We start from the raw sequence: 144,179 nt of genomic DNA, 5'->3' as shown, positions 1-144,179 counted from the left end.
AGTCCCATGTTTTCTTATAGCTACACTCATACTGTTTTTTTTTTTTTTCCAATTTTTCTTTCGGGTTTCTTATCTGGTGAGGTGGGACTTGAAGACAATTCAGTTTCAGCACTCATGCTATTCAGATAACTTTATGCTGCCTGGGTTACCACTAAGTCACATTAAATATTGATGATTTGGGATCTACGAAATCAAGTGGTAACTGATAATTATCAGGTAGGTTATATTCTCAATTCAAAACAAGTACTTTCACTGCAGTGTAATCCAGTTCTGTGCTTTACACCCTTCCTGGGCTGCACATTTGGACTCTGATTTCTTTCACATTTTATCTTTAGGAGTAATTTCTTGAGAGCAACAGTAAAGACGTTCTTCCCGGTGAAATTTTATTTGATCAGTGTACCAGGTATTAAGCCATTGCTTTTCAACTCTGAACTGACCTATGATTGGTATTGCTGGGGTAGAACCCTGTCAATCATTCTTTGTGGTTGCCTGGTTTCCTATCAGGATCCTGTCAGAAGGGAAGTAGAGGGAGACTGTTTGATGTTGCCAGCAGCAGGACCCTAGCAATGCAATTTCATCAGAGTGTCTAGAATATTGTCTTGGGCACAAAATTTAAGGAGGCTGTCCATGTACTTGGAAGGGATGGGGGAGTTCCTCACTGATTTTGTCTCCTGTTAGATACACTATTAACAAGTTGTTTAGTTTTCATTGTAGTCTTCTGAAATGCATTTTTGGGTGGTCATACTGTTGAATAATTGTGTATTCTCTGTTCATTAGCTGTGCTAAGCACTCTGGGATATTGTGAAAACATTTTTTTTGAATACCTTCAAAGCATTTTGAATGTTTGTATATAAGACAGAGTTCAAGCTACAATGATTTGTCCTTTTATGATTTTTTTGACCTTACAATGTTGTAGAAACAACGCACAGTTATTCAGCAAAAACTCCTTCAGATTAGAATTTTCACAATCTTCTAGTTTAGCAATCTGAGTGCCCTCGTCGGCCAGTCTGGGCATTAGCAGTGAGCAGCAGCTTTTAGCCAGGTGTGAGAACACAGGGGCCAACAGCCATTTTCCTACAGGGTACTGTGATGCGGAGCTGTGATGTTTGGTAAGCCAACCATGTCAAATGCAGTTTTCTTTTTTTTTTTTTTTTTTTTTATTTTAAATCTTTTATTTATTTTTTATTAATTACACTTTATTCATTTTGTATCCCCCCATAAGCCCCTCCCTCCTCCCCTGCCAATCCCACCCTCCCTCCCCTTTCTGCATGCATGCCACTCCCCAAGTCCACTGATAGGGGAGGTCCTCCTCTCCTTCTTTCTGATCTTAGTCTATCAGTTCTCATCAAAAGTGGCTGCATTGTCCTCTACTGTGGCCTGGTAAGGCTGCTCCCCCCCAGGGGGAAGTGATCAAAGAGCAGGCCAATCAGATTATGTCAGAGGCAGTCCCTCTTCCCATTACTATGTAACCCACTTGGACACTGAACTGCCATGGGCTACACCTGTGCAGGGGTTCCAGGTCATCTCCACAAATAGTCCTTGGTTGGAGTAGGAGTCTCTGGGAAGTTCCCTGTGTTCAAATTATCTTGTTCTGTTGCTCTGCTTGTGGAGTTCCCGTTCCCTCCAGCTCTTACTATTTCCCACTTCTTACATAAAATTCCATTCACTCTGCCCATCAGTTGGCCATCAGGCTCAGCATCTGCTTTGACAGTCTATACTGCAGAAGCTTTCAGAGGCCCTCTGTGGCAGGTTTCAAGGTGGTTTCCTGTTTTCTTCTGGCTTTCAGAGGCCCTCTGTAGCGGGTTTCGAGGTTGTTTCCTATTTTCGTTTTCTTCTGATGTACATCCTCTTTGCCTTTCAGGATGGGGATTGAACATTTTAGTTAGGGTCCTCTCTTTTGCTTAGTTTGTTTAGATGTACAGCTTTTAGTGGGTTTATTCTATATTGTATGTTTATATGAGTGAGTATATACCGTGAGTGTCTTTTTGCTTCTGGGTCAACTCACTCAGGATGATCCTTTCCAGGTCCCACCATTTACCTGCAAATTTCATGATTTCCTTATTTTTCATTGCTGAGTAATACTCCATTGTATAGATGTACCACAGTTTCTGCATCCATTCTTCAGTTGAGGGGCATCTGGGTTGTTTCCAGCTTCTGGCTATTACAAATAAAGCTGCTACAAACATGGTTGAACAAATGTCCTTGTTGTGTACTTGCGCCTCTTTTGGGTATATGCCTAGGAGTGGTATGGCTGGATCTTGAGGAAGCGCTATTCCTAGTTGTCTGAGAAAGCGCCAGATTGATTTCCAGAGTGGTTGTACCAGTTTACATTCCCACCAGCAGTGGAGAAGCGTTCCCCTTTCTCCACAACCTCTCCAGCATGTGTTGTCCCTTGAGATTTTCATCTTGGCCATTCTGATGGGTGTAAGGTGAAATCTCAGGGTTGTTTTGATTTGCATTTCCCTAATGGCTAATGAGGTTGAGCATTTCTTTAAGTGCTTCTCTGCCATTCGATATTCCTCTGCAGAGAATTCTCTCTTTAGCTCTGTTCCCCATTTTTTAAGTGGATTACTTGGTTTGTTGCTTTTCAGCTTGTTTAGTTCTTTATATATATTGGATATGAGTCCTCTGTCAGATAGAGGGTTGGTGATGATTCTTTCCCAATCTGTAGGCAGTCGCTTTGTTTTGATGACGGTGTCCTTTGCTTTACAGAAGCTTTTCAGTTTCATGAGGTCCCATTTATTGATTGTTGCTCTTAGAGCCTGTGCTGTTGGTGTTCTGTTCAGGAAGTTTTCTCCTGTACCAATGAGTTCTAGGGTATTCCCCACTTTTTTTTCTAGCCGATTTAATGTGTCTGGTTTTATGTTGAGGTCTTTGATCCACTTGGACTTCAGTTTTGTGCAGGGTGATAAGTATGGATCTATTTTCATTTTTCTACATGTAGACATCCAGTTGGACCAGCACCATTTGTTGAAGATGCTATCATTTTTCCATTGTATGGTTTTGGCATCTTTGTCAAAAATCAGGTGTCCGTAAGTGTGTGGGTTTATTTCTGGGTCTTCTGTTCGATTCCATTGATCCACCATTCTGTTTCTATGCCAGTACCATGCAGTTTTTATAACTGTTGCTCTATAGTACAGCTTGAGATCAGGGATGGAGATACCTCCAGAAGATCTTTTATTGTAGAGGATTGTTTTAGCAATTCTCGGTTTCTTGTTATTCCATACAAAGTTGAGAATTTTTCTTTCCAGGTCTGTAAAGAATTGTGTTGGCAATTTGATGGGAATTGCATTAAATCTGTAGATTGCTTTTGGTAAGATGGCCATTTTTACTATGTTAATCCTGCCAAGCCATGAGCATGGGAGATCTTTCCATCTTCTCATATCTTCCTCTAATTCTTTCTTCAGAGACTTGAAATTTTTTTCATACAAGTCTTTGACTTCCTTGGTTAGGTTTACACCAAGGTACTTTATGTCATTTGTGGCTATTGTGAATGGTGTTGTTTCTCTAATTTCTTTCTCAGCCCTTTTGTCTTTTGTATACAGGAGTGCTACTGATTTTTTTGAGTTAATTTTATATCCGGCCACTTTGCTGAAGGTGTTTATCAGCTGTAGGAGTTCCCTGGTAGAGTTTTTGGGGTCACTCATATATACTATCATATCATCTGCAAATAGTGATAATTTGACTTCTTCCTTTCCCATCTGTATCCCCTTGATCTCCTTCGACTGTCTTATTGCTCTAGCAAGGACTTCCAGCACTATGTTGAAGAGATATGGAGACAGTGGGCAGCCTTGTCTTGTCCCTGATTTCAGTGGGATTGCTTTAAGTTTCTCTCCGTTCAGTTTGATGTTGGCTATAGGCTTGCTGTATATCGCCTTTACTATGTTTAGATATGTGCCTTGTATCCCTGAACTCTCCAGTACTTTAAACATGAATGGATGTTGGATTTTGTCAAATGCTTTTTCAGCATCTAGGGAGATTATCATGTGGTTTTTTTCTTTCAGTTTGTTAATATGGTGGATCACATTGATGGATTTCCGTATATTGAACCACCCCTGCATACCTGGGATGAAGCCTACTTGGTCATAGTGGATAATATCTTTGATGTGTTCTTGGATCCGGTTTGCAAGTATTTTGTTAAGTATTTTTGCATCAATGTTCATAAGGGAGATTGGCCTGAAATTCTCTTTCTTTGTTGAGTCTTTGTGAGGTTTAGGTACCAAGGTGATTGTGGCTTCATAGAATGAGTTTGGTAATGTTCCTTCTGTTTCTATTTTGTGGAATAGTTTGAAGAGAATTGGAGTTAGCTCTTCTTTGAAGGTCTGGTAGAATTCTGCACTGAAGCCATCTGGTCCTGGGCTTTTTTTGGATGGGAGACTTTTGATGACTGCTTCTATTTCTTTGGGGGATATAGGACTATTTAGTTGATTTACCTGGTCCTGATTCAGCTTTGGTGAGTCAAATCGATCAAGAAAATTGTCCATTTCATTTAGATTTTCAAATTTTGTGGCATATAGACTTTTGAAGTAAGTCCTAATGATTGTTTGGATTTCCTCAGTGTCTGTAGTTATGTCCCCCTTTTCATTTCTGATTTTGTTGATTTGGGTGGTGTCTCTCTGCCTTTTAGTTAGCTTGGCTAAGGGTTTGTCGATCTTGTTGATTTTCTCAAAGAACCAGCTCTTGGTTTCATTGATTCTTTGAATTGTTTCATTTGTTTCTAATTGATTGATTTCAGCCCTGAGTTTGATTATTTCCAGCCGTCTACTCCTTTTTGGTGTGTCTGCTTCTTCTTTTTCTAGGGTTTTTAAGTGGGCCATTAAGTTGCTTGAATGAGCTGTCTCGAATTTCTTCTTGAAGGCACTTAGTGCTATGAACTTTCCTCTTAGCACTGCTTTCATTGTGTCCCACAAGTTTGGGTATGTTGTGTCTTCATTTTCATTGAGTTCTAGAAAGGCTTTAATTTCTTTCTTTATTTCTTCCCTGACCCAGCTGTCATTTAGTAACAAGTTGTTCAGTTTCCATGAGTGTGTAGGCTTTTTGCTATTTCTGTTGTTGTTGAAGTCCAGCTTTATTCCATGGTGATCAGACAGGATACAAGGGATTATTTCAGTCTTCTTGTATCTGTTGAGGCTTGCTTTGTGACCAACTATATGGTCTATTTTGGAGAAGGTTCCATGAGGTGCTGAGAAGAAGGTAAATTCTTTTGTGTTTGGGTGTAAAGTTCTGTAGATGTCTGTGAGGTCCATTTGATTCATGACCTCTGTCAGAGATATTGTTTCTCTGTTTAATTTCTGTTTTGTTGACCTGTCCTTTGTTGAGAGTGGGGTGTTGAAGTCTCCCACTATTAATGTGTGGGGATCTATATGTGGTTTAAATTTTATCAATGTTTCTTTTACAAATGTGGGTGCTCTTGTATTTGGGGCATAGATGTTCAGGATTGTGATGTCTTCCTGGTGGAATTTTCCCTTGATGAGTATGAAGTGTCCTTCCTCATCTCTTTTTATTATTTTTGGTTGAAAGTCTATTTTATCAGATATTAGAATGGCTACTCCTGCTTGTTTCTTGGGTCCATTTGCTTGGAAAGTCATCTTCCAACCTTTTACCCTCAGGTAATGTCTATCTTTGTGTCTTAGGTGTGTTTCTTGTATGCAACAGATTGCTGGGTTTTGTTTACGTATCCATTCTGTTAATCTGTGTCTTTTTACTGGAGAGTTGAGTCCATTGATGTTGAGAGAGATTAATGACCAGTGGCTGTTAGATCCTTTGATTTTGATGTTGGCTGTGTTCATAAGTTTGTGTGATTGGTTGCTTTTTGTTTTGCTGTAGTAAGGTTAATTATTTCCTGTGTTTTCTTGACAGAAGCTAATTTTCTTGGGTTGTATTTTCCCTTCCAGTGTCTTCTGTAATGCTGGATTTGTGTGTAGGTATTGTTGAAATTTCTTTTTGTCATTGAATATCTTGTTTTCTCCGTCTATGAGGACTGAGAGTTTTGCAGGGTATAGTAGCCTGGGTTGACATCTGTGTTCTCTTAGGGTCTGCATGATATCTGTCCAGGCCCTTCTGGCTTTCATAGTTTCTGTTGAAAAGTCAGGTGTGATTCTAATGGGTTTGCCATTATATGTTACTTGGCCTTTTTCCCTTGCAGCTTTTAATATTTTTTCTTTGTTCTGTATACTTCCTGTTTTGATTATTATGTGGCGGGAGGATTTTCTTTTCTGGTCAAATTTGTTGGGTGTTCTGTAGGCCTCATATATCCTTATTGGCTTCTCCTTTAACTTGGGGAAATTTTCTTCAATGATTTTGTTGAAAATATTTTCTGGGCCTTGGAGAAGGGAGTCTTCTTTTTCCTCTATTCCTATTATTCTCAAATTTTGTCTTTTCATATTGTCTTGGATTTCTTGGACGGTCTGTGTCAGGAATTTTTTGGATTTCACATTTTCTTTGACAGATACATCGATTTCTTCCATTGTATCTTCTACACCTGAGATTCTTTCTTCCATTTCTTGTATTCTGTTGGTTATGCTTACCTCTGTAGTTCCTGTTTTCTTCCCTAAATTCTTCCTCTCCATTATTTCCTCCATTTGTGTTTTCTTTAATTTTTCTAGTTCTATCTTCAGGTCTTGAGTTGTTTTGTTTACTTCCTTCACCTGTCTGCTTGTATTTTCCTCTTTTTCTTTTAGTTCCTTCAACTCTGTCTCTTTGATTTCTTTCAGTGATTTAATTATTTCTTCTCTGAAGGCCACAAGCTGTTTGGCTGCATCTTCCCGTATTTCTTCACGGATGGCCCTAATTTGCTTGTCTTTATCTTCCTCCATTTCTTTACGGATAGCCATGATCTGTTTGGTTTTATCTTCCTCTAATTCTTTACGTATTTTATTTGTCTCCTCTATTATCCTCTTCATCAACATAGATGTAAGGTCCTCTTCTTGATTTTCTATTATGCTGCATTGTTCAGGGCTGTTCGCCCCTGGATGGCTGGGTTCTGGAGATGCCATATTGCTCTGTCTTTTGTTGGTTGAGCCTTTACGCTGACCTCTACCCATTGGGCTGATTTAGGTTTTGGCTGTTAGTTTCTGTGCTTCCTGGAGTCCTGAGGTAGGGAGTATCCCCTTGGCCGGAAGATGATTTTTCCTGAAGGAGTCCTTCTCTGATTTTTGGTTATGGTCACTGTATGGCCAGTGTTTCTCCGGAGATGCCACTGCTCACCTCAGGTTTATAGCCCTGAGTAGTAGCTGTGGTCTATGTTAGGCAGGGGGGGATCTCCTCTTACCCATAAAATTTCTCAAGACAGCTGCCCCACTGCTGGGTTTCTTGTTATAAATTTAGTGTGCTGCTGCTCACTAAATTTCCATGTACAGTCCTCTTGAAGAAACTGCTGATTCCCTAGCTATGGGGTTTTCTCCCAACAGGGAAACTCAGTCTGTTATCCTGGGGCGCACAGTTCTGTCCGAGAAAGTGGGAGGTGCACTCAGCAAGTCTCTGGGCCAAAGGCTGATTGCTCTGCTCTGGACCTGGAGAATGTGCACCTAGGTTGATTTGGCACCTGGGGGCACTGTTCTGGTCTGGAGGCTGGGTGCCTCACTCTGGACCAGAAGCTGTGTGTCTCTGTCTGGGATGGCGGCTACAGGCACTGCTCTGGTCCAGACGCTGTGGGTGCAGCCCCCCTGAAGGATCAGGGATTCCTACAGTTTTGGCAGTCCAGCCAGGGACAACTGGCCGATCCCTGGCACAGTATCTGAGGGCTGCTGTAATAGCTCTTCGACTCCTGCAGGTCCGAGGATGCAGCTGTGTGTCCCAGTGCCCCAGGGGAACGCAACAATGGCGGCAGAGCACAGCGCTTCTGCCTGCACTAGAGCCTGCGTGAGTCCAGGAAGTGTTTTGGTGCTGGGTGTCCTAAGCGTTAGAGCTGCTGACCCCCTCCGCTGGGGGTTTCCTCCTGCCAGAGACACGCAGTCTGGTGCCCTGGTGCCCTGGTGCCCACAGTTCTATCTGAGGCGGCGAATCACGCGCGCAGGCAGGGCTCTGTGCAGGCAGGCGCCTTTGTCCCTCCCGGCTCTGGGTCCGGGCTGGCTCCTGGGGCACCCGCGGAACCCGAGTCTTTTCCAGGGGATGTCTGGGCAACCTGGGGTCGGTCCCAATTGTTTCCTGCTCCGTGGGGTTATCTCTCGACTGGGAGATCCAGTCTATGGTGTTGTGGGCCCACAGTTCAGTCTGGGACTGTGACCAGATCGCGCTGGCGGGTAGCTCTGGGCTGGCGACCAAGCGCCTGGCGGAATGGGGATCTCTTCCGCGGTTTTGCCGGGTGAGTTAAAGCTGATCGAATCCCCCACCGTGGGGTATCCTCTCACCTGAGAAACACAACCACTTGTGTTTTATGGCCGCGAGTTCTGATTGCTGGTCACTGTGCCAATCCTGCTGTGCTGCTCCTCAGAATGAGAGTCCTCCCGGCGCTGCCATCTTGCCCCGCCTCAAGCGTCAAATGCAGTTTTCAATGTCCTGTGCGTTTATTGCTGTACCTTCATAAGCTGAGGGGTAGCCGCAAGCATTACAAACACTATCACACTCATCTCTTTTCAATCCCCACAATTCAATGGGGTGAGTAGGGCACATTATTTATATTACAGACAGAGCCGACTGTTTTACTTGAGATTATAACTGGGCTTCCTATGCCTGGATACTACTTCTACACCCAGGTGAGCCAGCACATGCCTTAGGCTCATGTGCGCCATCAGTATTGTTTCTAACTCAGTAATCTTTATAGATTGTTGCAGATTAAGCTAAATCTAGTGCTTCAGCACATCTTATACTAGCCAGCAAAATCAGAATTTAGTAATTGTTAGTTGCTGTTGTTACTAATAAAAATAGTAACTGTACTGGTTTCTTTTCTGTAGCCGTGATTAAAAAAAAGAGAAAAAAAAAAAAGAAAAAAGTAACTTGAGGGTGAAAGGATGTATTTGAAGTCACAGTTCAAGTTACAGCCTATCACAGCAGGACAGTAAAGAGATCAGGAATTTGAAGCAGCTATTCTCATTATGACCACAGTCAGAAGAGCACAGATTATCTATATCTACAGCATCTCTATCGATCGAGCTATCTATCTACCTATCCTCTATCTGTGCATTATCTATCTCTACTATATAGCCATATCACCTATATCTATTTATAATCTCTCTCTCTATCTCTATATGTATTTATCTATTAATGGCCTGTCTCATTGTCTAACACATGGGCCATGTTACAGTTGATGGGCATCACAATTTCGTGCAATATTCTTATTCTTCCTGTTTCACTTGTGAGGGCTCCATTGCACCAGACTCCTTTCATCTTTGCTCTCTTCTGCTCCTCCCTGCTCTGCTCTGTCCTCCAATCTGCTTTCCTTCCTAAAGCTCATTCATCATCTCAGGCCAAATTCATATCTGATATTCTAGTAGCTCCCTGAAACTCCTCTCATCTCAGTTGCTATAGAAGAAAGTTTGCACAGCATAATTACATCTTCTGATTTAATGAGGCAGAGTGGTATAATGAAGGGCTTAGCCTTTAAGAATTAAAGCCAGTCAGCCAAGTTCATGATAGAGGCAGCCCCTTCTCCTCTCATTCAGAGATCCACATGGAGATTAAGCTGCCAATTGGCCATATCTAAGCAGGTCCTCTCCATGCATGGGCCTTGGTTGGTTCATCAGTCTCTGCAGGACCCCCTGGGCTAAGATGTTTTAGCTTTGTTAGTCTCCTTGTGGGCCTCCTGTCCCCTCCATGTCCCTCTATTCCCCACCCCCCTTTTCTTCCATAAGATTCCCTGCACTCTGCCCAAAGTTTGGACCTGAGTCTCAGCATCTGCTTTGATCCCCTGTTGGGAGGAGCCTTTTAGAGGACCCTCTATAGTAGGCTCCCATCCGCTTTCCTCTCTTCCACTGCTTCTGGTGTCTATCCTGCTTGCCATTCTGAATGAGATTTAAGCATCCTCCTTAGGGTCCTCCTTAGTGTTTAGCTTCTTTAGGTTTGTAGATGGCTACTTTATATTATACGGTTAATATCCGCTTGTAAGTGAGTGTATACCATGTCTGTCTTTCTGTTTCTGGGTTACCTCACTCAGGATGATCTTTTCTACTTCCATCAGTTTGCCTGAAAATTTCATGATTTCCTTGTTTTTAATAGCTGAGTAGTATTCCATTGTGTAGATGTACCATAGGTTTTGCTCTTTGATCACTCACCCCTGATGGTGAGGCCTTGCTAGGCCATGGAGCAAGAGGATCCAGGCAGTCTTGATGAGACTTAATAAACTATGGCAATGTAGATGGCAATGGTGGAAAACTCCCCCTTTCAGTGGACTAAGGGAAGGGGGAGAATAAGGATGGAGGGTGGGACTGGGGGAGTTGAGGGAGGGGGCTTCAATCAGGATATATAATGAATAAATTTTTAAAAAAAAGTAAAAAAAAAAAAAAGCCAGGCTCTGATGTTCATTGATTCAGTTGCTGTATAGAGAATCTCAATAAAAATTGCTGTAATGGTGTATTAGCCAGGATTCTCTAGAGTAACAGAACTTATGGAATGAATGCATGTGTGTGTATGTGTGTGTGTGTGTATGTATATATATCATATATATATCATATCATATGATATATATATATATATATATATATATATATATATATATGATCCTAAGAAGGATATCAGATTAAAAACAGAGCAGAGCAGGGAAGAGCAGAGGAGATCAAAGATGGAGGGAGTCTGGTACAATGGAGCCCTCACAAGTGAAAACAGGAAGAATAAACTGTGGTGCCCATTGATTGTAACATGGCCCCTGTGTTAGACCATGAGACAGGCCAGCTTCCGAGGTCATTTTTGTGGCTCTTATAATTGATAATTTAGTTAAAAGATTCAGCATACCACTGGAAACTGTTTGCCCAAGGCTGCATTTAATTCCTCTGTTGAATTTCCAGTTCACTCTTAAACATCTGTCCTTTCCTAACTCTCTGCGGTTTGAAATTTTCACCGTGGAACAGACCAGGAGTCTTATAGACTAGGATGAAATCATTCAGTACTTACCTGATCATATTTGTATTACTATTCCTCAGAGTGGGGCATCTCCTTTCAGGCCCAGCTAGAAGTCAGCTTATGTACTAATATGTCAAAATCAAGACCCTTTGAAAATAGGTTGTAGGAAACTCACATTTCAGCAAAGGTCACAGACAAGGCCTTTTCCCTCTCTTGCTTCTGTAAAGTGACAGCCAGACACAAGAAGTTTTATTCCTAAAATACCTTTCATGTTTATTTTCATTTGTGAATAATCAATCAGGCAATCAAACAAACAATCAATACTCCCTTGTAAATTGAACAGAAATACCAGCCCAGTGTATTTTGTGCCTAAACTGGGCCATCAAGTGCTGGTTTAATATTGCGTGTCATTGAACCTTACACAAGTATGCTATTGCTTAGAAAATTTTTGCTGTATAAATCATTTTAAAACAGTTAAATTATATGTACACATAAAAGTATGTAGTAGATGGGCTCTACAAATAAATAACTACATGTATCAGGCAGGATTCTTTGGCCTGCAAATGATAGGAGCCCTAACGTAACTAACTTAGAGAAGAAGAATGTTTATTCTCTCACCAAAAGCTGGAAGAAAGTTGGTCTGTAGGCTTATCTAGAGAAGTGGCTTATTAGTGACATCATAGCCTACACCCACCTGTAAGCTTAGATTTTTCACCAAACCTACTTTGTGTAAGGTTCTTATACCTCCCTTCTACCCACTGACCAGAGTAGGGGAGAAAGAAGGCTATTAGGTAAAGAGGGTTTCACACCTTTTAAAAAGTAGTTACTTGGGGATGAGTTTGCTCTTTGTTGTCTGAATACCAACAGTTTAGTCCAAAGGCCAATACCAAGCATCAACACATATCAACAGGATTCAGAAGATTTGGACAAGTCATCAAAAGCCACAAGACTCAGTTGGATTGCTCTGAGAGGTTCTCTGGAATGTTTCTCTCTGTGAAGTCAAGTATTGAAGCATAAAGACCAGCACAGTGACGTTGATCCAAAAAGTGATGTCTCACTGTCTCCTCTCCTCAGAGTTCACCCACAGATGTTCTCAGCTGAATAAAGTCATGCCCCTCACATGAGACAGCTCACAGCAAAACATCATTTGCCCTTTCACAAGCCAGCCTCCAACAAAATGTACTTTCTCACAAGACAGCTTTTAGCAAAATATCACATGACTCAACTGAGTCTTCAAAGAAACTAGAAACTTCTACTTTACCATTCTGCTGTTTCATTATGCTAGCTGTAGCATCAGGTTTTGGGCAAAGGTTGATTCTCTTTAAGATGTTAATAAATAAATAAATAAATAGATAGATAAATAAATAGATAAATAAAAGACATTAGGAAACCTTTACATAAAGTGTTATTTAAGAAAATCTCTGCAAAGTTTATTCTTTCAATCTAGTGGAATACAGCTGGAAGCTCATGTGGTTTGGTGAGGAGGCAGATGGCTGAAATGAGAACTGGAAGAGTCTCATAGTTATTCTGATCCTCATCTCATGTGATTGAGTTAGAGAGGAAAGTCTAGACAAGTTTGGCTTAGGTCAAATTGAGTCAATGGAAGATCCAGAAATAGAACCATCTCTCAGCTTACTTAACTCCTAGGATCATTTTGTTGACACCAGATTTCTTCGTGATGCCAAGATGAAGAATCAGGAATGTGACTCCACACCTCTGAGAGTCATAGGGTATGCCCCCATACCTTGGAGTTCTAGTTCACCTCTAAATCAGATTTTGCATGTGAAGCAGGCACTGTGTGGGCATTGCCTCATTTTAAAAACTCCAACAAGGTACATTTGCATTACATTATCCCACAGAAGCCAACACAGAATGCAAAGTAGCTGCAGATGATGATTATTTAAATAAATGAGCTAGTTTAATAGATCAGGCATACACCCTAGCAGTAGAGACGATGCATCTTTGTAATCATTCTGCATTGTTTCAGCTGGCTGTGAGAGAACTGCCAAGGAACTGGACGAATTAGGATCCATGAATTATGCATCAGACTTGGTTTAACACTCTCATTACTTACAGTGCTCCAGGTTAGCTTGTGTGTGGCTATTTGCCTTAATAGGGATGGGAATAATAAGTTGGCAGTGGATCTGTTCATATAAGTGTGTGTTATTCTTTGCTGAAATAAAACCCAAGATGCTTGCAGAAATATACCCCTTTAAAAGTAGTTATAGCTGAGAATTATTTTATTCCACACTTTAGCCTAAAAACATTATTTGCTTGAAATATTTTATTCTTTAATGAGTATGATTAATACAAAGCAGCTTAAATATTCATACTTAAAATATCATTGTTCACTGTTCAGAAAATATATGGTGGGACTGAACAAGTCTTTCTAGCCTTGGTATATTAAAATTTAAAAGGTGCTTATGGGACAAACTAGAAGCATAATCTTGAAGTCTTTGTTAGCTTTCAACCACTATGACAAAACACTTAGCATAAGTAACACACAAGGAGAAAAGGTTTCAGAGATTTCAGTGCGTGGCCACTTGGCCCTGTGGTGGCAGGAGTGCGTGGTGGAAGAAGACATTCAGTTTATGGCCAGAAAATCAAATCAGCAAGAAAGACAGGAAGTGATCTTGCTCTCCATAATCCCTGCAGGGACAAGAGTCCAAAACCTAACTTCTTTTTACTAGATCCCACCTTTCAAAGGTTCTGTCATTTTATGTGGAGTGATTGCCAATCCTCCAGCACACGTGTCTTTGTGATACCTTACAGGTCCAAACTGTCTGGAACAGGAGATATACAGGCAGTTACATTGTCCTGCCCGGCCATCTGAGCTCCAGAAATCTGTATGTTATGTCATGACGATTGTTTTCTGCTTTATGTACCAGATTAGACTGATGTATGTGCTGTGCTTAATGAACAAAACATATGTGATATGACAAATGTGAAGAATGTAGTTTATTAACATTATAAGATCAAGGGAATGCTTTTCTTTTTTTTCACCTTTTTTTTGGGGGGGGGATACCATTAGGTTTTGAGCATAGTTACCTATTAAAGCAATAATAGATACTATAAAACAAAGATAATATATTTAGATGAATAAGAAACAGTACTCATTAATAGAATATTCTAATAACTCATATACTATTAGACTGATTTTGCTGTTGTTATTCTTTTTGTTTTTTTTTTTCCTTTGAGAAAGGGTCTTGCTTTGTACCCCAGGCTGGCTTTGAACTCACTAGGTAGTGCAGGCAGGCCTCAACTTTTCAGAAATCTTTCTATCTTTGTATCCTGGGTGCTGGGATTACAGAAGTGCAGCACCACGCCTGGCTTGGCTAACTTTTTTTTTTTTTTTTTTTTGTAAATGATTGCAAGCCTTTATGAATTGGAGATTGACTTTTTTTAGTCAGACACTTTCCTGTATCCTTGGCATGTGAACACTATGCCTTCTCTGCCAGTTTAGACCACAATGCTATGATTAGACCATAATACAGGCAACTCTGAATAAACTTAGAGCATCATCTTGTGTTATGCCGTGAGGCTTAGCTTGTAAGCTACTCCTTGTAACTTATTTCTGCTGTGGAGAAATGGGGCTCTCAACACTATTTAGATATGCTTCTATTATTTTCTATTTCCTATTCCCCACAGCAGCTACTTGAACTTGCCCAAATCCTCTTTATTCTTCTATTATTAAACAGGGTCTCACGATATAGCTCTGGCTGGCCTGGAACTCGATACATAGAGCAAGTTGGCCTCAGACCCACAACAGTCCTCCTGCCTCAGCCCAATGAGTGCTTGAATTAGAGTCATGTGCCCAACTATATTTTATTCTCTTTAATAGGAGAATAAAGGAGCTTTATTCAATCGCATTACTAAAATGCCTAATTCTATAGCTTTGACATTATTTTGGATTTTGAATAATATATGGTAGGGTTTTTTTCCTCCTTCCTTAATGGCACAGTAAATATGATTAAAGAGGCTTTTGAGATTTGCAAAACTCTCCTCCAGATATGAGTCATTTGTCTGTTTTACTTCTTAATGAACTTATATTACTACAGAAAAATAATAAAAATAAACACCCACATTTTTTGGTAGGACTTAATACAAAGATGTTTGTGATGAAAGAGATAGCATAATTAATAGTTTTTACTGAAATCCAGGAGTGAATTTCATGTTTCTTTATTCACTAAAAATTAGAGGTCTATTATAAATAGCAACTAATACAAGTGATTTCGTGACCAACATTTACCATTTTATATGACTACAGAAGATGCTATTCATACCGCCTATGGTGTGTGTGCGAGTGTGTGTCTGCATATCTGTAGGTGTGCAAGTATCATTTGCAGAATCCACAAGGTAGCTCACAACCATCTGTAATTCTGGTTCCAGGTGACTTGACACTCTTTTCTGGCCTTTGCTGGCAAGAGACGCGCACACTGTGTCCTTGCATAAATCCAGGCAAAACACCCAAACATATAAAATAAAATAAAATTTAAAAATTAGATTTATTTATTTTTAATGAACTAACAGTGTAACAGGTTTTCACACAGTACTTTCATACACATTTCATTTCAGTTGGTTCTTGTTCCCATCTCCTCTTTTTATGGCACTGTTCTTGGGATGACATGACAACAAAGCAAAGTAAGTGAAAGCAAAGTAAGCCAAAGACCAAGTAAGTGAACCTATAAATTTTATTGGGATTACTTATAGGAATATAGATAAAGTTTCTCTGATAGGAGCAGAAAAGACTGAGACAGCTGCATCACCAAAAGCCCACCCTGAGATGAATGAATTCACAAAAGCTGTTGTTAGCCTGGAGCAAACTTCACAAACTGAGGGCAGCCCAATAGGTTGGGGAGTGTCTATTTCAGACAGCTCGGTTGGCCTGAGCCTCCACCAAGCAGTATAGCTGGTCTCTGCTTCCTTTGGGCAACTCGTCTGTTCTTTGCAACCTTCAGATTGTTCAACCTGTTCGAGAGTTGTCTTTGCAGCGTCGCTTGTCTAAGAGTGTCCCTCAGACATCTTTATTTCTTATATACTTTTGGGGAAGGAGGGACATAGTAAATCTGGTCAGTTTCAGGGACTTCCTGAGGCTATTTTGAATTGTTTACTTAAGTGTTTTTATGAGCGTCTCTGCAGGATAGAGTGTTTCACCCTCCCTTAGAACATGTTATTTCACCACCTTGTAAACATCCTGTCATAAAATAACCCATTGTTTTGAAAGGGTTAGGCTAACTTTGTAAACTATATATCTTCTAAAGCCTATAGTTTTGAGTTTTAGGTCCAGGTTAAACTAAAGCCTCTTAGTACCTTTCCAGAGAATGGAGGAATGTGACCCTATCTGTGAGGACAGATATAAAAAAAGCAAGCAAGCAATGACCTTCACTCAGCAAAAAGAATGACCAGACCTTTGTCTTCAAGATAGTGTTTCTTAGCAACGATCCCAGACTTCTTCTGAGTAGCTTTTGACCTGCAGCCAAAAGTCCGCAGCCCCTAATCTTCAAGGATGAGCTAACCACCCCCACCTTCAATTGCAGCTGCATCCATACTTGGCAGGACTGGCCAAGCTTGAGCACCTAAGACTAACCAATTATCTTAATTTATAGCTTCCTCATCCAATCCTAAATTGCCAAAACTGCAACTTCAAATTTCCAACAATTATTCTTTTAAAAACCTAAAGGTCTTTGTCTCTGGGTGCCACTCTTTGCTGACCGGCAAGGGTGACCCCATTGCGCAGTGGTTAATAAACCTCTTGCTTTTGCAAGAGTCCATGGTCTGGGGGATTTTCTGGGAAGGGCGCCATCTTAAACTACTGAGCTGTGAGACCCCAGGTCTTACAGTTTCACTTCTTGTTTTATATCCTGTGCCTTGAGAAGTTTTGCTTCATCATGGACAGAAAGTGCTGCAAAACACTTCGGACCTTCCTTTCCCTATTTAACTTTTCCATCCCGCTATTCCTGCTCTGTCCCTTTGCTCTAGTATTCTCCCCTCTACTTTGTTCAGTTGTCTTCTCCAGCCCATATCCATTCACAGATATCCCACCACCCATTTCCTGGGGCTCCTTTCCAGTGTTCTGCCCTTTACTTACATTTCCTTTCATTTAGATGCATATATTCAACAGTTAGAGGCTAGGATCCACATATCAGAGAGGGGGGAAAGAAGAAAGGGAGAGGAAGAGAGAGAGGAAGGAGAGAGAGAGACTATGTTACCTCAATATAGTTTCTAGTTCAATCCATTTTCCTGTAAATGATTCACATGAATTTTTGAATGACTAAATTAACATTGCCCAAAGATAGAGTTTTGATAAGGGAGTAGAATGTGTTTTTTATTAGTGGTTGAAAGCAGCTTAACATATTTTGAAAATACATAAAGAAACATGATGAGAAATTACACAATAAAATTATTGTGTAATTTAAATGCTGATTTCTGTATTCTCCATATCTGGTTGCAAGCCTTATTCTGAGAATCTCCTATCTTTTTAAAAAAATTCTTTATTAATTACACTTCATTCACTTTGTATCCCCCCTGTGGTTCCCTCCCTCCTCCCATCCCAATCCCTCCCTCCTCCACCTTCTTAATGCATGCCCCTCCCCAAGTCCACTGATAGGGGAGGTCTTCTTTTCCTTCCTTCTGATCCTATTCAATTAGGTCTCATCAGGAGTGGCTGCATTGTCTTTTTCTGTGGCCTGGTAATGCTGCTTCCCCATCAGGGGGAGGTAATTAAAGAGCAGGCCAATCAGTTCATGTCAGAGACAGTCCCTTGTTCCTATTACAATGGAACCCACTTAGATACTGAACTGCTATGGGCTACATCTGTGCAGGAGTCTTAGGTTATCTCCATGCATAGTACTTGGTTGGAGTATCAGTCTCAGGAAAGATCACTGTGCTCAGAATTTTTGGTTCTGTTGCTCTCCTTGTGGAGTTCCTGTCTTCTCCAGATCTTACTGTTCCCCACTTCTTTCATAAGATTCCCTGCACTCTGCCCAAAGGTTGCCCATAAATCTCAGTATCTACATTGATAGTCTGCAGGGCAGAGATTTTCAGAGGTCCTCTGTGTCAGGTTTCTGGCTTGTTCCCTGTTTTCTCCTTCTTCTGATGTCCATTCTCTTTGCCTTTTTGGATATGAATTGAGCATTTCAGCAAGAGTCCTCCCTCTTAATTAGTTTGTTTAGGGGTACAGATTTCAGTAGGTTTATCTTATATGCTTATATGAGTGAGTATATACCATGTGTACCTTTCTCCTTCTGGGATAGCTCACTCAGGATGATCTTTTCCAGATCCCACCATTTACCTGCAAATTTAATGATTTCCTTGTTTTTTATTGCTGAGTAATATTCCAATGTGTAGATTACCACAATTTCTGTATCCATTCCTCCACTGAGGGGCATCTGGGCTGTTTCCAGCTTCTGGCTATTACAAATAAGGCTGCTACAAACATGGTTGAGCAAATGTCCTTATTGTGTACTTGATACTCTTTTGGGTATATGCCTAAGGAGTGGTATAGCTGGATCTTGAGGAAGTGTTATTCCTAGTTCTCTGAGGAAGCACCAGATTGCTTTCCAGAGTGGTTGTACAAGTTTACATTCCCACCAGCAGTAGAGGAAAGTTCCCCTTTCTCCACAACCTCTCTAGCATGTGTTGGCACTTGAGTTTTTGATCTTAGCCATTCTGATGGGTGTAAGGTGAAATCTTAGGGTCGTTTTGATTTGCATTTCCCTTATGACTAAGGACGTTGAACATTTCTTTAAGTGTTTCTCTGCCATTCGATATTCCTCTATTGAGAATTCTCTGTCTAGTTCTGTACTCCATTTTTTAATTGGATTACTTGATTTGTTGCTGTTTAACTTCTTGAGTTCTTTATATATGCTGGATATTAGTCCTCTGTCAGATATAGGGTTGGTGAAGAGCCTTTCCAATCTGTAGGCAGTCATTTTGTTCTGAGAACAGTGTCCTTTGCTTTACAGAAGCTTTTCAGTTTCATGAGGTCCCATTTATTAATTGTTGCTCTTAGAGCCTGTGCTGTTGGTGTTCTGTTCAGGAAGTTGTCTCCTGTGCCAATGAGTTTGAGGCTCTTCCCCACTTTTTCCTCTAAGCAGTTTAGTGTGTCTGGTTTTATATTGAGGTCTTTGATCCACTTGGACTTTAGTTTTGTGCAGGGTGATAAGTATGTATCTATTTGCATTTTTCTACATGTAGAATTCCAGTTAGACCAGCACCATTTGTTGAAGATGCTGTCTGTTTTGCATTGAATGGTTTTGGCATCTTTTGTCAAAAATCAGGTGTCCATAAGTGTGTGGGTTTATGTCTGAGTCTTCTATTCAATTCCATTGATCGACAGTATGATTCTATGCCAGTACCTTGCAGTTTTTATTACTGTTGTTCTATAGTACAGCTTAAGATCAGGGATTGAGATACCTCCTGAAGATCTTTTACTGTAGAGAATTGTTGTAGCAATTCTAGGTTTCTTGTTGTTCCATATGAAGGTAAGAATTTTTCTTTCAAGGTCTGTAAAGATGTGTGTTGGTAATTTGATGGGATAAATCTTTCTTCAGAGACTGGAAGTTTTTGTCATACAAGTCTTTGACTTGCTTGGTTAGGTTCACACCAAGGTACTTTATGTCTTTTGTGGTTATTGTGAAGGGTGTTGTTTCCCTAATTTCTTTCTCGGCCCTTTTGTCTTTTGTATACAGGAGGGCTACTGATTTTTTTTTGAGTTAATTTTGTATCTAGCCACTTTGCTGAAGGTGTTTATCAGCTGTAGTAGTTCCCTGGTAGAATTTTTGGGGTCACTCATGTATACTATCATATCATTTGCAAATAGTGATAATTTGACTTCTTCCTTTCCAGTTTGTATCCCCTTGATCTCCTTCAGTTGTCTTATTGCTCTAGCAAGGACTTCAAAAACAATGTTGAAGAGATATGGAGAGAGTGGGCAGCCTTGCCTTGTGCCTGATTCAGTGGGAATGATTTAAGTTTTTCTCCATTGAGTTTGATATTGGCTATAGGCTTGCTGTATATTTCCTTTACTATGTTCAGGTATGTGCCTTGTATCCCTGATCTCTCCAATACTTTAAACATGAACAGATGTTGGATTTTGTCAAATGCCTTTTCAGCATCTAAGGAGATGATCATGTGGTTTTTCTCCTTCAGTTTGTTTATGTGGTGTATCACAATGATGGATTTCCGTACATTGAACCACCCCTGCATGCCTGGGATGAAGCCTACTTGGTCGTAGTGGATGATATCTTTGATGTGTTCTTGTATTCAGTTTGCAAGTATTTTGTTGAGTATTTTTGTATCAATATTCATGAGGGAGATTGGCCTGAAATTCTCTTTCTTTGTTGGGTCTTTGTGAGGTTTAGGTACCAAGGTGACTGTGGCTTCATAGAATGAGTTTGGTAGTGTTCCTTCTGTTTCTATCTTGTGGAATAGTTTGAAGAGTATTGGTGTTAGCTCTTCTTTGAAGGTCTGGTAGAATTCTGCACTGAAACCATCTGGCCCTGGGCTTTTTTTGCATGGTAGACTTTTGATGCCAGCTTCTATTTTCTTAGGGGATATAGGACTATTTAATTGATTTACCTGGTCTTGATTCAGCTTTGACATGTGGTATCGATCAAGAAAATTGTCCATTTCATTTAGATTTTCAAATTTTGTGGCATATAGACTTTTAAGTAAGACCCAATTATTGTTTGGATTTCTTCAGTGTCTGTAGTTATGTCACCCTTTTCATTTTTGATTTTGTTGATTTGGAATCTGTCTCTCTGCCTTTTAGTTAGTTTGGCTAAGGGTTTGTCTATCTTATTGATTTTCTCAAAGAACCAGCTCTTGGTTTCATTGATTCTTTGAATTGTTTTATTTGTTTCTAATTGATTGATTTCAGCCCTGAGTTTGATTATTTCCAGCTGTCTACTCCTTTTTTGTGTGTCTGCTTCTTCTTTTTCTAGGGCTCTTAAGTGAACCATTAAGTTGCTTGCATGAGATGTTTTGAATTTCTTCTTTAAGGCACTTAGTGCTATGAACTTTCCTCTTAGCACTGCTTTCATTGTGTCCCATAAATTTGAGTATGTTGTGCCTTCATTTTCTTTGAATTCTAGGAAGACTTTAATTTCTTTCTTTATTTTTTCTCTGACCCAGCTGTCATTTAGTAGCAAGTTGTTCAGTTTCCATGTGTGTGTAGGCCTTTTGCCATTTTTGTCACTGAGGTCCAGATTTAGTCCATGGTGATCAGATAGGATACAAGGGATTATTTCAATGTTCTTGTATCTGTTGAGTCTTGCTTTGTGACCAACTATATGGTCTATTTTGGAGAAGGTTCCACGAGGTGCTGAGAAGAAGGTAAATTCTTTTGTGTTTGGGTGAAAGGTTCTGTAGATGTCCGTGAGGTCCATTTGATTCATGACCTCTCAGAGTTTTGTTTCTTTGTTTAATTTCTGTTTTGTTGACTGGTCCTTTGTTGAGAGTGGGGTGTTGAAGTCTCCCACTATTAATGTGTGAGGGTCTATATGTGGTTTAAGTTTTATTAAAGTTTCTTTTATAAATGTGGGTGCCCTTGCATTTGGGGCATAGATGTTCAGGATTGTGATATCTTCCTGGTGGATTTTTCCCTTGATGAGTATGAAATGTCCTTCTCTATCTCTTTTGATTGATTTTGGTTGGAAATCTATTTTATTAGATATTAGAATGGCTACTCCTGCTTGTTTCTTGGGTCCATTTTTTTGGAACACCATCTTCCAGCCCTTTACTCTCAGGTACTGTCTATCTTTGTGATTTAGGTGTGTTTCTTGTATGCAGCAGATTGTTGGGTCTTGTTTAGACATCCATTCTGTTAGTCTGTGTCTTTTTATGGGTAATTGAGTCCATTGATGTTGAGGGAGATTAATGACCAGTGGCTATTAGATCCTTTGATATTGATGTTGGTTATGGTAGTGTGTTTTTATGTTTGGCTACTTTTGTTTTGCTGTAGTGAGGTTATTTATTTCCTATGTTTTCTTGAAAGTAGTTAGTTTTCTTGGGTTGTATTTTTCCTTCTAGTATCTCCTCAATGCTGGATATGTGTGTAGGTATTGTTGAAATTTGTTTTTGTCGTTGAATATCTTGTTTTCTCCGTCTATGATGACTGAGAGTTTTGCTGGGTATAGTAGCCTGGGGTGACATCGGTGTTGTCTTAGGGTCTCCAGGATATCTGTACAGGCCCTTCTGGCTTTCATAGTCTCTGTTGAAAAGTCAGGTGTGATTTTGATGGGTTTGCCATTATATGTTACTTGGCCTTTTCCCCTTGCAGCTTCTAGTATTTTTTCTTTTTCTGTATATTAACTGTTTTGATTATTATGTGATGGGAGGATTTTCTTTTTTGGTCTAATTTATTAGGTGTCCTGTAGGCCTCTTGTATTCTTATAGACCTCCCCTTTAAGTTGGCGAAATTTTCTTCAATGGTTTTGTTGAAAATATTTTCTGGGCCTTGGAGCAGGGAATCTTCTTTTTCCTCTATTCCTATTATTCTTAAGTTTTGTCTTTTTATGTTGTCTTGTATTTCTTGGATGGTTTGTGTCAGGAATTTTTTAGATTTATTATTTTCTTTGACAGTTACATCTATTTTTTCCATTGTATCTTTTACACCTGAGATTCTTTCTTCCATCTCTTGTAGTCTGTTGGTTATGCTTACCTCTGTAGTTCCTGTTTTCTTTCCTATGTTCTCCCTCTCCATGATTTTCTCAATTTGTGTTTTCTTTAATTCTTCCAATTCTATCTTCAGATCTTGAACCATTTTATTTCCTTCATCTGTCTGACTGTATTTTCCAGTTTTTCCTTCAATTACTTCACCTGTTTCTTTGAACATTCATCTGTTTCTTTTCTTTCAGTGATTTAATTATTTCCTCTCTGAATGCCACAAACAGTTTGGCTGCATCTTCCTGTATTTCTTTATGGATGGCCATAATCTGTTTTATTATATCTTCCCCTAATTCTTTACGCATTTTATTTGCTTCCTCCATTAAGCATAGATGTAAGGTCATATTCTTGAATTTCACTTATGTTAGGGTGTCCAGGGCTATTTGCCCTAGGATAACTGGGTTCTGGGTTTGCCATATTGCTTTGCCTTTTGTTTGTTGTGCTTTTTTGCTGGCCTCTATGCATCTCTCTGTCTCAGGTGTTGTCTGTTAATTTCTGGTGCCTGCTGGGTCCTGGGGTAGGGAGAATCCACTTGGTGGGGTTCTGAAATTCTCCTCTGCTTTTTGGGTATGGTCAACTGAATGGTGGTGCTTCTCAGGAATTGTCACAGTTTACTTCAGGCATATGGACCTGTGTGGTAATTGTTGTGTTCAGGAAGGCTCTCTTCTCATCAGGAGAGGTCCTGGTGATGGCTGCCCTGCTGCTGGGTTTCTTGCTCTGATTTTAGTGAGCAGCAGCTGTTGCTCAAGGTGTAATTGTTGGGTGCAGCCCTCTTGAAGAACCATGGATTCCCACAATTTTGTCAGTTTAGCTAGGAAGATACTGGTTGAATCTTGGAGCAGTATCTGAGGGGTGCTGTAATGGCGCTCTGGCTTTTGTAGGTCTGAGGATGCAGCTGTGTGCCCCAGTGCCCTAGTGGTACTCAATAATGGTGGGTGAGCAGGGTGCTCATGCCTGTAGTAGAAGGCTAGAGCCTAGAGTCTGCGTGAATCCAGAAAATTTTCTGGAGCTGGGTGTCCTGAGCGTTGGACCTGATGATCCCCCCGCTGTGGGGTTTCCTGCTGACAGACACACCCAGTCTTTGCTTTGGGGACAGCAGTTCTGTCTGTGATGGCAAGTAGAACCCACAGGCACAGACTTGTGTGGCTCTGCCTTTCTGCCTTTCTGGTGATTGGGTGCCTGGGTGTCTGCTGAAACTAGCTAATTTTTCCTGAGACCTTTTCGGGGTGGTGGTATCAGCTGAGTGCTCTGAGATCAGACCAGCTGTTCCCCTCCCTGTGGGTTTATACCTGACAGAGAAACTCAATCTCTGGTGCCCTGGGGCCCACAGTTCTACCTGGGGCAGCGAATCGGGCATGCAGGCAGGGCTGTGGTTCTGGGCTGGCTCCTGGGTGCCCGTGGAACCCCGGGTTTTTTCCAGGGAATGTCTGGGTGACCTAAGGTCAATCCCAATCATTTCCTGCACCGTGGGGTTATCTCTCGACTGGAAATCTCAGTCTCTGATGTTGTAGTGCCCACAGTACAGTCTGGGACAGTGATCAGAGCACGCTGGTGTGTGGCTCTGGGCTAGTGACCAAGCGCCTAAGAGAACTGGGATCTCTTCAGGTTAGCTGGGTAAGTTGAAGCTGATTGAATCCCCCACCATGGGGTATCCTCTCACCTGGGAAACACAATTGCTTGTGTTTTAGGGCCACGAGTTCTGACTGCTGGTCACTGTGCTGATCCTGCTGTGCTGCTGGTCAGAACAAGAGTTGTCCCGGCGCTGCCATCTTGCCAAATCTCCCCAGAATCTCCTATCTTAATGTTGTATAAACTCTGCTCCCCAATGACCCTCTGATATGTTAATAATGCAGCTTATAGCCAATGACTGAGCAGAGGAGGAAATAGGACTGCATAAGCACAAAACTCAGGGTGTTGGGCATTCACAGTACAGACATGCTACCCTTAGGACCCACCATGGTTCCTGTTTTCACAGTAGCTACTGACACCTCCATGCCAAGGTAGAATCCTTCAGCCCAATCTCCATTGCCCCAGGCTGCTACTTGTCTGACCTGCTCCTTCTTCCTGGGGAAGAGCGGGTAGCAGATAGTCATTAAGGATGTTATTGTTGTGGTCAGTCACCCAACCAGTTCTTGGTCCTGCAGAGCAAGAGTTGGGAAAGCTTGTTCTTAATGTCCCCAGCCATGAATTTCACCATCACCATTGGCCAAGACCCTCACTGACTCAGCTACCTCGTTGCTGTACTGCTTACTAACATACAGCTCAAGAATAGGACAGTTAGAACACATAGGTAGAGACAGCTTTCAGAGCCATGGCTAAAAAACAAAGTGAAAAGTTTATTTAGATGGGAGTATACCACTCACTGGACAGGACTGGGCACTCAATAATGATCCAGGCTCAGCTGAACCACAAAAGTACCGGTGGAGTCCCACATGTGGTAGGGATGGCCCCTTTGCTGCTCTTTTGCCATCAACTCCCAGTACATCCTATTTGTGTTCCTGAGGTGGGCAGCTGCCAAAATCCCTGACTTAACATATGGACAGACATGATTGGCCTCCGTCTCTGATACACGCCCACAAACCCTGGAAAACAATCACATGACACCTTCCCCAATATTTCTGGCTTTAAATATAGTTTTATTTTATGAGTATTTGTCGGCATTATGGAATATACCACATGTGTGCCTGATGCCTGTGGAAGCCAGAAGAGGGCAACCGTTTCCCTGGAACTGAAATTCCAGGTTGTTGTTTGCTGCCCAGTGTTGGGGGTGAGAACTTAACTTGGGTTTTCTGCAAGAGCAGCAAGCACTGTTAACTACTGAGCCATCTCTTCAGCCCCATTCCCCCAACGTATTTCTTAGAGCCCTTAAATTTACGAAAAGCTATGAAAACCGTATTTACACATCTGTTGGCTAAAAATACCAGGTGTGCTTAAAACTATGGACAGTAGACAGGGCTCCATGTTTTGCTCATTATGCCACCAAGATTCTCCATTTACGCACCCATGCTGTTTCCCACAGATCCACTGAGAGCCAGTGTGACTGTCAGGAGATGAGTACTTTGCTGTCCACTGTTGTGGCTGCTGCTGTCCTCCACAGAAGTGTTTCTAGATGTACTGGCTTTGCTTCGAAAGGCTTCCTGGTACTGGACATCAAGTGATATAATAACTCAGATGGAGAATGCTGTTCTTGAAGCCCAAGGTCCTCCCTTATATGTACAAACTGGGATCCTTCCCTGCCTCAATCCTTCCTGCTCAGACAGTACCCACTCTAAAATAAAGGAGTTTTTAATCCATCTTATTTATAATTTCTTTGTTTCTGATACTCATTTAAAAAGAGAAGACATAATAGCACTTAAGTATGCAAAATTAGTTAAAGCATAAATCATCTTTCCCCTAGAAATAGCATCTGGTTTAAAATATGCCATGAAAATAAATATATCAACACACTAGAATCTCTACTTTTAGTTAAAAAGTGAAAAATGAGGCATCATCTCTGAGATTTTTTAATAGATAAAAGCTAGATGGTAGAAAATCTTTAAAAGATTGGCAAGTGTCCAATTCAAATGAAGCAATGTTCAGTCCATTTAATTAAAAAGCAGATGCATCATCTGGCCTGCTCATGGCTAGGTGCTTTGTGAGCAAGGCACTGCTTTTTATGCAGAAGGAAACTGAAGTGGGAGTTTCTGGTTTCTTTGAAGACTCAGTGGAGTCATGTGATGTTTTGCTAGAATCTGTCTTTCGAGAGGACACATGATGTTTTGCTGGAGGCTGGCTTGTGAGTGGGCGTGTGATGTTTTGTGTGAGCTCTCTTGTGCAAGGGGCATGACTTTGGTCAGCTGAGAACATCCTTGGGTGGACTCTGAGGAGAGGAGATATATAGAAGCCCATGGTCAGTGAGACACTGCTTTTGGATCAACGTTGCTGTACTTACTGATCTTCATGCTTCCATGCTTGACTTTGCAGAGAGAAATGTTCCAGAGAACTCCTCCGAGTAATCCAACTGAGTCTTTTGGCTTTCACTGACCTGATTCAGGTTGCTGCTTGGTGTTGGTCTTTGGGCTGAGTTGCTGGTATCCAGACAACGAAGAGTAGACTCAGCCCAAGGAACTACTTCTGAAAAGGTCTATAACCCCCTTTACCTAATAGCCTTCTTTCTCCCCTACCTCTGGTCAGTGGGTAGAAGGGAGGTATAAGAACCCTAAACAAAGTAGGTTTGGTGAAAAAAAAATCTAAGCCTGCAGGAAATGGATGAAGAGATCACTTACCTATTCAATAAGCTTTGAGCTTTTATCAACCTTCCTCAGAGTCTGTTCTCAGCATGATTCTAATTTTTTGTTTTAAAGATCAGCAAGGAAGGAGAGGATTAAGGACAAGCTACCTAAAATATGGTAAAAATCGTATGCATTTCTAATTGACACTATCATAAGTGTGCCATTCAGAGCTTAATTCCAACTATAACTCATATGAATTTGTTTATTTTCATTTGGATAATTTGGGTTCATGTGTGCTGTTGTAGCAAGCACTATGTTGTTTTTTTTTAAACTTACTGTCATTTCAGAACAGCTTGTTCTTATAGGACCTATAGGAACACACACACACACACACACACACACACACACACACACGGGTATGTATAATATATAAATCATATACTATACCCATAATGTATAATATACCTAGATGTATATACACTAATATGTGTGTATGTGTATAGTGTATACCTATACTATTATTATATAGTATAGGTAGTGTCCATGATACCAGACAGCCACCTTTTCTGGAATTTCTGCTATATAAAATTTTGCTTTCTATTCTCTAAGGTCTTTATGGGTTTTTTTCCTTTGTTTGTTTCATTAAGCATGCTATTCATTCATTGATTAAACAAATATACTTGGATATAAATGCATTTTCTGTTCTCATTGATTATGATTAAGAAGGGACAGGCTAGAGAGATGCTCAGCTGTTAAGCACACTTAACTGCTTTTACAGAGGACTCTTAGGGAGTTCATTTCCCAGCATCCATGGCAGGATCCCACAGGTGCCTGTAACTCTGCTTCAGGGGATCTGACACTCTTCTGGCCTCTGTGGGCACCTGCTCTTGTGTGGTACACGTACATACATATACCCTTACAAATAAATAAACATGTTAGCTGTAAATCTTTAAAAAAAAACAGAAGGGAAATAGACTTTATTCAAGGAATTGTACAAATGCATTTTAAATTGTAAGCATGAATGGTGACACAAAGGATAATGCACATAGTGTTCCGGAAGGCACACACCGAAAGAATGAGTAGAAACCAATTACGTAAGTGTGCAAGTGGTGCTGGTTTGGTAAGTGTGGCAGGAGGTACCAGAGGATAGTTCTTGAAGCTATGAGAGAATCATGGGCTAAGAACTCATGGTGAAGACGTATAGGTTAGAATTACATGGAGCAGTTATTGTGGCTCTACCTCATGGGTGCATGATAGGTATGATATTCAAATATGAACCCGAGGAATCTTTTTTTTCTAAGACGGTATTTCTCTGTGTAGCCTTGGCTGTCCAAAAACTCGATCTGTAGACTGGCCTTGTACTTAGAGATTTGCCTGCCTCTGCCTCTGCCTCCTGAGTTAAAGTCCTCACTGACCTCGAGAAACTTGTAGATTTTTTTTTTTTTTTATCCAAATGGTAATGAAAAATCACTGAGAGACTTTCAGTGGGAGGGGTGATTCAGCAAGATTTGCAACTCTGGCTACTGGTGGAGGATGGGAAGGAAATAGTCACCCTAAAGATCAGTTAGGAGTCTCTTGTTGAGAAACAGGCAGGAGATGATGGGACTTTGCATTAAAGTAGACAATTTTTAAAAAAAATGTAGTTGCATTGTGAATGTTGTATGATGAGTAGAAACGAAAGAAATGTAAAAGTGGTACTAAGGGTGGTGAACACGGCAGGAGCTTCCAGGAGGGAATGCTAGAAGCTGAAGAAGCGTGTACTTTCTCTGGAAGGTTTATCCTCAGAGGAAATGCTATTCGTAACAGGTGACAAATGGGGGTGAAGGACAAGGAAGTGTAAAGAATAAAGACTGACTACTGGATTATCCACCAGATGGATAGTGTCATAGATTTGAGACTTTAAGTTCCTGCAGATTGACCTGCCAGTCTTTTTAGCCCCTCACCTGCCATTGATTAGAATGCATAGCCCCTTCTAGGATAGAAGGCAGGCCTGACAACAGAAAGGTAATTTCATGCTAGTGCTATTTTCTCTCCCATTCTGCTTAGAAAACATACAATTAAAAACTTAGGATTCTAGCTGGTTATGGGGCCACACACCTGGAATCCCAGCACTCAGGGAGGCAGAGACAGGAAGATCTCTGTGAGTTTGAGGCCAGCCTGGTATACAAAGTGAGTCCAGGACAGCCAAGGCTACATAGAGAAACTCTGTCTCTAAAAAAATCGTCTCCCTTTAAGAAGTCCTAATAATCTGGGCTTCTTAGCACCTTCTGCCTCAGGATCCATGTATCAAAACTTATTTTCTACAAAAGAAATAGAAGTGCAGCAGTATTGGTTCAGAATACTTAAAGTTGGCAGGTTAATGTTAATCACATCTGCAGCCCACCTCCAGATGTGAAGTGACTTTTGAAACAGTTAACCTCTACCGTCTTCTGTGCAATAGGCTCCTTATCCAAACTATCTAGAGATTGATATCAGAACCAATCTCTTTCTTATGAAATAGCTCTTTTTTATTTTTATTTTTATTTTTTTACCAGAACCAATTATAGCATCTGGTATAATATAACTCCTACATTCCTTGTGGTTTCAAGCTCTAAACAGCCACAATTTCATAAAACATTGGAACACATTTTCACGATTGCTTGCATCTGTGTTTTCCCCGATTACAATCCCAGTGTAATTTCTTTGTTCCTGACTAGATTGAGCTTTTCCTAGCTCAATGTTGTGTTCTCCCTGAACATTTGCATTACATGTGTTTGGTGATATTTAACCAATGTCAGTTGGTATAGTACATTGGATAGGGATACCTTGAGAGTAATAGGCTTGCCTGCTTTCCTTTTAGAGGTTATTTTCATTTTCATTCACAGTTTGAAGCATCATAGTAAACTGAGGCTTTACTATGTAAAGTAACAGAAGTCTGTATTTACTTTAAACCAGTATTTACTATGAAAGCAACAGAAGTTCTCTCTTATCCTTTGTTTCCCAACTATTTTGAATAATTTATGTATTTTCATATATTGCCATATGTTCTTTATTTTCAAGTTTTAGGTACTGTATTAATTACTTTTGTGTTGCTGGCATAAATAAGCAATTTTGGAGTAGAAAGTGTTTATTTTGGCTAACAGATTTAGAGGGCTAAAGATCATCATGTTGGGGTAATCATGGCAGGAGCAGGAAGCTGGCTGACCACATTTTACCTGTAGTCTTGAGAACAGAGAAACTGCAATGGATAAAACCCTAAATCCTGCCCCCTGTGATGTACTTCCTCACAAGGCTCTCCCTCTTAAAAGTTCCCCCAGAGAGGGGCCAAGAGTTCAAGCACATTACCCAGTAGAGGACATTTCATAGTATTAGCTATTGATGAGCTTTTATGCAAGAAACAGCGCTCTTTGGTTGGAGGTAGGATCTATTTTTCTTGCCGAGCCTGGATTTGAAATATATGCCTCCAGCTTCCTCCTTATAAGTAACTGAGTTACACCTTCATTCCTGGCTTGGTTGGTTATCTATCTATCTATCTATCTATCTATCTATCTATCTATCTATCTATCTATCTAAATTTCTTTTTATACCCCACCTCCAGCATATATATTCACATACTCTGTCTTGTACGTTTTGCCTCTCATTTTATTAATAAAATTATATTGTAACTTTTATTAGGTAAAATATCATTGTTTACATCATTGTGATTTTGAATATGCTCTTAAAAGACAAACCTACGAGACCTGTGTGTACAACTTCGTTTTCCTTAAGGTCAATAATTATCTTTTATGCTTTTGTTTGTTTATGCACTTATTATCTCCTTCCCATATATTTAAACACATAATATAATCCATTCAATTTCATATTTTTAAAAAGATGCACAAAGTGTATTGAACATTTAAAAAATGCCTTTATATCCTAAAGAAGTCTACCTAAGAAATGATAAATTCTAGGGAGTATTTTTGAAAGCATTGTCCAAGCTGTATCTTTCAGTATTTCTTTCTGAGAACTTTGATTGTATCCGATTTTGTAACTGGAGCAAATCTTCACAGAGTCAGGAAGGGGTTAAAATCTAGAACATATGGCGTTCTACAAAAACTGAATACTTGAACCCATGAAACTGCCAAGGAAATGAACAGTTAAAACAGAAGAGATATATATGGCTAATGAATATCTTTACAGCGTTTCAAATCCTTAGCTAGCACGAAGGCAAAATTAAAATTAATTTGAGATACTATCTCATCCCAGTCAGAATGGCTTTTATGAAGGAAAAAAGGGGGGTAATAAATCCTGGGGAAATAAGTCTTTGAAAGTTTTGAGTAAAGAGATGTTGGTAGGAATGAATGCAAACTGGTGTATTTACTATCAAAATTAGTGTGACAGGTTTCTCCAAGAGCTAAAAATAGAGATACATATACATTCCTAGACATATGAAAAGAATTCTATGTTCCACCTGGAAATCCCTGCACACTAAATAATATTAAGTAAGATAACCTTGGCCCTGGAAGACAAATACTAGATGTGGATCTCATATATGTGGGTCCTAGCTTTCAATTGTTATGTCGGTATATTTATGTGAGAGTAAGTGTATGTAAGGAGGGGTCAGAAAACTAGCTAGGAGCTTGTGAATGGATAAAACAGGCTTTAAGCGAGGTTAGCACAATACATGTGATGTGAAAGTGGAAGGGAGAATTCTGAGTATGGGAGATGAAGAGGGCAGGGAGATGGGAGAAGGGGACACAAAAAAAATTAAGCATGGGTGAAATATGGTAAAGGAACTTGTTATTTTGTATGTTAAAGAAACTGTGTTTTACCTGTACCTGTGTTTACCTGCTGAACCTTGACTTTGCCAAATCTAGTAAGAGATGTTGGGTCATCAGTATGACCTAGAGAGCCTTTGTAAGAATTTTTAGAAGTTTCCCTTTCCACAGGGCGGGTGCTGGTCTGTTGCAGTTCCGTACCTGGCTTACCCTAGTGCTCACGCTAGCTTGCAAACCCTTGGTCATACATCCCTGCAAAGCCCAATTTAAGCTACACAAATGAAAGATTTGCATAATTTCAAGTGTTATATTATTACCACAACTTCATGATGCTATGTATTTTTAAAATGTATCTTAGGTGGCTTAAATTTAAATTTATTACAGTGGCTTAAAGTTATTTTAGATTTAATTTTATGTGTATTAGTGTTTTGCCTTCATGTTATATGTGTACAATTGTGTGTATGTTTGTGTATGTATGTTTGTGTGTGTATGGTTGTGGTACCTGAAGAAGTCAGAAGAGGTCACTGTGTCTTCTGGAACTGGAGTTATGGATGGTTGTGAAAGCTACTGTATGAGTTCTGGGAACCTCAGGTCTTGTGCATAAGCAACCTGTGCTCTTAACCACTGAGGCATCTGTCCAGTCCCCTCATTGTAATAGTTTTATAATTACTATATCTATTTTTACAGGCTCATTAAGAATCTGAGACAATCACCTGAAAGTTTCCAGTTGTAAGTCATTGAATTTGGCAGAAGAAACGATGTATTTTAGTGTTTTAGCATATTAATAAATTTGGAGTTCATGAAGTTCTCAGGACATATTCTTTTTATTTTTTAGAGGTATTTTTTAGAAAGTACTTGAATAGCTCTATATTCTTCCCCTTTACATTATATAGATTCAGCCTATCTTGATATGTTTTTACCTCATACATTTTATACCCCCCCCACACACACACACAAACTCAAGTTGTTGGGCTTCTATGGAAAGCACTTTTACAGTTGAATCGTCTCACCTGTTTCTTATTTGATATCTTTGTTGTTGTTTAATAATATTTGTTCATGATGCCTATTCTTCCTGAAGCCCAATCACAAAAATATGATTTCACCTAGGTCTTTGAATAAATGTATTTTTTAAAAGATTTACTTATTTATTATTTATATAGCAATAGCATTCTGCTTGCATATATGTCTACACACCAGAAGAGGGCACCAGATTGCATTATAGATGGTTATGAGCCACCATGTGGATGCTGGGAATTGAGCTCACGACCCTTAGGAAGAACAGCCAGTGCTCTTAACCTCTGTGCTATCTCTTCAGCCCTGAATAAATATTTTAAATGGTTTTCTCTTGTTAATATTTGTATTAGTTACTTTTCTGATCATAGGAACTTACAGAAGAAAGAGCTTATGTGGACTATGGTTCCAAAAGTTTAGGGTTTGTAATGGCCAGAGCAGCATGGCAGCAGGTGGCAGGTATGATGGCTGAAGCTGGAAGCTGAGAGCAGAGAGCTAACATCTGGAATCTGCAGCAGGAAGCAGAGAGGGTGAACTGGGAATGACACAGGGCTTTTGAAAACTCAAAGCTCATCCCCAGTGCCATGCTGCCTCCAGCAAGGTCACACCTCCTAAACTAACCCATACAACATTACCAAATGAAGACCCAGCAGTCAAACATCTGAGCCTCTGGGAGATACTCTCATTCAGACCACCACGATATTTCATTGTTGTTTTGAGGACGCCAATCTTGAACTTTGAGATAGGTAAGGAAAGGGTTTTATACCTTGAGACCTTACTCTAACATAAAGGTTGGCTGTTTATTTAAAAAAAAAAAATGATTTGCTATTTCAGGAAACTGCACATTAGAAAAAAAACAAGTAATTATTCTGGAAGTTATTTGGCCTCTTTAGAGAGTGTACATGGTAGTAATTGTATAATTAAGGAATTTAACGCAGGTGAGTTGTAAACTAATTTAGCTATGAACATCAACATCTTGAACTGCAACTATGGGAAATGCTTTTTAAATTAAGCACTTTTTTTTTTTTTTTTTTTTTTTAGTGCCAACAGCCTTGGCAATTCATTATTCTTTACTCTTTTCATTTTTATAATCTTTAAAAGCTGACTGCACACTGGGATGCCATAAGATTTCTTTTTTAATCAGTCTATAATGATAAGGGTCACATTTCAATATCTGCAGTATAAAAGCAATGTACCTTAGGAGCTTGGTTTTAATGGTTTACCAGCATAGCATGGGGTGGCAGTTAATGCTTTTATTTTAAATAAAGGGTTGGAATTAACTTTTTAAAAAAGGTGCTAGGCTCCTAATAATGATTATCTGCTGACTGATGAGGTAAGACAGGGTGTTTTATTGTGACTAAAAGTGGCAGATGATGCCAGCTCAACTTAGTTTTTGTGGTGGTTAATGCACATATATAGCAGTGACAAATAGTGAGCATCAGTACTATGGAAGATATTACTCATGGTCTCATCATAATAGCCAAGATGCTATCCCTAACAGAGAATAAGCATCATGGCTAGCAGAGCAGTGTGGCAAAGAGTGGCGTAGCAACCTCACTCCAGGTATTTTAAGGAACTTCTTGAGCCAATAGTACAAAGGGACAAAACAAAAGGATATACAGTTTGGGAAGGATGACAGTGGTGATATGCCACAAGGATTTATTCTTTATTTTTTTTAATATCCTTGATAGACGCCAGATTTGATTTTGCTAGGAGAGTTATTAGCAATAGGAGTTTGCAAAGTCCATTCTTCCCCCCTCTGAGCCATAGTGTTTGATGTTCTAACTTGTGAAGGCTGATAAATTTCCCTTTGCATTTTCATTTACTTTATGGAAAGGCAAGGCTTACAAAAAGCCAATTTCTGATGCTACATCCCAAATAAGACGTTCAGGAAGGTTTTCTTTTCTTTTGAGATATAATCACATCTATTTTGAGAATTCTAGAAATTAGGTGGGGAGGGAAGCAAAAAAATATAGTTCTAAGAATTCTAAAAAGTAAATGTTTAGAAACCCAGATACTTTTTAAAAACAGTCCTGACGAAACCTGATAAGCTAGGGTCAGATGGAAGGGGAGGTCAGTGGACTTGGAAAGGGGCATGGGAGGAGATGAGGGAGGGAGGGTGGAATTGGGAGGGAAAAAGGGAAGTGGCTACATCTGTGATACAAAGTATATGAATAAAATGTAATTAATGTAAAAAATAAAAATTTAATTAAGAAAACAGTATAAAATTGCTCTATGCAATGGTTATCTTTCTCTGTAAAGAGCTGGGAGTTAGAGTGTCAAGAGACAGGAAAAGATCTGAACATGTCTCTTACTAGGTAATGACTTTGGGGAGCAGGACAGGAGTGTCAAACAGTGACTCTAACTGGTGGTTTAATTACTTGAAAGATAAAAGGACTGGCCAGTCCATGGTTGAAAGGGTGGTGTATGTCATAGCAAGGCTCTCAGCAGGCACCTCCTCATCCGCCTTGGAGGCTGAGAGTCAGGCCTCCAGATGGTTGCTCTCCACTGACCTGTGTCTCAGAGTTTCAGCTTGTTTTTGTCATATATATGCTAAGCAAGATTATGTTGAAAAAACAGTCACCAAGTCAAAAGTTAATATTAAAAAATTAAATTAGACAAAAATTTCAGAAATTACATTTACATGGAGAAAATACCTGTAAAATGCATATACTGTCTTCTTAGCATTTAATGATAACATATGTTCTTTATATATTCTGTGAAATGAAAAAACTAAAAACCTCAAACCTCAAAATCTTCTAGTAAGTAAGAATTAATAAAATCACAGGCAGTTTTAAAAATGGATAATAAATCTTTTTAGATGTTCAATATTTTTTGCCCTCATAGAAATCTAAGTTAAAATTGTTTTAAACATCCCTTTCTCCCTTTCATCCCAGTCAGAGTGACTATTATCAAACTCAAAAACCCCAAACCAAATGGCAACATATGAGATGGCAGGGAAAGAAAAATCCTTGTTCAATGCTGATGGAAAGCCCAATTAGAGAGCTGTTAGTTACTGTTTTTAGGGTCTATAAATTGCTGCAGAAAGACACCAGACTCAAATGGCATGCAAAAAAAAAAAAAAAGCGTGTTTCTGCAGAGAATTCTAGCATGCCAGGATCACCACCTTCACAAAATGGTGGCAATCCGGATGGGAGCTCACATTCTCCTTTTAAAGCCAGAAAGCAGAATTCCTACTGTGGCTACATGACCTCGACTGGGATTGGCTAGTGTCCATGGAAGCTATGTGACTTCATTTGGGACTGGCCAGCTCCTCAGAATTAAGTCCTTTCATTTCCTCCTTCAGTAGGATTCCATCTCAAATATTTGAGAGGGTCCAAAGATTGGAATTGAGACTTTAACACCATAAGTCAGATCCTGGAGACCTGATCTAAGCATAGTCATGCAAGGGGCACAAAGCATGACCAGGAGAAACAGAACCAAGGGCCTATTTTCTGGTATGTCAATAGGTAGCCATTTGTCCCTTATGCCAGAGTTTCTTTTGACTTAGCATTTCAGACTGTTAGGTGGGACAATGGACAACATAGTCTCTTCTACAACTTCTTCCAACTGACATTAAGACAACATTATCAGTACCCAGGAAGGCTGAAAGACAAAGGCTAGGCAATGGGGCACTTATCAGAAGCATCTGATTACTTATCAGAAGCATCTGATTAGTGATACAGCTGAAGAGACAGGGATTAATCACATCAGCTGGACTGGTTTACATCAGCTTTCAGCAAGTCCAGATCTCAGCAGCTCAAAATCCACAAGTGATCCCTGAATGGAGTCTGTCAGGCAGGTGAAAATCTGCTGAGACAAATATAGACTAAGGACAGAAGTTAAAATTGTCTAGTAACTGGGGAAGTGAGGAATCCAAAGACCAAGGGAAAAAAATCCCATTTCAAGATAAAGTGAATGTACTTACTTAGAGTCTCTTTGAGCTGTGGCAGGTAGATCCAGGTCTTATGACTTTTTTATTCCCTGAAGCTTATATAAATTTTAGTTTATAAAAGGAAGTATATTAGTATCACCATTGTATTGAGATCCATATTTTAGAAAAAGCAGTTAACAGGTGTCTGTAAGAGAGCAGGAGTAAACTCATGCCGTTGAGACCTAGTAAAGGCTATAGCTTTGGGTTAAAAAGCATTATTTTCTCAGTCCAGAGGGCTAGATATACAGATTGGACAGAGATGTTCTTATCATACTAAGAAGCACACGTTTAGATCCAGAAGACAACCAAAGGGAAATTAAAATCTTAACTTTGTGGCTGAATGGTAAGCAGCTAGTGCTCCATCAGCTTATCAGAATTCCACTGATCAATGTTAAAATTCTGAACTTCTGAGATCTTATAGACATATAAGTATAACAATAGCATAGAGGATGAGAGACATCTGAAATACTTTCCATTTTTAATATGCCTTAAATCATAGCTCTACAAATTGCATTTATATATCTTAAAACACCTTCTTAGACCCCCCTATCTATATTCCTTGCATTTACCAACGTAAAGACACCTTCTTAGACCTTCAAACATTGTCTTAGATCCTCATAACTTGAACGGCTGTATTCTCAGAACTTACATAAACTTTATACTACTTTTAAAGATATATTTATTTATACACATGAGCGCATGCCTGAGTGACAGAAGAGGGCATCAGATCACATTATAGATGGTTGTGAGCCACCGTGTGGTTGCTGGGAATTGAACTTGGGACCTCTGAAAGAGCAGACAGTGCTCTTAACTTTATACTTTTTATTTAGTTATTCACCTCAAGATACAAGCAGTTGATTTACTAGGAGCAGTCATTTACGTGAAGGATTAGTGAAAAGTTACATTGAAATCTGCTTACCAATTATCATGAAGCCTGTGAGCAAGGCAAACCTGTTTGCCTTTTTAAACAAGAGATACAGTACCTAGTAGTTAGCTAGAGAATTGACTAATAAACTAACAGGGGATCTAACTGCCTGTTCTCTGGCTGTTAAGCTATTTGCTTAGCCATCAACGTGATCAGAGACCTGAGAAGGATAAATTGTAACCTAGATGAATTTACGTATCAATCAAAATGACAGAGATGTCTAGTCAATCCACCGCCTAGACAGATGGCATCATGGGCAGAGGCAGTCTGGCCATCAGGCACAGAAGATGAGAGGCTGTTTCTGTGGAAGAATAACATGAGAGACTGATCTCACCTCATTTTCAGCAACATGAAAGAATAACTCTCCAGGTATCCAGTTTTGTCCACTGTTTAGGCTGGCCCTTAACAGCTGGCCAGTTGGGGCAGTCTTACCCAGTGGTTAGCATTCCACAATCCAGAGTTGAAGTCATCTGTCATTGTACCCAAATCTTCTTGGAGACCTTGGGGAGCTACCGCTAGGATTTGGGACTCTGGGTCTGTCATAATAAGCTCTCACACATATCAAATGTCATATTCAGCAAATTTTTGACAACCTTGAGGGCCAGTGTGTCTGAGTTAATCTTGATCTCTTTAGTTATCTGTTCTAATCTGCATCTTGTCGACATAAAACAATGTTATAATCTATAACTATGACGTATTTTGTAGATAAGTGCTTTAGGATCACATCTTTTTCAAGTAGATCTTAATAGGCAAACTTTGTAGTTACCCATCCTAGGCTTGACCTTGAAGACATAAACAAGAGACTAGGTAAAGCTCAATCTTGTGATTGGCTGTATCAGTCATTAGCATAACTTTGAATATATTTCTGAATCAATATCAAAGCAAAACTTTTAATCATAGATAAAGTTCATAGAAGCACTGGCAAACCTTGCTGATCTTACCACATTGCATTATTAAGCAAAAGCTTAAAGGACAGAAGTTCCACTTGGCACTAAACGGGGTATGGAATGCAATTGGCAGCCCTCAAGAAAGATGGCAGCAGACCATGACTCTCCCACAACCAAGTCAGGTAACTGCCCTTAGTTAAGATGGTGATGAAATCATGGCTCTACCCAATTTATCCCTGAATCAACTTTGCGGTCAGCCATGTGTTACAGGCTGTGATGGGCAATTTAAAAACATAGGCATTTGGTGTCTCTGCTGGTGCCTTTTATGGTTATAGCACTACGGAACATCCACCCATTTCCGGAGGGTGAGTGTATTGCAATACTGTATTGCAATACAGTAGCTTGTTAATTTGAATCAAACTTTATAACCTTAAAAATTTACCATCAAATATACAGTATGTTGCAAAAATATAACCTTGAATTTTTATACATAAAAAAGTCCATACCAATTTAAAATGAGACTTGTTGCTTTCTTAGTCTAAAAGGAAATAGGATAATAAACAGAAACTTCATTATGACTAAGAGGTTCTGTAATTGTTGCCCAACACTGCTTGGCTATCTCGAAATGGTGGGCTGCTCTCTCACATGGCAGGCTGTAGAGCATGCACTCCACAAGGTTATTTAAAAACATCTGTGTTTTTACTGATGTTACAAACAAATCTACATGTTTTAAACAAGAGTTTGAACTTAAGGTTTGGACATCATTTTTTGTAAGTCTGGTTTTTAACACAGGGCGGGAATTATGTAAAAATCATATCCCAATTTAGAGCATCGTTAGAGATCAGTGTCCCTGTCCTCTTATGCCATGTGGTGTTGTCCAGAAGGGCTCCAATCCTGAGTTACTTTGTTTTAAGCTAACTTTTTTTTGTTATATATGTTACAGATTTAATCGCTGACCAAGGCATACAGAGCATAGTAAATTTATACATTTAAGATCAGTCAGAAATAAACATGTAATGGGCATACATACATTGAAAACAGACAGACAAAGCTTTCCTTACATTCTGCATCTGCAGTTTCATGGGAAGAGCACCTTGTCATCTGTTGAATCCAAGTGATCCAAGCAGGAAGCAGGGCTTCCAGTCGTGCCGCTCTGGTGCAGCCTGTTCAGGGGATCGTGGCGGCAGAGAGGCGCCAAGCCCAGGGCTCCACACTCTGTACCCTCCACCCTCCCATGCCCACAGGCGGAGTGCCCGTTGTTCCCTGGAATAGAAGTGGGTGGGCACCAACGGTCGGGCTTGCCAAGCACAACGAGTGTGGTACTTGTTGCAGCCATGCACTCCCTCCCACTTTGTGTGCCATTCCTCAGGGGTCTGGGCACCCCACCCGGCCTGCATGGCCTCCCCTTTCCCACAGCCTGCACAGCTCGGGACCTAGGAATAAGGCAGTCAGTGTGTGCTGTAGCCCACGTCCCCCGGCCCTGGCATGTCAAAGAAACTCACCAACAGCCAAGCAGGCTGTTGCTGGGGTGAGAGAACCCTGCTGGCTTAAGGCGGCAGATGAGGTTTGACCCATGATTGAAACCGATTAGTCCAGAAGAACCCACACTAAGACGATGAGGATGAAGACACGAAGAGACACAGACAGTGGTTCCCAGGAAAGGCAGAATCCCCTGGTCTCACACTCTGTGCACAAGAGGCAAAGAGACTTGACAGAGGCTCAGAAACCAGATGAGAATCTTCAGATTCTCCCAGAACCAGATGAGAATTTTCACACTCTCCCAGAACCAGACGAGGACCTGAGGGCCCTCTCCGAGGGTCGGGAGCGTCCTCTGTCAACCCCTGGCCACTGCCCTGCGTGGGCATGTCCGCTAAGTCCCCTTTGGTCTCCAGATTTAGCTTGAGCGGTTACCAGAAAATAGAGATAACAGACAAGTTATCATAACAGAGAGATAACAAACCAGACACAGGGCACACAAAAACTTACTAACCGGCTGGGGAGAAAAAGGGTCCCTTTGAACCAGTCTGGGTAGGGCATCCTCAGGCATTCTGGATGAGCCCCCAAATGTCAGGGTAGCCGAATCACCAAAGAAGGACCCCAGACTCAGATGGTATGCAAAAACAAAGAGCGTTTATTCTGAAGAGCATTCTAGCATGCTGGTGTCACCACCTTCACAAAATGGCAGCAACCCAGAGGGGAGCTGGCAGGCTCCTGTTAAGGCCAGACAGTGGTGGCTACGGGACCTTAACGGGGATTGGCTAGTGTCCCTGGAGGATACGTGGCTTGATGGTGACTGGCTGGCTGCTTGGTATTAGTCCTCTCACTGTCCAGGTGTGCATGCCACCATTGCAACCTTAGGGTCATTGTGCCAGGCTGGTCATTGATGTGGTTCTTGTATGTCATAGATAGGAAGGACTGTCGGTTACCTCCCTTCTGTGGAAGCTTGCATGCTGCCTTCTTGTACCATAAAAGCTAGTTTTCAGGGAGGGTATGGTATGTTCAATTTAGGATCTCTGGGCCCTGTAATGAAGTGCATGATGTCTTCGGCAGTATTGACATACCTTTCATTTCTTGGGGGCAGCCAAGGGAAAAAGAATTAAGTTATATGTTCTGGGAGTCTCTTGGACAACCCTGGCCACCAACTCAAGAGAGTCCTTCTCATGTGTGTATTGGAGTTTAGTGTGTAATTGTTTCTAGTAGGATTAAGCAGGCTCTCATCATGTTTCTAAACATGAAAACATTTCTGTACTAAGTAATAAATTCTATACTCTCACTAAGGAAAATTCTATGAAGTTGACTCCGTAAACAATATTTTGTGCATATTTATCAAAACCAGACAGAAATGACAACAGCTTACATGCAGAAAGATTCAAGCGTGGTGATACATAGAATTGTGATTCATTGCTGGTGTTCTGTGCATTTGATTGAATATTCCAAATAACAAATAGAAAAATCTAGGAGTCAATTGACTTAATTTTGGGCAAATCAATAGTAGTTCCTAAACTGGAGGGAGAAAAAAAAAATTAGATGACAGGAATGCACCAGTATTAATAGTATTCAGGTAACCGATGAGGAATTGCACTGCCTGGAGGAATTATTCAGCCTTTGGCAAGATGAGGTCAGCTTCAACTCGCATCAACTTTGTTTTAATATCAAGACGAAAACAAGGACTTGGGTGTATAAATAATGAGAAAATAGATTACAAACGGGAGAAAACCTTTAGAAGATGCAACACTTGTTTCTCCAACACAGCAGAGAGGAAAAAGAAGAACAAGCTACTGCATCCTGGCTATGCAGTTCTTTCTTCTTCTTACTCACATGGCCTGTCAAGCTCCTGCCAGAAAGTGGGTGAATGTAAGCGATAGATCGTGAGAGAGATTAGTGAAGTGCTTTGTTTTTATTTTTCGGTAGTTTATGCATTTTCTTGTTTGACTTTTATGGGAAGTTTATTGTTGCTTTCACTCTTCAGAAAGTCAGTTCCTTGGTCATGGGGTTGAACAAACAATTAAAGGAAAGTGATATAATCAGAGGCAGTCTTTCTCTCTCCGCTTCCTTTCCCTCTTTCTCTCTCTCCACTAATCATCCTTGTCTCTACAGCAAATCATCATAACAATAGCACCAAATCATGCTTACACTGTCAGGTTTTAAGCTTAGCTCACCAAAGGACCTCTCTATGATATAAGGATGGCTGTTGCTATATTTGAGGCAGCCACTGCATTCTCCAGCTGAGCATAAAGTGATGTATAAGGTGCACAAGGTGAAAAAGAACACTTTCAGAGAACCGAATAATTCAAAGTCTACAGTTCTTGCTTTTGTTGCTTTGACCTCAATGGTTCTGAAAAGAAAGGAATGTTTTCAGGCATATTTAGTTTACTAGTTAGAAGGAATTATATTACAGTACCATTTCTCAATTTTTCCTTGTTCTTTGTCAATGGACAGGGAAATATTTATAATGCTCAACATTTACTGTTGATATAATGTTCTTGTGGAATGTATACAATTTATCTTTGCTCATTCAAATGCTGATTTCTCTACCCCACTATCTGTTTTCAATCTGGACACTGAATTGTCTTAAGTTTGTGTAAACATGCCACCATTTGTTCTCTGTGTTGTCAATAAAACAACCAGCCATTGTCATGCAATGGGGAGAATAGGGTGGGACATCCTGGTCCAGAGGTGGGGAAGGAAGCAAGAGAGGAGGAGCAGAGGTAGGGAGGAGAGGTCTTGGAACCATGAGGAGGGATGAACCAGACCTAAGATATGACTTACAGCAAGTATAATGGGTGAAATCTGAATGGGAGGAAACTATGCAGGCTTGGAGGTTTAGGATGGAGTAATCATTGCCCAGCATTGTGATCTAGGTTAATTAAATAAATACCAGTCTCTGTGTGGTGATTTGGGTGTAAAGAAGGTTTAGGAATAACTATTTATTAACTAAAAGATAAATCATTAATAAATATTAATAACCCAAAACAATTTATACATAATAAGAAAGAATTAATTACCCTGAAAACCAAAGCCTTTATCCTAGAAATACTACTCCTGCCTTAATTTTTTGTTCTGAAGACTGAGAGAGTGAGTTAGAATAATCTTTAATACCAGGTCCGAATTCACCTGGAACTTATCAAGACAATACATGATAAAATTAACTATTGAGGAGAAAATGCCTAAGGTTGGGGGTACTTGTTGTTATTAACAATATATGGTTACAACAACTTCTAGATTTTTGTGTTTTATTCTCTTAGTAGATTGATCTGTAAGAGTAAATACCATGTTTAGAATTTGATAACTTATTTTAAGAAGAGACATTTAAATCTTAAATCAATGAGCCTGCAACATTATTAATGCTTTACAGGGTTCTGCACAACTTTTTATCTCTTATGAACCTTCTAGTTTGGTAAGAAGAGTGTGTGACATTTCGGGGGCTGCGTGAAATTGCAAGTCATGCAGAGAAGTAACAATTTACTGTTTGCCGTAGAAAGGAAGAGAGATGATTGAGAAGACAGCAGTTGATGACTGCTGGTAGCTCCCACATACATATCAGGAGAAGGATTCAGTGGTGAGAATGAGGTAGAGCCTTTGCAGTTACTCATACTATGGATTATTAGGGACTTAGTTATAGAACTAGGTAATTTCAGACCTAGAAAATTGCGAAGGCAAATATATGTAATCCAGATATTGGGTAAAGGTGGAGTGATAAGCTTTGTTTTGTGTGGACTGTCTTCATGTAAAAGGCTGTTGTTTTGGCATAGCTATTACTAGCACATGGGTGGCCTACTTTCAGGCTGTGTCTGTTATCCACACATGGCAGAGCATGTCTTTAATTCCAGCACTTAGAAGGCAGAGGTAGGTTTATATGTATCTGTGAATTCAAGGTCAGCTGGATCTACATAGTGAGTTCCAGGATAGCCAGAGGTACATAGTGAAACTGTCTCACTTCCTGCACCTTTTCCCCAAAGATGGCGCCTGCATCTACCACAGTTTGCTCATTATAGGAACCCTCCTATATACACCATACCAACTTCACATAACCAAGATTATTACATATCATACCAAGCCCACATAACAGTGAGATAAGGAAAAAAAGGATAATATGCCAGTACTAGGATTAGGTTGTAAGAGCTTCTCCCTCTCTTCTACATCCTTCTCTCTCTCCCACCTTTCATTTTGTCCTTCCATTTCTGTCATCTACCATCATTTACTCTAGGGAAAACACGATTCCTTTTCAAGATCAGCCTCATGAAAGAGAGAATTAAAACCTTCCAACAGCTGCTGAACTGAGAATAGAATAGCCTCCAGCCTTGTCTCCTCACCAGAGATGGGGACTATGTCTTGACTGCAAATTCAAGAGACTCTGAGACAGAATCATGAGTTAAATGTCTCCCAGATTCACAATCCTGAGGTGGGTGAGATAATGTTTGTTGCTTGCAGCAGCTAAAATGTGAAGGTAATTTGTTATGTAGCAATAAACAAGAGATATAGCACCCATTACATTCTCAACAGTGTCTTGATTTGGATGAAAAATTATAAGGATACTCTGCATAAAAGATGCCAACAGAAGTCTTACTCATGAACTTATTGGGGTCTTTTATTTAGTTAGAGATTTAACATGTAGATATTTATAAAAATTATCAGGACAGAGGCATTTAATAGTGTCTGAAGTTTTGCTCTGTAGATTCAGAATCATGAAAGAGAATGATAAAGTAGATAATATTGTTAGGTTTAGAAACAAGCTTGGTTGGATTTGAATTTGAATAACGGTTGGATTTGATACCGTTATTGTCTGTGCTTGACTACTTATTTTGCTTTTGGATGCTTCAATTTTAAAAAGTGAGAAGTAGGGATTATAATAGTACCTTCTTCACAGGATTTTTGAGGTTAAATATGTGTAAAGTACATAAATGATGACAAGAGCACACAAGCATTCAATAAAAATTGCCCTTTATTATTGCAAAGAGAAATTGAGTTGACATTTTATCTTTGCTTTATTTATAGATAAATAAATAGTCCTCTTCTAATGGTATCTCACTGATTCATTCATAAAGTAATTTTATATTCTTGCTACATGTCTTGAAATTTCAGGTAGAAATATGTTATCTCTTAAGGAACTTACCAAATAGTTTGGAAAAGTTCAATATCCTTTTATGCATATTGTTTATTTTGAATAATGTATATAAAAAAACTGCTGATGGTTGTTTGCTTAGTCGGGGCTAGCCTTGCGGGTTTCCATTTTCACAGCAGGGAAAAAGGAGTATACATCCAGTGAAAAGCACATATAGAACCTTAAAATTTGTTCTTTTGTCAGGATGGATATATGCAGCTGCATAGTCTCTAGATACGCTGGGCACTAAAAGAGACCTGCAGCTTCCAGTCGGCAACACAATCACCCCCCAGGGTATACAGCTGACTCTGTATAATGTATTATGTTGTTAACCTATGGTTTTCTATAGGGTAATTGTGTCAAATACACTATTCACTTAAAATTTTCAGTTTAAGATGGGTTATTGGTTGGAGTAAGAGTCTCAGGAAAGACCCTTGTGTTCAATTTTTTAGTTCTGTTGCTCTCCTTGTGGACCTCCTGTCCTTTCCAGATCTTACTATTTCCCACTTCTTTCATAAAATTCCCTGCAGTCTTCCCAAAGTTTGGCCATAAATCTCAACATCTGCTTTGATAGTCTGCATGGCAGAGCCTTTCAGAGGCCTTCTGTGGGAGGCTCCAACCAAGTACCATGCATGGAAAAACCTAGAACCCCTGCACAGATGTAGCCCATGGTAGTTCAGTGTCCAAGTGAGTTCCATAGTAATAGGAACAGGGACTGCTTCTGACATGAACTGATTGGCCTGCTCTTTGATCACCTCCCCCTGAGGGGGGAGCAGCCTTACCATGCCACAGAGGAAGACAATGCAGCCACTCCTGCTGAGACCTAACAGACTAGGATCAGAAGGAAGAAAAAGAAACCCTCCCCTACCAATGGACTTGGGGAGGGGCATGCGTGGAGAAGGGGAAGAAAGGGAGGAATTGGGAGGGGTTGAGGGAGGGAACTAGAGGGAGGATACAAAGTAAAAAATGTGTAATTAAAAAAAAAGAAGGTGGGTTATTGAACATACTCTATCACAAGCCAATCATAAGTCAGGGAGCATCTCATATACACACATATGAAAGAGCTGTATAGGTGTGTATTAATTATAAAAACTACTAAAGTCAAGGAAAAGATGATAAAGTGTACATTGGACTCAATGAAAAGTGGGAGCAAATTAAAAAGAAACCCATGGAAGAGCAGAGCCAGAATAGGATACATTTATGGGAATGATGCGACACTTTTAAAGAAATACTGGGCTAGCTGATGGCTGCATCTCTGCTTCCTGAGCAGCGCTTAGTATAGCATGAATATCAAAGAAATAGTTGTCAAATGGACATATTGAAAATGAAGGATATCTGTTTAGAAAGTAAAGAAGAGTGGGGATCGGGACACATGGAGAGGACAACCAAGAACTGGACGGATGAGCTAACTTTGTTGGAAGAATCTAAGAGAAGAGGGGAGACATTTTGGTATCCTGAGGGGTGAAGGTCAGTTCCAGACCGTGAGGAAGAGGCAAGTTTAGAGGTTTTTCTCATTGCGATGACAGATGAAGACACAAGAAAACAGACTCTTCTTGAAAGTGTGTTTGAAGAGCTGCTAATGAGAATGGTGTGGGAGGTAAGGTGTTAGGTAAACAGACAAGCAAAAGAAGAAGGTAATGGAGCAAGTTTCTGAGCCAACGGGGAGGGGTTGAAACTCTAGAAAGGGGAGGGAAGTCAATAGAGAAGGAGGGAGGAGGGGAAAATCGCACTAAGGTTATTTGAAAAAGCCACGAGAAATTAAACTTCCTGTATTCTTGTATGTATGTAGGTACACACACTGTTAATGAAGTTATACCGGCTGGACTCGCGATGCTATCTCCAAGAGTCATAAGCTAATAAAAACCCCAGCACTAGGCATGATACGTGTGTATTTGTTGGAGTTGTTGGTCTGGGAACCCGAGAGACTCCCAGGATAGTATCAGCTCTTGCAGTTGCTCGTGGTTGCTTCCCAGTGGGTAAGGTAAGTCCCTACTGCTGAAGACACACATTGTGATAATAGTCTTTTCACAGAGACGTTTCTTGACGATGGATCCTCACTTTCTCCAAAATGATGCCTGAGACTCAGTTCAGTTCAATAAATAAATGTCTCAAGGTCATCGTCTCCCAAGGCTGTACTTTGTACACTTCTTCCTTTATTTACAGTATGGAAAGTTGGCCTCTTGAGATTTAGCTGTAAAATTTCTCAAAGGTATAAGTTATGCATTTTATTAACACAAGAAGAAATCGAACGGATTTTTCATCTATCACAGACCTTGTGCTAAGAAAAATGTTGCAGCATTACAGAGGTCTGAGCTACTCTAACATTCTAAGGTGATAAATGACTGCCTATCAATCCCCTAAAGATCATGCATCTTCATATTCATTTTTTCTCCTGAATTAATTTTTGCCCCTTTTTATTGTACCAAAGAAAGCTTATATTTCTAAGAGATAGCTGAGTCACATCATCAAGTAAGGTGAGAAAAGAAATGTAGGAAAAAAATTCTAATCGTTATTAGTTCATTCTCTGAAACAGTTTTATTTTCCGTGAATAAAGGCCTCATGTGGTATTCTCTTTTGAATCTATCATAAACACATATCAACCATGTAAAATTAAACTCATTATTTTCCTTCTTGAAAAAGAAAAGAGAATTCAAATGATGTATTCTCCATCTAGAATGAAATAAACTTTAGAGGACAGGTAGTTTATATTTAAATGATTTGACTCATCAAAACTATAATTTGTAATTGTTTCACTAGCTGGCGTTATTTAGTGTGTTGAGGGAAAGAGGTTGGCAGAGTAAGTGCCTGTAATTTTCTTATGGAATTTCTTGCCTTCTTTCTCAATCTTAGTAACTTCTGGTTTCCTGTGATCTTCTGAGTCACAGATTGCACCAGTTCCAGCTAGTGGGACACAGCAGTTACACCAGTTTTAAACTGATGGTGTCAGGAGGAATTACAGAGAACACATTTCGAACAAATCCTTTCAGGCAGAAGTGCCACCTACACGCTTCTCTGCTGGGACTCCCCTATGGCTGCTTTTCGTTATGTTATGGCTTTATCCTAAAGATCTGGAGAAATAAAGGAACACTGGAGTTTTGATGATCCAGCTAGGGAGAACATGATGCTTGAGGCATGTCGGCTTTCCTGGGTGGAACTTTGAAGGAAAATGTATGTGAAGTGAAAGCCCCTCTAGTTCACAACAATGGATTCATCCTTGGCCTTTGCTTTGGGGACAAAACTGGACTTTGAAGAACGTTTTAGATTCTTTTATACTCTATCCCTAGACAAAGGCTGTAGTGATTTCAGTACAAATTTTTACAGTGGGTTTACAACTTGTGATGGACATTTATGATTGCTTCTATTATTGAGTGAAGATGGAAGGCTTTCTTTTGTTCATTTCAAATGGTAGAGGCTCACCAACTTTTATATAATTCACGTTGGGGGTAGAACTTGAAATTCAACTTTAAGATTATGCAAGGTTTTAAACATTCTATACATTGACATTTGCATTTTAAACTTAATAATTTTTAGTCACTAGGAATTAAAATGCAAAAAGATTTGTAAATTCTATGACTTAAATTTCCTCTGGATAAAAACAAACTAATATTGGATTTATTTGACTGAAAGGAAGCACTTTGCAGCCATAGTCACAAGTAAAACAGGAAAAATAGAATGCCATTGTTTTGATGAAAGAAAAGTTGCCTGACGAGGAGAAATTGGATATGTCTATTTAAACGAGTGGAGGGCTTTACCTGTCAACATCTTTTCATACTAACTGAGTAACATGCATAATTATCTGATACAATTGTTGGTGTGTTTGGCATGCAGGTCATGATGTTCACTTGAAGAATACCTCACTTACAACATTCATATAATACAGTACGTAAAGAAACTTGGTGCCCCAGAGTTTTAAAAGCCATTAATCATACCCAACTGAGACAGTTAATCAAGCCTTCGACACTGAGAGAAGATCATCCCCGAGGGTTTTTACCTTGAAAATCTTTAGAAAATGATGGTTTCAGCTTTCTACATGACTGCCTTAGTAAGCCAATTCATTTTGTTTAAAAGAAGCTCAAGGTTAACGGCATGACTGTGTCAGCTTAAAGTGATGTTTTCCCTCAGTCATGTAAGCAGACTTCCATTGTTATGACGTATGCAGTGAGAGGTACTGTCAAGAAGTCATCAGATCATCCAGGAGCAACTCAAGTAGGAAGAAAGACCAAGAACAGATTTCGATTTGTCTTCAACTGAAAATAGTTAATATTTAATTGAATAGTCAAACTTGAAAAAATATATTAATAACAAATGGTGGGTGGTGTAGCTGCCAGTATATTCAGAAGACTTAAACCAAGTCGTGCTATATTCCTCTGAGGCAAACAATCAGAGAAAATACCCAATTTGGTTATTTTCTATAATTTATGTAATTTCTGTAATTAATTTTAAATGAAATTTCTTAATTGGTTTTTTTTTTCTCTTTGCCTCCCCAGGGCTCTCCTTGGTAGCAAATTATTTCAGCAGTGTATCAAGGGAGCTGGGTTCTTGAAGTCTGACAGAGGCAAATGTCTCATTACTACTGATCTGAGAGGCTGTGTGATGAGTCTTCACAGTAGGAAGGTTGGAGGAGGGTTGTTTGTTCTGAAGTTTGACAGACTGGAGTTTAGAGTCTACTGCAAAAATAACTTTAAAGCCCCAGACTTATAGGTCGAGTTTCACCAGGCTTTCCTGTCCAACTTGTCCCACTATATTGCCTGCTACTATCTGAAAGATGGAGAAATGAGTACAGTTTACACTGAAATCTATTTTGCCTTATAGCTACAGAGTTCAAGTGAACCTGAAACTTGATTTTAGCCTTTCATTTAATTTGTGGAGACTTTCTGGCTATTGATGTACTAGTAAAAAAACAACAGAAAAACAAAACAAAACAAAAAAGTCCCCCCCCCCCATTTGTTTAAAGGGAAGAAAAAAATGCCTAGGATTTGAGGCAAAAATCAAACTGAAAAAACTTAAAATAGCCATCTTTCTTTAACAATAGGCTTCTGGCCTAAAGCTCATTACTACTCTTTATAGCAAGTGGCAAAGTAATAAAGGAAAAGAGCAATTGGAAGTTGGTGACATTAAAAATAGTGATAATTTGCTCTCATGGCCTCCTTTCCAAAAAAAAAAAAAAAAAAAAATTGATAGCTAAAGGAAAACTATGCCACTTTTAAATGAATTTTAAACAGTAAGCTGAAAAATACAAGCGAGAAATTATTAGAGTAATACAAAATGATACTTTGTTCTGAAAAATTGGAATGAACTTTGAAGTACCTTTTCGGCTCTTAACTTGTATGAGTCCCCAATGGTATTTCTCTGTCATCGTCACTGAAACATCCCACACCGTAAGCATAAATCCATACTGCTGACTTCTACCCCTGTACTGATGGCAAGGATAACAAGTATTGAAGATTATTTGTAATTAATCCGGGGGCTGGAGAGATGGCTCAGTAAAGAACGTGCTTGCTCTGCAAGCATGAGGATTTGAGTTTGAATCCCCAGACTGAACATTAGAAGCCAAGCCCAACAGTACGCAACTCTAACCTTCAGTGCTGGGGAGACAGACACAAGAGGCTCTCTGGGGCTTGATGGACAGCCAGTCTTGCCAATGAGTGAGTGCCACGTTCAGGGAGAAACTGAATCAAAACAAGGTGGGGCACATTAGAGGAAGGCACCTGATCTGGATCTCTGGCCTTCACACACAGGCACACACATGTGTATGGACACTCAGCACACACATACATACATAGAATGAATGACACACACAGACACCTACACAGAATGTAAAATTATCTTAATTTTATGTGTTTGAGTGCTTTGCCTGCACGTGTGTATGTGTACCACACGAGTGCCTGGTGTTTATGGAGGTTAGAAAAGGTTGTCAGAGCCCCTGAAACTGGAATTACAGATAGTTGTGAGCTACCTTATGGGTGCTGGCTAATAAACCCAGGTCCTCTGCAAGAGCCAAGCTTTCTTAACCACTGAGTCATCTCTTTAGCTCTGAATGAAATTTTAAAAATTGGTGGCTAGATAATGAAAGTTCATGCTTAATGAATAATGTAAAATAAAGTGAGTAAAAGGTTGGCTTTCATGGTTTTCTATTTTCACCTTTGAAATATTGAAATTAATATACAGAGGAAGAATTATACAGTTAATTTTCAGTTATTGATGGACAGGATCCAGAAGGATAATAATTTAAATCAAGAATTCATTCAATAATGTATAGAAATCCTTTTATTTTGAAAACTGAAGCAAGACAATTCATCACATAAACTAGTAATTTATTACAACAGTGCTAATTATACTTATATTGCTATAATTAAGCTATACTATGATTAAGAGTCTGCCTGCCTTTCCTAATTATAAATAAGTATTTTAAGCCATTATCTCAGTATACCATGCTGTTTTCATGGAAGACTTTTTCTTTATTGAACACAAAACAAACATTAAACTACACAAACCAAAGTGTGTTATCTTCTTTGGCTCTTGTTGATGTGATAGGTAGAAATTAAGATGAGATTGAGTTATAGTTCCATTGTATTAAACAGAATGTAGACTAAAGCAATAATCATTTAAAATAAAAATAAAAGAAAGCCTAGGAATCAATAGCATTTGGGAATCATGAGAAATTACCACCAAGCTTTATTTTATTACATGTGGAACTCACCCATTGTCTTATCTGTGAGAGCTGCAAATGTAGTAAAAGAAGAGATTGTTCATCAGAGATTTTTTTACCATGTACTTTACATGATCATTCTATGTAGATCAATCTGAAATGTAGCTGGCCACTTAATTTCTTTGTGTTCTAGTTGACAGCCTTTCTCCCAATCTGGAGTTTATTCAGTCTACTTTAGATAGCATTATACAGTACAATAAGTCACCCTTATGGTCACATTGAATAGTCAAGAAATGTTTGCCTGTCCACCATATTCCTGGCATTGTAGTACGCTGTATTTTTCTTTCCAGTAACTGTTTATTGAAGGCAAAGTGCATGCCATGCAGATTGGTAGGCTCTGGAGGTAAAAATGCATACCTACCTTAACATGGCAAGTGAAGAGATGCTTGCTCTGTAGAACACATGGATAAGAGAAATAGTAAGGTACTATTACTTTAATAAACAGTAATTTGTTAATAGTTCAAAGGGAACGTGTGTGTGCGTGTGTTGGCATATGCATGTATGAATGTGAAGGCCAGAAGTTAGAATTGAGTGGCTTCCTCCATTGCCCTCTGATTGATTGATTAATTAATTAATTAACTCAACTAGACTGACTAGCCAGTGAGCCTCAAGGATTCTGTCTCTAGCACCACCAACTCCAGCACTGAGGTTACAAGTGTACACAGTCACTTTCGTTTGCTTGGGATCTGAATTCAGGTCCTCATGCTTCCATGACAAAAGCCTTACCTCCCAAACCCTTTCTCTGCCTGCCTCGAGGTATCTTTGAGTTTAATAGGATAGATATAGCCAATAAATAATGACATAAATACCATGTTACAAGCTGTTTTTTGGTGTATTGTGTAAAAGATTCAGGAGGAAGATTAATTTTTGATGGGTGTGAGGAGTCAGCAGAAGGTCCAAGAAAAGGTTATTTGGTGAGTGAGGTGAACTGAGTCTTGACAATATGAACGTGGGTAAAGAAGAAATGACATTCCAGATAATCAAACTGTGAAAAACACAGGCATATAGACTTGCCTGAATTTTGAGATAATATTCAGAAATTCTGTTTGACTGGGGAAGGAACAGGGAGATGATCAATGGATAAGGGAAAATGGGAAGTAAAACACATGTTTGTTATCCTTGACTATAGGCATGAAGGGAAGAGGAACAGCCAATAACTCCTGGACTGACCTTGCTGCTTGGGTGATGGGTAACTGCAAATTACAGAGTGAATATGATCAAAAGACAGAACAGAAATTAGATTTGGAAAAACAATAAGAATCTTGAGTTTAGTTGAACCAGGCAGAGATATCTGTGGGCCGTGAGCCTGGACTATAAGGCAGTGTGTTTGTTGAAGAACTACAGTTATAGCCTTGAGAATATAAAAAAAAAATCCTAGTTGAAGTGATCAAAATAGACATCTCGGTGACATGTCAAAGTAAGAGAGAAGACAATGAAATGACAAAATGCTAGTATTTAGGAAGGGTTGCATAAACAGCCTTTAAGTTAAAAAAACAAATATTTAAGTGATGTGGAGGGATTAAGAGAGGAAGTAGAGAAGAATATCATGGAGGTCAAAGTAAAGCAAAGTTGAAGGAAGATGGCAGGGGTCCCAAGCTGGTAAAGTCTCCAAAGAGGTAGAGGAAACTCAAAAAGCATCCTTAGGAATTGACATGCATATGATGGCAGCATCGACAAGATAGTGACCTTTGAAAAGAAGAGAACATACTGAAATACATGATTTTGAAGTGAGACAGGGTCTGACTAGGATAAGAGGCCTGGTGGAGCTCGGAAATCTGAGTTCAGTGTTCAGTTCAGTGTTAACACTCTCACATTTATATGGTTTTCTCCAGGAACTCTCTGAAGCGCAGGTGTGAGCTCAGAGAAGGCTAGTTGTTATTCTTTTTTTTTTTTTCAAGCTGCATTTTTTTTTTAAATTTTATTTTAATCACAGGACATCCACTTTGGATTCCAGCCGTAGCCCCCTCCCTCATTCCCTCCCAATCTCACCCTCCTTCCCTCATCTCCTCCCTGCCCCCTTCCAAGTTCACTGATAGGGGAGGTCCACCTCCCCTTCCATCTGACCCTAGCTTATCAGGTATCTTCAGGACTGGCTGCAATGTCCTAATCTGTGGCCTAGCAAGGCTGCTCCTCCCTTGAGGGAGGGTGGGGGATGGAGGAGGTCAAAGAGTCAGTCATTGAGTTCATGTCAGAAATAATCCTTGTTCCCCTTACTAGGGTACCCACTTGGATACTGAGCTACCATGGGCTCCATCTGAGCAGGGGTTCTAGGTTTTTTCCATGCATGGTCCTAGGTTGGAGATACAGTCTTATAGAAGACCCCTGTGCCCAGATATATTTGGTCCTTGTGGAGCTCCTATCCTCTCCATGTCATACTAACTCCCCCTTATTTCATATGATTCCCTGCACTCTGCCAAAGGTTTGGTTATGAGTCTCAGCATCTGCTTTGATACACTGCTAGGTAGAGTCTTTCAGAGGCCCTCTGTGGTAGGCTCCTGTCCTGTTAACTTGTTTTCTCCTACTTCCAATGTCCCTCCCCTTTGTCTTTCTAAGTGAGGATTGATCATCTTACCCTGGGTCCTCTTTCTTGTTTATCTTCTTTAGGTGTATAGATTTTAGTATGTTTATCCTATTTCATAAGACTAGTACCTACTTATAAGTGAGTATATACCATGTGTGTCTTTCTTCTCCCGGGATACCTCACTCAGGATGATCTTTTCTAGAGCCCACCATTTGCCTGCAAAATTCATGATTTCCTTGTTTTTAATTGCTGAGTAGTATTCCACTGTATAAAAGTACCACACTTCTAAGCTAGCAGCCAGACATCAGATCCCTCCCACCCACACATCCACTGTGGGAAACAGAGGGTTTCTTGGGACATTGAAGCCCCTGCTCTGTGGATCTATCAGTGGAGTTTAGGTAAGTAACTCCTGGAGCTCAATTAGAGACGAATACCAGTAGCCTGTAGGCCACAGATGTTCTCAGGGAATTTGCGCCCACGATCAGCCCCAATGCTTTCGATACCTTAAGCGCCTGTGACTCCTTCGGTTGCCTGTAAGTTGCCGCTCTCTCACACTGAAGGCCTCTACATTCTCCAGCACCCTGTCCCTCAGGGCACACTTCCACACACATGCATACGCACATGCTTGCTCACATTTGTCCTTCTGAACCCTTGGACTTTCCTCCCACAGGTACAGCTGAAACACCAACGCACAAGCTATAATCACTGGACCTCTCTCTTCTTTCTGAGGAATTCTTCAGACACCAGAGAAAGATGGTACCAGTCTGATCTGTAGAATCTAAGAACAAACAGTAAAGGTTACAGATAAGCAAATGGCCAGGGGTCGGTGAAAGAACACATCCAACATAAATCAAGATATCATGGCTTCACCAGCAACCCCCCAAAATTAATGGATACTCCAACTCATGGGAAACACAGGAAAATGACTTTAAAGCTATGTTTATCCAGTTATTAGAGGCACACAAAAAGGAAACAAACAAATCTGTCAGAGAACTAGCCATATAAATACAGACAGTTAAAGAAGAAACGAACAAATCTCTCAAAGAACTGCCCACCCAAGTGTAGGCAAAGAAAGAGGAAATGAATGAAGCTTTCAAAGAAACACAGGCAAATTTAGCCAAACATCTGGTTGTTACTCTTAGTCCAAGATCTAGAATGTGCAAAGTGGAGAAAGGTAAGGAGCTGGTATCAGTATTGTGACTACTAGGAAGAGAGTAGGTAAAGACTACAATATGGACCTTAGACTGATGAGAAAAGGAGGGAAAGGTATGGGGGACAGGGGATGGATGAGGGGGAGATGGAAGGATTTAGTATGTGAAGGTTCTTGCTTAGTACCTTCCTGAGAAGCTGTGGGTGGGGTGCCTCTCATAAAACCCTCTGCCATTATCTCTTTCCTTTTCTTCCACAATCATATTTTCTTTAATTTTGTAATGAGTTGTGGTTTGGGCCTTAGCTGTACACCAAAAATGTATGTGTTGAAAGGTTGGTTCCCAACAAGGCAATGTTCAGGTGGGTTTGTAGGAGGTAACTGGAGCATGAGGATTCTGCTACTCGTTAATTGATAAAGTGGTTAATTCATTTTGGGAATACTTCTTGGGAGGTGCTGGAAGCCTTAGGAGGTGGGGACAGAGCTGGAAGAAATAGAACACCGGCGGTGTGAACTTAAATGGTGTGCTATTCAGCCTTTCATCATTGCAGCAAATACCTACATAAATAGGCTTTTAGGCTCACAGATTCCGTGCACGGTTTGGCTCCATCACAATGGGAGTGCGGTAAGTTAGAGAATCATGGTAGGAAGAGCTGGTGGAACAGAGATGCTTATTCATGGCACCTGGGCAACATGGCATAAAGAAAAAGGGCAGAAGAAAAGATTGTGCCAGGACTTGTCCCTAATGACCTATTTCCTCTAACTAGGCTCTTCCTTCCTACTCTTCCCCCACCCCCACCTCCCAATAATCTCGAGAGTATTATGAATCCATCAAGGGATTAATGCACTAATTCGATCAAAGCTGAAATGATCCAGTAGCTTCACCAAAGTCTATCAGCTGTCAAATTCATTCCCAACTCATGAGCTTCTGTGGATAGTTTGATGAAAGGTGTATTTTGTCCCTGGTCCCTTTATCTCTCGCTCTTTCCTTTTGCTTTCTGGATGCCATGAGGTGGGCAGCTTTGCTCCACACCATATGTTCTGCTTTGCCTCAGGCCCAAAACAACAGGATGGAGTGCCCGTGGAGTAAAGCCTCTGAAATCATGAGCCAAGATGACCTCTGTGGGGCCAGGGAAACCATGCAGCCCGGGGAGCAAAAGCGAAGTCAATACCTGTCCAAACCCCCAAATCTCATCTTGAGACAGGCAAGAGTAGGACTGTTTTCTCCCTGCCCTGGGCAGGCAAGTTCTGTAAGCCTTTCCAGAAGTGGGAGGCAGTGAGTTTATTTTCAGAGATTACTATTTTAGAACTCAAGATTTCAAAGTTGATAGGGTTTGGCAGATGGCAAGGTTCAGATTCTGGCTGCCTTGGATACATAGTTGAAACAGGAAGTACTCATTCTTCTGAAAAGTTAAAAATTCCTTAATTTTTTATTCCTGGTACTTGATGTAGTATACTTGATGTAATGAGAAGAAAAAGAAAAAGCTACAACAGATAAAAAACCTCAGGAATGTATATTGAATTGACACTACACTGCATTAATCAATAGCTGCACTTTTTGCAAACTATGGCTATGACAGTCCTGAACAAGAAGGGTTTCCTGTTTAAGCTGCAGTAACTTTTTTGACTATGGATCATCGTTCCTCCTGTGGCAGATTTTTACAGTTTCTCTAATGCATTTGGGACAACTGTCTCAGAGAAATCTGCAGCTCTCCCATATTCCTGCCTTTTTGTGGTGTTTTGTACCTGCTGAGTTTAACCAGCGCTGTCTATGTGAGCACAGGGTTAGAGCTGTCCATTGGAGCCTGGTGGACTTAACAGCAGGTATATAACTGAAGACAGTAACTCTGCCTTTCTCCACTTTATCATTAACCCACAGCTCACCAGAGAGGGGGAGAGTCCCATGAGCCCTTCAACATCCAAGAGTGATTATCGACAGGGCCAGTCTTCTGCAGGACCAACAGAAGTAACCACAGCTGCTGTAAGTTCATGATTGCAGTGGTTGTGTTATGCTCAGAATATTATATCATACAGCCCTTACATGTTTTCTTTCCCCTCCCCTGCAGTATTTTCTGAGTCTTAGGGGGGTTGGTATCAATGTCTTGTTTATGACGGGAGCATCAACTGTATCAACTGTCACTTTTTCTCAGCATCCCGTGTAGCCATGAATCTGTGTGTTCACTGAAAATAGGAGCGTCTCTGATTATGGATGAGAGTAACTTTCGTCAATCTACAAACATTGATATTTAGAAGGCAGTTTATGTTGTGTCAATTTAAACAACAGTAGTAAATTCCCGTATAATTTACTCTATGAGCCTATAATCTCCTTAGGCATTATTTTACCTCTATGGAGCTGGCCTCAAATACAATGAGAGGGCAGTTGGTTGCTCCCATAAACAGCCATGTCACTATTTTACAGGTGGGTACATTTTGCCTAGAAGATTTGTTTTGCAGTTCATTAGTGTTACAGTTGGCTAAGACCATAGCTAACTCCCAACAGCTCCCCCCCCCCGCCCCCCGACCCACCACCAAAGCTGTGTGCATCATGCTTTTCAGCACTTTGAAAGCTAGCTGCAGGGAGAATGTTTCCACTTCAATTCCAGCTTGTTTTCTTTTTATCTTTGAATTAAGGTGAGGCCCAGGGGGAAGGGGTTCCTTATGTGGGAAATAAAGTCCCAGACAACATCCAGAATCAATTTCCAGATGTGTGAATGAATGAGCATTCAATTATCTTGGTTCCAGCTATTCAGATCACCTTGTCAGGTTTAAAGTTCTTTCTGATAAGGGCCCAGACATTTTGGAATAGAACCGGGAGAGCCCTTTATGAGCTGAGGACCAACAGATATCTAAGCATGTGATAAAGATCATTGTTTTGGTCACTGAGTTTGAGTTGTCATGGAAAAGAGATTACTGGTATAACTGTCTGTTCTCTCATCTCAAAGGCAGAAAATTTAATAAAGGTAATGATTGTAGTCTAAATGTTTGTAAACTTAAAATAATACTTTACTTTTCTTATCAATCTGTTTTATAGTGACAGTCACATTAAACTTATATCTGTTTATTTACACTTCCAATGATAATTTTATTCAAGGAAATGTAAGCAAAGATGTACAGAAAAAACAAACAATGCATTTCTGCTTTTTTCCCTTCCCTCTTCTGGTGAGAGGAAAAAACAGGAATTCTTGCTGAATGTTTTGAACTCTTCTCATGTTCAAAACCCATGTTTGTGCTTTTTTCTTTTTCTTTTGGAAAGACATATTCACTTTAGAAAGGAGACCAACAGAGCCAAAAACAAAAACAACAACAACAAAAAATAAACTGAGCCCTGGGGGCCTTGCAGAGACTGACACCCCAGCCAAGGACAATGCATGGAGAAGACCTAAAACCCCAGCTCAGATATAACCCAGAGACTCAGTCTCCAAGTGGGGTTCCTAGTAAGGGGAATAAGGACTGTCTCTGACATGAACTCAGTGGCTGGCTCTTTGATCACCTCCCCCGGATGGGGGAGCAGCCTTACCAGGCCACAGAGGAAGACAATGCAGCCAGTCCTGATGAGGCCTGATAGGCTAGGGTCAGATAGAAGGGAAGAGGACCTCCCTTATCAGTGGACTAGGGGAGGGGCATAAGGAGAGAAGAGGGAGGGAGGGTAGGATTGGGAGGAGACAGGGAGGGGGCCACAGCCAAGATACAAATTGAATAAATTGTAATAAAAGATAATAATAATAATTTAAGAAGTGTGAATTGGACCAGTGTAAAAGCTGAACGGTCCATCACTATGTATCTCCCACCCCCACAAACAGTGCAGTTAGAATCACGTGACTTTTTGGTGAGTAGACTATGAGAGGAAGTGATTCAGGTTATTTTCAGTGGTGATCATGGAGGCTGCAACCTGGAAAGCAGCCTGAGCAGTTGAGCCACCATGCAAAGTAGGGCTGTTCTTCAAAGCTGTTCGAGCTTCAGTGGGAGCCCAGCTGCAGTGTGCTAAATGACTGAAAAATATTTTTAAGACATAGAGCATTTTGATTAATGCGGAGGCTACCAGTTAAAGTGACCATCAGTGTGGCCAATGACCACCAGTGTCCTGTGTAGTCATCAAATTAAAAAAAATATTACTTATAGGTGTGAGTGTTTTGCCTCCATGTATGTAAGTGCCCCATATGTGTGCACTGCCTGTGAAGGCTAGAAGGGTGTGTCCGATCTGCTGTAGCTGGAGTAAGATTGATGTGAGCTACCATGTGCTAGGAACTGAACCTGTGTCCTTCGTAAGTGCGGCAAGTGTTCATAAGCACTGAGCCATTGCTGTAGCTCCTTGCCATCAGATCTTTTAAGGTAGGGTCCCATTGTGTTGCACATAGTTGAAGCTGGCCTCTGTGGTGGTTTGACTAGGTTTGACCCCGTAGACTCATGTGTTTGAATGGTTGGCCCACAGGGAGTAGCCTTATTGAAAGAGGTGTGGCCTTGTTAGAGAAAGTTTGTCACTGTGGAGGCGGGGCTTTGAGGTCTTAAATTTTCAAGCTATGCCCTAGTGTGAAAAAAAAATTTTTTTTTTCAGTCTCCTTCTGGCTGCCTTTGAATCAAGATGTAGAACTTCTCCAGCATCACGTGTGCTTGGATGCTGCCATATGGGACTAAACCTCTGAAACGGTAAGCCAGCCCCAATTAAATGTTGCTTTGGTTGTGGTGTCTCTTCACAGCAATGGAAGCCCTTACTAAGACTGTCTCAGACTCTCAATTTTTATGCCTTAATCTTGCAAGTGCTTGGATTATAGGCATGTGTAATGCCATGTCTAGGTTAAAGAAATTAGATGCTACTATATGTTCCTGCTGTTTCTAATTTTACTTTAGTTTATTCTTTTGCTCTTTGAGTCGTATCATAGCTCTGTTTTACTTTCTTTGCAAAAGCATTTAATAATGCTCAAAACTTTATATAAATCGAACATGTACAGGAAAAAGTATTAAAAATCTAAAAATTACTGACAAATAAGAGTGAAAGAGAAGGATTTCACTTGGTATTCTACAGCTGGCATAGGAATACTACATCTTGATGTTCTAGACAATAAAACAAAAATGAAGGTTATATTAACTATTTTTCACACACACACACACACACACACACACACACACACACACACACAGGCTGAGTATTGAGCCTAGTGTTTAATACTCATGGGTATGACAGACCAGCACTGCCCCTAACCACTTTTTTTTTTTTGAAACTGGTTCTACTCTGTTGCCCATGCTGGACTTGAACTCATGATATTCCTTCTTCAGCCTTTTATTTTTTAAATATAAAATTTCTTATTTCTCAGATTAAGAAAGAAATTCATACAAATGTTGAAAGATGAGAAGTATGAATTTTTTATTTAAATGGGTTGAGCATGGAAGATATCTGTTCTTCAGTTTCTAGATACTTGTAATTTACTTAGGGATAGACTACATTTACTGATATATAGCAAATAGCAAAAGTATATTGGATTTACCATATTTACTTCTGTTTTATTTAATAGAATATTTACTTCCTCAATGCTATATAAATACTCAGGTTTGAATTTGCAATGTTATTTGTTCTTTGGATCTAAATAGCTTAACAGCACAAATGTTAACTTAAAACCATCTTATTTCTCTTTATAAACATGATTGTTCCTCTTCAACAGTACTATTGATACTTTGGACCAAATGACTCTTTTGTGGGACTTTCCTGTGCTCCGAAGGATGTTAATCTCCTGTGCTTAGAAGGATACAGTGTTTAGCAGTATCCTTGGCCTGTGGCAGTTGCTCCATGAGTCATGACAACCAAAAGTGTGTTTAGACACTGTCAAATACCACCGGAATTTAAAATTGACCCTTGGCAGAGGATGGCTGTTCTAGATTGTCACAATGCCAATATCAAACAAAAACAAAACAAAACCAACTTGATTACATCATTCCAAATGTCCATCAACAACATTTCAGAAAGCTTTAGCATTCGTGTTCTATGGCACAGGTTCTTTAGAGAGCCCAGGCTCTCTCAGCCTCTGTGCAGCTTATTGTGTTCTATGGGTAATTCTGCTTGCCCACTGGGCACCCTCACGTACATTTTGGCTACATTGAATTGATTAGCAAGCCTAGCCTGGGAGGCATTGAGAGCTCTCTTGATTCCCCGCGGGATGGTGGGTACACCCCTCTTGTTCTGAAGTTGCTGAATAATTATCCACTTTCCCAAAGAGAGGCTAAACTATAGAGGGGATATAATTAAAAATATCAAGTTATGTATTCTGCTAACCACAGTAGCAAATTTGGCTCTGTGCCTGAGCTTTCCTGAGAAAGAACCTGCAGTTTTGACAAACCCCTCTTGTGTCTGTATTAATCAAAGCTCTTGTGGTCAACCAGGGGTTTGACTGATACTTTCATGCTGGTAGAGCAACTTCGCTGGCTAAGAATAGAATAATAACACACAGAAGGGATAATAATAGACAGATGCAGTTCTAATGGCCACAGCCTTCAGCACGGAGAGCTTGTCAGCCTTGGTTAGGGAGTCAGCAGGCTGATTTCTTTTTAATTTGGGTATGTGCCACCTAAGATTTCACTTCTGCTTTGCATGGTGTAATGATCTGGCTGAGGAACTACGTGTCAAGTAGAAGATTCATAGACAATCTGGGTGTACTGTCTTCTCACTGTTTGGGCCAGATTTCCTTGGTCTACTTGCAGAGACTCTCAAGAAACTGGATTTAACAGTCCATCGAGGGAAGGCCTTTAAAAAGATCAGGTCTTAATGATTAGCTAGGTTTGGAGTTTTAGCTTTACATTGATTCGGAATTGCTTTGCTCTTTATTTCATTCTTATTTTCCCAAATGCATCCTCCTGTGTCTGGGCAACTGACCCTCCCTTTCCTATGGAAATACTAATGGGCTTTCCCTGTGGCAGCTATTCTCTCAGGCTTGATTTGCTCCAGTTATTTACACAGAGAACTTTTCTTTCTCTTCCTGACTTTCTCTTTTCTTGGGCCAATGGCATATCAGTGCTGTGCAGCAGATGGACAGATGTTAGCTGCTGCTTCAGCTCATGAAGTGCTTTCCTTAGTGATTTGAATTAGAGACCAAGGGGTTACATTATGTTTGCAAGACAAGCACATTAAGATCTAACCCTCCAAATGTGCCAGCTTTTTAGTTTACAAAGCTAGTGTATCCTTCCCTGTCCATTAAAGAAATAAGAGAATACAATTTGAAGGCTGGCAGTAAGATTGTCTGTGTTTTTGAATGTAAATTTATGCTTAAAGATTGAATTGCAAACTCATTCAAGAGCTTGATAAAGTAAGGCTGTATGTGATTAAATGGAAACAAATAGCAAACAATACATGGATGATTAAGGAACAGAAATGACAATTTTATGTATGTGCAAAAAAGCATGACTTTCAGGATGGAAAGAACTTATAAGTGAAAATAAAGAGAAAGTAGTTTGCAGAAGCTGAGAAATTTATAAATAATTGGTAGTGAGTCCGGATGTTACCTTTCTATAAGGAAAACTACAGGTAACATTCTACACCATTTTGGCCTCTCTGGACTGATCAGGGATGTGAAGGTACAACCACTGAGTGAAAAAAAGGAATCCTCACATTTCTATACAACCGTTCTTGAAGCAAAGCTAAGTTACCAGAGTTGTCTTAAATGTATTCATAGTGATTAAATAGCCCCAGAGAAGGGTGAAGGGTGTCCTTCCTTCCTTCCTTCCTTCCTTCCTTCCTTCCTTCCTTCCTTCCTTCCTCCCTCCCTCCCTCCCTCCCTTCTTTCCTTTTTCCCTCCCTTTCTCCTTCCCTTCCTTCTTCCTTCCTTCCTCCCTCCCTTCCTTCTTTCCTGTTTTCCTTCCTTCCTGTCTGTCTTTCTCTCTGTGTCTCTCTCTTTCTCCTTCTTTCTTTCCAATTTATTTTAAATTTATGTATTTACTTTATATCCTGATCATAGCCTCCTCACTCCTCTCCTCCTGGTCCCACCCTCTTCCCCATTTCCTCCTATCCTCCCTCCCTTACTCCTCAGAAAGCCCCCCCCCCCCCTTCAACCCACCCCAGGACATCAAACCACATTAGGACCTAGCTCATCTGCATCCACTGAGGCCAGGCAAGGTGTTCCCATTAGGGGGAAGTGATCAAAAAGCAGGCAACAAAGCCCATGTCATTGATAGCACCTGCTCAATTTACTAGGGGACCACATGAAGATCAAGCTGCCCATCAGTTACATACATGGCCTAGGTCCCGTCCATTCATGCTTTTTGGTTGGTGCTTCTGTATTTGTAAGCCCTATTGGCCTAGGTTAGTTGATTCTGTTGGTCTTCTTGTGCCGTTCTTGTCCCCTCTGGGTCCTTCTATTCTTTCCCCCCAACTCTTCTTCTCCTTGAGCTCTGCCTAACGCTGTGAGTCTCAGCATCTGATTCAATCACATGCTGAGTGGGGCCTTTCAGAGGCCAGACAGTTATGCTAGGCTCCTGTCTGTAAACATAGCAGAGCATCATTAATAGCATCAGGAGTTGGCTCTCTCCCATGGGGTGTGTTTCAGGTTAGGCCAGGCATTGGATGTATATTCCCTTAGTCTCTGCTCTGTCTTTATCTCTGCACATCTTGCAGACAGTGTAAATTTTGGGTTGAAGGTTTTGTAGGTGGATTGGTCGCCACCGTAAGTCCTGCCTGGCTAGAAGGCTTCTCTCTTGGAGGAAGCCCATCCTTGGTAGTGAGGTTACACCTTTTTTAGGAAGTTGATGAGTAGAGCTGGTATTCCCATAAAGTCTTACACTAGACAGCATATAATGCTTTGTGACTATGCTCTTGGCTATATGGCTGGCATTAGGAATACAGAGACTCAAATATGCATTTGTTTATGATACCATGGTGGCTATTAAGATGAAATAATACAGAACTCAGGCTGAAGGAGGCATTAGAAGATGGCTCACACAAATCATGAAAACCAAAAAGATAGTCTCTGAGAAGAGGAAACAGATTCTAAGAGTTTAGGATTTCTCTGCTGTGTGGTTTGGGGGTTGGGCAGGGTCATTTGGGTATTCGGGTTTGTGAAGAGAGGTCACATCTGTGTGTGTGTGTGTGTGTGTGTGTGTGTGTGTGTGTGTGTGTGTGTGATGTGTGGCCTTCTAACATAGATACATGTAGCTGTGACCTAATTTATCAGTGTACTATCTTGGGATTGTTTCTTTTCTATTAAAACCAGATTTTATTCTGTTTATTTTGATTTGTTTTATAAAATGCAGTAAACTCTCAAATGATACACTGGAAGCCTAGCATAGCAGCACGGCACACTTACATGAAAAGAATCACAAGGCTAGTTTATTTGATGAGAATACCATAAAAATGGATAACTATTGGGCACAGTTTAATATGGGAGTTAATTGTTGTTTGCTTATTTATTTGAAAATGGTATTTAACATAGCTGGAAACTAAATTCAGGTGCAGTTTCTAGTTGCTTTTCAATCATGGGCCAGTGAGAAGCAATCCAGGCCTGGGTTAAGATATGAAACGCTTTGGATTTATTTGGACTGAAATACTATTATGGGCTAAATAGATTTCAAAGCAATCTTGGAAGGGCTACGTTCTGAGTTGCCCTCCTGAGAGAGATGTGTAAAAGCAGCTTTTTGAAGCTTTTGTTCCTAACCTTTTATAAAAGAATGACAAGAATCACATTTTAAGTGATAGGTAAGAATTTGTTTTGACTAAAGGTAGCATATATATGTGTACATATATATATATATATATATATATATATATATATATATATATATATATGCTAAAGGTAGCATAAATATATTTGTGAGACAGGGTTTCTTTGTGTAGCTTTGTCTATCCTGGAACTCACTCTGTAAAACAGGATGGCCTTGAACTCAGAGATCCACCTGCCTCTGCCTCCCGAATTCTGGGATTAAAGGCCTGAACCACCACTGCCTAGCTAGGTTATCATTTTAATATAGGTCTGGGGTCAGAGCTCAGTGATAGGACACTGGTGTGGCAAACTCTAGGCCTGGGTTCAGTTTCTAGCCAAAAGTCGTCTTTAGCAGAAAAATAAGAACACATTCATTGTCAGAGTTTTTCCTGCAGCATAAAACAGAGTTTATGAAGCAACTTTGTCATAAAGCCAAGACAGGTCTATCAGACCATGACATAACATTCCATCAGATGTTAAAAGTTTGTCAGTTATGAGTTTATCTCCACAACAGAGCCATCAGATACACACGGGGCAACAACGTGCTCTTCCCGTTCACTGTGATCTGTGGAACTGGCCAGAGGCAGATCTGCTGGATTAAGGAAATTCCACTCATTATCTGCAAACCACTTCCTCAGATTTGGCTTCCTTCACAGCTCTTTTCCTACCCCCACCTCGCCTCACTTCATATTTGCCAATTACAAATCCCAGGTTGCAGTAAATTGGAGGGAGGCTGTTTCTCTCGTAAAGAAAAAGTGCACCAGAAAGATGACACAGACTTTAGCACGCTCGCTAACTCTGAGAATAAAGATACGCTTTAAAAGGACCGTGAATGAGACAGTGGCTTAATGCAATGCTAAGAAAAAGAACCCGGAAGGAGCTTCACATGCTTCCTGCCGGACTATAGAAGGTTGTGTTCTGTGGTGACTTACATTAATTCCCCTCTGCTGTAGCCTATAGGTTCCTCATTGAGATCTGACAGAGGGTCAGGCCTTTGCAATACTAGGAAGCCTTAGGGAAGGAAAGGCACTTTAAACGCACTGAAAAGGAACACTGAATGTGCTTTATTTCGGGGATGTAGCTCCCATACCCCTTTGCATTACTTTTTAAAAGGTGTCTCACTTGGGGCAGATTTTGGAGAGCAGACGGTAAGCTGGGATTTGATCCTTATCTGTTCCTTCTAGTGGTTGCTACTGCTGTTTCCTGTCAGCAGCCATTCATCTGATGAAAGCACTTCCTCTAGAGACATTTTAAGTACAAGCCTCATGCCTGATATTTTCCCTTCCATTTTATTCTATGTCTAGCACAAAGCTCAGCTTAATAAATATTTGACCTACAGTTTTGATTGATTAGCTGAATAACAAGTTACAAGAATAGTTATCAGATCAAATCGCCCCTGAACTCTTAAGGGATGGGAGGCTTCGGCTGTGATAAAGCAATCCGAAGGCCTGTAAATTTGGGCTGACAATTTTATCCATTATCTAGTTCTAGTAAAATGTCCCTCATTAGCATGGGTGGCTTGCTATCCAACTGCTTTCTTTATCAGAAGAAGCTATATTAAGTACTTCAGTCTATTCTTAGTCAGAGGACAGCCAAATCACCATGGAGACATATGAATATTCATTGAAAGTTCAAAGGGATGACAAGATGTAGAGCACAGAGAAATAGGAAACAGTGGAAGCATCTCTAGGGATAGAGTCAGAGGTAACCAGTAGGTGAGGATGCTTTTCCTTTGCTCACAGTCTTTTCCTTTCCATCCACAGGAAACATCTTTTCAGAGCAGGCACAAAGCTTTCTTGCCCTATTTTTAGCAAAGATGTTTTCCGCTAGCTCAGTACCAGGGTCATCAGAACAGAGACTTGTGTGATGAAACAGGAAGCTCCTGTTTGGGTTGAAACACCTTCTACCTGTGAAGAAGTTCTTAGATACAGGCTAAAACATCTTTCTTCTTAACATTTTTACTTCGCATTCAGACTGCTTTCTGATCTGTGTCAGATCAGAAAAAAAAAAAAAATTCTCACAAGTGCTTTATTATACCAGAGACCGGATGAGGCAGAAATCTTAATCCGGAACCACGCGTGCCCTTTCTCTTAATCTAGTTATCAATGTTTTTACTCCATGGTGACTCAGATGCACAGGAAGTCTTGAGCTCAGCTTCCTCCTCCTCCACCACTGATTCAGAAACCACCCATTTTTGCCACTGAGACAGACAGGGATGAAATGCTGGCAATGTTTTTCATTTCTTCCATGCTTTACCTCTGTTTCTAGAAAAATTCTAGAGCTTAACTTCTGAATTTTGTTCCTTCCTGGAAGTTATTTTTGTCCATGTGAAAAATGCACAGGAACCAGGGAAGCTAGCAGACTGCATATCATCGAGTATCTTTTCATAAGGGCCCTAATTGGAGTTTTTCAGTTTTACGTTGCCAGGGTGGTGTTGGTGGGAGAAAGGTGGCAGACTCATGCTTTTTAAAATTGCTTTTGCCTCTGCATGATTTTCATGAAAATAGGACAATATAAGGCCCTCGGTAGGTAAAAAAAAAAAAAAAAAAAAAAGAATAGTGTGCATGTGTGTATATATGTGTGTGTGTGTACACTCATGTGTATATGGATGCATGTGTAAGTGCTGTAAGTGCACATGTGTTTGACATGTGTGTAGAGGTCAGAGGATAATGCTAATGTTATCCTAGGTTACCTTCCACTTTTTGGTTGAGATAGTGTCTTAGCCTGGAAATTCTCCATGTAGAGCAGGCTAGCTGGCCTGAGAGTGTCCAGAGATCTCTCAGCCTCTACCTTCCATTCACATGCTGTCATGCCTCATTTTTATGTGGATTCTAGAGTCCAAACTCAGGACTTCATGCTTGAGAGGCAAACTTTTTTTTTTCAACGTCCCCTAAGCGATCTAGCATAATAACTACACAGTATTTATATTTTATTAGAATACTCTGAGTGATCTCAAGAGGAATCTAGGGAGTGTGATGGCTAATCTGCATGCTCAGTTCCAGTGGATTTAGAATCACCAGGAAGACAAACCTTTTCGGGTATCTGTGAGGGTGTTTTCAAAGAGGTTTCACCAAGTAGAGAAGACCCACCCTGAAGATAGCCAGCATCATCCCATAGGCTGAGACTCCAGACTAAATAAGAAAGAAAAAGAGGAAAAGTAAAAAGTGAGCTGAGTTTTTGACATTTTTTCTTTTTTCGCTCTTGGTTGACGCCATGGACCAAGCTGGTCTTGTTGCTGTGCCTTCCTTGACATCTTGAGAGCATTCCTCGGAACTATGAGGCAAAACAAACCCTTCTTCCTATGAGTTGCTTTCTTGTCAGGTATTTGGTTGCATCAATGAGGAAAATTAATGAATACAGAAAGTTGGTACTGGAAGTGGGGCTGTTTCTATGGCTACTTGAATGTGGCTTTTGGGAACTATTTAGCAGGAGAAATTTATGAGAGTTTCTTTCTTAGTCAGGAGAAACTCTGGAGTGATAAGAAGAGCTTAATGGTAGGAATGTGGAAAACTAGAATGCCTAAAAGAATTGTCATAGAATGAAGAATGTGCTAATGAGATTTAAGAGAGGAATGAGGACTCTAGAGGAACCGAACCCCAGACCTTTCACATTATATTTCTATGAGAAATCTGGCTGCATTATGTCTTGAAAATTTGAGTGAGCCTGGATTAAAGAGCTACAGGTTAATTTGTTTGGTGGAGGAAATTCAAGACAGAATAGCATTCAGGCTGAGGTATGGTCCTCTCCACTGCTCTTTTTTCTGGTTTGTAGTGAAAGAAAGCAGAAACATAAGGAAAATATGCAGTTTGGTGAAGAAAGTAGAATAAGTGAGTTAAAAGTTGGGATCAGAAGAGTGCGGAGAAAGCATCTATAATTATTAATAAATGTTATTGAAACTGATACTAGCACTTGTACTAGGGACCATTGGAGGGAAGGTTCTTGAAGAGTCTAGTTTATAAAAACTCAATTCCCATCAAAATACCAACTCAATTCTTTTCAGACCTTGAAAAAGAGATTCTCAGCTTCATATGGAGAAACAAAAAACCCAGAATCTCCAAAACAATCCTGTACAACAACAGATCATCTGGAGGTATCTCCATCCCTGATCTCAAGCTCTACTACAGAGCAATAGTAATAAAAACTGTATGGTATTGGCATAGAAATAGAAAGGAGGATCAATGGAACCGAATAGAAGACCCAGAAATAAACCCATGTACCTATGAATACTCGATTTTTGACAAAGCAGCCAAAACCATTCAGTGGAAAAAAGATAGCATCTTCAACAGATGGTGCTGGTCTAATTGGATGTCTACATGCAGAAAAATGAAAATAGATCCACATTTATCACCCTGCACAAAACTAAAGTCTAAGTGGATCAAAGACCTCAACATAAAACCAGATACACTAAATCTGTTGGAAGAAAAAGTGGGGAACAGCCTAGAACTCATTGGCACAGGAGACAACTTCCTGAACAGAACTCCAACAGCACAGGCTTTAAGAGCAACAATCAATAAATAGGACCTCATGAAACTGAAAAGCTTCTGTAAAGCAAAGGACACTGTTGTCAAAACAAAACGACTGCCTACAGATTGGGAAAGAATCTTTACCAACCCTTTATCTGACAGAGGGCTAATATCCAGTATATATAAAGAAGTAAAGAAGCTGAAAAGCAACAAACCAAGTAATCCAATTAAAAAATGGGGAACAGAGCTAACCAGAGAATTCTCTGTAGAGGAATATAGAACGGCAGAGAAACACTTAAAGAAATGCTCAACGTCATTAGCCATCAGGGAAATGCAAATCAAAACAACCCTAAGATTTCACCTTACACCCATCAGAATGGCCAAGATGAAAAACTCAAGGGACAACACATGCTGGAGAGGTTGTGGAGAAAGGGGAACCCTCCTCCATTGCTGGTGGGAATGTAAACTGGTACAACCACTTTGGAAGTCAATCTGGCACTTTCTCAGACAACTAGGAATAGTGCTTCCTCAAGACCCAGCTATACCACTGCTAGGCATATACCCAAAATTTGCTCAAGTACACAATAAGGACATTTGCTCAACCATGTTTGTAGCAGCTTTATTTGTAATAGCCAGAACCTGGAAACAACCCAGATGTCCATCAATGGAGGAATGGGTACAGAAATTGTGGTATTTTTACACAATGGAATACTACTCAGCAATCAAAAAAGAGGAAATCATAAAATTTGCAGGCAAATGGTGGGATCTAGAAAAGATCATTCTGAGTGAAGTATCCCAGAAGGAGAAATACAAACATGGCATATACTCGCTTATATAGACCTAAAAGATATGATAAACATAATGAAATCTATACACCTAAAGAAGATAATCAAGAAAGCAGACATGGGGTATGATGATCAATCCTCATTTAGAAAGACAAATGGGATATGCATTGAACATATGACAGGAGTCTACCGCAGAAAGCATCTGAAAGACTCTACCTAGCAGTGTTCCAAAGTAGATACTAAGACTCATAACCAAACCCTCTGCAGAGTGCAAGGAATCATATGAAAGAAGGGGAGTTTGATGTGGAAAGGATAGGAGCTCCACAAGGACCAAACATATCTGGGCACAGGGTCTTTTCTGAGATGGACACTCAACCAAAGACCATGAGAGGATAAAACCTAGAACTTCTGCTCAGATGTGACCCGTGATAGCTCAGTAATCAATTGGTTTCCCATAGTAAGGGGAACAAGGACTATTTCTAACAGGAACTCAATGACTGGCTCTTTGACCTCCCCACCTCCCAAGGGAGGAGCAGTACTGTTAGGCCACAGAGGAGGACTTTGCAGCCAGTCCTGAAAATACCTGACAAAACGGAGTCATATGAAAGGGGAGAAGGTCCTCCCCTATCAGTGGACTTGGAAAGGGGCAGGGAGGAGATGAGGGAGAGAGGGTGGGATTGGGGAGGGAATAAGGGATACAGCTGGGATACAGAATTAACAAAATGTAACTAATGAGAAAAATAAAATTTAAAAAATGCAAATTAATTTGCAAAGAGAATATAAGAATGTAGTTGAAGGTGTTCCCTATGCAAAAACAAACACCTTGGACAATGTTTTCTCAGATTCACAGTTTCCGGGGTACACAGAAGCACAGAAGCAGAGGGACATAACTACATTTAAAATTGTCAGCTGCTGGTTTTGCAGTCATACAAAATGCAAAAATTATAGTCATGGAGACTTGCACCATGACTTTCCAAGGTTCTGGAAAGCCACGAGGCCATGCCCCGTATGGCAATGTGGGGTTCTCTACAGGAAGGCCCTGAAAGGCCATTCCACGAAGCTGTGAAGATGAAGCAAACATTGCAATGAAGACTGATGAGAAAGCTGTCAGCATGGAGTAGAGCTGGCCCATGAGAGATGATATATGTGTTGTGGGCAGCAGAGCTAGTTACATGGGATTTGAGTTACATTACACTGACTTAAATTACAACGTTATTTGAACCCAGATGATTTTACCGTAAGTCCTAGATGTCTGACGCCGGCTGTGGGTCTTGGTGTTCATGCTGCTGGGGTTCCATTTTGCTTTGTTCTGATATTTTCTTGCTTTTTCCTCATTCCTCTCTTTGTGAATGGAAATGTTAACTCAGTGCCATTGTATGTTGAAACTTTTCATTTTATAGGGGCCATCTTAGTTAGGGTTTCTATTGCTGTGTATAGACACTATGACCACGGCAACTCATTTAATTGGGGCTACCCTACAGTTCAGAGGTTTTGTCCATTATTGTCTTGGTGGGAAGCATAGCAGCATGCAGGCAGACACGGTGCTGGAGAGGTAGCTGAGAGTAGCTTAAGATGTCTAAGGGTTATACACAGATTACAGGCTGTTGCATTTTTTTTACTAAATGTATATGGGTGTTTTGTCTGCATGTATATCTGTACACTGTGTTTATGCCTGGTGCCTGTGGAGGCTAGAAGAGGGCTTTGGATCACCTGGAACTGGAGTTAAAGTCAGTTGTAAGCCACCATGTGGGGTCAGGAGCTTGAACCTGCATCCTCTGGAAGACTAGCCATTGCTCTTTTTCTTGTTAATTATTATTTTTTAAACAATATACTCTGATCATATTTCCCTTTTCTCCAACTCCTCCCAGGTCCTTTCCCACTCCCTACTCACCCAACTCTATGCCACTCCTCCCTTTCCCTCTCTTTTTCAAAACAAAACAAAACAAAACAAAAAACAAAGCCACAAACCAAAAAATAAAATAAAAAATAAATGTGTTTTGTGTTGGCGAGCTACTCCTGGGTATAGGGACTGCCCTGGAGTGTGCTTGATATACACAGTGACACTTCACTGGAGAAAACTAATTTTTCCATTGCTGTTGGGGAGTCATCTTTCTCCAAGATGGGAACCTTGGACAACCAAGGATCTTAATATCCACTGAAAAAGGAACTTTGTTCTCCAGTTTTAAATGTTATCTTGGATGCTTACTACCTCTGTCTGCTAACTTAGGCCTGGTCCTGGAAGCTTCTAGCCTCCTTACAATCTAATCTAGGCCTAGAATGTTTTCAGCCTCTGAGTCTTACTGCTGAAGTCTTTCTAGTTCTTTCTGAACTCTGGTTGGCTGGCTCACTCAGCTGTACTGGCTCAAACTCCTTCAAGCTGACTGGCTTTTCTTGCTTCTGACTGAATTTCTCTGCTGGTTCTCAAACTAACTCTAGCAATGGGCTCTAAACTTCTAGCTCCTTATTATGCCAAATGTTTCTCTGATTTGTCACTTTGTCTGCCTCTTAATTAGACATCAGTTTCCTTCTACAAAACTATCTTTATCTACATTGTTTGGGATTAAAGGTGTGTACTAAGGGTGTACTGTATTCCAGCCAGAGGGATTAAATGTGTGCTGGATTAAGATTCCTCTACAGTTCACAGGGTCATATCCTCTTGTATATGTGTTGGGGGTTGGTCTGATGCTTGTATTTTGATGCTAATTACTGGCCCACAAGATCTTGTTACTGCCTGACTAAACTTATCCCTGTTGTGTAAAGCCGCCTAAGACATTATACCTGAACAGTTGATTAAAGTTTTTCTTTTGAAGCTACATATAGAAAAAAAAAAAAAAAGAGCTTTTAAGTAGCTGAGCAGATAGCTGGACAGGGCAGAATGGGGGTAGGCATGGCTCAGGTTCCCTGACTTTGGGACAGGAGAATCATGAGAGACAGACTTGACAGAAAGAAAGGAGGAAGGAGGATGCCAGGATGGGTTAGCATGGAGAAAGAACCACGTGGGCCTGGAAGTAGGACTCTAGTAATGGTGTGGAAAGGCCCAAATGAAGAATAAAAGCAGGTGTTTATAAAAATATGGATGGAAGATATCCCAGGTGAGGATGGTTAAGGAGAATGGCATTGGATAGGGGCTGGGAGGTGGATGGGGAGGTTATTGAGATAGCGTGGATGGAATTATCTACCCACCCTAAGGTGTTTTTTAAGGCAATTATAAAATCTAACAAGTGTTTGTGTTTTATTTGATTGTGGTAGCAGGTTAAATAATATGCTGCCAAAATAATTATAGGGCAAATAATAACGTAATATAGCCCAACACCCTTTTAATTTACAACAAGAATGCATCTCTAGAATATACAAGCAGAATGTAGGTGCTACACAGATAGTTGTTACACTGAATCATTCAGGGACTAATGAGAAGGAAAAAAATCTCTTTGGTAATGTCACTAAAATATTTTTGATCCACAATTTTTGAAGTCTGTAGATATGGAACTGATAAGTACAGACTCAACACAATCTGGGAAAAAACATTGTGCATTTCAAAGAAAAGGATGTTAAAAAAACAAACAAACCCGGTTTGTTTTCTTAGAGAAATCTTGTCTCAGTCTCATTGTGACCTCAGTTATAGAAGAGTTAACAACTAATGCTTCTCTAAGCCCGTCATCATCACCTTTTCTTGGTGTGGGATGATGGAGGTGACACCTTGCTAGAGAGAATCTGTGTGCAGAAACATTTGCAGGGTGAGTGGCTCATAGCCTGGGAGCCCTATTTACTTACCAGACCGGCGAAGACAGGCTTCATTCTCATTTGGTTAATCAGCAATTTTTCTCTGCAGCAGAGGTAATTATAGCAAACAGTATTTAGGCAAGAAATAAAAATGGCCCGAGGTGAGGCTATTAAGACTCTGTTAATATCATTTAAGATTTAATAATGGCTTTTGGTGCTTTATTATAGGAAAGTACCATGCCGACCAGCTGACATCAGCACGGATGCTTGTCCTCATTAGCTTTAGGCCTGTCAGGACTGTGACTTTTAATTTTTGCCTTTCACTTCGCTGTGAAAATCCACATCCTCATGGTTACATGGAGCATAGAAAAGCATTAACTTTCCAGGAGGCTTAAGTGATTGGAATATTGGACTCATAGTTTTTCTTTTGAAGCCAGATATAGAAAAAATAAAAAAGAGAGCTGTGACCAAAATAGGGATGATATATTTGAGTATTAGCATTGGAAAGAGTGATTAGAAACTGATACAAATTTAAGTCTTGATGTAAAGGATAACTGGATTCTTAAAAATTCTATTATTTTTAATTAAAACATAATCATGAGACCAATTTTGTTTTTATGTACTAGAAATGTATTCACATTTGGGTTAAACTATGTAAGTATTACTTTTCTTTAGTGTGAGGACTTTCACTTTTAAGGATTAAGATATTTCTGAAATGTTACCTAAGTTCCGTGTGTAAAAATGCTAGATGTTTTTTTTTCATTCTTTTTTTTTTTTTTCTGGTCCTCTTTATTTGTAGGAGAGAATTTACTGTTATCCCATCTGTAAGATGTCAGTCAATAATTTGGCAACGTATTTTGAAGTTTTTGTCTCCGAAGCAAGAAGCATAACTTATAATGGAAACCGCACCCATGACAATGGGAGACCAACCACAAAACAAGGGCTTACCAATCGAGGATTTGTTGGGAATTGGACAGGAAAGGGAATACATGTGGCAGCATGCTGCAGAGCAGAACATTCCATAAGATGAATGATGTCATAGCAAACACCGCTCAGCAAGGCATGGTTCGATGACCTCAGGGCTGAAAAACGGTATAACATTGCCCAATGATGAACACTTCTCGTTAAGAGGCACGGTTTGTTGATTACAGATTAAATGGTACCACAGAGATTAAATGGCATCACATTCCACAAACTTGAGTTCATGGCCTGGGCGAAAGTCACAGCTATTTCCTCTGAACCTTGGTCTAACCCCACTGAGTCAGTCAGTTTCTGATAGGGCAGTTAAGCATTGTGGACAGGAGCTAGGGCTGCAAATTCAAAGCTTGGCTTTTGTACTTTAATGTGGGATGTGATACATGTTCAACCAGGTGCCGAAGTTCTGGGAGCAGTGTGTGAGCTGCTACGTTCATTTGGCTGCTGTCTCATGTGGCTGTTGTCAAGGCCTATCTAGGGTCAACCAGCATGGGACTTTGCCTCGGCGTTTAATTTAAAGCCGGGGTGCTGATTGTTTAAAAACCTGTAATGTTAAACTGGGTGGTGGTGGTGCACACCTTTAATCCAATCACTTGGGGGCTGGGGGTGGAGTGAGGCAGAGGATCTCTGAGTTCAGGGCCAGCCTGGTCTAAAGAGTGAGTTTCAGGAGAACCAGGGCTCCACATAGAAACCCTGTCTTGAAAAACAACAACAACAACAAAACCAAAAGCAAGCAAACTAGCAAACAAACAAACACAAAACCTGTAACGCTGCTATTACTAGTGAAAAGAAGCGGGGATATTCTGACTGGTAAGTTTGGATAATGACAGAATCATGGAGTAAGTTTTGGGATGGAATGAAAGCATAACACACAAATGTTAAAAGAAGTCACAGGAACGAAATGGAGGAGTAGAATTTTGAGACTGAACAGATGAAAATCGAGCTTGTTGTTAGTTCCATGTCACTCAGAGTCGACATTCTCTGGAAAGCAGGTCTCTTTTCCGAGGTTGAGATGTGAAGAGGTAATGCTGAGTATCTAATGAAGGCTTTCTGGGCGCTTAGCTCTCTAACTGCTCAGAGTAGCGTGATTTTTCAATGTGACCAGAAGGTGGCGCTGACAGCACACCTTTACCTTAAACTGCTCCTGACTTTGGCATGAATTTCTTGTTGAAAAATTTGCAATTAAAGGAAATCATGAAATTTACGGGCAAATGGTGGGATCTTGAAAAGATCATCCTCAGTGAGGTATCCCAGAAGCAGAAAGACACACATGGTATATACTCACTTATAAGTGGATATTAGACATGTAATAGGATAAACATACTAAAATCTGTACACCTAAAGAAGCTAAGCAAGAAGGAGGACCCTGGGTACGATGCTCAGTCTTCATTCAGAAAGGCAAATGTGACAGACATTGGAAGAGGAGAAAACATGGAACAGGACAGGAGCCTAACAGAGGGCCTCTGAAAGACACTACCTAGCTGGGTATCAAAGCAGATGCTGAGGCTCATAGCCAAACCTTTGGGCAGAGTGCAGGGAATCTTATGAAAGAAGAGGGAGATTGAAAGACCTGGAGGGGACAGGAGGTCCATAAGGAGAGCAACAGAACCAAGAAATCTGGGCCCAGGGGCCTTTTCTGAGATTGATACTCTAACCAAGGACCATGCATGGAGATAACCTAGAACCCCTGCTCAGATATAGCTCACTATCCAAGTGGCTACCCTAGTAAGGGAAACAGGGACAGTCTCTGACATGAAATCTGTGGCTGGCTCTTTGATCACCTCCCCCTGATGGGGGAACAGCCTTAGCAGGCCACAGAGGAAGAGAATGCAGTCACTCCTGATGAGACCTGATAGGCTAGGGTCAGATGGAAAGGGAGGAGGACCTCCCCTATCAGTGGACTTGAAGAGGGGCATGGGAGGAGATGAGGGAGGGCGGGTGGGATTTAGAGGGAATGAGGGAGGGGCTACAGCTGGGATACAAAGTGAACAAACTGTAACTAATATAAAAAATAAAAATAAAAGTTCAGAGCATCACTCTGTAGGCTATAACACAGTACTCACTGACTAGCCCAATTTTTAAATTACTTTTCTTTCCATGGTTGATATATGAGAGGTACATTAGAATTCTCCAGAGAAATAGAACCAATGTAGAACATTCTATTTCAACCTAGCAGTCTATTTGTCCATCTATCTATATGTCTATCTATCAATAAATGAATGTGTCTATCTGTCACCTCTGTATCTTTCATCTTCAACCTATTATTTAACTATGCTGCCATCTATCTTTTTATACCTATCTACCTACCTACCATCTCTCATCTGTTTACTTATCATTTATCATTGAACTGTCGCCTGTGTGTCTATGCACCAGTGTACCTATCATCCAACTCTCTTTTATAGTTCGTACGTATATATTAACTATTTCTTGTGGGCTTCAAACCCAGGCAAACCAATGGAGTGGTTTGAGAGACTAAAGACAAGACACATCATAATGTAAATTCTGGTCTGCGTAGTACAAAGGCACAGGAACCAGGATCCATGAAGGCAGGAGAAAAGTACTGTCCAAGCAAAGAAAAACAAGGAGGAAAAGAGCAAAAATCCAACTTTTATCCACTTTTCTATTCAAGTACCCAATGGATTGGATGAAAGCCACTTACACTGGCTGAGGCCATCTGCTTTACTCTGTCCACTGATCCAAATTTTAATCTGTTCCAGGAATACTGCACAGATAAAACAGAAATAATGTTTTATCATATATTTAGGCATTTCCATTAACCAATTAAACTGCCATATAAAATTTCTGGAACAAAACAAATATGTACTGGCATTCTTTATTATTGGAAGACCATCTTCTGCTCTGTGAATTCTACCTAAAATCTGTTCCTTAGTGAATAAACAAACATTTATGGAAGAAGTGCTTTCTCTCCTTCCCTCTGTCTCTCTCCCTTCCCTCTCTCTCTTTCTCTCTCTTAGCAAGCATTTTGCCACTGAATTGTATCTCCAGCACTTTTTAATTTCAAAAAAGGCTTGTTAACATATCTTAATTCTACATAATAATGGGTTCCATTATGACGTTTTACAGATGTATATAGAGTAATATAGAGTATTTTGATCATGTTTACACACACCTGTTGCACTCTCATGTCCTCTTACACTCCTGCCAATCTTTTTTCTCTTTCCAACTAGGTCCTCCCCCCTACCCCCTGTGTGTGGGATGATTGAGGGTCTAGCTGTTGATTTCTGGATTCGCCTTTTTTGGGCGAGTGTTTTGGTCCTTGATTTTGGTTTTCTCTCTGGATTTTTGGAGAGTATGATTGCTGTGTGTTGCCTGCTCAGCTGATGTGTTTAGACAGAATTGGAGGCTGGGTAACTGGGATTATTTGGGGGAAGGAAAGTCTTTGTGATCCACTGGGGATGATGTCAGAGAGGAAAAGAGATCACATCAGGTTTCTAGCTACAGAACTGGGGACGAGATTGGGGGGGTAGATCTCAATAGCAGCAGGAGAGGTGTGGGTCTGCCTTCAGCCTAGTGGTTGCCTTGGGAGGAGATGCCCCTGGGTTTCAGGGTGTGCCTGCTGGAGCTGGGCTCTGGAAGAAAGCAACAAATGGGAGAAGGGAATTTAGGAGTTTAGGAAGGGGTGGATTGTGGGATCCACAGGAGATGCGGGCAGAGGTGAGGGAAGGCTGAAGTTGGTATGCTATTGAAGCACTAGGTATGAGACTGGGAGATTGGGTCTGTGGGAACAAAAAGAGAGGAGAAGGTCTCCAGGGAGCCTACCTGCTTTTCTGGTAGGCATGATCTGGTATTTAGTAGGAAGGGTACTGCGCATTTTAAAAAGAAGCTTCTTAAACCAGGCATGGTGTCTCATGCCTTTAATCCCAGCACTTGGGAGGGAGAAGCAGGCAGATCTCTATGCATTTGAGGCTAGCCTGGTCTACAAATTGAGTTCCAGGACAACCAGGACTGTTATACAGAGAAACCCTGTTTCAAAAATACATCCCCCTCCAAAAAAAAAAAAAAAAAAAAAAAAAAGAAGAAGCTTCTTTGACTAAAGTTGACCACATCACTAACATATGGGTACAAAAAATTATTAAAAGACAATTTGACAAGCACATTATGTCCCTTTAGTAAAACAACAGGTGTAGCTTCCCCACAAGGGCTTATGAATTTCCCAGATGTGGGTTTTTTGTTGGTTTTACAGTATTATATAAGAATTCTTTCCCATGGAGGAGGCATAAAAATAAATTAGAAAGTGGTTGGTTTTCTCCACAACAGATGTGGCATTACTGTACCAGTGGGTTCCTATTGCCTGCCTGGTAAGCATTGTTACATATGAAATTCACAGCTGAGTAAGAATTGACTAAATACTGTGAGGAATTAGCAAGGGGGTAGTCAGTCAGGAAAAGAAAGATAAAGTTCCTACACAAAGACAATAATAATACCATTTGGAAAGGAGATGTTATGTTTTCCACATAACATCTGGAAGGGGCTTAACAAACAAGGCCATCTATCAAGCGGGGGCATCAATCAAGTCATGGCTATTCTTTGAGTTTTCCCATTTTATTTAAACAACACCATCTGTTTTGGCGGGGTTTTCAGCCTTGGCAGAGGAACCAAATGTGGGAAAGGAGATCAAGGGGAAAAGGTTCTGGGGGCCCTAAAATAGAGTAACTCAGAGTGCACTTGGTACTCTACCTGCTCTGGAGTTTCTGCCTGAGGTGCATGGAGTTGCTTTCAATGAATGGGTGTTGTTGCCTTTTCTTTTTTCTTTTTTTTTTTAATTTTCTTTTTTTCTTATCAGTTACATTTTATTAACTCTGTATCCCAGCCGTGTCCCGATCCCTCATTCCCTCCCAGTCCCTCCCTCCCTCCCTCATCTCCACCGTGCCCCTTTCCAAGTCCACTGATAGGGGGGACCTCCTCCCCATTCATCTGATCCTGTTTTATCAGGTATCTTCAGGACTGGCTGCAAAGCTCTCCTCTGTGGCCTAACAGGACTGCTCCTCCCTTGGGGGTGGGGAGGCCAAAGAGCCAGTCATTGAGTTCCTGTTAGAAATAGTCCTTGTTCCCCTCACTATGGGAAACCAATTGGTTACTGAGCTACCACAGGCTACATCTGAGCAGAGGTTCTAGGTTATATCCATACATGGTCCTTGGTTGCATGTCAGTCTCAGAAAAGACCCTGTGCCCAGATATATTTGGTCCTTGTGGAGCTCCTATCCTTTCCTCATCAGACTAACTCCCCTTCTTTCTTATGATTCCCTGTACTCTGCCAAAGGTTTGGTCATGAGTCTTTGCTTTGAAAACACTACTAGTTAGAGTCTTGCAGATGCGCTCAGTAGACTCCTGTCATACATTCAATGCACATCCCATCTGTCTTTCTAAACGAGGATTGATCATTTTACCCCATGTCCGCTCTCTTGATTATCTTTTTTAGGTGTACAGATTTCATTAAGTTTATCATATCTTATAGGTATATATAAGTGAGTATATACCGTGTTTGTCTTTCTCCTTCTGGGATATTTCACTCAGGATGATCTTTTCTAGATCCCACCATTTGCCTGCAAATTTCATGATTTCCTCCTTTTTGATTGCTGAGTAGTATTCCATTGTGTAAAAATACCACAATTTCTGTACCCATTCCTCCATTGATGGACATCTGGGTTGTTTCCAGGTTCTGGTTATTACAAATAAAGCTGCTATAAACATGGTTGAGCAAATATCCCTTTTGTGTACTTGAGCAAACTTTGGGTATATACCTAGCAGTGGTATAGCTGGGTCTTGAGGAAGCACTATTCCTAATTGTCATAGAAAGCGCCAGATAGATTTTCAGAGTGGTTGTACCAGTTTACATTCCCACCAGCAGTGGAGGAGGGTTCCCCTTTCTCCACAACCCCTCCAGCATGTGTTGTCCCTTGAGTTTTTCATCTTGGCCATTCTGATGGGTGTAAGGTGAAATCTTAGGGTCGTTTTGATTTGCATTTCCCTGATGGCTAATGAGGATGAGCATTTCTTTAAGTGTTTCTCTGCCATTCGATATTCCTCTGTCGAGAATTCTCTGGTTAGCTCTGTTCCCCATTTTTTAATTGGATTACTTGGTTTATTGCTTTTCAGCTTCTTTAGTTCTTTGTATATACTGGATATGAGTCCTCTGTCAGATAAAGGGTTAGTGAAGATTCTTTCCCAATCTGTAGGCAGGCGTTTTGTTTTGATGACAGTGTCCTTTGCTTTACAGAAGCTTTTCAGTTTCATGAGGTCCCATTTATTGATTGTTGCTCTTAGAGCCTGTGCTGTTGGTGTTCTGTTCAGGAAGTTGTCTCCTGTGCCAATGAGTTTGAGGCTCTTCCCCACTTTTTCTTCTAACAGGTGTAGTGTGTCTGGTTTTATGTTGAGGTCTTTGATCCACTTGGACTGTAGTTTTGTGCAGGGTGATAAATATAGATCTATTTTCATTTTTCTGCATGTGGACATCCAGTTGGACCAGCACCATTTGTTGAAGATGCTGTCTTTTTCCATTGAATGGTTTTGGCTTCTTTGTCAAAAATCGAGAATATAGGTGTGTGGGTTTATTTCTGGGTCTTCTATGCAGTTCCATTGATCCTCCTTTCTGTTTTTATGCCAATACCATGCAGTTTTTATTACTATTGCTCTGTAGTACAACTTGAGATCAGGGATGGAGATGCCTCCAGATGATCTGTTGTTGTACAGGATTGTTTTGGAGATTCTGGGTTTTTTGTTTCTCCATATGAAGCTGAGAATCTTTTTTTCAAGGTCTGTGAAGAATTGAGTTGGTATTTTGATGGGAATTGCATTGAATCTGTAGATTGCTTTTGGCAGGATGGCCATTTTCACAATGTTAATCCTACCAATCCATGAGCACGGGAGATCTTTCCATCTTCTGAGATCTTCTTCAATTTCTTTCTTCAGAGACTTGAAGTTTTTCTCAAACAGGTCTTTCACTTGTTTGGTTAGTGTCACCCCAAGGTACTTTATGTTATTAGTGGCTATTGTGAAGGGTGTTGTTTCCCTAATTTCTTTCTCGGCCCTTTTGTCTTTGGTATACAGGAGGGCTTCTGATTTTTTTTGAGTTGATTTTGTATCCTGCCACTTTGCTGAAGGTGCTTATCAGCTGGAGGAGTTCTCTGGTTGAATTTTTGGGGTCGCTCATATATACTATCATATCATCTGCGAATAGTGACACTTTGACCTCTTCCTTTCCGATTTGTATCCCCTTGATCTCCTTTAGTTGTCTTATTGCTCTGGCTAGGACTTCAAGTACTATGTTGAAGAGGTAGGGAGAGAGTGGGCAGCCTTGTCTTGTCCCTGATTTCAGTGGGATTGATTTAAATTTCTCTCCATTGAGTTTGATGTTGGCTATAGGCTTGCTGTATATTGCCTTTACTATGTTTAGATATGTGCCTTGTATTCCTGATCTCTCCAAGACTTTAAACATGAATGGGTGTTGGACTTTGTCAAATGCTTTTTAAGCATCTAGGGAGATTATCGTGTGGTTTTTTTCTTTCAGTTTGTTAATATGGTGGATCACATTGATGGATTTCCGTATATTGAACCACCCTTGCATGCCTGGGATGAAGCCTACTTGGTCGTGGTGGATGCTATCTTTGATGTGTTCTTGGATTCAGTTTGCAAGTATTTTATTGAGCATTTTTGCGTCAATGTTCATAAGAGAGACAGGTCTGAAGTGCTCTTTTTTTGTTGGGTCTTTGTGTGGTTTAGGTATCAGGGTGACTGTTGCTTCATAGAATGAGTTTGGTAATGTACCTTCTGTTTCTATTTTGTGGAATAGTCTGAGGAGAATTGGTGTGAGCACTTCTTTGAAGGTCTGGTAGAATTCCGTGCTGAAACCATCTGGCCCAGGGCTTTTTTTGGAGGGGAGACTGTGAATGACTGCGTCAATTTCCTTGGGGGATATAGGGCTGTTCAGTCTTTCTACCTGATCTTGATTTAATGTTGGAAGATGGAATCTATCAAGAAAATTGTCCATTTCATTTAGGTTTTCAAATTTTGTGGCATATAGGCTTTTGTAGTATAACCTAATGATTGTTTGAATTTCCTCTGTGTCTGTACTTATGTCACCCTTTTCATCTCTGATTTTGTTGATTTGGATAGATTCTCTCTGCTTTTTAGTTAGTTTGGCTAAGGGTTTGTCTATCTTGTTGATTTTCTCAAAGAACCAGCTTTTTTTTCATTGATTCTTTGAATAGTTTTATTTGTTTCTAATTGATTGATTTCAGCCCTGAGTTTGATTATTTCCAGCCTTCTGCTCCTCTTTGGTGTATCTGGTTATTTTTTTTCTAGGGTTTTCAGTTGGGCCATTAAGTTGTTTGTATGTGATGTTACGAATTTCTTCTTGCAGGCACTTAGTGCTATAAATTTTCCCCTGAGCACTGCTTTCAATGTGTCCCATAAATTTGGGTATGTTGTGCCTTCATTTTCATTGAATTCTAGGAAGTCTTTAATTTCTTTCTTATTTCTTCCTTAAGCCAGCTTTCACTGAGTAACAAGTTGTTCAGTTTCCATGTGTGTGTAGGCTGTTTGTTATTTCTGTTGTTGTTGAAGTCCAGCTTTATTCCATGGTGCATTTCTTGGATGCAGCAGAATGTTGGATCCTGTTTCCGCAACCATTCTGTTAGTCTGTGTCTTTTTATTGGGGAGTTGAGTCCGTTGATGTTGATAGAAACTAGTGACCAACAATTGTTACTTACTTTAGATCTGGGGTTGGTGGTGCACTGAGTTTCATTGCTTGTGTTCTTTTGGTTTTTTTGTTGTGTAGTTATCTATTTCCTCTGTTTCCTTTGATGTAGTTGTTTTCTTTGGTTTGGAGTTTCCCTTCTAGTAACTTCTGTAGAGCTGGGTTACTATGTAGATATTGTTTAAATTTGGTTTTGTCTTGGAATATCTTGAATTCTTCGTCTATGTTGATTGAAAGTTTTGCTGGGTATAGTAGTCTGGGTTGGAATCTGTGGTCCCTTAAGGACTGTATGATTTCTGTCCAGGCCCTTCTGGCTTTCATAGTTTCTGTTAAGAAATCTGGTGTGATTCTGATAGGTCTACCTTCATATGTTACTTGGCCTTTTTCCCTTGCTGCTTTTAGAATTTTTTCTTTGTTCTGTAGGTTCAGTGTTTTGACTATGATGTGACGTGAAGAATTTCTTTTCTGGTCTAGTCTACTTGGTGTTCTGTAGGCCTCTTGTATGTTTATGGCCATCTCCTTCTTTAAGTTGGGAAAGTTTTCTTCTATAATTTTCTTGAAAATATTTTCCGGACCTTTGAGCCTGATGTCTTCTTTTTCTTCTACTCCTATTATTCTTAGGTTTTGTCTTTTCATGGTGTCCTTGATTTCTTGGATGTCTTGTGTTTGGAACTTTTCTGATTTTATTTTTTCTTTGAGAGACGTGTCAATTTCCGCAAGTGTATCTTCGGCTCCTGAGATTCTTTCTTCCATTTCTTGTATTCTGTTGGTGATGCTTACCTTTGTAGTGCCTGATCTTTTCTCTATGTTCTCCAGCTCCTGATTTTTCTCTATTTGTGTTTTCTTTATTGATTCTAATTCTGTTTTCATGTCTTGCACCATTTCGTTCAACTGTTTGAATGTGGACTCCTGCTTTTCAATGATAGCTTCTAATTTTTTGTCCGTTTCCTCTTTATGTATCACTAATTGTGCCTCTATTTCTTTGGGTATAATTGCCTGTATTTCTATGAGAGCTTTATTTATTTCTTCTTTATTTGCCTTCATTTGTGTGGACATTTCTTTGAGAGCTTTGTGCATTTCTTCTCTGTTTGCCTCAATTTTCGTGGTCATTTTTCTGAGAGCACGATTTGTTTCCTCTTGGTTAGTCTCGATTTCTTTGGCTATTTCTCTGAGGGCTTTGTTCATTTCATCTTTATGGGCCTCTAATAGCTGGAGAAACATAGTTTTAAGGTCATTTTCTTGTATATCGAGTGAATTGAAGTGTTCATTGTTTTGTGGGGTTGCTGGTGAGGTCATTATGTCCTGATTTTTGTTGGGAGTGTTCTTACATCTGCCTCTAGCCATCTGGGTATTTATAATCCTCCCTGTTTGTTCCTCGATTGTAGTTCGGGTTATGATTCTCTCTTTCTGTTTTCTGGACTGTTTTTTCAGGAAGATGAGAGAGGTTCACTGCTTTGGGAGTGTGCGCTGTGGTTTCAGTTTTGCCTAAGTAAGGAATGTGATGCTGGCACTATTCACATGTGCTTTTAGCGGGCGCAGTGTGCATGCTCGGATTCTCTGACTATTGCAGTGGCCTGCAAGCCACTATTACACAGTTCTGACTGAGATCCAGGGATTGTTTGCCTGGATTACACTGGTGGACCCGTAAGGCAGAGGCTTCAGTGTTGGGGTTGCTATCCCCAGAATCCCTCTGATGCACACAATAGGGGTGTGGGTGGCAGGGATCTCATCTGATTGCTTCTGTGGAGAGGCCCTGGGTCTGGGGCAATCTCTCCCTAGAAGGCTCACTCACTCTCTTGCAGGACCAGTTGGAATGCACAGGGGTTCCCCTTGCTCACTACTCTGTGCTTTGGTCCTGCTGCGGAAGTGCATGGGTAGGCTAACAGTCAGCTCTGTGACACTGTGGCCGCAGGACTTGGTGTCCACCTTTCCTGTGTGCTGCCTCTCTGTCCTTTCCCTCTGCCAGGAGGGGTTATATTGACTGGTCCCTGGGTGGTGCGGGAAAGAGTTAGGTTGAGTGTACTCAATCCCAGATCCCAGGGCCAGATCTCCCTGCCAGAAGCAGCCTGGCGGTAGAATCTATGTTTGCTGATCCCGAGAGAGTACCAGGTGGGGTTGAGTGTCCTCAGATCCAGAGCTTGGGTTTCTCTGCTAGGGGCTGCTGGGTGAGCTAGAGAGAAGGTGCTGTGTCTTTGGCAAGCTGCCTCTCTGTCCTTCTCCTCTGACCTTCCCCTCTGCTAGGGAAAGCTTATGGAGGTGCTCTCAGGGGAGTGCCAGCAGGGGTTGGGGCTTCTCAGTCGGATCCTGAGACCTGAGCTGGCGTTTCTCTGCCAGTGGTCGAGGGGGGCGCCGATGATAGAACTTGTTGCTAGACCTTATTGCGCTGGACCCAGGATAATCTCAGGACGTGTAGAATGACCACAGTCCCAGATCCCGAGCTGTAGTTTGTTTGCTAGGAGCAGCCAGCAGCACTGGAGTTCCGGCACTGTGAAGCCGCTGTGCGCCTCTTTATCCTTCTGCTCCGCCACGGCAGGATTATGGTGGTGTTTGGGGGAGTGCCCGAAAGGATTGGGTTTTCTCAGCCCCGATCTCGGGTTGGGGTACAGACAATGTGGTCTGTGGCAGATTCTACTGTTCACCTTTTGCCTCCTCCCAAGAGGGAGTAGGGATTTTGAGCTGGACGCACAGCTGCTATCCGCCCGCGGCGGGAGCTCAGTTGTGATGGCGGCAGGTACCCGTGTTCTGAGAGAACTTCCAGGGAAAGACTAGGTGACCCATGACCAGTCTGGCAACTTTCCTTCCCTGTGGGGTTTTTTTGCGACTGGGACTCTCAGCCTCAGGCCCCCTTGTGCCCACCAATCAGCCTGGGAAATTGATCGTGACAAGCAGGCTTGCGGCACCAGCCCGGAGATCCAAACCCCGAGTTAGCCAGGTTCTCTTCTGGGTTCTGGCTGGGCCGCCAAGAGTGGACTGGACTGATTCCCACGCCGTGGGAGCCTCCCTTCACCTGGGAAACACGATAGCTGTTGTTTCAGGGCCCAGAGTTCAGTCTCCTGGTCGCTGTATGGAGTGTGTTGTCCTGCTTCTCAGACACAGTGTTCTCCCGGCGCCGCCATCTTGGCCCCCCCTGCCTTTTTTTAATATTCACTCATTTGTCTCTGGCTGTTCACTTCTTTGTTTACCTCTGGGAAGAATCCAGACACCACACCAGTCTATGGTGTGGACATTCTTGCAAAAATACTTACTTCTGTATCATGGCTGATACACTGAAAAAAAAACTTTTATTTTTGTTTGTTTTTTAGTTTCTCCCCCTTTGTCTTTGCTCAGTCAATTTTGAGCTATGGTTTCAGAAGAGTGATGTCGCAGAATAAGAAATAGATGCATGTTGTTAATGGCTTTGAATTTTGTGTTTCAAGCTTTTTGTGTGAAGAAGGTAATATGGGAATTAGAACAAACATTTATCACAAGGAAGAGACCAAAGGCGTATAATATTCTACAAAACATTCCTCAAGATAAGGAAAAGAAAGGAAGAGCAGCTTAGTGGGCCCAATAAAAGAGGGAGTGGGTGTTCCATTCACTGCAAGGCCATGAGGGTGCAGCACAACTCTAGAGAAGAACATGGAAATCTTGTTGATTATGAAGGTTTCTCTCTCACAACTGTGTGTGAAAATGACAGAGATACACAGAAGCTGAATGGGAAACATCATTAAAAATGCTGAATATTGGGGGGGACAAGATGGCGGCGCCAGGGGAACACTGCTTTTGAGGAGCAGGACAACATTTTCCGCACAGCGACCAAGAGACTGAACTCTGGGCCCTAAAACAACAGCAATTGTGTTTTCCAGGTCAGAGGGAACCCACACAGTATGGGAATCAGTCAGGACCACTCTCAGGCCACCCAGCCAGAACCTGAAAGAGATCCCGGGTCCCGCAGGCACTAGGTCCCCAGACCAGTGCCACACGCCTGCGTGTCCTGATCACCTTCCCAGGCTGAACGGTGGGCACAAAAACACCAGAGACTGGGAGTCCCAGTCGCGAGAAAAACCCACGGGGAAGGAAGGCAGTGGGGACTGGCCACGGGTCACTCAGTCTTTACCTGGAAAAAATCTCACAGACCGATGGGTACCCACTGCCATCACTGAACTGGGCTAAAGCCGCCAGCATGGAGAGTGGCTGTGCGCCTACCTCTCCAGCACAGACTGAGCTGAGTGCCCCAATGCAACAGAGACTGGAATCCTGGTCGGGAGAGGGCCCCACAGGGAAGGAAGGAAACAGTGCTGACTTGGGCCACCCAGGCTTTGCCTGGGCAAGGTCTCACAGACCAGTGGGTACGAGCCACCATCACTGAACTGGGCCCAAGCCTGGAGCACAGAAAGTTGTTGGGCACCCAGCTCTCCAGCACAGACAGAGCTGTGCATCCCAGGGCAACAGAGACTGGGAGTCCTTGTTGGGAGTAAACCCCACAGGGAAGGAAGAAAACGGGGACTCAAATTAGTTCATGCAGTATATCCCTGGGAAAGGTCCCACAGACTAGCAGGCAGGTACACATGTTGCCAGCCCAGAGACCTGCTTTGTACCAACTATTCCTCACAGAACTGTGTGCCCAAGGACACCAGAGACTTGGAGTCACTGTTGGGAGAAATCCTCACAGGGAACGAAGCAAAGGGGATGAACTTAGGCTATCCAGTATATTCCTGGAAAAAGTCCCACAGATTGGCCCAACCCAGGGACCTGCTGTGCACCAGATAGTCTGCTGTTACCAGGAGAGCAGTACTCATTCACCACAGATTACTGCTTGAGTACTGGGGCATAGAGCCCCAACCTCAGACCTACAAAAGCCCGGGATCCTCAAGATCAACCCCCAGATACTGCTCCAAGAGGCAACCAGTTATCCTTAACAAAACTGACCAAACCAAGGGACACACAGGTTACAGCAGCAGCTCACTAAATTTATAGCAAGAAACCCAGAAGCAGGGCAGCTGTCTCCAGGACTTCCCTGGGTGAGAGGAGAGCCCTCTCAACTTAACAAGGACCACAGTTACCACTCAGGTCTCTATGCCTGAGGTGAACTGTGGCAACTCTTGAAAAACACCAGCCATACAGTGACTGTACCCAAAAAGCTGAGGAGGCTTCCTTCAGGAAAAACCATGTTCCTGCCAAGGGGATTCTCTCCACCACAGGATTCCAGGAACCACCAGAAACTAACTCCAAACACCTATGATAGCCCAAAGGGTAGAGGCCAGTATAAAAGCTCAACCAACAAAAGACAGAGCAATATGGCATCTCCAGAACCCAGTTATCCAGGGGCAAGTAGCCCTGGATACCCCAGCATAAATGAAATTCAAGAAGATGACCTAACATCTATGCTCATGAAGAGGATAACATAGGAAACAAATAAAATGCGTAAAGACCTAAAGAAAGATAAACTCAAACAGATTATGGCCATCCGTAAAGAAATAAAGGAAGATAAAAACAGATAGATTATGGCCATCTGTAAAGAAATAGAAGAAGATAAAGCAAAACAGATTATGGCCATTCGTGAAGAAATACAGGAAGTTGCAGCCAAACAGTTTGTGGCCTTTAGAGAGGAAATACTTAAATCACTGAAAGAAATAAAAGAAACAGGATTGTTCAAACAAACAGCTGAAGGAATTGAAGGAAAAACAGGAAAATACAGTCAGACAGGTGAAGGAAATCAACAAAATGGCTCAAGACATGAAGATAGAATTGGAAAAATTAAAGAAAACACAAATGGAGGAAATTGTGGAGAGAAAGAATGTAGGGAAGAAAACAGGAACTACAGAGGTTAGCATAACCAATAGACTACAAGAGATGGAAGAAAGAATCTCAGGTGTAGAATATACAATGGAAGAAATTGATGTATCTGTCAAGAAAATATTAAATCTAAAAAATTCCTGATACAGACCGTCCAAGAAATCCAAGACACCATAAAAAGACAAAACCTAAGAATAATAGAAATAGAGGAAAAAGAAGATTCCCTTCTCTGCCAGAGCCAGCCGGGCAGAGTTGAACGGTTCTTGAGTTGGGCGTGAGGATTAAAATTAATAAAATAAACATACAGCACACAGGAAACTTTTTAAAGGTCCAGACTCGACAGCCATGGCAAAAGGCAGACTGCTGCAGCAAGCAGCGTCAGCAGCAAGCCTCAAGTCTCTGCCTGCCTCCTCTGTTGCCAGCCTTCTGACCACTTTATTATTTGAGGAGTTACTTTTTGCCAGTAGAACATCTCAGAACAATAGGTTAATTTGCACAAGGAGCTAGAGGAAGAGGTGTGGCCCTCACAAGCTATCCCACCTGCTGTCACAAACAAAAGGAGATGAAATGATTTACAAGCTCTCTGCCGCTAGTAAAGGCCTGCTAAAAGCCATCTCTCCACTGAGATTTAAATATCAAAGCTGGCCACTTGGAGTCACCGCTCCTTACACTCCTCCAAGGCCCAGAAAGTATTTTCAACAAAATCATTGAAGAAAATGTCCTCAACTTAAAGGAGAGGCCAATAAGAATACAAGATACCTACAGAATACCCAATAAATTAGACCAGAAAAGAAAATCCTCCAGCCACAAAATAATCAAAACCGTAAGTATACAGAACAAAGAAAAAATACTAAAAGCTGCAAGGGAAAAAGGCCAAGTAACATGTAATGGCAAACCCATTAGAATCACACCTGACTTTTCAAGAAAGACTATGAAAGCCAGAAAGGCCTGGACAGATATCATGCAGACCCTAAGAGAACACAGATGTCAGCCAAGGCTACTAAAGCCAGCAAAACTCTCAATTTTCATAGATGAAGAAAACAAGATATTCAATGACAAAAACAAATTTCAACAATACCTACACACAAATCTAGCGTTACAGAAGACACTAGAAAGGAAAATACAATCAAGAAAACTAGCTACTTTCAAGAAAACACAGGAAACAATTAACCTCACTACAGTAAAACAAAAAGCAAACAAGCTCACAACCTCATGACCACAGCTAACATCAAAATCAAAGGATCTAACAGCCACTGGTCATTAATCTCTCTCAACATCAATGGACTCAATTCTCCAATAAAAAGACACAGACTAACAGAATGGATGTGTAAACAAGACCCAGCAATCTGTTGCATACACCTAAGTCACAAAGATAGACATTACCTGAGGATAAAGGGTTGGAAGACAGCTTTCCAAGCAAATGGACCCAAGAAGCAAGCAGGAGTAGCCATTCTAATATCTGATAAAATAGACTTTCAACCAAAATAAATCAAAAGAGATGGAGAATGACACTTCATACTCATCAAGGGAAAATTCCACCAGGAAGACACCACAATCCTGAACATCTATGCCCCAAATACAAGGGCCACCACATTTGTAAAAGAAACATTGATAAAACTTAAACCACACATAGATCCCCACATATTAATAGTGGAAGACTTCCACACACCACTCTCAACAAAAGACAGGTCAACAAAACAGAAATTAAACAAAGAAACAATGTCTCTGACAAAGGTCATGGATCAAATGGACCTAACAGACATGTACAGAACCTTACACCTGAACACAAAAGAATTTACCTTCTTCTCAGCACCTCATGGAACCTTCTCCAAAAGAGACCATATAGTGGGTCATAAAGCGAGCCTCAACAGATACAAGAAGATTGAAATAATCCCTTGTATCCTATCTGATCACCATGGAATAAAGCTGGACCTCAACAACAGAAATAGAAAAAAGCCTACATACACATGGAAACTGAACTTGCTATTAAATGACAGCTGTGTCAGGGAAGAAATAAAGAAAGAAATTAAAGTCTTCCTAGAATTCAAGGAAAATGAAGGCACAACATACCCAAACTTGTGGGACACAATGAAAGCAGTGCTAAGAGGAAAGTTCATAGCACTAAGTGCCTTCAAGAAGAAATTCAAGACAGCTCATTCAAGCAACTTAATGGCTCACTTGAAAACCTTAGAAAAAGAAGAAGCAGACACACCAAAAAGGAGTAGACGGCTGGAAATAATCAAACTCAGGGCTGAAATCAATTAGAAACAAATAAAACAATTCAAAGAATCAGTGAAACCAAGAGCTGGTTCTTTGAGAAAATCAACAAGATAGACAAACCCTTAGCCAAGCTAACTAAAAGGCAGAGAGACACCATCCAAATCAACAAAATCAGAAATGAAAAGGGGGACATAACTACAGACACTGAGGAAATCCGAATGATCATTAGGACTTACTTCAAAAGTCTATATGCCACAAAATTTGAAAATCTAAATGAAATGGGCAATTTTCTTGATCGATTTGACTTACCAAAGCTGAATCAGGACTAGGTAAATCAATTAAATAGTCCTATATCCCCCAAGGAAATAGAAGCGGTCATCAAAAGTCTCCCATCCAAAAAAAGGCCAGGACCAGATGGTTTCAGCGCAGAATTCTACCAGACCTGCAAAGAAGAGCTAACTCCAATTCTCTTCAAACTATTCCACAAGATAGAAACAGAAGGAACACTACCAAACTCATTTTATGAAGCCACAATCACCTTGGTACCTAAACCTCACAAAGACCCAACAAAGAAAGATAATTTCAGGCCAATCTCCCTTATGAACATTGATGCAAAAAACTCAACAAAATACTTGCAAACCGAATACAAGATCACATCAAAGATATTATACACTATGACCAAGTAGGCTTCATCCCAGTTATGCAGGAGTGGTTCAATATATGGAAATCCATCAATGTGATCCACCATTTTAATAAACTGAAAGAAAAAAACCACATGATAAACTCCATAGATGCTGAAAAAGCATTTGACAAAATCAAACATGTTTAAAGTCTTGGAGAGATCAGGGTTACAAGGCACATATCTAAACATAGTAAAGGCAATATACAGCAAGCCTATAGTCATCATCAAATTAAACGGAGAGAAACATAAAGAAATCCCACTGAAATCAGTGACAAGGCAAGGCTGCCCACTCTCTCCATATCTCTTTAACATAGTTCTGGAAGTCCTTGCTAGAGCAATAAGACAGTTGAAGGAGATCAAGGGGATACAAATTGGAAAGGAAGAAGTCAAATTATCTCTATTTGCAGATGATATGATAGTATACGTGAGTGACCCCAAAAATTCTACCAGGGAACTCCTACAGCTGATTAACACCTTCAGCAAAAGTGGCTGGATAAAAAATTAACTCAATAAATCAGTATCCCTCCTGTATACAAAAGACAAAAGGGCTGAGATAGAAATTAGGGAAATAACACCCTTCACAATAGCCACAATGACAAAAAATACCTTGGAGTAATCCTAACCAAGCAAGTCAAAGATTTGTATGAAAAAAATTTCAAGTCTCTAAAGAAAGAATTAGAAGAAGATATGAGAAGATGGAAAGATCTCCAATGCTCATGGCTTGGCAGGATTAGCATAGTAAAAATGGCCATCTTAACAAAGGCAATCTACAGATTCAATGCAATTCCCATCAAATTACCAACACAGTTCTTTACAGAACTGGAAAGAAAAATTTTCAACTTCATATGGAATAACAAGAAACCCAGAATTGCTAAAACAATCCTCTACAATAAAAGATCTTCTGGAGGTATCTCCATCCCTGATCTTAAGCTGTACTATAGAACAACAGTTTTAAAAACTGCATGGTACTGGCATTGAAACAGAATGGTAGATCAATGGAACCAAACAGAAGACCCAAAAATAAACCCACACACTTATGGACACCTGATCTTTGACAAATATACCAAAAACATATAATGGAGAAAAGATATCATCTTCAACAAATGGTGCTGGTCTAACTGGATGTCTACATGCAGAAAAATGAAAAGAGATCCATACTTATCACTCTGCACAAAACTAAAATCCAAGTGGGTCAAAGACCTCAACATACAACCAGACACATTAAATCCATTAGAGGAAAAAGTGGGGAATACCCTAGAACTCATTGGTACAGGAGAAAACTTCCTGAACAGAACACCAACAGCACAGGCTCTAAGAGCAACAATCAATAAATGGGACCTCGTGAAGCTGAAAAGCTTGTGTAAAGCAAAGGACACCATCATCAAAACAAAGCGACTGCCTACAGATTGGGAAAGAATCTTCACCTACCCTATATCTGATGGAGGGCTAATATCCAGTATATATAAAGAACTAAAGAAGCTGAAAAGCAGCAATCCAAATAATCCAATTAAAAAATGGGGAACAGAGCTAAACAGAGAATTCTCTGTAGAGCAATATAGAATGGCAGAGAAACACTTAAAGAAATGCTCAACGTCATTAGACATCAGGGAACTGCAAATCAAAATGACCCTGAGATTTCACCTTACACCTATCAGAATGGCCAAGATGAAAAGCTTGAGTGACAACATATGCTGGAGAGGCTGTGGAGAATGGGAACCCTTCTCCACTGCTGGTGGGAATGTAAACTTGAATAACCACTCTGGAAATCAATCTGGCACTTTCTCAGACAACTAGGAATAGTGCTTCCTCAAGATCCAGCCATACCACTCCTAGGCATATATCCAAAAGGGGCTCAAGTACACAATAAGGACATTTGCTCAGCCATGTTTGTAGCAGCTTTATTTGTAATAGCCAGAAGCTGGAAACAGCCCAGATGCTCCTCAAATGAAGAATGGATGCAGAAATTGTGGTACATCTACACAATGGAGTATTACTCTACATTGAAAAATAAGGAAATCATGAAATTTGCAGGTAAATGGTGGGACCTGGAAAGGATCATCCTGACTGAGCTGTCCCAGAAGCAGAAAGACACACACAGTATATACTCACTCATATGGACATGTAATATAGGATAAACATACTAAAATCTGTATATCTAAAGAAACTAATCAAGAGAGAGGACCCTGACTAAAATGCTCAATCCCCATTCTGAAAGGCAAAGAGGAAGGACATTGGAAGAAGAAGAAAACAGGAAACAAGCTATAAACCTGTCATGGAGGGCCTCTGAAAGGCTCTGCCCTGCAGACTATCAAAGCAGATGCTGAGACTTATTGCTAACTGTTGGGCAGTGTGCATGGAATCTTATGTAAGAAGTGGGAAACAGTAAGATCTGGAGAGGACAGGAACTCCACAAGCAGAGCAATAGAACCAGAAATTTGAACACAGGGGTCTTCCCAGAGACTTATACTCCAGTCAAGTACCATGCATGGAGATAACCTAGAACCCCTGCACAGATGTAGCCCATGGCAGTTTAGTGTCCAAGAGGGTTACATAGTAATGGGAAGAGGGACTGCCTCTGACACAATCTGATTGGCCTGCTCTTTGATCACCTCCCCATGAGGGGGGAGTAGCTTTACCATGCCACAGAAGAGGACAATGCAGCCACTTCTGATGTGATCTGATAGACTAAAATCAGAAGGAAGGAGAGGATGACCTCCCATCAGTGGACTTGGGGAGGGGCATGCTTGAAATAGGGGGTGTGAGGGTGGGATCAGGAGGGGAGGAGGAAGGGGCTTATGGGGGGATACAAAGTAAATAAAGTGTAATTAATAAAAATTATAAAAAAGTAAAAAAAAATGCTGGGTATTATAGTAATAGGTGTGTGTAGGCTTGACCAAGCTTACTAATAATTATTATTTCCAACCCACAAGTGCTTTATCACCTCACAGACTTTTGGAGGAAAATGAGACTATGTTCACAGAGTCCACAGAGTGAGGGCTTGAGGAGGAAAATGGAAGTAGAAAATCACGGTATCTTTCCTCCACACTTGAATGTTAGTTGGGTTTCATTCCTTTTCCTTACAGTCAGTCCTTCAAAGTGTGGGTCAGCCAGCATGATCGTCATTTAAATACTTTTGGTGAGTAGTGCTCGAAGTGATCTTCTTAGAACTTTTGTAGCATGCAAATTCTCTCTTTGGACATGTTCTCAATCTGCGTTGAGTGGGGTTATTCAAGAACATAGCATCATGCCGCAGATCATGAGGATATGTGCTTAAAACCACTACAAGATCTAATATAGTATTACATTAATATTTGTCAAATAAAGTGGGACTGAGAGCAGAAGTACAGTGTTATTACTAGTAGCTTGAAGCACAGCAGCACACTGAAACCTCTGACATTTAAGATTTCTTCAAAGCTCCTTCTGCCACCATCTTGGTCCTGTGTTCTCTGAACAAAATGCTGGTGAAGCCACAGAAAATGTCCCTGCTACAGAGCAGGAGTTGCCGCAGCCTCAGGCTGAGACAGGGTCGGGGACAGAATCTGACAGTGACGAAACGGTTAGTGAGAGAGCTTGAGGAACAAGACTCCACACAGACAACCACACATCAAGCCCAGCTGGAAGCAGCAGCTGAAATGGATGAATGACAGGTCAGCAAAGCAAAGCAGAGTCGGAGTGAAAAAAAGGCAGGGAAGACTGTGCCCAAACTGGGTCTTCCGCAGGTTACAGGGTTACTCTTGAGTAACTCCAGAAACCTAAAAATATTCTCTTTGTCATACAAAACCAGAAGTCTACAAGAGCCCAGCTTCGGATACCTACATAGTTTTTGGGAGAGGCCACGACTGATGATTTGTCTCAGCAAGCACAGTTAGCAGCTGCTGAGAAATTCAAAGTTCAAGGTGAAGCTGTTTCAAACATTCAAGAAAATACTTTAGACTTCAGCTGTACAAAAGGAGAGGAGAGGAAGAGGTAGATGAAACAGGTGTGGAAGTTAAGGACATAGAATTAGTCATGTCACAAGCAAGTGTCTCGAGAGCAAAGCAGTTCTGTCACAAGCAAGTGTCTCGAGAGCAAAGCAGTTCTAGCCCTGAGAAGAAACAGTAATGATATTGTAAATGCTTTTATGGAATTAATCTAACTATTTGACAGCAAGGACATCCCTTTTGGTGTTTGAAAAGTGGAACTACAACTTGATTTGAAATTTGTACCATTTCTATCACTGATAAAGTTATGGCTTCTTGTTGGATGAAAAAAATTCCTCAAGTACTACATATGCAAACCTAATTTTACGATCATATACACATGCCTGTGCGTGTATACTTATATAAAGGTAGGTCACAAGATTAGAAACAAGATCATGAGGTGAGTTCTTAAATGAGATGGAAAGCAGGGGGCCTAACCTAATACATGTAATAGGAAGGAGTAGCCAGGACTAGTGGGAGAAGAAAGAAAACAATGGGGGATAAGGAGGGACCTAGGAGAAGGATCTGGGGAACAGAGCACTGTGCCACAAGCACATAGAGGTAACATCATGAAAATCATTATTGTGTATGCCATCCAGAACAATTAATTAAAAAAAATTAAAAAATAACATCTTCAGGGGGTTGGAGGAGTTGTTTTTTTTTTTTTTTTCTTTTCTTATCTTAATATAAATTTAAGCATAAAGGCTACTGGAATTAAGTCAGTCATATTTGCAATGATATTATGTTCTGTTATTATTGATAAAATAGTTTGCACAGGAATCGGTATGGTATCGAAAGGTTGTTAAGGTTATTTTTATAAAACTGTGGTTGGTTCTCAGTTACTCTCTTAGCCTGGCCATCATACAATAATTGAGACTTGGTGTAGTCAGTCACCAGAAACCTAGACAATGTCATAGCACTAAGAAGCTGCAGTGACAGAGAACGATGAGTGAAGAGCAAGGATAGGTTTGCCTCCAGCCACTTTTCTCTCTTTTGGCAAGAGTGAGCCTGGTAGTTAAATGATGTTCAACCCATTCAGCTTGGCTAGAAACTTAGTTCATGAAACAACAAAATCAGTTATTTAAAGTCCCTCAGTAACTCAGCAGTAAAGATGCTTTATTCCTAGAGATGTGACTGAAACAGCTTTGTGGGAGAACCTGTGAATTATTGAAATGGCGGGAGCAGCAGGCACTTACCTAATTTGTGCTTGATGATGAATGGCAGGGATTTAGAGATTAATATCTTTCTTTCAGACTTATTTTCTGTTAAATGAAGATATAGACACTATTATTTGAGTCTGACTAGAATGGAAAATATCTTTCCAGGGTTTATTAGCCTTCCAGCTGTGAATGTAATAAAACAACATTTTGCAAATTAATGTTTGTTTTCATTCTTATGGTTTTGGCAATTGTTTTCTATTCTAAGGAATAGATGGGAAGGTGTTGATTTGGAAATAAATTACCTCTGTTATCAACAGTTGAAGACATTAATATGTAGCCAATATGTCCTATAATGTGACAAAACTGTGACTTTAGGGGAATGTCTCACACTATTAGTAATGCCATTTACATGGTTACATAGCAGGAGAAAACTTTTACTCTTACTTTCAGAGCATTGTTTTTAAAATTTTATTTTATTCTAGTTCTCTTTGCCTTGGGTTTGACATGCATTCATGTGACATTTTCTTCATTGCTGACACACTGTGAAAACATTCTAATTTTTAAAATGTTTTGAAATCTTGGTCAGCTTAACAGAATCATCACCAAATCAGAGGAGTTGTTTTAAATTATAATTTGAAATTCAAAGATGCAGTCTAAAATATCATCTTACAACTAAGTGACCTAAACCCCAATTTTCCATACTCTACTATGTCTTGTGTTTCTGAGACCTACCACAGGCCATGTGTACTGAGATGTTCCCTACATGTGTGAAAGCACATATGGATGAATGAACCAAAGGTTTGGTCAAGGAAACTTAAGAGTCAAAGTCACTCCCTGTTCTAGTTAGGATTATGATTGATGTGATGAAACACTATGATCAAAAGCAACTTTCAGAGGGAAGAGTGTATCTTATATTCATCTGATGTAATTGTTGTCTCAAATGCTTACTCCTCTGTCTGCTAAGTAGGCCTAGTCCTGGAAGCTTTTAGCCTCTGTATAATCTAATCTAGGTCTAGAATGCTTTCAGCCTTTGAGACTTACTGCTGACTAAACTCACCCTTTCTATTTCTTTCTGAACTCTGGCTGACTGGTTCACTTTGAAGAATTTAAGTTAGCCAATGAAGAGTTTAAGTTAGCCATTATATAGCTCCATTTTGAAATTAAGATTTTGACTGGGAACTGAATTCAGGTAACAGGAAATATCACAGAATGTACACCTGACAGAAAACAAAGTTAACTCTCCTAGCAACAGCCTCCAGGAAATAGAACAGAATAAATGCTTCATAGAAAATAGAGACAAACTCCCTGGCAATAATCATTGGTAATCGGTTGAGAATTGTGTGGGAAAATTCTCCCCAATGTTTCAGATATGGTTTAGAAAAATAGCCATTGTGATTATATGCCTTAGCCATTGTGATTGTGTGCCTCAGAAAAGGTCATCCCACCCTGCTAAACTTCACCCAATTCTGTAACGCCAAGACTTGTGCCCCCCTGCTTGCTGCCATGAAACCCCCTGCTCATAGACTTTCCCTTTAAAAATCCTGTTCACTCAGAGCTCAGGGTCCTGCTTCTCTACTGCTGTGTCAGAGACACTTGGGTCCCGAGTTTGATTGCTCTCATAATAAAGCTCTCTTGCAATTGCATTGAGTCATCTCCTGGTGGTCTCTAAGGGTCCCATGAACCTGGAATAACAACTTCAGATGTTCTGGCTCAAACTTCTCTCCAAGATGCCTGATTCAATCTGGCTTCTCTCACTTCTCACTGAATTGCCTTGCTTGTCCTCAAACTGACTCTAGCAATCTGTTCTGATCTTCTGGCTCCTTCTCATTCTCTGGCTCATTCTGTCTTCATCTATGTCTAGCTTGTTCTCTCTATAAAGTGTTTCTGTAAAACTCTCCCAGTAAAACTGCCTCCTCCTCCTCTCTTTCTGTGCTACTCTTTCTTAAGTCACCTCTCTTTTATCTCTCTTTTTGTGAGAGTTGGGCATATCCTATTCTGTGAACTCTTTCTCTGATTTCTCACTTTGTCTGGAACTCAAGTAGATGTCACTTCTGAGCATGGGTGCTTCTCATGCAAATTAACTTTGCATTCATTGTTTGGGATTAAAGGTGTGTACTTAGGGGTGTCTTTGTTCTAGTGGGACCTAGAAGGCCTTCAGATATAATCTGAGCAGCCATGTTACTGGAATAAAATTCCTCAACAAAAGGTTTTATTCAGCTCACACTTCCATGTCAATGTTCCTCATAGAAGGAAGTCAGGACTGGAACTCAGTTAGTGCACATACCTGGCGGCAGAAGCTGATGCAGTGGCTATAAAGGAGTACTGCTTACTGGCTTGCTCCACTTGGCTTGCTCAGCCTGGCTTTTATAGAACTCAGGCCACCAGCCCTGGGAAATCCTATAGACCTACAGCCTGATCTTGATTTTTATGGAAGCATTTTCTCAGTTGATGTTTTTCTCCAATGACTCTAGCTGTGTCCAGTTGACATAAAACTAGCCATGATCTTTTGATTAACACTTTCATCCACTGTGTCTGAAATTATTAGTTAATTATTAGTATAATGCCCCAAATTAAGCAACTTAAGGTACCCATGAAGTATTAAGTCCTACCAGTAACATTAAACTATACATACCTAAACAAATTCTGATGTAATCTTTCTCAGCAGTTGGGATTGTCATTAGTTCAGCCACAGCCAGTATGAAAGCATTTATTTCGATTCTATTTTGAAGCAGTGTTGGGTGAATCAGCAATCTGTTCTTGTCACACTTGGAGTTTGTATTCTTACCACATGATAATACTTCCAACAACATGTTTCTATAGATGTTTCTGATTCCTGAACCAGAGCCTGAAAATAGATTGCTCCTAAATATAAAAGGAGTATTATGATTTCAACTTTATTATGAGCAAGCGAGCCAGTATGTTGAAAATGGTGGCCATAAATCAGGACCTTGTAATCTTCTGAGCTTAGGTCTTGGTCTTTCTTACTAGCCAGAAGGGATTTGGGAATTATTTTGTATTATGCTTTTATAGTGTTATTGACAGTGATAGACTCAGTCTATATGGTAAGTCAGTCTCTCCCTCTTTTGTATTTGACACCTAGAGACATTTCCAAAGTCCATATCAGAGACATTGAAATACTTTTCATTGGGGGTTAGTTGAACAGTAATAAATCAGAGTTTCACAAGCCAAACACACTCCTTTGGCTCTAATCTGTAGAAGGGCCACAGCTAATATTTCATCCTGCTTTGTAGTCCTTTGTGGTTTCTCTGTAGTTGCACTTCTAACGGCTCAAAACATTTTGAGTCTTAGATCTTCAGAGATACATCATGTACCTCAATATTTTCTTTGATTTGGAAGCAGAGAAATTTTTAAATGGAAGTTATTGAACAAGAGTACCATGGCACAGAGAAGGTATCATCTTAGAAGAGATAATAATGAACTTTCATCTTAAGAATAATGCCTTAGTGGGCAGAATAAAGCTTTCTGTGGGTTCACAGCCTTGTCTTGTTCAAAGTACCTTGATTGCATTTTTGTACATTTCTTAAAAAATAAAATATGTCTTATATGACTGAAGTACATAAAAGCCTGGAATGCGTAAAACTGATCACATTCAGCAGGGCTTATCGTGAGTAATGAGGGAGTAGTTGGCATTTGGGAATGGCATCATCCTGTGTATAATTTGCTTTCTCTAGCTCTTTCCTGTGAGACAGTGTGTGCCATTCTTCTGTGGTTTCTAATTCTTTGAACTACAGGTTGGAGATTCTGTTTATGCTTTGATGTTTAACAATATCAAACTGCCAATGTGGTCTAGTGATTCATAGACAGACCATAGGTAGGGAAAGTTAACTATATGTCCCGAAGATATAGTTCCACTGTCTGCCTTAAAATTGCCACCAACTTACGACTTCTGATTATAAAACCGTCAAATACTTAGAAATATAAATACAATATTGAGAACCATCAGAAGAAACCGCTTAGTTAACTTCGACATTTCCTTCAATCAAAACATTTTGAAAATTACGTTTCAGTTAATGTTTTAGAATTTTATTAGGCCCGTTTATTTTATTTTAGAGGTACGGGTGTTTTGTCTGCAAGTCTGTTTGTGCACCTCATGCATGCCCAGCACCCACTGAAGGTGTTGGATACTCTGGAATTCAAGTTACAGAAGTAGGTGCTGGGAACTGAATCTAGGTCCTCCGTGAAAGCAAGTGCTCTTACCTGCCGTGCCATTGGGCTCATTTTAAAAATGTAAGATCCTTAAAAATATAGAATGACTGGGTGAGAAATAATGCATATTCTGGAGTTTTATTTTTTGGGGGTTAGGGGTGCTGTACTAGGGGTTGAATCTAAGTTTTCAAACCTGTAAGTAATATACCACTGAGCCATAGCTACAGCCCTATATTGCTTGTTTCTGAGACAGTGTCTGGCTAGGTAGGCTTTGCTTCCGTAGAGTTTGCCATGTAGCTCAGGCTGGCCTTGAATTTGCAACCCTGCCTCAGCCTTCCCAACATTGGGTGGATCTACATTTGCTACTCTGCCTGGCTGATAGTCTTCTTCGTTTTGTTTTGAATTTTGTTTTTGCTTTTTTGAGGCAGGCTTTCTCTGTGTAGCCTTGGCTGTCCTGAACTCACTTTGTAGACCAGGCTGGCCTCAAACTCACAGAGATCCTCCTGCCTCTGCCACTCTGAGTGCTGAGATTATAGGTGTGTGCTATCACACCTGGCTCTGATAGGTTTAATACTTACACTATTTTAGAAAATTTACTTCTTTTAAATAAAGATTAATTCAATGCTTGATAAATTTTTAGTAATTTTTATGAAATCACGTTTAACATAATGATTATACTGAAACAATTTAAAAATTACTCCAGAAACTCAATGTCTTTGTATCACCTAGGTCAATTAGTATTTGGTAATCTTGAGTTTAAAAGACACATCAACAGAGTTCTTTGAATTCTAACATAAGGCTCTCTCACATGTCTGGAGTAAATAAATGGTCTGGAAATCATCAGAGAGCACTGCCGTACATTATATAATACTGCCACATCTTACACAGAACTGAATGACTGCTAGATATTTCACACTTCGAATCTGACTTACTGCTTTAACTACACTTTAACACGAAGCTGAGAAGCATTAATTCATTCCTTAAGTTAATTTGGGAAAATATCCAAGTGAAACGTCATTCTTTTCCTCTCTTTTAATTCATATTGTTTTTTAATTAAAATTTTATTTTTTATATTAAATACAGTTTATTTACTTTGTATCCCAGCTGTAACCCCCTCCCTCATTCCCTCCTTAGTCTACTCTCTCCCTCATCTCCTCCCTGTCCCTCTCTAAGTCCACTGACAGGAGATCCACAAGGACCAAATATATCTGGACACAGGGGTCTTTTCTGAGACTGATTCTTCTCCAAACAAAGACCATGCATGGATATAACCAGAACCCCTGCTTGGATGAAGCCCATGGCATCTCAGTATCCAAGTGGGTACTCTAGTAAGGGGAACAGGGACTGTCTCTGTCATATTGTTTTTTAAATTTTGAATTACCATGCAAAATGAAGAGAATACATACATGCCATTGTACTTTGTTAATACTTATCCCACACTATTTTTCTTGTTCCTACTTTTTTACTAATCTTTCTTTTTATTTCCTGAAATAATCCTCCATATATATATATATCACAAATGTGTATATATGTATTCTACATTCCATATATTTCAAGATTCTAGATTCTGCACATGAGAAAAAGATTATGATACTCTCTTTCTCTCTCTCATTTTCTCTTTTTTTTCCTGGTTTTTCAAGACAGGGTTTTTCTGTGTATCTCTGGCTCTCCTGAAACTTTATAGACCAGGCTGGTCCCAGAGATCACAGAGATTCAGCTCTCTCTGCCTCCTGAGTGCTGGGGCTAGAGGTGTGTGCCACCACTACCAGGCTGTATCTGACACAGAGGACCTCTGAAAGGCTCTGCCCTGCAGACTATCAATGCAGATGCTGAGACTTATGGGCAACCCTGGGGCAGAGTGCAGGGAACCTTATGAAAGAAGTAGGAAACTAAGATCTGGAGAGGACAGGAACTCCACAAGGAGAGCAACAGAATCAAAAAATCTGAGCACAGGGTCTTTCCTGAGACTGCTATTCCAACCAAGGACTATGCATGGAGATAACCTAAGACCCCTGCACAGATGTAGCCCATGGCAGTTCAGTATCCAAGTGGTTCCATTGTAATGGGAACAGGGACTGTCTCTGACATGAACTGATTGGCCTGCTCTTTAATTACCTCTCCTGAGGGGGAAGCAGCATTACCAGGCCACAGAAGAAGACAATGCAGCCACTCCTGATGAGACCTAATTGACTGGGATCAGAAGGAAGGAAAAGAAGACCTCCCCTATCAGTGGATTTGGGGAGAGGCATGCAGGCAGAGGGTGGAGGAAGGGAGGGATTGGGATGGGATGAGGGAGGGAACCACAAGGGGGATACAAAGTAAATAAAGTGTAATTAATAAAGAAAAAAAATCTTTTTAATTTTTGAAACTATAGATAATTATATCATTTCCCCTTTCCTTTCCTCCCTCCAAACCCACTTACATAGTTTCTTCCTTGCTCTTTCAAATTCATGATCACTTTATTCTTTTTTTTAACTTTTAAAAAAATGTTTATTAATTACACTTTATTCATTTTGTATCCCACCATAAGCCCCTCCTTCCTCCCCTCCCGATCCCACCCTCCCTCCCCTTTCTGCATGCATGCCTCTCCCCAAGTCCACTAATAGGGGAGGTTCTCCTCTCCTTTCTGATCTTAGTCTATCAGTTCTCATCAAAAGTGGCTGCATTGTCCTCTTCTGTGGCCTGGTAAGGCTGCTCCCCCCACAGGGGAAGGTGATCAAAGAGCAGGCCAATCAGATTATGTCAGAGGCAGTCCCTCTTCCCATTACTATGTAACCCACTTGGACACTGAACTGCCATGGGCTATATCTGTGCAGGGGTTCTAGGTTATCTCCATGAATAGTCCTTGGTTGGAATATGAGTCTCTGGGAAGTTCCCTGTGTTCAAATTTTCTTGTTCTGTTGCTCTCCTTGTGGAGTTCCTGTCCTCTCCAGCTCTTATTATATTCTTTAATTGTTGTTTAGAACAATTATTCCTATAAGCACAGCATGCTGATTTCCATAGTGGCTGCACTAATATAAGCATGTGTTGTGGTCCTTTCCCTCCATATCTTCACCAGCAGTTTTATTTTTGTCATTTGTTTTCTTGGTTGTTGCTGTCTGGCTTTGGTGAAATGGAATCTCAATGTAGTTTTTATTCCTATTTTCCTACTAGCTAAGGATGTTGCACATTTAAAAGATACAGGAACTGAAGCTAGAGCAATGCAGGCTACCTAGTGGCTGCTCTTCCAGAAGACCACGTGGGAGCTTACAACCATCTGTAGCTCTAGTCCCATGAGATCCAATGCCCTCTTCTCTGGGCACTGAATGCACATGACGCATAGTCTATACACAAAAGCAAAGCATCCATATACACAAAATTAAAATGTAAAAGTTTGCATGCATTGGCCATGTGTACTTCTTTTGGGAGCTGTCTGTCTATTTTTTCCCATTTAGTGATATTGATTAGATGATATTTTTGGTGTTTAGTATTTTGACTTAGTGCATTCTAGATACAAAAAGTCAGCCTTTAGCGGCAGTATGCTTCCTGGTTTATGCAGCTATCATTAAAAGATTAAATTTTATTAACTTGGTTGAAGACATAAAAAATAGCACATTTGAATAAAAATAATGTGCACATTAAAAACAAACACTGTCGACAAATAAAGTGAACAACAGCACCATTAGTGAAAGGACCTTACCTTACCAAACCTAATGGAAATGGGCTCATCTGAGATTAAAGGATAGATAATCAGCATATGGCAGGTATCTCCTTTAGCTTGTACGTTATTGTGTGCCATCAATCACACATGTATTGTTTTAAGTCAGGGGTAGAGCATAATTCAATGACTGACAGAGCTTTTTGAGTATTTATATCATTTAAGTGAAAACACACTGATAGGCAAAGTTTGCATTGGCAGTTTTAATTTCAGATTTAGCAAGGAAAGACTAAAGATTCTTACCATGAATTTTCCAGGATGCTGTAAACGCTCAAGTTTTAACAGATTATGATTCAAAATTTGGGAGTTAAGTTATATCAACTAATTTTAGTCAGAAATATTTATTCAGTAATTGAGACTCTGTAGATTGCTTCTGGTAGGATGACCATTTCACTATGTTAATCCTACTGATCCATGAGCATGGGAGATCGTTCCATCTTCTGATATCTTCTTTAATTTCTTTCTTCAGAGACTTGAAGTTTTTTTTCTTTTTTTATCTTTTTCTTAATTAATTACACTTTACTCACTTTGTATCCCCCCACCCCCGTGGTTCCCTCCCTCCTCCCATCCCAATCCCTCCTTCCTCCACCCTCTGCCTGCATGCCCCTCCCCAAGTCCACTGATAGGGGAGGACTCCTTTTCCTTCCTTCTGATCCCAGTCAATTAGGTCTCATCAGGAGTGGCTGCATTGTCTTCTTCTGTGGCCTGGTAATGCTGCTCCCCCCCTCAGGGGGAGGTAATAAAAGAGCAGGCCAATTAGTTCATGTCAGAGACAGTCCCTGTTCCTATTACAATGGAACCCACTTGGATACTGAACTGTCATGGGCTACATCTGTGCAGGGGTCTTAGGTTATCTCCATGCATAGTCCTTGGTTGGAATAGCAGTCTCAGGAAAGACCCCTGTGCTCAGATTTTTTGGTTCTGTTGCTCTCCTTATGGAGTTCCTGTCCTCTCCAGATCTTACTATTTCCCACTTCTTTCCTAAGATTCCCTGAAGTTTTTTTCAAACAGCTTTTTCACCTGCTTGGTCCGAGTCACACCAAGGTATTTTATGTTATTAGTGGCTATTGTGAAGGGTGTTGTTTCCCTAATTTCTTTCTCAGCCCATTTGTCTTTTAGATACAGGAGGGCTTCTGATATTTTTTTTGAGTTAATTTTGTATCCAGCCACTTTGCTGAAGGTGTTTCTCACCTGAAGGAGTTCTTTGGTAGAATTTTTGGGGTCACTTAGGTATACTATCATATCATCTGAAAATAGTGATACTTTGATTTCTTCCTTTCTGATTTGTATCCTCTTGATCTCCTTTTGTTGTCTTATTGCTTTAGCTAGGACTTCAAGTACTATGTTGAAGAGATACAGAGAGAATGGGCAGCCTTGCCTTGTCCCTGATTTCAATGGGACTGACAAGTTTCTCTGCGTTTTGTTTAATGATGTCTATAAGCTTGCTGTATATTGCCTTTTTGTTTAGGTGTGTGCCTTGTATCCCTGATAAATCTACAGATTCATTGCAATCCCCATTGAAATACCAACACAATTCTTTACACACCTTGAAAGAACAATTCTCAAGTTCATATGGAAAAACAAACAAACAAAAAAACAACCACCCAGAATTGCTAAAACAACCCTGTACAATAAATATCTTCTGGAGGTATCTCCATCCCTAATCCCAAGCTGTATTATAGAGCAACAGTAATAAAAACAGCATGGTACTGGCATAGAAACAGACTGGTGGATCAATGGAATCAGACAGAAGACCCAGAAATAAACCCACACACCTACAGATACTTGATTTTGACAAAGAAGTCAAAATCATACAATGGAAAAAAAGATAGCATCTTTAGTGGCTATTGTGCTGGTCTAACTGGATGTCTATATGTAGAAAAATGTAAACAGATCCATATTTATCATCCTGTACAAAACTTAAGTCCAAGTGGATCAGAGACCTCAATGTAAAACCAGACACACTAAGCCTGTTAGAAGAAAAAGTGGGGAAGAGCTTTGAACTCATTGGCACAGGAGACAACTTCCTGAACAGAACACCAACCGCACAAGCTCTAAGAGCAACAATCAATAAATGGGACCTCATGAAATTGAAAAGCTTCTGTAAAACAAAGGACACTGTCATCAGAACAAAATGACATCCTATAGACTGGGAAAGGATCTTTACCATCCCAACATTTGACAGAGGGTTAATATGTAGAATATATAAAGAACTCAAAAAGTTAAACACCAACAAACTAAATAATCCAATTTAAAAATAGGGTTCAGAACTAAACAAAGAATTCTCAACAGAGGAATACCAAGTGGCAGCTAAACACTTAAAGAAATGAGCAATGTCCTTAGTCATCCAGAAAATGCAAATCAAAACAGCTCCTAGATTTCACCTTACACCCATCAGAATGCCTAAGATTAACAACTCAAGTGACAACAAGTGCTGGAGAGGATGTGGAGAAAGGGGGACACTCCTCCATTGCTGGTGGGAATGTAAACTTGTATAACAACTTTGGAAATCAATCTGGTGTTTTCTCAGAAAATTAGACATAGTGTTAAATTAAGATCTAGCTATCCCACTCCTGAACATATACCCGAAAAATGCTCAACCACTAAACAAGGACATTTGCTCAACTATTTTCATAGCAGCTTTATTTGTAATAGCCTGAATATGAAAACAACCTACATGTTCCTCAACTGAGGAATGGGTACAGAAATTGTGGTACATTTACACAATGGAATGATACTCTGCAATGTAAAACAAGGAAATCATGAAATTTGCAAGCAAATGGATGGAACTGGAAAAGATCATCCTGAGTGAGGTAACCCAGAAGCAGAAAGACACACATGTTATATACTCACTTTCAAGTGGCTATCAGCTACATAAAATAGATTGAACATATTAAAATCTGTATACCTAAAGAAGCTAAAGCACAAGGAGGACCCTTGGGAAGATGCTGAATCCTTATTCAGAAGGGCAAATAGTATAGACATCAGAAGTAGGAGAAGACAGGGAACAGGATATGAGCCTACCACAGAGGACCTCTGAAAGACTCTACTCAGCAGGGTATGGAAACAGATGCTGAGACTCATAGCCAAACTTTGGGCAGAGTACAGGGAATCTATTGGAAGAAGGGGGAGATAAAAAGATGTGGAGGGGACAGGAGCTCCATAAGGAGACCAACAGAGCCAAAAAAATACCAGTCCAGGGGTGTCTGTGGAGACAGATGTGCTAACCAAGGACTATGCATTGGAGAGGACCTAGACCTCCTGCTCAGATGTAGACCATAGGCAGCTGAGTCTCCATGGTAAGGGGAGGAGGGTCTGTCTCTGACATGGACTCAGTGCCAGGCTCAACCTTGCCAGGCTACAGAGGAAGAGGATGCAGCCAATTGTGATGAGACCTGATAGGCCTGGGTCAGATAGTCCCCTACTATGGACTAGGGGAGGGGTATATGGGGAGAACTGGGAGGGAGGTAAGACTGAGAGGAAATGAGGGAGGGAGCTACAGCTGGCATACAAAGTGAATAAATTGTAATAAATAATAAATCAATACAAAATTGAGGCTCACTGCCAATGACAGTAGCTTGCCCAATAGTTAAAACAACTAATTTTAAAACTTAACTTTAAGCCCATGGACGCTCAGTCTTCAAGTGGTTTTCTTACTAAGGGAGCAGGTATTGTCTCTGACATGAATTCAGTGGCTGGCTCTTTGATCACCTCCCCCTGAGGGGTGAGCAACCTTACCAGGTCACAGAGGAAGACAATGCAGCCAGTCCTGATGAGACCTCATAGGTTAGGGTCAGAGGGAAGGGGAGGAGGTCCTCCCCTATCAGTGGCCTGGGAAGGCCAGGAGGATATGAAGGAGGGAGGGTGGGATGGGGAGTGAGTGAGTGAGAGAGCTACAGCTAGGATACAAAATGAATAAACTGTAATTAATAAAAAATAAATTTTAAAAATTAATTTTATAGTCCAGCATGGTGGCACATGCCTTTAACCATAGCACTTGTGAACCAGAGGTAGGTGGCTCTCTATGAGTTTCAGGTCAGGCTGGTCTACATAGATAATTTCAGGACAGCCAACAGATACATAAAGAGACCCTGTCTCAGAAAATTTTACTTTGTGTTCTAGTTTCACTTCTAATTAAGGAACGGGCAAAGTAGTATTTCCACACCTATCACCGGCAACCCATTCCTTGTCCTGGAGTCTGTTCTAGCCACTGTACCATTTATGACCAAGCTTGGGCTAGGTTTAGCCTGGACCAGGGAAGGGAGGCATTCTCTCTATACTTACTGCTTGCAACTCTTTATCTACCAGACTGATTATTAGAGTTCAACTAACATTTGTGACCCAATCCAGCATGGACCAGAATCAGACCTTCCTTCTCCACAGTCTTCAACTCCCACTCAATACTTGGAGCTTGCATTAGCTGAATTGTCTCATGTGACTTATTCTGATGTTGAAAAGGTAAAGAGTTTCCCCTATTCCCACTGACTGTAGTTCCTTTATGGCCCCAAGCTTCCTTTTGAGCTTTCTCTAGCTTACTCTCCTAAAGAGGTCCATCTTAATGAAGACACAGTATTATTCTTACCTAGAATCACCTTACCCATTCCCACCTTCTGAAATAATCTAGTCTACAACTCACTCTAGTCACTGATTAGTAGGATGAAGCACATAGCAAAAGGCACAAGAGCAAATAAAATCCCAGTGGTTCTTAATGTGAGTGAATTAGATGAAATTTAACACAAGACCTCAAGATAACATTTGTAAGCCTGCTCAAAGGATTCAGTGAATTTAGCGAACACAAACAAACACCTGAATGAAATGAGAAAAGAGCAAATGGAATGAACCTTAAGAACATATAAACAAACAAATCAACTAAACAAAGAAGTCACTTCAGGATATGAAAATAGAATTTAATACAGAAATAGACTGAAGAAAACCCAAACTGTTAATGAAGTTGGAAATGAAAATTTCTAAGTAGTCAAATAAAAAGGTAAGGAGAAAAACTCACTCTTCAACAGAATAGACTAATTAGAAGACAGAATATCAGTTTTGAAGGCAGGGTAAAAGAATTGGATCACATACTAGACAAAAATTTAAAAATTTGTGATTAAAACATGCAGGCTTGTTAGCATGTTAGCACACCATGAGAGGACCATGGCAGTTATCAAAATATGTTTATGAAAATACCAGAAGAAATCATCAAAATGCCTGGACTTAATACTTACATCCTTCAATATTACTTCTAAACATTAATGGTCTCAATGCTCCAATAAAAAGATGCAAACTTATTAATTGAATGAAAAAATAGAATTCATCCTTTGCTGCCTGCAAGAAATACATATCATGACAAAGAAAGACAATACCTTTGAGTAAAAAGATGGAAAATGATATTTCAAGGAAACTGAATTAGAAAACAAGCCGATATCTGATATAGCTACCATACTATTAGAAAAATAGACTTCAAACAAAACCAAAACAGAAGAGATAAAGAAGGCCACTTCATACTCATCAGAGGAACAATCCACAAAGGGTTATAAAAATTCTAAATATATGTTCACCAAACATAGGAGCACCCAGTTTTCTGAAATAAATACTGCTAGATCTAAAGTCACAATTACACCCCAGCACAGTAGTTGTGGTAACTTCAATACCCCGCTTTTACTAATAGATTGGTTATCTAGATAAAAATTAAACAAAAGAATATTGGAATTAAGTGACACCATAAATTAAGTAAACCTAAGTGAGGTCTACAGAACATTCTACCCAAAGAGCAAAGAACATTCATTCTTCTTAGCAACACATGGAACATTCCAATATAAACCACATTTTAAATCTAAACAAAATGTGTATTTTTATGACTACAGTTGAAAAAGCTAGGAATCAACAGTATAGAAATTACACTTGGCAAGGGGCACAGTGGAGATGAGGGAGGGAGGGAGGGACTGGGAGGGAATGAGGGATCGGGACACGGCTGGAATATAGAGTTAATAAAATGTAACTGATAAGAAAAAAATAAACTTCAAAAAAAAAAAAGAAATTACACAAAATGAACAAATTCACGGAGATTAAAGAACACACTACTGAATGGTAATTGAGTCACTAAAGAAACCAAGAAGGAAATAAAAAAGTTAGAATTTAATGAGAAAGCATGCCAAAATCTTTGAGACTCACTAAAAGCAGTCCTAAGAGGACTGTCAGATCTTCAAAGAACTTCCACTAGTACTATTCAAATTATCCCGCAAAACAGTAAAGTCATCAACAGCTCCAAACTCTTAAGTCAGTTTTACCAAACTGTCAAAATCATGACACCACAAAAAGTATAGGCTAATCTTCCTGATTAATATAGATTAAAAATTTGCACTAAAATACTTACAAACTGAACTAAAGATCACATAAAAATATTGCACATCACAATCAAGTTGGCTTTATTCTAGGCATAGAGGGACGGTCCTCCATATATATATATAAATGTAATTCAGTACATATGTATATTCAAGGATGTAAATCACACAATTTTCTCAATTTATGCTGAAAGGCCTTTGAAAAATTCAGCATCCCTGATAAAAGTTGTGGACAGGCTAGATGAAGAAGATAATAATGTCTCAAAATAATAACATCTATATGTGACAAACTTCTAACCAACATAATCATAAATTGAGAAAAGTTCAAATAGTTCCTATGACGATAAGGAGAAAGACAAAGATATCCATGCTTTCCACTTTCATTCACTATAATCCTTAAAGTCTTAGCCAGAGCAATAAAATAAGAGCAAGAAATAAAAAGAATGCAAATAGGAAAAGAGAAAGCCAAAAGTATTGATTTTTGCAGATATTGTGATATTATATGTAAAAGAACTTAAGAACGCAACCAAAAATACTGTAGCATCTTCAATAAAGTTGTAGAACCCAAAATTAATGCAAAAACTCAGTAGCATATTTATGTTAATGATAAACACACTGAAAAATAAATCAGAGAAACAATGCCGCTCACAGTAGTCATCAAAAAGTGTAACACCCTCTGTGGCCTGGCTGCATCATCAGAGGAAGATGATGCAACTATCTTTGATGAGTCCTGATAAATTAGGGTCAAATAGAAGGGAGGAAATCCTCTCCTATCAGGGCAGTAGGCAACAGGCATAGGGGGAGAAGAGGGAAGGTGGGTGGGACCGGGAGGAGACAAGGGAGGGGGTTGTATCGGGGATACAAAGTGAATAAATTGTAATAAATAAATACATAAATAAAATTAAATTAGAAAAAAAAATAACACCCAAGAAGAAACCTAAAAGAGGAAGACAGTGCAGCCAGTCCCCATGAGACCTGATAGGCTAGGGTCAGATAAAAGAGGAGTCCTCCCCTATCAGTGGACTTAGGGAGGGGCATGGGAGAAGATTAGGAAGGGAGGGTGGGATAGGGAAGGGATGAGTGAGGGGGCTACAGCTGGGATACAAGTGAATAAATTGTAATTAATAGAAAATAAAATGTTGGGGAAAAAAGAATATGCAAGATTCCTACATATTTAAGAAAGAAATTGAGGAAGACACTGGGAGATGGAAAAACTTTCCATGTTTATGGGTTAGAAGAATCAATATTTTGAAAATGGTTGCCCTAGTCCTTCGTAATCTCTATCGCTGATAATCTTTCTTGCCTCTTGTCTTCAATGATCCCTGATTCTTGGAATAAAAAGGTGGGATATAAATGTCCTGTTTAGGCCTGAGTACTCCACTGGCATACTTTGACCGATTGTAAGCCTCTTTATTAAACTCCTGTCTAATGCAAAAGGAGGACTCTCAGATGAGGACTGGGAACTGTGCTAATCTTTGGATACAGAAATAACTGTTTAGAAGACAGTGGCATTCTATATTTAGTAAAATAATGCAGTAGGTTCTTCTCTAGGGCTTATGAACTTTCTGGCCCTTAATTCTTGGCCGGAGTTTCCTGTAGAGTGGTCTTAATCTAATCAGAAGGCTGTTGGTTACCCTCACAACACTCATGCCACTATTGGACCAGTAAGTGTATCTTGTCTGGTTGGTTATTGTTGTAGCCTACAGTGTTCACAGCTAGCTAAGACTATTGATGATATTTTTCTCTCAGAGTAACACTTACATAGAACCTGCATAACACTTTCTTGTACTATGAAAGCTAGCCAACTTCTGTGTCCCCTAAGCAAGTGTGCGGTGTCTTCAGCAATGCGATCTCACTAATCAAGTTCTGGTGAGCAGCCAAAAGTAATGGTGATAACTGATATTGTTTAGGACTCTTTTAAAAAACATTTTTTAAATTTTATTTATTTTTTTATTAATTATAGTTTATTTACTTTGTATCACAGCTGTAGCCCCCTTCTTCATCCTCTACCAATCCCACCCTTCCTCCCCCATCTCCTCCCATGCCCCTCTCCCCTAGTCCACTGACAGGGGAGGACCTCCCCTTTCCCTCTGACCCCTCTGAAGCATTTCACTTCTGGAACTGGGCTTTTTATTTAGCAACCTATGGCACTGTGAAGTGTAACTCCATTTAAACTCTTTTATGTGTTTTTTCTCTCTGTGTGTGTGTATGTGTGTGCAGATGTGTGTATATCTTAAAGGAATCTTATAAAACTGTAGGTTTCTATATGTGCTTTTCTTTAGACAGTGTTAGTTATCCTTCCTCTCATCCTCTCCTTACTTTAGCCGTCTATGTCACATTATTCCCTTTTCCTACTTCATACCGCATGAGTTCTACTGTTTCCTTACCGTGGCCTCTTTCAAGTTTACTGGCTTCTTCAGGTACCCCAAGGGTTGGAACTTGATGTTCAGATCTGAGAAAAAAAAGAAAATAATCCCATTCATAAACCATCACCTGATAAACCATTGCTCATTTTTGTAGATGCTCTAATGCTACCTTAACATTTGTATTGTTGAGCTCTCATGATGTCAGCAGACAATCTGTTAAGAACAAAGCTAAGCTAGAACTCACTATGGGAAGAAAGCCACAAGTTTATAGAAAATTTTCAGACCTCAAAGTGAGGGACCGTCAGTGTGAAGAGCTTAAGATAGCCTGAATATAACTCCATTTTGAAATAAAGATCTTGACAGGGAACTGAATTCAGATAACAGGAAATATCACAGAGTGTACACCTGACAGAAAACAAAGTTAACTCTCCCAGCAACAGCCTCCAGGAAATATAACAGAATAAATGCTTCATAGAAAATAGAGACAAACTCCCTGGCAATAATCAATGGGGATTGGTTGAGAATCAGGTGGGAAAATTCTCCCCAATGTTTCAGATATGGTTTAGAAAAATAGCCATTGTGATTATATGCCTTAGCCATTGTGATTGTGTGCCTCAGAAAAGGTCACCCCTCCCTGCTAAACTTCACCCAATTCTGTAATGCCAAGACTTGTGCCCCCCTGCTTGCTGCCATGGAAACCCCCTGCTCACAGACTTTCCCTTTAAAATTCCTGTTCACTCAGAGCTCGGGTTCCTACTTCTCTATTGCTGTGCCAGTGAGACTTGGGTCCCGAGTTTGACTGCTCTCGTAATAAAGCTCTCTTGCAATTGCATTGAGTCAGCTCCTGGTGGTCTCTGAGGGTCCCGTGAACCTGGCATAACATTTGGGGGCTCGTCCATCTGGGATGCCTCAAGACCTCTAGGACTCCTGGCCCTGAGAGCTTAATCCCGTGGGTAAACTTATTCTATGTTGTCCATCTGCTTTAAATGTTTGTTTGCCTTTATTCTTTGTTTCTTATCCTGAAAAGGTGCTTATGGGAGCAGCCAGATTAGGTATGACAGACGTATCGGGGCCTAGGCTGTGGGGGCTTCAAAAGATGTTTTGTTGCCCTGGAGTTTCTGCCTCTTTGGGACCCCTGGGATAGGGGGACTGGAGTGAGGATCTGTTTCCGCCTCCAGAGTGAGGATTGGTTTTCTGGAACTTCTGTGGCAGAGAAGTCCAGGTTTTCAGTGTTACTTGGTTTCTGTGTGTGATTAATTGTTTTTTTTCTTTCTTGGTGTTTTGCCTGGAGTTACTGTTTAATTTTTGTGATTAATTGTTTGTGGTTTTGAGTCTACTTGAGAGTGCTTGATTTTCCTTTTGTTTAAAACTGTGGCTGTTTTCGTTTCTATGATTTCAGTTTTGTTCCGTGATGTTAGCCCGGGTATAGGCTGTAAGTTGTTGCCTTTGGTTTTATTTTTGTCTGAGACGGCTGGTTCTTTTTGTGCATGAGTGATTTACTATTTGTTGAAATTGTTCTCCTTACTTCTTCTGCGTTCTCCTGAATTCTCTTGATGAATAAACTGACTGACGATATGGGACGGAATACCTCCAAACCTCTTGACTTGGTTCTGACCCATTTTGGAGAAGTTAAGACTAGAGCTCACGGTCTTTCAGTTGATGTGAGAAAAGAAAAAAAAAAATGATGACTTTTTTGCAGCTCAGAATGGCTCACCTTCAATGTGAGCTGGTTGCCAGAAGGAACTTTCCACCTTCCCACTGGCCTTGCAATGGGAAATAAAGTCTTTCAGAAAGCACGCGTGTAACCAGACCAAGTGCCCTATATTGTACTTTGGAAGGACCTGGTGACTCATCCACCTCCATTTATTAAGCCTTTTCTGACCCCCACTAACAATCCTCCTTCCACAGGCTCTCCGAAACCAGAGGCCACTGCCTTGGCTCCATAGACCCCCTCCCCCCTTAATCTATTTTGCAAGATGGGACTCCCATGGAAATAATTTTTCCACCTCCTCCTCCTTCTACTCCTTAACCAGCTCCTGCTCCTTTATCCAGGTTGGAACCACCATCTGGCCCAGTGCCAAGGACCCAGAGCCTCCATGCAGCTTCTCCCTCTGGGGAACCAGAGGCAGATTCTACAGCCCTTCCCTTACAGGCCACAGGGCCCTCCAGATGTTAATGGCAATCAGTCTCATCATTACTGGCCTTTTGCCACATCACAGGTTTAACTGGAGAACTCAGAATGCCAAGTTCTCTGCTTTTTACCCACCAGCCCACCTGAGACGATTGCCAGCAGCTTTTGCAGGTCTTGTTTACCAAGAGGAGTGGGGATGTATTATTTCAGAGATGCGCAAAACTGTTCCAGACACTATAGGAGTTCCAACTACAGATCCCATATTGATGGTTACTTTCCCTATGAGAGGCCCAATTGGGATTACAACACGACTACAGGTAGGGAACATCTCCTAGTCTACTATCAGGCTCTGTTGGCAGGTCTCAAGGCAGCCGCAAGATGGCCCACTAATTTGGCCAAGATGTACAGAAACAGGAAAGAATAGGCCAGCATTTGTGTCCAAGGTAAGTCAGAATGTAGCTAAGTTTATTGGGGCAGATTGGAGATTGCATTGTGCATATAGGCCCCAAAGTTTAGGACAGGTAGAGAGGATGAACAGAACATTAAAAGAGACCTTAACAAAATTGACCTTGGAGACTGGCACTGACTGGGTGATGCTCCTCTCCATTTCCCTTTATAGGTTAGCAATTCTCCTTACCAGCTAGGTTTAATTCCCTTTGAAATTATATATGGGATGCTAGCCCCTATAGTACCCAACCTTAAGATTGATCCTACTGCTGAAATCGATTAAAACAGGTTTTGAGAAATGTTTAAGGCTTCTGTGCAAGCAGGCAGCTCTTAAAGGGGCAATAGCAGCTTCTCAGGTTAAAAAAAAAAAAAAAAAAAAAAAAAAAGAGGCTGCAAGCCTCTATGGTCATAAAAATTGGATTTAACAGGTAACAAGATGTTCCTCCCTTGAAATTACAGCTAAAGGAAATAAAAATAAGTTTTATAATTTTGTTTGTTTGTTTTGAATTATAAGTTAACTATGTTCTCTATATATTGATATAAATTATTGATTATTAAATATATTGATAATCAATACATCACATAATTTATGTCCTGTTTTAAAAACCAGGACTGTAAAAATAATAAGATTTAAAACTATGTTTATATAAAATATTAAAACTGCACCTCCATATGTTTATATATAGGAACTTCTCTTGCTGGCAGCCAAAATCAAAATAATACATTTAATATTGATTTTAAAAGTACTGAATTGTTTGCATTGATAAAATTTGGTTTTGCCTTTTAAAATTATGGTTATACTTTATAACTTCATTCCTAAAAAGGGTACCTTATTTTGATATTGCAAAAACAGGTTTAAAAAATAAAACTATGTTTAAGGCAATAAAGCATTTTAAAGTTTATCAGGTATTTTAGACAATGACCTTAGGCATTCTAACAGAAAACTTGGAACAGTTTCTCAATCCTTTGGGGGAGAACAAAAGACTTTGATATTTGTTTTGTTAATTTTACCAAATAAAACCAAGTTATACTATTTGAGCCAATTATGAAATTGCAGTTTTGATAAAATAATAAAAAGGATTCTGATAAAAACTTTTATATGGTTTAAAAAATTTAAAAATGTCTGGTTAAATGAAAAGAATGGAGCTGGGAAAAGCCTAACCTGAAGATATACAGACTGTTATAAAAGATATAAATTGTATTTGCTTTTTTTTTTTTTTTACATCTGCAAGCATTATTTGAGAAAGAACTGTAAGATATATTGCTCTCCATTTGAAAGGCTAATGTTTTTTCAATGCAAAATGTTTTCTTATGCTTTTTTGCCCAGGTTTATATAGGGTTATATTCAACTCATTTTTAATTATTATAAAAATATATGCCTGGCTGCCAGTTCCTATATAAATTATTTAATGCTGTCTCTAAATGAAATTTTTGTCCTTTATGCTTTTTTTGCTGTTCAGTTTTAATGCAATATGATAGGATGACAAGATTTTCTGGTCCTTCTATGTATTGTATTTGATTGAAAGTTTTGCTTTGATTTTAGTTCAGAAAGATATGTTTAAGTTGTGCTAATAAACATAAATAACTATATAACTATATATTTATATTCATATAAATATAAACAAATAACTGCTAATAAATACAGCTAGTTATAAGAATGGATTTTATCTGGTATTTTGTTTATGTTTTTAAAGTTAACCCTAGGATGGATAATTATAAAGTTGGCCTATATAGATCTACTGAAAATTAATATGGGTTTAAAAATATTTATTTAAGAAATATGCCAGCACTCAACCAAAGACCATGAGAGGATAAAACCTAGAACCTCTGCTCGGATGTGACCCGTGATAGCTCAGTAATCAATTGGTTTCCCATAGTAAGGGGAACAAGGACTATTTCTAACAGGAACTCAATGACTGGCTCTTTGACCTCCCCACCTCCCAAGGGAGGAGCAGTACTGTTAGGCCACAGAGGAGGACTTTGCAGCTAGTCCTGAAAATACCGGACAAAACGGAGTCATATGAAAGGGGAGGAGGTCCTCCCCTATCAGTGGACTTGGAAAGGGGCAGGGAGGAGATGAAGGAGGGAGGGTGGGACTGGGGAGGGAACAAGGGATACAGAATTAACAAAATGTAACTAATGAGAAAAATAAAATTAAAAAAAAAAGAAATATGCCAGAATTAAAGATTATGGCATTCTATTTCATAGAATGCAATTTAAAATAAATAATTAAAAAAAGAGATAAAGAATAATTCAGATATGCCGGCCCTCAAGCTTGTCAGAGATCTGATGAATATGGCATTTTAACATGCGTAAGCTTATTATGACAGAGAGTCCCAAAATCCTGGCAATAGCTCCCCCAAGGTCTCCAAGAAGATTTGGGCACAATGTGACTCTGGATTATGGTATGCTAGCCACTGGGCAAGGCTGCCCCTACTGGGCCACTGCTAAGGCCCAGCCTAAACTGTGGACAAAACTGTGGACACCTGGAGAGTCAATGTTTCATGTTGCTAAGGGCAAGGCGAGGCCATTCCCTCGTTTCTTTCTCCACAGAAACAGTCTCTCATCTTCTGTGCCTGATTGCTGGACTGCTCTGCTTATGATGCCATGAGACCACAGAAGCCAAGGACAGCTGCCTAGAATGATGGACTGACTAGTTGTCACTGTCATTTTGATTGGTACATAGATTGGTACATACTTATCCTTCTCAGGTCTCTGATTACATTGATGGCTAAGCTAAGCTAATGGTAGCCTTGCAGCTAAAGAGCAGATAGTTAGATCCATTGTTAGTGTATTGGTTAATGTATTAGTTAGTTAAAATTACCAGGTACAAGGTTTTCTATTTAAAGAAGGCAAGCAGGTTTGCCTAGCCTACAGGCTTCATGTTAATTATCTATGTCTTATGATGGATGGCTAGATAGTAAGATAATAGAGTTTATGTAGGGTCTGAGGATATAAGAGTTTACATTTTGAGAATCTATAAAATGTTGTTTGGTCTGGGAAAATGTTTCAGGGTTTATAAATGCAAGAAAATTGGAGGATACAAGTAGATGTTTTAAGATATATGAACATAAATTGTAATGATACAGAAAAATGTTTTGAGCCATATTAAAAATGGGAGATATTTTAGATTTCTCTCCTCTCTCTCTGCTATTGTTGTGCTTATGTTATAAGATTTCAGGAGTCCAGAGTTATGACATTGACTAATAGAGTTCTGATAAGCTGATTGCTTTATACCCAGTCACAAGTTTAAGCTTTTAATTGCCTTTTGATGGTTTTCTGGAGATAAATATAAAAATGCATTTCATCATGCTAAACACATATATACAATGTGTATATTTGACCCAAAAGCCAGAGCTTTTACTATGATATCTTTAATATTTGCCATTTTTGAAGTAGACTTTGATACAGAAGTTAAAAATATTTTAAATCTGTTTTTTCTACTTGCTTTGTTAAGGGAAGTCCAAGCATCCAGAGTTCAGCACTAAAGCCACTAATGTATTTCTGCCTAACTTTCCAATGTAACATGGAGATAGGAACTAAAAATAAATGCTAAGAAGATCTGACAAAAAGTGGCCCAGCTCTATTGGTGTCTGATTACCAACAGCTGTATCCACAGTTAAAATGTTAGTTTCAGATCATGGATACACTTAAATTGTTGCTCATTTCACTGGATGCAGTTTTACCTGTTATTCACAAAATGTTTTAGAAAATCAAAAAGTCATGAGACCTGAATTTGACATAGCTCAAACAGACCCCAGATGAGTTTTTCCCTGGTCTTGTGATTCCTCATTTTTTCCCATTTATTAGACAAATTTTAATTTCTGTTTCTAGTTTAAACTTGTCTCAGCAGATTTTCATCTGGTTGAAACTTCAAGCTGAGATCTGAACTTCCTGGAAGCTGTCATGATTGCTCACTGTCTCCTCGGACGGACCACCTAGCCAGACGCTTTTGAGGACTGCCCCATTGCCCAGCCTTTTACTGGCATTTCAGCCTTCCTAGCCCCTGATGTCAACGGTCCTATTGTCAGTGTTGAAGTAGTTTCAGAAGACGAGACCACCAGTCCAAAATCCCACCTACAGGCTGAAATGCTAAGTCAAAGGGGGCTCCCTGATATTAGTTATTATCTTGGGGATTATTTAGCTGGAGTAGTAACTAGTATTGTAATACAACACTGGATGTACAAAGCCAGAGTTATAGCAGCTCAAGGGCAGAATCTTTTGCTTTTGACCATTTTTGGATCATGCTTGCTCAACAAGTTGTTAGAATATTAGAAAAGACTAGGAACTATACAGTTAATGGTAATAAAAACCCAATACAGTCAGCTTGGAGATGACCTTGAACTGTAATAGCCCAAGATTGGCCTCTTCAGTTACATGGAAAGGGGGAAATGAAGAGCTTAAGATAGCCTGAATATAACTCCATTTTGAAATAAGGATCTTGACTGGGAACTGAATTCAGATAACAGGAAATATCACAGAATGTTCACCTGACAGAAAACAAAGTTAACTCTCCCAGCAACAGCCTCCAGGAAATATAACAGAATAAATGCTTCATAGAAAATAGAGACAAACTCCCTGGCAATAATCAATGGGAACTGGTTGAGAATCAGGTGGGAAAATTCTCCCCAATGTTTCAGATATGGTTTAGAAAAATAGCCATTGTGATTATATGCCTTAGCCATTGTGATTATGTGCCTCAGAAAAGGTCACCCCTCCCTGCTAAACTTCACCCAATTCTGTAATGCCAAGGCTTGTGCCCCCCTGCTTGCTGCCATGGAAACCCCCAGCTCACAGACTTTCCCTTTAAAAATCCTGCTCACTCAGAGCCCAGGGTCCCACTTCTCTACTGCTGCGCCAGTGAGACTTGGGTCCCGAGTTTGATCGCTCTCGTAATAAAGCTCTCTTGCAATTGCATTGAGTCATCTCCTGGTGGTCTCTGAGGGTCCCGTGAACCTGGCATAACAAGAGGGTGTCTGTAGTTTTAGTTTGGGGTGATTATTTTTATCATTAAATAATTAGACGTTTTAAACAATTTTTTGATATGTGATTAATTTAATTTAGGCACTGTATACATTTTTATTGCCATTGTTTATTCATTTCATAGTATTTTATAGAAATACATTGGAAAGTAATTTAAGTAAATGAAAATTATATTTACCTCGATTTAAACTAGATTTTTCAAGAAGTACATCTTCCAGCTATTTCAATAGATTACTTTAATTTGCTTGTAACTGGATTGAGAATAAATTCCATCATCCATATAATATTCATATGGGTGATCTCAACATGGCAGGCTGATTAGAAGATAAATGAAATGAGCATACTCTCTTCTCAAATGGAAAGGTCAGAGAAATTTAATCCTAACATTGAGTATACTATACTCATATGAAGAAAGGAAACCCGAGAAGTGACTGTCATCAAGTCCTATTCTTAAGTCCCATTTTTTCTGATATAAATGATAAAAATTCCTCCCATCTGAAGTCTATCTGTAGGCAATTGATTCAGTCATATTTTGCATTTATTATGAAGAAAATTATACAACAAAGATGATACAATTACCAACAAACAACTCCACTTTAAAAATTATTTAGTTTAATCTGTCCATTATTGTGTAATATATTTTACCTAGCATTTTATACATCCTATTAATAAATGTAGTTGTTGCAACTGGATAGAACACTGACAACAAAAAGAACTAACCCAAACTTGTAAAACTCTGGGCTGTTAGATACAGGTTTCAAAGTTTCTATAGATGGGATGTCTCCTGGTTGTATATTGGACTACCACTGTGGTTCACGAGACTATTTACCTTTCCTGGGTCACAGAAATAAAAAAGCTGTCCAAAAATATATTGATAGTACATTAAGGAAGGACCAGCCCAAAATGGGATCTAGCATCTCTACCAAAAGAGGGCTAAAATCTTGGGGAAAACAAAACAAAACAAAACAAAACAAAACAAAACAAAATAATTATGAGAGTGCTCTTTAACAATGGAAGCTGGTTTATCTGAAATGATCACAGGGAGGGGTAGCAAACAAAGAGTGGGAAAATCTTTAGAAAATTAAGGTGAGACCTGTCCTAAGACAATGGAGAGACTATGTACCTCATGAAGATGCCAACAATTTACTGCTCCCTCTAAACAGTGTTCCTTGTTTGTTAAGCATTTAGTTTTGGTAGTATTTTACATGCTTAGCAGCAATAATAAGAACTTCTACTATGTACAAGTTATTACTGTAAGCTTGGTGCAACATTTATTCATTTAATTCTCAAACAAATCTGTGAGATAGGATTACAAGCCCAGTTCCCAGTTTTATATGAGAACACTGAAGAATAAAGATGTTAAATGACTTGACCCAGGACAATCTATTTGCAAGTAGAAGGGAGATAGGATTAAATTCAGGCAAATGGAATCCACGATATTCCTGTAAATTATGTATAATTAATCCCACGTCTTCCACAGACAGGAATGACCAAAGCCAGTTTTTCGGTATTATAATCTCCATTAGAAGCCAGTCTCGGGGACTGAGCCACACTCAACAAGAGGGGATCACCTAAGAGTCAGAGGGCCACCCTTAGCCTGTATACCAACTCAGATTGTTTTCCAACTCAGATGAGACTAGACTATGAAAAGATTCTAATTAAAGAGGGATGTTTTAAACACTGGTCACCTGGGTTCTCACTACAGTTTGCTTGGTTTCTGTCTTAGTGGTGTGGGGGATTTCTCAATCTCTTTGATCTATATAGGGTATTTGAATTAGGACAACTGTTGCCTTTGCCAAAGGTGTCAAGAGACTTGTGTGAAGTGAGATTTAGGGATCTCTGGTAGAGTGCCTGCCTCACACTATGTGGCAGCTCCATCTGGCTGTTACAATTATGTGAGAAAACTAATCAATTAAAAACACACATGTGGCATTTTAGCCATCTGTATTCTAGAGTCTTGGGTGCCTGCTTTAATCCCCTATGCAGGGAGATTTGGGGAATTAGAAAGTGGGTGAATAGGTCACAGAAAGAGTATGTAGAACTTCAGCCCATGTAGGGGGGAATCAGTTCTTCTCAGCTGTATTTTAAAGTCCTGTGTTCAGGCTGTCTTAAAGAACTGTCTTCTCACTCCTGGAACCTTCAACCTCTGTCTGCTTTGGTAGAAACACAAAATTGGAGCGCACAATGCACATTGGCTGCTCTTTATTTCTGCAAGATCCCCAGTCTCAACCCTTTTTCCAGTGAGAGCTAGCAAGTTAACTAACTCTCATGCTTTACAAAACTCAGTGTAAATTACCAGCCTGAATGCAGAAGTAGAATTTCTAGGGAATGCATGTTTATACTGTCTTAAAACTTTTATTTTTGAACCATGGGGGGGGGGGGATACAAAGTGAGTAAAGTGTAATTAATAAAGAAAAAAAAAACTTTTATTTTTATTTTAATTTCTTTTTTTCACTTTCTATGTTCTTGATAATTGTAAATGTCCAGTTTTAAACACAACACTTCAGTACTTTTGACAACTACCTGTAAGCCACTTGTCCTGCTGCATTTCTTAGATGTTAAACTGTGGTGAAGTCTCTTTTTAATTTAGAGCTATTTATTCATGATTAGGAATTCATCATTGCTACTTCCATGGATCCACCTTTGGATACTCCATTTTCACTGATTGCTAACTTTTTGATTGCTGTATTATTTCTGTTTCTTTCAGACTTGCCAGTTAAATAAAAAGAGAAGAGGAGCATGATGGCATCAGCATTAGATCCATGAGGAACTGTCTCCTCACAGACACCCCATGTGAAACACACTACCTTCATCAGAGGAAAGGTGAAAGACATCGGGTGAGACAACACAAAGTGAGAAGAGAACATGGAGTTGAAGATTACAAAGTGGAAAGATGTACTGGAGACAGGAGTTCCTGCCTTACCCCTCTGCCTACTCCAAGCAGCCTGTTGACACCTGCATTTCATTTTGCGTGTACAGAATTCGAAGCCTCAGACCAGACACCAGGTTCCCACCAAGTTTCTAAAACCTCTCCCACCTGATCAATCCTGGCATGCTTAACTTCTGGACCTTCATTAAGCCAGGAGGCAAAAAGAATGCCTTCATCATTCTTAGTGGGGTAGAGTAGGATCAAGACTCCAACAGTGGAAAGGAGGGTGGCCCAGCCAGGGCATGGATTAGATTCCAGTTCCAGGATCACAGTGATGAGACCCAGCACCCATAAGAATCTTAAAGGCTCTGTACAGGCCAGAACTCGCAGATAGAACCTCTCAGGCTGAGGCCTGTGTGCTGTGGGGAAGGATTTGAGCTTCTGTCTTCATCATTTCTAGATTTTGAAAGAATAGGTAAGATGTGGATTGGCCTGGGGCCTATCCATCCTCTGCCTGTGCTGTGAAACCCCCAAAGATGTTAAACTCAAGTATGACTCACATTAGCATCAGCCTTACTGACCGAGACTGAGACTGAGTGTCTCTACTACCTGCTCTCCACCATCATGGAGCGCATACTCTACCAGGCAACTGCTCACAGATTTTTATCCCTTTGACTCAGTATCTCACACATCCCAGCCTGGCCTCAAACTTTCTATAAACCAGAGATGACCTTGACCTGGAACTTCTATTCTTTCTGCCTCCACCTCCCACGTGGTAGGGTGCAGGCATTGGTCTTCACACCCACTTTTATGTATTGGTGGTGACTGAATCCTGGGCTTCATGTATGCCAGGCAAGTACTCTATTATCTGAGCTACATCTCCAGCCTACGAAACATTTCTCTCTATCTGCTCCATCGCTAGACAGAGGGCTGGGCTCTGGTGACATGAACTTGTGTCTTGGACGACATCATGACCAGTTATTATACAGGCCTCTATGTATCCCTGAGACTTCAGGATCTTGTTATTCTGAGACTGATGTGATACCAACTTGTTAACTAGAAAAAGACTGCCTTCACCTATGTTACTCAAATCTTGGGCAGCAAAGCAAGGCACAGAATCCTGTTTGCTTGGTTTAGGCCACGGTAGTGAATATTAAGTTTTTGCCTTGCAACTTAGTACTTATGAAAACTAGCACGGAGCAGATCTTGACATGCCTGCTTCCCAGGCCTACCTTCAGATGGAGGGTCTAGAATGGCTACAGTATCAGTGGAAGTAGAGCTTTATACTCCAGCCTCAGTCACTTGCAGTTGGTTGTATGGTCTGGGGCCATCAGGGTTTGGCCGTTTAGAGAAATTATGCACGTTGATCCCACCTCAATGTTGTGCTGCTCTTTTTGGGCCGTGGGTCAGGCTTGTGACACTTGGTGCCATATTTTAAAATAGATCTAGTATTTATCTTAGATCGATCTAGTATCTGGAGAGGGAGAGTTTTGGGGGATAGACTATTCTGTTCTGTGATATGGTTCTTTCAAACAGACACACCGTCAATGTATTTGGGGCAAACTTGGACTTGAGTTGTCCAAGACTATTAATATTATGGAAAGAGTGACATTGCACCAAGAACAACCTTCTGAGAGAAATTGGACCCAGTTGTCATCCACAGCTAAAAATAGTGAAAATGACTGTAGGCTCAGAGAAAATAAGCAGCTTGGTTAGGCTTTTTAGAAAGACAGGCACAAACAAAGCCAGATGAGGAAGACTGGAACAGCTGACCCTGCAATGCTCAGGCGCTCTGCACACCAACAATCATCAAGAGGCTGCAGAAAGCGCTGTCCTCACCTGGTAATCAAAGTAAAGTATCTGAAGCCGACCAGTGACTTGAATGGGAGAGTGCTCAGAAAATTAAAAAGAGCTGCTTTAAGGAAACCAAATGGTTTTAAAGGAAAGGCATAAAAATATTGCAAAATTCTAGTCAAGAGATCTAACAAAGATATGGAAGCAATTAAAAATAGTGAGAGGTTCTTCAGCTAAAAAATACACTCCATGAAATAGCAGCACAGATCAAAGATAAAAAATAATTAGCAGGCTCTAGACAGGTTACTTGAAAATACACAGTTGGTAAAGAAAAAATAATGAGGAAGAATAAAGAAAACTTAAGGGAACTTTGGGACATTTTAAAATGAGCAAATTATTTGAGTTAACAGGGTTCAGGAAGAGTTGAGAAAACCAAGGGGATAGAAAACTAATACAAAGAAGCAACGACAGAGAATCCACCAAATATTAGGAAACATATATACATATATATGACCAGTGAGAGTCACCTGTCAAGTTTAAGATTATTCACAAAACGTTATAGTCAAGCCCTTAAAGATAAAGAGAAAATTATTAAAGTTGAAAGAAAAAAAATATTCAAAGAATCCTATTTTGCTTGTGTGGATTTCTTGAACACAGGGATATTAGCATGAGATTTTCATAATGCTGAAGGAAAAGTCATCAATCAAGAATACTGTGCCTGAGTCATCCTTTTGAAATAAAGGGCAACCATTTGTTTTCCAGAATATTTCATTTTTATCTACTGATGAGTAAAATTCCATTGTGTATATGTTCCTGATGTTCATTATTTACTAATAAGCAATGGTCAGTCTAGGCTGTTTCCATTTCCTTCTTATCATGAGTAGAGCATAAAAGTTTCTTTGTGGTAGGATATGGAGTTTTTTGTATATGAATGATTTGAGTATATATATGCCCAGGAATTGTGTATCTGGGTCATACAGTAGTTCTATTTTTAAAAATCAAAGTGTTCACATTGATTTCTACACAATCTGTAGTAGTTTTCACTCCCATCAGCAGTGGAGTGAAACTCCCACATCTTTGTCAGGATTTGTTGTCATTTTTCTTTTTTAAAAAATATTATATATTACAATTTATTCACTTTGTATCCCAGTTGTTGCCTCCTTCCTCATCTCCTTCTGGTCCCACCTTCCCTTCCTCTTCTGCCTCTATCCCTCTCCCCTAATCCACTGATAGGGGAAGTCCTCCTCCCCTACTGTCTGACTCTAGCCTATCAGGTCTCACCTGGACTGCCTGGATCCTCTTCCTCTTTGAGCTGTTAGGTTGCCCCACAAAGGAGAAGTGATCAAGGAGTTCAAAGTCTGAGACTGTCTTCTCTTCTTACTAGGGAACCCACATGAAGACTGAGCTGTCTATGGGCTACATATGAGCAGGGGGTCTAGGTCCTCTCTATGTATGGTCTTTGGTTAGTGCATTGGTTTCTGCAGTCCCCCCTAGGCCCAACTTTTTTGGCTTTGTTGGTCTTTTTGTGGGGCTTCTGTCCCCTCTGGGTCCTTCTATATCCCCCCTTTTCCATAAGACTCTCTGTACTCTGTCCAAAGTTTAGCTGTGAGTCTCTGCATCTGCTTTGATCCCCTGCTAGGTGGAGCCTTTTAGAGGAGATTTGTGGTAGGCTCCCATCCTGTTTCCTCTCTTTTACTGCTTCCAGTATCTATCCTGTTTTCTCTTCTGAATGAAAATTAAGCATCTTCCCTAGGGTCCTCCTTGTTAAGCTTCTTTAGATTTGTAGATTTTAGTATGTTTATCCTATATTATACGGCTAATATCCACCTACAAGTGAGCATATACCATTTGTGTCTTTCTGTTTTTGGGTTACCTTATTCAGAGTGATCTTTTATAGATCTATCCATTTGCCTACACATTTCATGATTTCCTTGTTTTTAATCTATGAGTAGTATTCCGTTGTGTAAATGTACCAAAACAACTCTGAGATTCCATCTCACAGCCATCAGTATGACTAAAAGCAAAAACTCAAGTGACAATACGTTCTGGAGAGGATGTGGAGAAAGGGGAACCCTCCTCCACTGCTGGTGGGAATATAAACTTGTACAACTACATAAAAAATCAATCTGGTGTTTTCTCAGAAAACTGGGAATAGTGACACTTCAAGACCCAGCTATACCACTGCTGAACATATATCAGAAAGATGCTCAACCATACCACAAAGACATTTGCTCAACATGTTCAAGGCAGCTTTATTTGTAATAGCCAGAATCTGGAAACAACCTAGATGTCCCTCAACCGAGGAATGAATACAGAACTTGTCAGGTTTCTTGATCATAGTTCTTATTGGGGTGAGATGGCCTCTCAATCCAGTTTTAATTTATATTTCCTTAAGAGATGGAGTTTTTGAAAACTCTTAAAAATGCTAGATATTTATGCTTTCTGTTTTTGCAAAATATCTGTTCATTTTGTTAGGCCATTTGTTAGTTGAAAAGTGTTACATTAATCTAGATAACACTAATGCAAAAATAAAAAACACACACACATACACACATTCTTTCTTGTATGTAGCTCTTAGCTTGTAATTTATACCATGTATGTATATAAGTAGAAATAAGTGTGTGTAAAGCTGAAGAAAGGAGACCAAGAGAGGATAAAAGGGATGCTAAGGAAAAGGGAATGGGGAAAAAGTGCATGTGTGATGTGAAAGTAGGAAGAAGAAGGGGGTTCAACACAGAGCAACTATAACAACTTTTTTTTGAAAATAATATGATACTTAGTATATTGTATGCTAATTAAAAAAGTAAAAATGAAAACACATGATGTGGTAAAATTAAAGTTCAAGTATTATAAACAGTTAAAAAGAAATGAAGGCAAGTTAGGTATCTTTAGCTGAATAAAAATCTGAGGAATACTGATTGTCTTTAAAAGGAATTCTGTACAGATTTTAGTATCTTATCTTATTTTACCTATCTTATAAGTCTAGTATCCATTTATAAGTGAGCATATACTGTGTGTGTCTTTCTGCTTCTGGGATACCTCACTCAAGATGATCTTTTCTAGATCCCACCATTTGCTTGCACATTTCATGATTTCTTTGTTTTTAATTGCTGAGTAGTATTCCACTGTGTAAATGTACCACAATTTCTGTATCCATTCCTTTGTTGAGAGACATCTGGGTTGTTTCCAGGTTCTGGCTGTTACGAATAAAGCTGCTAAACAAGAAGGAGGACCCGGGATAAGAGGATCAATTCTCACTTAGAAAGACAAAAGGGGTGGACATTGGAAGTAGGAGAAAACAAGAAACAGGATAGGAGCCTACCATAGAGGGCCTCGGAAAGGCTATAGCTAGCAGTGTATCAAAGCAGATACTGAGAGTCATAACCAAACCTTGGGCAGAGTGTAGGGAATCATACAAAAGAAGGGGAAGTTAGTAAGACCTGGAGAGGACAGGAGCTCCACAAGGACCAAATATATCTGGGCACAGGGATCTTTTCTGAGACTGATTCTACAACCAAGGACCATGCATGAATATAACCTAGAACCCCTGCTCCGATGTAGCCCATGGCAGCTCAGTATCCAAGTGGGTACCTTAGTAAGGGGAACAGGAACTATTTCTGACATGAACTCAATGGCTGGCTCTTAGACCTCCCCACCCCCCCCAAGGGAGGAACAGCCTTGCTAGGCCATAGAGGAGGACATTGCAGCCAGTCCTGATGAGACTTGATAAGCTAGGGTCAGATGGAAGGGGAGAAGGACCTCCCCTATCAGTGGACATAAAGAGGGGCAGGGGGGAGATGAGGGAGGGAGAGTGGGATTGGGAGAGAATAAGGGAGGGGGCTACATCTGGGATACAAAGTAAATAAACAGTAATTAATATAAAAAATAAAAATTTAATTAAAAAATGAAAAAAAGGAATTCTGTAGTATTGTAAATATGATGAGTAAACCATGTAATGAGTGTAAACACTAGAAAACAAAAACCTAAAAATGACATCATTTCTATGTTAAGATACTGACAATAGTCTTTAATTTTATTAGTCTTTAATTTTATTTCTGTTCATCTATGCCATCTCTTTAAGGCTCTGGGAAGATTAAAGAAGAGGGGGTGGAAAGAATGTAAAAGCCAGAAGACAGGGAGAAGGGCTCTGAAATGTCATTTTCTGGGCAAGACACAGTTCCTGATGTCTTGAACTCATAGCAGCTACAGATGCCTGCACTGAGTGCATAAGAAAGTGCTCATCAGCTGCCAGCCAGGCGTGGAGGGAAGAGACTCACTCCTCACTGCTGAACTATTTGCTACTGAGACAGCTCCCCTCTCCCTCCCCCCCACACAGAGGAGAGAGAGAGGAGAGAAAGAGACCAGAATTCTATCCAACAGTTAAAGATGACACAATCCTATCACCTGTGATACCATGGCTGAAGATCCAGATTGTTATGCTTTGGATAATGCTGCTTTACTTGTAATACTCAGAACTTGGAAACGGTCAATCAGCTTAGGAATGGATAATGAAAATGTGCCATATCTAAAGAATGGAATACTAATCCAGTTGTTCAGGAAAAATGAAATTATGAAAATTTCAAGTAAATTGATGGAGCTAAAAACAGTCATCCTGAGTGAGGTAACCCAGACACAGACAGACAAGATGTATGTTTTTGAGGAAATATACTTGTTTATCCTTTTTGAATATTATGCAGTATAAGTGTGTGGAAATATTGCAAGATACTTCATTAATCTTTCAATTTTTTATGTTTTATGTACCAGTTTCAAAAAGGATAAAAGACCTATGATGTTGCTACATAAATACATATACTATTAGCATTTGCCATTGAAATGTTTTAAAATTACATTTATTTTGTGTGTGTATGTGTGTGCGCATGCATGTGTAGAGGCTTGAGGTTCTGCCACTGTCTGTGTGTGTAGGTCAGAGGACAATTTGTGGAAGTCAGTTCTTTTTTCTACCATATGGGAACTAAACTAAGGTTATCAAATTTGACAGCAAGTGGTCTTACCTCCTGAGCCATTTCTCTGGCCCAACAGTTGCCCTTTGAAAAATTGTCTTTCTCTTTCCCTTTCATTTTCCACACAAACACATATATACAAATGTTTAGAATTTGCCATTGTTGGTCATGCCATATAATACCATAATAAAAACAAACAGTATTTTTGGTTATTGTGTCAGATGTAGGAACTATCCTGACCTTTTAAAGCTTAGCATTCTACTGTGGGTATTTTTTACAAACACTTTCGGGTGGTTGGAGAATATATTTCATGTTTGAATATTGTCTGAACCTCTATTTAGTTGTTATTTTACATTGTTTTATAATAAAGCCCATATGAGCATCTTTATTGCTAACCCTTGCTGTGTTTCTGTTGTTTTCTCAGACTAGATACTGATAAATAGGTTTTGCAGGACAAAGGTCCTGACATAATGAAATTCTCATATAATTACAAGACAACATTGTTAGTCTATACTCTTGCTTATACTCTGCTATTTTCATTTTCACAATTTTCATTATTACTGTTATTCCTAGCATTTGATCTGACTTATTTCCCTTAATTTTAAGCAGTTCAAAAGGGAAGTGCTCTTTATGAATAATGAGTCTCTGTTGTGCCCAAATCATAGGGTTGGTAAGTTATGAAGCTGGTTTTTCACAGAGCTGACCCTGCCTCAAACCCTGTAGTTTTTCCTCTACTGGGATGGTTCATAACTCATATACACATACAATATTGTTGAATTTGCCCTTATTTTTTTTTTAATTGGCAAGGCTGCATTTGAATACTACAAATCTTTTAATGTTCAATGAAACAATGTATTATCAGTATTTGTTAGTTTCTTTCTTTTGGAAAAAAAATCACAAAGTGGAGCTTAAATAACAAGAGATCTATTCAGGGATGCTCTTGTGAAGCTTAAAGGAGGGGTCAGTATCATCAGGGAGAGCACCTCCAGTTCCCTGTAGAGCAGCGAGGGAAAGCTTGGATGTGAGCAGTCTCAGGATCATCACAGTTCTGATGGGGTTTCAGACAGGCCAGTAGGATGTCCTGTGTCAAAACTGTCCTTTGGGGGTCAGAGATGACTGGTACTAGGGCATCACAGGGTAATGGGAGCAGCAGCTTAGGACTGTCATTTGTTGGAGGTTGGTCTACTGTTAATTATTGACCCTCAAGCTCTGGTTATTGCCCGCTGGATACACCCATCCTTGTTTGTGTAAACCTGCCTAACACATTATACCCGATTGGTTCATTAAATGGCCTGCATCGAACCAAAAAATCTGAGCACAGGGGTCTTTCCTGAGACTGATACTCTAACAAAGACCCTGTACAGATGTAGCCCATGGCAGTTCAGCATCCAAGCGGGTTCCATTGTAATAGGAACAGGGACTGTCTCTGAGGAGAACTGATTGGCCTGCTCTTTAATTACCTCCCCCTGAGGGGGAAACAGCATTACCAGGCCACAGAAGAAGACATTGCAGCCACTCCTGATGAGACTTAATTGACTAGGATCAGTAGGAAGGAAAAGAAGACCTCCCTATCAGTGGACTTGGGGAGGGGCATGTATGCAGAGGGTGAAGGAAGGGAGGGATTGGGATGGGAGGAGGGAGGGAACCACAGGGGGTATACAAAGTGAATAAAGTGTAATTAATAAAGAATTTTAAAAAATGGGCCTGTATCTGGGCAGGGCAGAATGGGGTGGGCGTGGCTAAGGTTCCCGGGCTTTTGAGGACAGAGAGGATCATGGGACACACAGATGGACAGGAAGAGAGGAAGAAGGATGGTGTCATCATGGGTTAGCCTGGAGGAGAAATCACATAGAGCTGGCAGAAAGGCCTCCAATAATGGTGTGGAAAGGTCTAGATGAAGAACAAAAGCAAGTTTTATAAGATTATGGAAGGACGACAGGATGGTTAAGGAGGATGGCTTTGGATGGGGGCTGGGAGATGAATGGTGATATTCAGACAGTGTAGATAGGAATGTCTGCCCAGCCCAATGTAAATAATGCAATTATAAAACCTAACAGGTGTCTGTGTCTTTTTTTTTTTTTTTGTGATAGCGGATTAAATAACACCGCTGAGATAATAATAAGGCTACTAATAAGACTATATACCCCAACACTGTTTTTTAAGTTTACTACAACTGTCAGTGAATTCTGTGCCCACAATGGAGATCTTAGTTAATGGAATTACATCTTGGCTGCAATAATTCTGTTTGCACATAGTGTGTGAATAAGATAGTACTAGAATCTGAAAAGGAAAAAGGGAGTTTATGTCCATTCTCTGCCTTATTCAATTCTGTTCTGTATAATCAATCACGTTGAATTTTTGTTTTAGGAGTTTTGTATTTATAAATGATATTCACATATTGATATTTTTGGCTTTTGCTCATTGTCTGTGTTGATAACTGACTACTGTTACAGAAGGTGAAGTTTTTGCCTCATTTACATGAGCTATGGTTAGATATTTAGTGTATGCTATAAATATTCACAATTAAATAAATGATCCCCTATAGTTATATATACTTCCTCAGACAACCTGTAACCTGCTGTGGAGTTAATAGATATCTTGTCTTGTGATAGGATATGATTTAATACCTATTTATCTCAAAGCTCTTTCTGGCCGTGTTGTCATGTGATTGTCTTCCTTTCTGAAGACATTCACCATCTGCAGCTAGTACTTAAGCCATCCAGTAGTAAAGCTAAGATTAGAATAGGTTGACATCTGCCAGCATTTACTGAGTAGACAGAATGAGAGAATTACAAAAGGTTGCTTAGGGCTCTTTAAGATAAAGGCAGTGATTTAGTAAGGGGCTCTGAGACTCTTACAGCTAGAATTTTCATGAAGAGTACATCAAGTTGCACCACTGCCATGCTAAAGCAAACTAAAATGCAGAAAACATTGCAGAATTAGCAAATACAGTACTTAAGTCTCTTCAATGCCCATCTTCTAAGCTTTCCAAGAGTTAACTGTCCATACCATCAGAGGAAAGTGGAACGCCCTTGTTTGCCTGAGCCAGGTGCATGGTTCTCTTTCTGCTTTCTTTTTTTTTTTTTGTTAGCATATAACATTTTATCTAGCTATCAAATACCGTTTAAGCATGCAGAGACAGGAGGAGAACCATTGAACTCCTGAAACTAGAATTAGAGATGGCTGTAAGCCACCATGTAGGTGCTAGGAATTAAACCCAGTAAGTGCTCTTGACACTGAGCAGTATCTCCAACACTGATCATCTTAATCTGATGGGAAATAGTTTCTGTCAAGAACTTAGTATGCCTATCACCCGTCAGTGTAGTGGCACAGGATTGTAATCCCAGAACTCAGGAGGCTGCGGGGGAATGTCTTAGTTTGGGTTTTGTTGCTGTGAAGAAACACCACGACCAAGGCAACTCTATAAAGGAAAACATTCAACTGGGACTGGCATACAGTTTCAGAGGTTTAGTCCATTATCATCATGGTAGGAAAGATGGCAGTGTCCAGGCAGACATGGTGCTAGAAAAGGAGCTGAGAGTTCTATATCTTGATCTGAAGGCAGCAGAAGGATTTGGCATAGCTTGAGCATAGGAGACCTCAAAGCCTGTCTACTCAGTGACACACTTCCTCCAACAAAGCCACACCTCATAATAGTGCCACTGCCTATGGGACAAGCATCCAAACACATGAGTCTATGGGGGCCAGACCTATTCAAACCACAACAGGGAAAGATTGTTATGGGTCAGCTTGAGCTGCATAGGGAGTTCCAGGAAAGCCTAGCAACATAATAAAACCGTTTAAACTTTCCTACTTCTGCCATGAAACAAACAAAAAACTATTTTGTCCTTTTGGGCCTTTGACTTATCCATTTTAAATATGTTTGTGAATATAGTTCTGCAAGAAATGAGTTCTAAATCCAGAGCAAATGCAATTGATTTCCTCCTGATTACATTTCACCATGACATTTCCTGTTTTCCTTAACATGCCAAGTTTCAATCTGTAGGGGACAACAAAGTATTACTAACTCCCAAAGCCCATCCTCTTAGTACATTTGTGTAAGAGCTTTTGCTTTCTTGCAATGCTTGAAAATAACTATTAGGTAAAGCACTTTCCCTTTGGAGCAGGCTGCATTTAAGTCCTGCTAGCCGAGGAGCTTGCTTTAGTGGAACTGCCTTGTCTTATTAAGGACTCTGGCTAGTATCTAAAATCTACATTGGCAGGATTAATTGCAGAGGCTTGTTTGCATGGATTTGCAATAGATAAATTACAGCTTGATATTACTTTCTTAATATTTCACCATTTGAAATGGAGTCTTGTATGCCTATCTATCCAAACATGAGGCTACAATGCTTCACTGGAATTGAAAGGTTTATTTGGACTTTTGCATGACAGATTGCATTATAAGGAAACAGTAAAGACTTTACAATTTATTGTCTCCTATTACATGAATGTGACCGTTCTCGCAAATCACCAGAATGGAAGCTAGTCAGAAGTCAGAGTCCAGCTTCATATATCCTTGTCCTGCAGCACTCCGGGTGGCTGATTTTTGGTCAGAATACTGGCGCAAGCTTAAGCAGAAAAGATAAAGGAAGAGGTGGAACATCGTGTAAAAAGGGAAGATATTTGCCTTCCTTCCTGGTGTAATGTGAAGATGCTAAGATTCAGTCGTGAACACAGAAAACCGACTTCTGTGAATGGTCAGATCTGAATGAGACACTGCTGTGGGGAAGATAGTCAGCGACTGATCCTGTGGTAGGGTGGAGGAGAAAGCTTGGCTGATGATGGGAGTAGAGTAACGCTGAAGGCAAATAGGCCATGCGTTTTAATTTTGCTCATCTGCCTTACCAAGAACCAGGCAATGGACAGGGACGCCCTAAATTCTACTGAGGACGGAAGCTAATCTATAAGCGTGTGTGGCGGGGGAACAGAAGAGGGCTCCAAACACTGCGTATGTGATGTCAGGCACTTCATGTCTGCACTTGTTTTATGGAGAGCTGTGTTTAGTTAGCTAATGAAATGGTGAAAAGATGAAAAGAAAGAAGCAAACACAGAATCATTTTGTTTCTGGCGGCAGAGGTGGTAGTTTCCCTATCTCTTTATTGCTTAACCTCTAGGCTTCTACTTTGGTGGATATTTGAAGAAATGACAACTTGAATATTATTTAGACTTAAATAAGCAAGGATGTTTTTATTAATCAGGAATATTTATTAAGCATGTGCTTTTCTGCAGCAGGATTCTAGAACACAGGACTATGCTTATGCTATTGTCTGGCCTCTATTCTAGTTGGAGTATAGGAGAGAGGGTGAGACAGAGGGAGAGCTATGCAGACCTCCCCATGAGAACCTTGGGGGAAGACCTACCATTAGTGCTTGACTAAATGAACTTGCAGCCAAATTGCCTTTTAAATATTTATGCCATACCCTAATATTAGTCCATGTGAGACACAACCCCTGCTCTGCTTGTTAAGGGACCCTCGTGAAGACCAAGCTGGCCACCAGTTACATATGTGTTGGGGCTTAGGTCCAGTCTATGCATGCTATTTGGTTGATGCTTCAGTCTCTGTAAGCCTGTATAGGCCAAGGTTAGTTGACATATTGGTCTTCTTGAGGAGTTCTTGTCCCCCCCGGAGACCATCTATACTTCCCCACACTCCTCCGCAAGACTCCCTGAGCTCTGCCTAATGTTTAGCTATAGGTCTCATTATCCATTTTAATCCACTGCTGGGTGGAGTCTCTCAGAAGACAGCCATGCTAGGCTCCTGTCTGCAAGCATAGCAGAGTATCATTAATAGTGTCGGGAGTTGGCTGTCTCCTATAGGGTGGGTCTCAGGTTGGGCCGGTCATTGGTTGGCCATTCCCTTCTCCTCTGCTCCACCTTTATCCCTGAACATCTTGCAAGCAGAATACATTTTGAGTTGAAAGTTTTGTGGGTAGTTTAGTGACCCCTTCTCTTCACTGGAAGTCTTGCATAGCTAGAAGGGAGATCAGTCTCCATGTCCCCCACAGCTAGAAGTCTCAGCTAGAGTCAACTCCACATTCTCCCAGGAGCCTATTCTGTCACAGGTCTCCAGCTTGTCTCAGAGATGATCTCTGTCCTCGGTTTCCATTTTCTTTTTCTCTCAGCCCTCTAGACTCCCACCCACACTCTCCCCACATCTGATCTCCACCCTTTTCCCCTCTCCACTCCCTCTCCCACCCCATTCCCTCACTTTATCTACTTCTGATGTCTATTCTATTTCCATTCTGAATCAGATTCAAGCATTCTACCTTGGACCCTCCTTGTTACTTAGTTTCTTTGGGTCTGTGGATTGTAGTTTGTTTATCCTGTACTATATGGCTAATATCCACTTATGAGTATATAACATGTGTGTCTTTCTGGGTCTGGGTTACCTCACTTAGGATGATCTTTTCTAGTTTCATCCATTTGCCTGCAAATTTCATGATTTCCTTGTTTCTAGTAGCTGAGCAGTATTCCATTGTATAAATGTACCACATTTTCTCTATCTGTTCTTTGGTTGAGGGACATCTGGGTTGTTTCCAGTTTCTGGCCATTGTAAATAAAGCTGCTATGAACACAGTTGAGCAAATGTCCTTGTTGTATGGTGGAATATCTTTTTGATATATGCCCAGAAGTAGTATAGCTGGGTCTTTTGGAAGAACTATTTCCAATTTTCTGAGAAAGCGTCAGATTGATTTTCAAAGTGGTTATACAAGTTTGCACTTCCACTAGCAATGGAGGAGGGTTCCCCTTTTTCCACATCCTCTCCAGCATGTGCTGCCATTTGAGTTTTTGACCTTAGCAATTTTGACATGTGTAAGATAGAATCTCAGAGTCGTTTTGATTTGTATTTCCCTGATGACTGAAGACATTGAACATTTCTGTAGGTGCTTCTTCGTCATTTGAGATTCCTGTGCTGAGAATTCTCTGCTTAGCTCTGTACTCCGTATTCTGAGCTCTTTCAAACTGTAGAAGTATCAGAGAAAGACGCAGGACATCAACACACTCAGAAAGATGATCTGGTTGTTAAGGCATATGCTAAAAAAGTGCCTAGAACATGGGGGTTCACATCTTTAATCCCAGCACTTGAGAGGCAGAGATAGGCAGAAAATATGTTTTTACAAATGTTCCAAATTTACAAAACAAATATAGGAATTATTTATCTCTGTGATTTGGGAACAAGAATATATATATATTAATCTGGTACTCAAACAGTGGCCTGTTTCATAATGTAGAAAAAAAAATGCAAGTTGTATTCTGTAAAACTCTTTTAGAAAAGTTGTTCATGATGTTAGGGATGGTGGCACTTGGTTGGAGATATTTTCCTAGGTTAGAAATAAAGTATATAATAAAGTAGTAATAAAGTAAAAGAAAAATTTAAATAAGGAAAATATAAAATTATCTAAGGATCAGAGAATTGTCCTGTATTTGGCAGGATCTGAGAACTCAGATTTTGAGTACCCAGTTACTGAAGGTATTCCAGGTGTGAGAACCTCATGGATTACGGAATACTCACCATTGCAATAGTTGCTGCTACAAAGTGGCAAATTCCCTTATTTTCTCATAAATCTCTTTTCCTTGTAAATTCAAACATTTACTTAGATTTTTCTTTTCTTTTTCTTTTTTTTTACTTAGATTTTTCTAAGGATTTCCTACTTACCTTTTAGGACTTATTCTATAACTTATGCTCATGAATTCAAGTCCAGGTCTGCCTGTAATACCATTAATATTCTTAGATTCATATATTTAAAAACTTCTTGCAACAATGGTTTTCCATTTAACATGCATGTCTCAGTAACTTAACAAACAAACAAAAACCTACCACTCAACAGAGTTTTCTCCACCTACTCTCTATCTGCCTGACCCACTTGGGGCCCAGCCAGCAGAGCTAACAGAGGAGCACAGCTGACAGAGCCAGCAGAGGCATATGGGACCTCAGAAACACTCATATCTACCTGAGGCACAACTACCAGAGCCAACACCAAGGCCCAACAGATGGCTAAAGGCCAACATAAGAACACAATCAACAAACACTAGAGCAGTATGGCACCACCAAGAGCCCAGCTATCCCACTACAACAAGACCTGGATATTCTAACGAAGCCAAAAAAACAAGAGGATGACCTTAAATCCAACCTTATAAAGAAGATAGAATCCTTTAAAGAGGAAATGAATATAATTCCTTAAGGAAATACAGGAAAATACAATCAAACAGATAAAAGTCTTTAAAGTGGAAATTAATAAATCCCTTACAGTAAAACACAATTAAGCAGGTGAAAGAAATGAATAAACTGTTCAAGACCTGAAATTGGAAGTAGAAACATTAAAGAAAAAAACAAAAAACAAAAAACAAACAAACAAACAAAAAGCAGGGAATCCTGGAGATAGAAAACTTAGAAAAGGAACCAGGAACAGCAGATGCAAGCATCACCAACAGAATTCAAGAGATGGAAGACATAATATCAGGAATAGAAGATATGATAGAAAAAATTGATACACCCATCAATCAAAGAAAATGTTAAATCTGAAAAATTCCCTACAGAAAACATCCAAGAAATCTGGGATATATGAAAAGACGTAACCTAAGAATAATACTAATAGAAGAATGTGAAGAATCCCAGCTCCTAGGAGTAGAAAATATCTCCAACAAAATCACAGAAGAAAATTTCCTTAACCTGAAAAAATGCCTATAAACATTAAAAAAAAATACCAATTAGATTTGACCAGAAAAGAAAATCCTTCCTTCACATAATAGTCACAACATTAAACCTATAGAACAAAGAAAGAATATTTAAAGCTGCAAGGGAAAAAAGGCCAACTAATTTACAGTGGCAGACCTATCAGAATTACACCTGACTTCTCAAATGAGACTCTAAAAGGTAAAATGGCCCAGACAGATGTCTTGCAGCCTCTAAGAGACCACAGATAGCAACCTAGATTACTTTACCATGCAAAACTTTCAATCACCATAATGGATGAAACAAGATATTCCAAGACAAAACCAAATTTAAACAGTATCTATCCATAAATCCAGCCCCACAGAAAATACTACCAGGAAAACTCCAGCCCAAACAAAATTAACTGCATTCAAGAAAACACAGGAATAAATAATTCCACATCAGCAAACAAACAAACAAACATACAAAAAAATCAAAGGGAAGAGAAGCACACACACACTAACACCACCACATAAAAAAAAAAAAACAGCAATTAACAACCATTGGTCATTAATATCTCTCAAAACCAATGGACTTAGTTCTCCAATAAAAAGACACAGGCTAACAGAATGGAGGTGAAACCAGGATCCATCATTCTGCTGCATACAAGAAACACACCTCAGCAATAAAGATAGACATTACCTCAAAGTAAAGGGCTTGGAAAAAGTTTTCTAAGCAAACGAAGCAAGCTGGAGTAGCCATTCTAGTATCTAATAAAATTTACTTTCAACCAAAATTAAACAAAAGAGATGGGGAAGTACATTTCATAGTGATCAAAGGGAAAATCCATCAAGACTATGTCTTGATTCTGAACAGCTATGCCCCAAATGCAAAGGCACCCACATTTGTAAAAGAATCATTACTAAAGCTTAAATCACACACTGAACCCAAAACATTAATAGTAAAAGACTTCAACACCCCTCTTTCACCAATGGACAAATCACTGAGACAGAAATTAAACAGAGAAATAATGAAACTAACGGACGTTATGAATCGAATGGACTAAACAGATATCTACAGAACATTCCATCCAAACACCTCACGAAGTAAGGAAAAATTGATGCAGTTACATTGAATACGTTGTATGGCATGTAAAAAATGAATAAATAAAAGAAAATTGCTCCAAATTATGATAAACTTCAGGGTATAAGAAGTGGTAAAGTCATTTAAATATTGTATGTATAGTCAGAGTACATCTCTCAATAGCTTGTGAAGAAGTTATATGTGTATCTGGGGAGAGCATTCCGGAAGGAACGACGAGATACATGCTTCAAGATGACTTGGGTTCCACAGAAACCTAGCATCCTGTTGCTCAAGAGCTGCCATGAACTCCCAGGGCCTGTCCCAGCACAGCCAGCCACCCTGTCTTCCTGGAAGGTCTTGCGATTTACTTTCTAGAGTGGCAATTGCTATTTTGTTGAGCTCAAGCTATCAAGGTGTTTGAGGCTGGATACTTAATTTACATCTTTCAAATGCACAAATCAGGTTTTATTGTTTCTGTTTTAAATGTGGGAAAGCCCAGATCCTAGGAGGACACGTCATTTTTGTAGCACTGACACACCTGGCACTGAATGGAGTCTCTCTAAATCTGGACCCTGTTTTGCCAGGCTACAGGGTCTCACGGGTGTTAGTATGGCTTGTTTCTGCTCACAGTTTTGTTTTCAGGTAAGAACCAGTAAATCTAACACACAGAGTCATGTTAATGGGCTAGTGATTCCCTTTTAACATTAGTTATGCACCTATATCTCAAGACTTGTTTTATTTTCCTCTTCTTAGCCAGCACATCAAAGGCCCATTGATGCCTCCGCTCTGGCCCATCATGGTTTGAATTGAGAATCTGTAGTTCTGTGATGTGTTTGAGGACAGTGAACGCACCATTTCTTTTAATTTATCAGCCTGGGTTTCTGTGAAGATGAGCGTGAATAACACTTCAATTCCCGTGTCAATTCAATTGGTACTTGCTTGGGCACTTTCACTGCGCAGTGCACCATGGCCATTGCAGTGGCCACGAAGATGAGCTGTCCATCAAAGGAGCACATTCTCACAGGAAAGCCAGCACAGGGTTTTCACACTGATGCAGGGCTCTCACAAGGCTAGTAGGAAACCAAGAGGACCAAAAAGACCTTCAGATTTTACTGCATTTTTGTAATCTTAATTTGATGACTGTGTTACCTTTTATAATTTATAGGATCCATTTAAGTTTAATATTTATTGCAGTGTTGTGCCTCTGAGCCCAGGCCCATGAAGCACAGTTCAAAAGTCTGAGACTTTGAATACAACATTCATGTGGCTTTCTCAGTAGACTTCACTTTCTTCATTTTAAAAAGCATTACTATTATTATTTATCTGACTTCATACGAGATAAATTCATATGAGATTGTATAGACTACACTGTGACTATGATATAGAATGATGACGTCAAGAATTCGTTTCCATAGTATAACTTTCTTTTAAAATAATAATCCTCAAAATAAATACATTTTTCCTCCTGCAAAAGATGCGAATTATCTCTGTGGATATAATTTAAAATTATGCTGATTGGAGAATAAATCAGGAGGACTGTGTATGAGTATATGAATGTTTAAATAATTATCGTTAATTTAAGTGTCCTTGGGAGAGCTTTAGCTGCTCAAGTGAGCATTTGCTTAATTTAAATTGAATTAAAAGTGATCTATGGGAGAAGCAGTGTTTCAAGTGCAACACAAGTTTCACAAAAAAAAAAAAGTAATCAGAAGTGTGTGTTGCAAAAATCTAATATTGTGAGGATGGAGTTTTAAGCCATAATGATGCAGATATATTTCAATATTACACTGGTACAAAATTACATTGTCAGATGGCTCTCCAGAGGGGAGAAAACTTTCTGCCAAGGTTTTTTTTTTTTTTTTTTTTTTTTTTGAATCCCTGCAGCCATGGAGCTTTAGAAAAGGGTTCATTTCCTGCTTTCAACTTTAGGAGCCTCTAAGAAATTCCCTGAAGGATAATTTTATGCAGAGTATATTAAAATATCCTAATCTTTTCTCACCTTCTCATAAGGGAAGTAGATTACATAAGGGCCCGGTAAGTAATTTAAGAGAGGTGTCAAAGCAAACTCTTTGTTTTAGCAATGTATTTTTGGAGACTTGCATAAGTAAAACAATATATGAAATGTCTATCATTTCCCGGATGGGAATCACTTGGGCATGGCTTGAATCTCAAAATCATCATCTTATTTGGCACCATATTTCCATGGAAAAAACCATGCCAGAACTGGGAATAGGAGAGAGACTGCTTTGGGAGAGTGCTGAGAGAATTGGATGTGACTTTCAAACAAATGTGGGTAGGATTTTTCCTACTTGTTCTCTCATCATTATATCTTGAATCCTCGTAGCTGAAGGGCTATAAAGATGCCTCTCTGATTACCAATTAGGTAAGGTCAGTTAGCTGAACAAAAACAGGCAATAGAAAACTCTGACGAAAACCTTAGGAAATGTTCTAAAAGAGTTCGAAAGTACAGAGGAAGAATTAACTTTTTCCAGAGTGTGTGGAAGAGGAGGTGGGGCTCATGACAAGCTGATAAGGATCTTTAGTGGTGGGAACGCTGTGTAAAGAAGGGTTAAGATTCCTAGCCTGTGATAACCTTGGCAAAGACCTGGTTACATCTGTGTACTTAGATTTAAGGAATATTTCCATGGTTCCTTGACTGTTTACTGTAGTCTGTTCTCCCTATCCTCTTTGTGCATGAGAGTCTGGAATTCTGGTATGTGTGAGCAGAGCCATCTATTTATTTATTTATTTACTTACTTACTTATTTATCTATTTATTTATTTATTTATTTACCTTTTTTTCACATCTATTTATTTATTTATTATTTATTACAATTTATTCACTTTGTATCTTGGCTGCGACCTCCTCCCCTAGTCTTTTCCCAATCCTACCCTCCCTCCGTCTTCTTGCCCTATCCTCCTCTCCTAGTCCACTGATAGGGAGGCCCTCCTCCCTTTCTATCTGACCCTAGCCTATGAGGTCTCATCAGTACTGACTGCGTTGTCTTCCTCTGTGGCCTGGCAAGACTTCTCTCCCCCTCAGGGGGAGGTGATCAGAGAGCCTGCCACTGAATTCATGGCAGAGACAGCCCCTGCTCCCTTTACTAGGGACCTCACTTGGAGACTGAGTCCATGGGCTACATCTGAGCAGGGTTTTTAGCTTCTCTCCATGCATGGTTCCGAGCAGAGATAGTTATATGACCAGGTTCCAATAAAAA

General features: G+C 40.0%; 1 pseudogene; it reads left to right on the top strand.

Moving 5' to 3' along the window:
• Positions 1–39,978: 39,978 nt before the first annotated feature.
• Positions 39,979–96,486, top strand: LOC129667658 (nascent polypeptide-associated complex subunit alpha-like; annotated as a pseudogene).
• Positions 96,487–144,179: the final 47,693 nt, after the last annotated feature.

The sequence above is a fragment of the Psammomys obesus genome, unplaced genomic scaffold, assembly GCF_907164565.1.
Source record: "Psammomys obesus unplaced genomic scaffold, mPsaObe1.curated_primary_1811, whole genome shotgun sequence".
Taxonomy (NCBI): domain Eukaryota; kingdom Metazoa; phylum Chordata; class Mammalia; order Rodentia; family Muridae; genus Psammomys; species Psammomys obesus.
The sequence above is the reverse complement of the archived record's forward strand: the minus strand, read 5'-3'. Positions and strand labels throughout refer to the sequence as shown.